At 37.3% G+C, this 121,231-nt stretch overlaps 6 protein-coding genes across 12 annotated transcripts; all 6 read left to right on the top strand.

Moving 5' to 3' along the window:
* The first annotated feature begins 9,594 nt into the window (after positions 1-9,594).
* mmp17a (matrix metallopeptidase 17a) lies at positions 9,595-44,333 on the top strand. Of its 2 annotated transcripts, XM_056244295.1 has the most exons (10): positions 9,628-9,754; positions 10,005-10,140; positions 20,695-20,981; positions 27,744-27,920; positions 30,515-30,617; positions 34,158-34,240; positions 36,000-36,152; positions 38,674-38,931; positions 43,308-43,510; positions 43,629-44,333. In XM_056244295.1, exons 1-10 carry the CDS (start codon positions 9,715-9,717, stop codon positions 43,713-43,715), a joined length of 1,527 nt encoding a protein of 508 aa, XP_056100270.1. In that variant the 5' UTR covers positions 9,628-9,714; the 3' UTR covers positions 43,716-44,333. The 2 variants fall into 2 exon arrangements, with proteins under 2 accessions (XP_056100271.1, XP_056100270.1); XM_056244296.1 differs by lacking the exon at positions 43,629-44,333 and having other exon boundaries at positions 9,595-9,754; positions 43,308-43,624.
* A 16,754-nt stretch (positions 44,334-61,087) lies between these two features.
* ulk1b (unc-51 like autophagy activating kinase 1) lies at positions 61,088-80,900 on the top strand. 4 transcript variants are annotated; one of them, XM_056244283.1, is made up of 28 exons: positions 61,088-61,729; positions 62,106-62,198; positions 62,276-62,317; positions 66,070-66,102; positions 66,529-66,565; positions 68,411-68,584; positions 68,948-69,021; positions 69,108-69,209; positions 69,346-69,404; positions 69,520-69,602; positions 69,726-69,776; positions 70,648-70,736; positions 71,853-72,021; positions 72,130-72,190; positions 73,810-73,899; positions 74,892-75,023; positions 75,494-75,636; positions 75,755-75,832; positions 76,005-76,234; positions 77,066-77,208; positions 77,420-77,535; positions 77,750-77,872; positions 77,973-78,157; positions 78,248-78,426; positions 78,671-78,789; positions 79,298-79,455; positions 80,456-80,591; positions 80,681-80,900. In XM_056244283.1, the coding sequence occupies exons 1-28, from the start codon at positions 61,640-61,642 to the stop codon at positions 80,734-80,736; spliced, it is 3,045 nt and encodes a 1,014-aa protein (XP_056100258.1). In that variant the 5' UTR covers positions 61,088-61,639; the 3' UTR covers positions 80,737-80,900. The 4 variants fall into 4 exon arrangements, with proteins under 4 accessions (XP_056100258.1, XP_056100256.1, XP_056100257.1 ...); XM_056244281.1 differs by having other exon boundaries at positions 77,970-78,157; XM_056244282.1 differs by having other exon boundaries at positions 74,889-75,023.
* A 3,135-nt stretch (positions 80,901-84,035) lies between these two features.
* pus1 (pseudouridine synthase 1) lies at positions 84,036-88,057 on the top strand. 3 transcript variants are annotated; one of them, XM_056244287.1, is made up of 6 exons: positions 84,036-84,248; positions 84,335-84,543; positions 85,026-85,163; positions 85,928-86,030; positions 86,423-87,108; positions 87,906-88,057. In XM_056244287.1, the coding sequence occupies exons 1-6, from the start codon at positions 84,179-84,181 to the stop codon at positions 87,936-87,938; spliced, it is 1,239 nt and encodes a 412-aa protein (XP_056100262.1). In that variant the 5' UTR covers positions 84,036-84,178; the 3' UTR covers positions 87,939-88,057. The 3 variants fall into 3 exon arrangements, with proteins under 3 accessions (XP_056100262.1, XP_056100259.1, XP_056100260.1); XM_056244284.1 differs by having other exon boundaries at positions 84,037-84,244; positions 84,376-84,543; XM_056244285.1 differs by having other exon boundaries at positions 84,088-84,244; positions 84,326-84,543.
* Positions 88,058-95,119: 7,062 nt separating this feature from the next.
* On the top strand, positions 95,120-101,979 carry noc4l (nucleolar complex associated 4 homolog). Its single transcript, XM_056244293.1, has 15 exons — positions 95,120-95,288; positions 95,409-95,529; positions 95,669-95,775; positions 96,228-96,335; positions 96,426-96,575; positions 96,692-96,794; positions 97,658-97,692; positions 97,792-97,842; positions 97,939-98,050; positions 98,369-98,429; positions 98,523-98,633; positions 98,749-98,912; positions 101,280-101,362; positions 101,512-101,625; positions 101,755-101,979. The coding sequence occupies exons 1-15, from the start codon at positions 95,148-95,150 to the stop codon at positions 101,869-101,871; spliced, it is 1,578 nt and encodes a 525-aa protein (XP_056100268.1). The 5' UTR covers positions 95,120-95,147; the 3' UTR covers positions 101,872-101,979.
* Positions 101,980-102,953: 974 nt separating this feature from the next.
* phpt1 (phosphohistidine phosphatase 1) lies at positions 102,954-104,758 on the top strand. Its single transcript, XM_056244292.1, has 3 exons — positions 102,954-103,171; positions 103,883-104,010; positions 104,113-104,758. The coding sequence occupies exons 1-3, from the start codon at positions 103,027-103,029 to the stop codon at positions 104,203-104,205; spliced, it is 366 nt and encodes a 121-aa protein (XP_056100267.1). The 5' UTR covers positions 102,954-103,026; the 3' UTR covers positions 104,206-104,758.
* Positions 104,759-104,944: 186 nt separating this feature from the next.
* Positions 104,945-120,465, top strand: mamdc4 (MAM domain containing 4). Its single transcript, XM_056244291.1, has 28 exons — positions 104,945-105,526; positions 106,492-106,587; positions 106,694-106,855; positions 108,207-108,332; positions 108,500-108,733; positions 109,442-109,567; positions 109,737-109,892; positions 110,660-110,760; positions 110,934-111,089; positions 111,204-111,294; positions 111,410-111,526; positions 113,011-113,109; positions 113,207-113,344; positions 113,429-113,568; positions 115,046-115,148; positions 115,252-115,356; positions 115,462-115,593; positions 115,747-115,874; positions 116,119-116,332; positions 116,529-116,666; positions 116,753-116,877; positions 117,030-117,120; positions 117,768-117,917; positions 118,045-118,170; positions 118,941-119,065; positions 119,160-119,259; positions 119,397-119,590; positions 120,054-120,465. Exons 1-28 carry the CDS (start codon positions 105,469-105,471, stop codon positions 120,090-120,092), a joined length of 3,570 nt encoding a protein of 1,189 aa, XP_056100266.1. The 5' UTR covers positions 104,945-105,468; the 3' UTR covers positions 120,093-120,465.
* Positions 120,466-121,231: the final 766 nt, after the last annotated feature.

The raw sequence follows: 121,231 nt of genomic DNA, 5'->3' as shown, positions 1-121,231 counted from the left end.
AAGTGATATATACCGAGGATGGCTTGAGGGTGAGCATATTATGGGACAATTGTAATTTTTTGGGAGAACTATTCCTTACGATCTAATCTAATTGTACATGTGTTTTATAAATGAGGCCCCGGGAAAGCCGATTGCTGGTGTTCTGGGTGGTTGCTAGGGCAGTGCTTGGCAGTTGTGGGTGGTTACTAGGACATTTGGATGCTGTTGTTAGGGCAGTCTGGGTGGTTACTAAGGCATTGCTAGGGTGTTACTATATTGCTTACTAGTCAAGTCTCCTATACAATCTGTTACTATGTTCCCTACTGTCTGTATGGTGTAGATTTTTTATTGCCTGTTTTTTTTTTTTTTTCTGTCAGACAAACATTGTGCTGTTGCTGAGACAGTCTGGGTGGTTACTAAGGTGTTGCTAGGACGATACTAAATTGATTAATAGCCCGAGTCAAAAATCTCTGATATTATGATCCCTAGAATAAAATAAAAAAATCCCTATTTTTGTCTGCTATAAACATCTTAAATTAGATAGAGTTGTGAGCCAACATTTTGACAAGACAATATAGTTGTACATCAGAAAATAATCAGCACCACTTATAAAATAAGCATCCACTTTATTCAGCAATACTTTACAGCTCTCTCTTTCTTTCACTGTCATTTTCTCTCCATCTTAGTTCTATGTGTCCAGGCGTAATGAATGCTGCTGATTATTAGAGCATGCTGATTTAAATTAAATGTACAGCTGTGAAGAAGCAAAAGTCAATGGGTCTCATTGACTAATAATCGCGCACAAGTGTTCTCACTTATGTGAGCAGAAAAAAATGATCATGTACAATTCTGTAAACAGGTCCGTATGTGCATAAATTTGATCTTAGCCTCATTCTAATGTTGATGAATCTGGATTATTGTACAGTAGATAAGGGAGCTCATGCTCGCACTAATTAGCAATACATACCCAAACTTATCTGCTTTATAAGGGTGTTTCTTCCACACAACCTGTCCTCTACAGGTACGAATGTGGAGAAAAGAGCCGAGCTGATCCACATAATAATGATACCTCTTAAAAACACCAAATTTTAATCCAAATTCTAAGGAAGTATTACATGGACTCTTCACAGAGACTAATATTTCAGTGAAGAAAATAAATTCAAGATTGCAGACGAGGTAAGAGAAATGTTGATTGTTTAAAAATGTACTTTTTTCATTCAATACTGACAAGCAACAACCAAAAAAAAAAAGTTTATATTTTAAAAGACTTGTTCATCCTAGGTAACTTTATGCTTTTTAGAATACCATGTGGTTAGCTTAGCCACATACTAATGTTAAACTCTATTGAAATTAATTGTGAGCTGTTCGAGAGTGTGTCAAAGGACAGATTTAGGCCTATTTCTGTGTGAAATGTGCGCACAGGTTTTACGCACAGATATGAATGAGAGGTATGGAGAGAATAAACATTTTTTCTCTGTATTGTTGTTTTCAGTGTATCATGCATGTTGTTTGACAATATGGATTAGTGCAGCTGGGATTAGGTTTATGAAGGAATTAGAGACCGTTTTAGAATCCAAATGAAGTTACTTACACACTGCAGAGGTGAGATTTGGCAGCTCATGAGTTTGACTATAGTGAGAAGAACACCAGCATAGAGATATAAGGATTACAGCATGGCTCCTTCTGTGTTTGCTCTGCCCTCTGCTTCTATTCTGCTACAAAGTCAGTGTAACTTTAGAGGTTAAGTCCCATGGAAGTTCCACCTGTCCAGCTCTAGATCAGCCCTTGACCTGTGACATTTAGGAGGTTTGATCTGCAGATCCCCAGTAAGAGGATTGTTTTTTTTTCTTGTTCCCCCTTTGAACTCATGTTCTCTGCTGTGAGACGTGAGTAGTGTGCAGGAAGAGTTGGTCCTATCTAAAAAAAGAGACTAAATTAAAACATTTTCTAAATTAGGTTGTAATTGAATTGTAAAACAAAAAAAAATTAAGTATTTTTATAATTTATTTTAAATGAATAAAAAATTTGCAACATAATTTATTATTTTTATTAAATAATAATATTTGCATGTATTATTTTTGCACTGAATGAAAAGACACTAATGATATATACAATTATTTTGTTTCTAAATAAAATAATTTAAATGTTGGTTGTGATAAACTTTAGTTATTGAGAGAGAGAAGAATGTTAGGTCACACTTTAGATTAGGGTCCAATTCTCACTATTAACTAGCTAATAACTACAACTATATTTTTTCCTTACTGCTTATTAATAGCTAGTAATGTAGTTGTTAACTTTAGGTATTAAATAGGTAGGATTAAGGGATGTAGAATATGGTAATGCAGAATAAGGCATTAATATGTGCTTTATAAGTACTAATAAACAGCCAACAGTAATATGCATGCTAATAAGCAACTAGTTTATTGTGAGACTTGGACCCTAAACAAAAGAGTTACCGAATGTTATGTGTACAGTATATATAATATTTAATTACGGTAACTCTGTATATTGTAAAATGTAATATATTAATTTAATGAATAATTGGCTCTATTATTTTAATTGATATATAATATTACAACATTATATGTAATATTAATATAAAGAATAATATAATATGAATATATCATAACGTTAGGCAGCCAACATTTAAATAATTATGTAGTTTGGAAAAAAATAATTATATTCTTTCTACTCTTTAGAAATGGCTCGAGAAACACTGGTTTGCTCGGTTGAGCAACACTCAGTATGTTTACAGATGATGCTGTTTGGCTGTGTGGCAGTTGTGGCCTAATGGTTAGAGAGTCGGATTTGTAACCCGAAGGTCTATAAGGTCAGTCTCAGTAGCGGCAGGAAATGTAGGTGGGGGGAGTGAATGAACAGCGCTCTCTTCCACTCTCATTACCCACAGCTGAGGTGCCCTTGAGCAAGGCACCTAACCTCCAATCGCACCCATAGACAGTAAAAGAAATGGACACACAGCGACCCTGTTGATTTCAACGGAGAGAGTTGAAGCCCAACATAGGCACTCACTTCCTGATAGCCAAGCGTTCTGCGCAGGCTCAAACTGAGCTTGACGACGTAGTTGTCACGTGAGCAACCGTTCTGACCTTCTAGCAGCTGTGCCGGGACAAATCTGAATTGAAATCTGAAACAAATCTGTTGTTGAAATATTTTGTTCCGTTGCTTTTATGAACTCTCTCTATCTATGGGCTTCTCCCTTGACTTTATGCCTCCATGTCCACCCGATTGCCTCATAGACAGTAAACGATTGCCTACGAGCTTCTACTTCTGTCTATACGGTAATTTCTCTACTGTGCGACAGAGCGTCCCGTGGTTATGACGCAATCGTTAGCCTATTTTTACAAGAATGGCTTCTACGGGGCCATAACGTAAGATACAAAGTAATGGAGCCTTTTATACATTGTCGTGTTTCTTTAGAAATAAATAATGGTCAAATGGAGTCTTTGGACGCCTCAGATGTAAAGTTATTCGCTGTCAAAGTGACGCCAAAATGAATGGGAGTCAATGGGATGCTAACAGCAGGTGATAGCCAGCTACAATGGCGGCCCCCGGAGGCAGCTTCAACTTCCGGCTGATGGATTTCCCCCTTGATCGCACCCAGGCACCGCAGCAAAAAAAATGGCTGCCCACTGCTCAGGGTGTGTTCAATACTCACTGCTGTAATTGGGTGAAATGCAGAGCACAAATTCCGAATACGGGACACCATACTTGGATACACGTCACGTAACTGTTTGCATACTCTCTGAACAATATAGCCCAAATCAAGCCTGCAGCTTGTCTGTTGCTTTGCTTCTTTTCAGAAAGAAAACTTTGAGACAATTTTTTTCTGAAAAGAAGCAGAAGAAATGGACATGCTGCCGCCTTTCCTGCATCTTTCAGAAATATCCAGCAACGCAGACAGATTTTGAAAGGCAGGCAGATGGCGGACAATGACTGACTGCTCTACAGATAAATGCTAAACCTTGGCTTCGAGGAAGACGAAGCAGTCGGCTTTAAAGACCATGGAGGAAAAATAGCGTTTTTGGGGATTTTTTTTCTTTTTTTCTTCCAGAAGCCAACATTTTTTTTGTCACTTATCTTAATGCATTTCTGAAAGATGTCAAGAAAGGAATGAAGCAAAATATTTTTCAGAAATGCCTCAAAGGTCAGGTTTTCTGAAAAACACAAGGTTGTCAATATTTAAAAAATATTTTATTGTAAATTATCTCACAATTTGTTTGTAGTTAATGCTTTAGCACATTTATAAAAAAGGGTAATTATTAGGTTCAGCAATTTGTGTAGGTGACACTCATAACATAAATGTATGCAACTTTTTTATATTATTCTGAAACAAACTGACTTCACTTTTGTTAAAGTCCTGTAGTAGGACTGTAGCAGTCCTGTAGATTTTCCTTCATCATTTAATGATATAAGGTGCTCTGTGCCATTTGTATACATGTGGAACCAATCGGTTCCAATCATGATGAAAGTATTTATATCTGATGAGCTTATTGAATAAATGTTAATGCTGTTAAAATATATATAATATCCATAAATATACCTAATTTACCTCATGCATTATGGTGTTAACTTAAGGCAAAACATAATGCCAAAAAAATTGCTCTTCCTGTTCCAAGACTTTAAGCACTCAATGAAATTCTTTCCTTGTGAAAAAGACCTTTCATTCATATTGCCATTGACTGACGTCGATTCCCGACTATTAGCCTCTCGCGGCTAGTCAGTTAACTTCTGTGTGGCATAGACCTTGTCTCGTTGTGGCATATGAAGGACCCCTGAAACCTCTACCCAGACAGATCTACCAGTCATTCACAGCATTCTCTGCAAGTTCGGCGCAGTTAGGTCAGGGCTATAAATCTATGGAGTAAAAGTCTTCTGTGCAACCAAGAGACTGGAACTGGCTTTGATACACCGAGCTGGGACTGTCTTGGTGTGGTGTGTGCACGCTCTTCAAAGCATAAAAAGCTGTGCTGGAGTTTATTTCCAGGTTTATACAGCATTGTCTAAGTTTATCGATTCTCCGCTCATTTTCTATAAAGGTTTAATATACCTTTGACCATTCTCACCACCCTATGCTAAACAATTCATAGTGACTTTTGAATTTCATGTGAAGAGAATCATCACCTTTCCACTGGTTCATAGTAAGACAGATAACATGCTTGAGGATTCTAAGCACCGCTGAACACTGACCTTCACCATTGAACACATTTTCTCATCATCACCTCCGGACCGCCAGGGTTTATCCGTCTTTTGCAGTAATGCACTTGATCAAAGCCAGCAAGCCTGGCTGAGTTTTTTGGAAAGAGTTTTTTGGGTCTTTTGGAAAATGTGCCTCAGTAAAGCCTTCGACGTCTCTGACATCTATTTAGTTCGCCCCTAACCATTAAAGGTTGTGAGATGACAGTCCTCACTAAATTTGAGAGCTGTGTCAGAAAAGTGGCCTGGCTGATAGCGTACTTAAATCTGGCCCGTGTCATGTCCTGAAAACCCCGACCTCCTTTTCTCTATAAGCTCCTGTTATGTATCCAGTAAAGGCAAGAAAAGATGATTTATAAATTATACATAGAGAGAGAGAGAGAGAGAGAGAGAGACAAAGAAGTGTGGCAGTATGCAAACTTCTAATATCTATTTTGTCTCTTGGTTGTTGGTTGAAGATTAGCATGAATGGCATATTCTGTTTGCTACTGTAATGGATTTTATCTTGGCTGTAATGGTGTGGGCAATTGTAACACTGTTTTATGAGTGATATAAAATTTGAATGATGAATTGAACAGTTATGACATGTGATGAAATATAGTAAGATGAAGCTATTGAAACTGAGCTGAAGTACTGAATTCTAAATTTATTTGTAAGGATTGCACCAATATGAACATTCTAGGTGACAAAATTCGATATAAAATATGTTGCTTGAATAAACTAAAAATAAAACAATTAAATCATGCAACCCTTATTATTAGTGAATTGCCACATATGACGGCAGATATATTTGCACTTCCACCAGGTCTCGCATATCTGATGATTTTAGCATGAAGATAATATAATAAATGCTGATGCGTGCTAACAAGATAGTAGTCTTGGATGCCTTACTCAAATGATAACTAGTATAGTGATCCTCTTATCACAGGACACAAGTTGACCTTGTTAACTTTGACGTTACTAGATATACTTTGAGTTAGATACTGTGCGATACTGCAAACGATTCAGAAAACATCCTGTTAGTACTTGATGCTGTGTTTTAGTATGTCTGTTTGTGTGTGCATGCATAGTTGAGGTTGAGTATTTGAGTAGTGTGGCTGTCGTGCATCGTTGCATAATCAGCGGGAAAAGAGCTCACCACAAGAAGGCTAGCATCATTCTCACCACTTTTACACAGCTGGACAGTGTCAACACAAAAATTGAGTCAAGCTGGCCACGAGGGCTTTTAAACGAGGCTGGACAGTGTTCAGCAGCAATTTCAGCGCACACAGATGAAACAGAGGAGCCATGCATTCATCCATCACACCCACAGCTAATGATGCCAATGAAATTATCAACCCTCTAATACAGCAACTTTTAAGTAGTGGAATCTATACCTTTTTTGTTTTTTTTTGCTTGCTTTTTGTGATTTATTAGAAATCATTTACAAAATCACAATCTAACATGTCTGGGTAAAAATGTGGTTTCTTTGGGGTAATTGTGTTTATTTTTTTTAAATATTACTCTATAATGTGATTTTTTTTTTTATTCTGAAATTTATTGTTACACATATAGTTAATTATTTATTCATTATAATTACTCTCTTTTGCTGTTCCAAACCCGTATGATTTTCTTTCTTTTATTGAACTCAAAAGCATATATTTGTCAGACTTCACACCAGTTTTTATGGCGCTTTTTTTTTTTGACAGCAAGAACACACTGTTCACAGAAAAATCGCAGTATACAAACTTTCTTCAAAACATCTTTTGTGGGGGTGGGGGTACAATGTACTGACTTACATTATTCCTTTAAGTCAGATCTTTTGGTTAGATGTTGTTGACCCACTCATCCGCATGTCCTTTAGAGACTTGTTCTATTCTTCTGTACTTTGAAGTGATTCATAATTCTTACTCTCTAGCCTTGTTACAAGGAAGCTAGAAATGAGTGTGGAGCTTGACAAAGGTTAGCTTCAAGAAGTGAACTTTTCAAGTTCAACTCTGATTTAGATTCAAAGACAGAGTATGAATGCAATATTGATGGTATTTTTAGCTCTTGTACCTGATGTTCTAGTTCTTTTGCTGGTCAGTGTCATCATTTGTTAAGGGGTTAGTTTGTGCGCTCCTGTTCTGAAAGACCTTGGTCTGTCCACACACAGCACATCCTCATTATTTTATTGGCACTTAAAGGAAAAGCTCACTTCATCAATGCCTTAAGGCAGCCAGCTTTGACATTTTAAATCGCTCTTTTTCGCTCTTATAATTAATGTAGCCATAATGCTGTTTTTCTTGACAATGAAGGTGGCATGATTAATCAAGCGAGAACCCTTTCAGAGATCATCCATTTTAATGAACCGTATTACACTGCCGTTGTGTTTTAGCACAATACTATATGAAATTAAGTCCATACGCAAACAGTTTGCCCGCAGGCCTGAACTGATGTGCAGCTGGGACGCCTCCGTGCTCTGCTGAGTTTGCTGCACTGGCACAAAACAACTTTACTAATGGAATCGTTTGAATTGTGAGGAGATGGTCTCAGTTATTGATCTGACTGGCAAAACAACATTAACATTCAACATAGTCTGGCATAATGCACAATAATAGAGAAAAGAAATCAGGCTTGAGTGTGTCAGAATCTTTAATATCGCCCTGATTTTCAACTTAAATCGATGCTTGTTAATAGTCATTCAGCACAATTGCAATAGTCATCAATGTCAAGTAGATGAGCTGCAGAGTTAAGTCAACATAAAGTGAGTGGGTGGTTGTAAGAGATGGTGATTGTCTTTTGAATCTGTGGTAGTGATTTCATGAGGTTTGATCAACCACTCTTGACATTGAGGGGGATACGTATCAAACCGAATTCTGTAGTTTTATCATTTGTTTTAGTGCGAGACAAACACTAAATACAAAAAAAAAACATCCCATCATTCATCAAATCCATTGCTAATATTTACTAATGTTCGTGCTGTTTCTAGCTCACCAAAAATGATGTCACTGCCTGAAGGATGACGTCATTAATGAGGGGATTATTATTTTTTTTAAGTTGAAGATTTATAAACAAGTAACAGGATGGAAAGTGAAATTGGGGACATAGGAAAATATATGGCGTGGTTACCAATGAAAAAAATATTCCCAAGATAACGGAAACTTTTTAATTAGAGTCCAACCTGAGAAAGCACCTGGGATATTTCTTAATAAAAGGCCAGTATAGGGATGCTCATATTGACCGTTTAACCGTTAACCGAAAGTAAACATTTTGACCCATTAATTAAACGGTTCAACAGTTGAACATTTTTTTGTTTGTTTGTTTGCTGCATGGCTAAAAAAAATACAATATAGCCTATATTCGTTAACTCACGGGACGCGTCGACACGCGCAACCACACGTGTCGTGCCTACAGACATATTTCGCTGAGCAGGCAAAATGAAGCGAGCGAAAAGAAGTAGGCCTGTGTGGGACCATTTCGACAGAAAGGGCAACGAAGTTACTCGCAAAATATGCTACGCAGTATTAAAATACAGCAGTAGTTACAAGTACAATGCAATATCACTTGCGAAGCAAACATCCACAAGCAAATGAAAGTCGCTTCCCGAAGCTGACCACTCTAGGGAGACGTTATCTCTGTGTTCCCGGGACATCTGTGCAATCGGAGAGGGTGTTTTCTGCCGCGGGTCGAACAGGCTGCGCTCCAGACTAACCCCACATTATGTAGACATGTTACTTTTTTTTAAATAAATACTAGACAATGTGTGGATTGAGGTAGGCCTGCTATTTTTATTTGACGAAGAAACTTAGTCTGGAGGAAAAATAAATTTAGTGTAGGCCTATTTTATGTTTTTTTATTTATATTATTTTATTCTGTTTTTCTCTTTTGTCACTGTCAAGTGTGTGAAAATTTGATGTGAATCCAGGTTCTGTTGTTGATCTGTTCTGCTGTTTGCACGTTAAAATAAACCCATGAAAAAAAATGCATTTTTAACGGGTCACAGAAACTCTTCAATTTTATTTTTATTTAATTCAATAGGCTATTATAATCTTATCAGTTAACAGTTAATAGCCTACTCGGATAACGAGTGGCGGTTGTCGGTCGGGAAAATTAACCGAAATGAGCATCCCTAATTGCCCGTTTTAGAAGTTGCATCTGAAGACATGACAAAAAGTGCAATCTGTCATCTTAAATGTCTGCTAACTTAATTATGATATTGTGATAAAAGAAACAAACTGATAAGATTGCCATCTTTAGAAATCGCAAATTTAATATTTTAGCCAATTAAACCCTGTACATGTTCATGCCCCCATCACGTCATAATTTACTAAATTGATGAGGGATGCATAAAAATCCACTGCATTTGCTGTAAAATACCTGCTAGTTGTCAGAAATGTATAATTTTAGCGAAAGCATCTACTAATTTTGACAACAGTGCTCTTTAACAACACCTGCTTCCTACTACAGGATTGGCTGAGTAAGTTTGGGTATCTCCCACCCCCTGATCCTGTGAATGGACAGCTACAGACCAAGGAAGCTCTGACAAGAGCCATCAAAGCCATGCAGAGGTTTGGAGGGCTGGAGGAAACTGGAGTGCTAGGTTAGTACATGCTTTTATTTTCATAATAAAACTCTGGTCCACGTTGTCCTTGGTTGTTCTCCTTGCATTTTTGAATGTTTTAAGAGATATATATTTCTCAATTTTTTTTATAGTCTCGTGTCCATCTGGCTTACTGCAGCTGGCAGATTTTCTTTTGAAGTCTACAGGAATAAAAACGCATCGCCCTATCTATCTGCATGCTGCACATGTGTCTGGGTCTGTATTTATGCATGTATGTGTTTCCCTGCAGACCAAGCAACCTTGGGCTTAATGAAGACCCCTCGCTGCTCACTGCCAGATGTGTCAGAGCCAGAGATGTCAGCAGGGAGAAGAAAGCGGGCACTAGCTCCTCAAAATAAGTGGAACAAGAGACATCTTTCCTGGAGGTACATTCACCATATTTGGGTCTGAAACTGAGTGATTGCTGTCAGACAGCTGTACATGTCAGAGATGCCTTTAATACATTTGAATTCGAAACATAGAGGAATTGTAGCCTCGTTGATAGTAAGAGCTGATGGAAAGAGTCAGAATTAGTGATGCAACAAAGAAATGAGAGTCAACGCTGAAAATTCTGGACACACTGGGCTAAAAAATATTGGCGATTTTATTACTAGACAATATCGGGTTGTATTCTGATTTTATAGTTAGAAAATACTGGCATATATTGTGATTTTTCTGAATATTCTGATTTCCTGCTAAAAATATTAATTATATTCTGATTTTATAGCTAAAAAATATTGGCTGATTTTGATTTCTTGGCTAAACAACTATTGGCTTATTTTCTGATTTTATAGCTAGGAAATATTTGGTTATATTCTGATTTTATGTCTTGAACATATTGGCTAATACTCTGATTGATATTCTGATTTTCTATCTAAAAATATAGGCTTGTATTTTGGTTTTATAGCTAGATATTAATACTGGCTATGTCAGAAATGTCAGAAATCCCTCAGCACGAGCTTTTCCAATTTCCATCACAGAAACTCTCCTCAACACCAGTCTCTCCTCCACACTGACTGTTTTGAAGACAGATTGACAATGTGAATGTGTCTGTTCTTGAGGTGTGTGTGTTTGTGTGTGTGCGTGTGTGTGTTGTTGTGTAATATTGGTTTTTGTTTACAGACACTTTTCTTGGGTTTCATACCATGTTCTTTCCTGTTTCTCATTACAGAAGCCCACTGTGATCTCATATTCTTTGTGTTGTCAATCACAAAGGCTTACACTCAATCCACTCTTACCTATACACCTCTGCGACTACCTGTTATTTTTTTATTTGGTAAAACATCAATGTTTAGGCATGTTTGTTAGTTGTACGTAGAGTTAATTTATGACCTGCAAATTAGGTCGCTGTGCACATTCTCTGTGCTGGGAAATATATTGCCAATTGCCTTGCGATCAATATAGCATTTCAATGATAAATTTATCTTCTTCATCATCCACACACGGATAAGAACATTTAAGAATTTATTCCGGATCATCAGGATGTGTTTTTCCCATTTATCCTCATCTGAATGGCTTCATCAGTTGTAGGGTGGTAGTAATTTCCTGACATTTAAATACCTCATAAAAATAGATCGATGAGTGCTGTTTACTTTCCTGACTTCCTATTAAAACAAAGTTGTCAAAAACTCACTTTAGAGTGAGTGCCGCAGTGTTAATGAACAATATTTTTGGTCCAGATTCCCAAAAGAGATGTATTTTATAATCAACACATTCTCACTCCCAACTCATCACATATTGATGCTTGGTCAAGACTCGTCGTCGGCTTCACTTTGTAACGCACAGGGTAGAGGTCTGCGGGTGACTGTTTTTTCCCGGCATGAATATGAATAAATGAAAACCGTTGGCTTATAGCTATTGCGCAATGAAATCACTTTTTGAAACTGAACTATTTAACATCCATGCAATTAAAGAATGTCCTGACGACAGTTTCAGCGTCTCTCGTTCAAAAACAGACGCATGCAAATAAAACTTATGACGCAGAAAGCACTGGTCCATGAACACAGCACATGCATAATACAGTCCTCAAAGCAGGCTGTATAAAGGACAATAGCCCGGCCGCTCCCGTCCAAAGTACACAAGAGTCACCGACCGCTACAGTCTTTTTTCGAAAATTGAATCAAGAATTCTTATCGGGAATGCAGACCTCTAGCACAGGGTACCCCTTTAGTGTAATTTTCCTCGATTGCTTTCATTGAAAGACCTTTGGCATCAATACACAGACGCAATGGGCATGGGAATTTTATTGTGATTAAATTATATATTGGAGTAAATCATCTTTTTTTTTTTTTTTTTTGCATTTTATTACATTTTTTATTTACACTATTTGGACATTTGAGCACGTAACCCAACCCCTACCCCTAAACCTACCCATTTGTATATAATATAATATAATATAATATAATATAATATAATATAATATAATATCTTTAAAAAAGTCACTTTGGATAAAAGCATCTTCTACCAAATGAATAAACCATATACAGAAGAAAGAAATTCATACAGATTTGGAACAACATGAGGGACATTTTGAGAAACTAGTTTTGAGTGAACTAATGCAGAGACATTTTTGACATTCTAGGGCTGTGTTGTGAACATCTTCAACACGTACATCCAGATGGTCCGAATTAAATTGCACTAGACATCTGACCTCAAAGACATGCAGTTTAATAAATGTTTGGCTTTCTGACTCAGCAGGGTCCTTTGAGAGTTTGACCAGTGGCGATTGCTTTAAGGCTACACAGTAAGGAGTTCCCTTAAAAATCCCTCAGAAATGCAGCAATGATGTGTTTATCAATGAATGATAATATATAGCTATTTAGCTAAATAATATGTACAGATATTTTAAAAATCCCTCTGGGTACATTTCAATGGTTTAGAGAATAAAAGTGTGACATATTACACAACACTATCACGCTGGCCTTTGAAGATAATTGAATGTGACGTGTATGACTCATAGTGCTTAAAACATCATACACTTCGGAGATACAGATGGAGTCAGAAATCTGTTGTAACATTTAGCTTAGCATTTATAATCTCGTTGGTAACACTTTACAATAAGGTTAATTAGTTAACTACATTAGTTAACATTAACTAAGAATGAACAATACTTCTTCAGCATTTGTTAATCTTTGTTAATATTTAATTCAACATTTACTAATACTTTATTAAAATCTTGTTAACATTAGTTAATGCACTGTGAACTAACATGAACAAACAATGAACAGCTGGATTTGTATTAACTAACGTTAACAAAAACAGTAACAAATGTATTGCTCATGGTTAGTTCATGTTAGTTAATAACTAATGTTTAATAAATGAACCTTATTGTAAAGTGTTACCGAATTAGCTTTTTGGAAGCAACATTGTGTGTCTATTCAAATGTATTTTTCTTGTCCAATTTGGAGTCAAATAGAAATAGTCAAATTTGCCGTTTGACACCTGTGCTTCCTCAATTTCCTCATTCTGTCTCCCTCAGCATTTTGGATTGGTTTTGTGTGACCTTAATTTTAGCTTGAACCTTCCTTCTCTGTGTTAATAAGTTTGGGCAGACTCAGTCGAGTGACCTCCTCAGACCCGCTAAGTGCTGGTTGGGGTGAAATGACTCCTATAACTGTGCTGGGAGAACTCTATCAGTTCTTGTAAAATGTATGTCATGGAGCTTTGCACCCCTGGTTCAGTTGTAGCGACAGAGGTGTGCCTGTACACCAGCCGAGAAGCCAGTCGCTATAATAAAGCCTGTAATGGCTTGTTTTAGGAGCAGTGATAAAAAGCCTTTCCAAGCCAATTGAAAAGGGCTGTACAGAAAGAGACAGGAAGGGAGAAGGGACTATGATGGATTCTGAGTGATTATTACACTGCACTATCATACAGGTTTGTGTGCGGAGAGATCTTTTAAAATAGGTTTGAGCAAGGGAAGAATCGATAACACAGCAAATGTACAGACAGTATAAAGCTTTTGATCAGCACAGCCTGACGGGTTTTGGCCTCTTTATATGCATCAAGATTCTTAATGGATGCAACTCTTTCTGCAGTTATATTGCAAGAAATTATTTTTTTCTGTAAAAATATCTAAACAACCTTACATATTAATTAACTATTTTAATTTACATAAGAATTTTACTAGCACATTGCAAAATGTTGTTTTTGTTGTTTTGTTATAAGCATGAACCTTAATTAGAGTACATTTTGTTCAATTTAAATGTGAAACAAGAAAAACAATTGCAAATGTAGGGATGATAATCGAAACCAAAAAGATGTTTTGTTAGTTTTTGGCAGAGTATCTGGACAGAGGCATGAGCTGTACAGGCTCCGCCCTCTTCTGGGAGCAGCAGCTCATTTGCATTTAAAGATACATACACGAAAACAGCATGTTTTTCCTTCCACTCAAAAATGCATTTACAACATGGTATAATAAATTATCTGTGAGGTATTTTAAGCTGAAACTTCACAGACACATTCTGGGGACACCTGAGACTTATTTTGTAAAAAGGGGCATAATAGGCCCCCTTTAATTATTTGTTGCTCACCTTAATGTCTATAGGCAACATAAGGATGTTAAAATGAATTTGCATGTTGTTTTTTACCATAGAGTGACAGTTCATAATGACTTAAGAACCGAATCAATTAATAAATAATTATTTTGAACAGACTTATAATGATTCATTCCTAAATCTAACTGGTTTGTTCATGATCTGCTCTCAGGGGTTTTGGGGTTTTCAGCTCCATGGAAGGAAAGATTGTCAGTAAATAATGACTCAATTTTGTTCTGATGCTCTTGACTTGGACTGTTGTGTACGAATCCTGTGGGCTAATTGTATGATGTTTTCTAAGCCACTATAAATTCGATTGAGATTAAGATCCTTAAAACATCTCACTTTTGTTCCACAAAAGAAAGTCATACACAGCCATAAAAAAATTATTTTTTTCTCCAAATGTGTTCAACATTTTTGGGTTTTATTTTTGAAACAACATGAGGGTGAGGAAATGATGTCAGAATTCAATTTTTTTGGGTGAACTGTCACTTTAAGGTTTTAACAGGCATCAAAACATGTTTAAAACAGTTTCATTGCACTAAGTATTAATCTTTTTTTCTATTTTTCAGACAGTTTACTGGTTCAGACAGTTGGATAAATGATTGATCAGTAAGAACAAGGTTCAGAGGTCCAGCTGTCTACATATGTATTCAGAGCACATGGACCATCAGTGTCAAGTGGAGATGGCCCCTCATCATGACTCCATCACTCCACATTAGACCCTCACCCTACTCTAGGGCCCCTGCCTGCTTGTTAACACTCTCATTAATTACCCAAATAGATTAGGAGTGATTGCTTTGAAGACAATGTGTTTTTTCCCCCCAGACTCACATTGTGTGTCTTTGGGGTTGATTTCCCAAGCTGATTAGTAGGGAGCAGAGTGAAATGGCTTTATGATAAGCATCTCTTTCCTCACCACCCTCCATTACTCCCATCACATTTCAATCTATCAAACCCCATTGACGCTCCTAATCCTTTCCGTGCCGGATGAAAATGGGAACAACTCTCACAATTGCTCAATACGCTCCAGGCAATACCCAATGAGAGTGTGAAGGAGCTGTTGTGTGATTTCTGTATCATGGGCATCTATGTGTTCGCTTGAGCATCAAGCCCAGATGCCAGCTTACAATGAGGGCGGAGGTTGTAAATCATCATGCTGTAGTTTAGCTAGATAATCCCACCCATGTCCAAAGGACTCAAATGACGGTAATCCGTCAGGGTTGGATTTCTTTTCATCCCTCATGGCGCGTGTCTGTTTGATTGGAGAAAGTAACTAAAAACCATATGACTGAATAGGATGGGGATCTTTAAAGGGATAGTGCACTCAAAAGTCAAGATAATGTTATCAATTATTCACCCTCATGTCGTTCAAAACCTGCATGACTTTCTTTCTTCTGTGAAAAACAAAACACAAAATTCTTTTTCAGTTATAATAAATGGAGTCCAGAACTTTCAAGCTTCAAAAAGGATGCAAACGCATCATAAAAGTGGTCCAATATGATTCATACACTATATCAAGTTTTCAACAACTGCGAATCATTGAGTCAGTGAGTTGCATTCAAGAACCAAATCAGACTGGTTTTGTAAAATGGATCATTTGATTCATTGAAAATATTTTACTCAAAGGAATGATTAATTCATAAATTGGATAATGATACTTCTTTGTTTTAAATCTCATGGTGCATATAAAGATTTTCAGTGAATAACAAATTACATATTTCTGTTTCAGAATTTTACAAAGGCTACACTCTAGAAAAGGTTCTCATCATGGGATCATTGTATGGATTTAGTTTTAATTTATTTATTTTTGTTAATTTATTTTAAATTTAAATACAGCTCGTAAATATACTTTATCACTAGAATAAATTGAAATATCCCGTTAAACGTGAACGTATTATTCAATAATTTAAGACATTTCTCCTTAATATATAGAATCATCTTGGCATTATGGATTCTTTAAAATTGAGTCAAGAACCCTTTGTTATACAGAACCCCATGAAGGGTATCTGGACAGTCTCACATGACCTAACCATTCTAAGTTTGGGGAAAAGCTTTTAACATTTGACTCGTGTCTAGTAATTCACCAGCGAGCACCAGAAAGTCTGTTCCTAATGGCGTTCATTGACACTTTCATGGCGAACGTGAGTTAAAACAAAACACCCCTAAAACCAGCGATGAGCCAGCTTCACACAGACGTTATCATCTCAAAACCTTCCCCGTTTCCGGCAAGAAGGAATTCCTGGACGTCTCCAGTTTGTCCTTTCCTTTCCTTTTAGTCTTAGTCTTTTGTTTTATTTTGTTAAGTTTTGTTTTTCCTTTTCGTATTCTACTTTGTTCATTTCCATAGACGAGTAATGAACTTAGCCTGAATTGTTTCTTTGGTAACTTTACGTCAAAGACCTTTAAACCTTCGTTGAAAGTGCACGCTCCGGACCATCCGCAGACCACGTGACCCTCCGACGGAACGCCACACACAAGAAGACGCTCACTCACGCACCCTTGTTCAGCAACATAAGAGAACCATATATGCAAGTATATTCATGTTATCGAGCTTTAATGCGTTTATGATTTGATATCTTGGTGTCTCTCTGTCTCAAGGGTTTACGGTCTGTAATTTGCCACTCTCCTTCAGGATCTCTCTCTCACTCTCTCCCTGTTTCTTTCACTTTCAGTTTCTTTCAGTGTCTTGTTGCTTTAGTATTGTTTGTATATAACGTACATTTATTCCATGTATACGTAATTTTCATTTTATTAAATACATTATATTCATTTGATTGACTGTCTCGTGCACATTTCAAAGTCCCTTTAATGTTGCGATCAAAGCTACGTGCTTTACAAATTTATTGATACTTAAAAAGGTATTGTTAAAGCTCCTGTAGGTAACTTTTGAAAACATGTATTTGCTAAAACTGTCATTATGTCCTGACAGTAGAACATGAGACAGATAATCTGTGTAAAAATCAAGCTCCTCTGGCTCCTCCCAGTGGTCCTATTGCCATTTGCAGAAATACACGCTCCCGGTCAGAAACAACCAATCAGAGCCAGGAGGAATGTCTTAGCAGTGTCAATCACGCTCGTGTACGCGCTGATCACACCCCTCTCTTGCACAGCGCGAGCGCCGGAGCGCGAGCTGTCGTTCAAACTCAAGATTGCCGGCGTGCTGCAGCTGTGCTTATGACGGAGAAACAACCTAAACTGCCAATTCTCGAGTGACACCTGCTCATAAAACAAAGAGGTAAAAGGAAAAAGACTGATGACGATAAACAAGCGAAAAAGAAAGAATTACACAGAGCCCATTGACTCGGTGTCAAAACTCTAGCCGCATAACATGTAGTGCTAGATAAAATGTCACGCACTCTGCTAAGCAACAATTGAAACCTGCTAATTCACTGGCTTGTCATGTTGCTGAAATAATGTACTAGCACACCTTATCTAGCATTATATATCGTTATATTAACGTTATCTTACTAGCTATTTATAACTTATAGAAAGAGTGCAACGTTATAAAGTTACATGTATTGCAAAATACATAATGATTTGATTTGAGGACCAAGTTTGTAGTCAAAGTATGGGCAGGCCATAGTCAATGTAAAGCATATTGTTGACGTTTAGTCCCTATTAGTGAATGTGCCATATAACTTTTTATCCGCTGTTATCGGTGACCCTGTTTACTAGCCTGCGCGTTCACGACAGGCTCCGCTGTGGAGGACGAGCTGTGGAGGGAGGGCTGTAGCGCAGCAAAGAGAAAGGGGGTGGGACCTGTAAGTTGTGCTTGTTCAAATTTTCAGGCTAAGTCAACGTTTTCTCAAAACTCCCTACTGCAGCTTTAAGAACAGGAAAGTTTATCCTCGTGGCCAGAGGAATAGCTTCTCTTGAAAGTCTATAAAGGAGGATAATTTTGTAAGGTTTGGTGGAGATCGAATGATCAGGTTTGCTGGACAAGCAGATGATTCGATCATAAATTAATCCCCTTAAAGATTATCCTGACAATCGGTCTATTTTAGACAATTGACATATTAATATTTAATTATAATTCTTGTGATTGATTGTTGATAGTACAAGTGTTCGTTGCATTCAATCGTTCATACAGAACATTGGCAACTTATTCCCTTACGGGTAATTTTATAATTTGTAGGTGATTCCCGATCATGTTTCATGATTAGTTATTAAAATTATATTCCCTGTATCTGAGCTAATTGGAATAATCCCGAGTTTCCCTACACCCATCAACCTTTATTTCTAAGAGTGAATTTGAGGAATCATTCCTTTAAAACACCCATCTGGCTGTGCATCACTCTCACTGCCTAGTTGTGAGTGTGGAGGATTGATTTGATGTGTGATTATCACCATACTGTAAATGTCCTGTCTGGACCACTGATCTGCAGGGGTAAGACCCGCTGTGAGAATTACAACAGAATAGAGGAAATGAGTTCTTTTGAACTTGCTCCCCCTGATTTCTATTTGCCATTTTCTCTCTTTTTATCCATTTCCCCTCTTGTCTGCCTAATCAGTCTTGTATCATGGAGACAAAGAAGGGGGATTGTAACTGAAAATTAAGCTTCAACATTTGAGCGTTTACATGCTGCTGGGATGGCCAATCTTCCCAGAGGCACTTTGTCAGGCTTTCAGGTCAGCTGCCACTGCTAGTGCCTGTATAATAACCAGACGACATGGAAAAAAAAAACTCCCTTGATTATTCTCTAATTTATGCCGGCCGTCTATTGAAACCCTGCTAAGGGCACATTATGGCGAAAATGGATAGAAAATTGAACTTGAAATTCATACTCGCTTCCTACCACAGCAGTATGTGACCATAGCATGTGACCATATCAGGCCATTGTATACTTACAGGGCAAACTGAACTAATTGAATGTAAACCTGAACAGACAAAAAGACACACAATTATGTCAAAATGCCATTTTTTGGCGAGTGTCCTCATAAGCAGTCTTAAATTAGTTGAAAAGTCTTAAATGAACATCGAGTTCAACAGATCCGCGTCAAGCCTAATATTCCTGCTGCAGTCTGTCATAAATGTTAATCAAACAACAAAAGACAAAGAGAAAATCGCACTGCTCACTGCTCTTGACTGAATAACGTTTGTAGCTTTAAAAAGGATTAATCCATATTTCCATGGGGATATTAAAGTGATACATTCTAAAATAACGGTCGCCTTAAAAAACTCACGCTGGGGGCTCAGCTAGAATATTTAAACTTACGTGTAAAGGGGTTAAAAGTACATTTTCAGTTGAATTTGGGGAAACCATTTGAAACATTTGTTGTTGAGCTGTTTAAATGACTTGTGTTTGATTTGTTCATTGCAAACAGCTGGAAGTCTGTACATTTTGCCAATAAACCAGATTTGCAATGGGGGTTGAAAAATTTTGATTACAACTGCATAATATACAAATATGTATATAATATACTTTATATGCTGTTTTCTATACTATATCTTTTTGTCTTTTCTATTTTATATATTTTTTTTTCAAATTTTATAGGCTACACCATAAACATGAGCACAAATTGTACAGTATTTCACCTTAAATTCCCTCTCAAGCTTTAGATTTGCATGTGAAATACTTAGGGGGTTAACGGCATATCTGGCACAAGTCAAGCAGAAGAGCATTGGGGTGAGATGAATTAATGTACACACAGTGTAGCACATCACATGGAGAATGTTAGCACACAAGGAGGTCACTTAGCTCATTGTAAATTCAGCTGGGGGCAGCGTTGACCTTGGCACAGCACTATTGTGCATCTCCTGCTTTCCATTTGAATCAACCTGACTGTAAACTCATTGTAGAACCAGCTGTTACCACCTAAACTGCCATAGAACTTGACTGAATTTACATATTGACCTTGAGCAACCGGTGCAAATATGTTACCAGCACCCAAAGATGTTCTGCACATGTAATAGAATGCCTGAACCCGGTGCTTGTGCAGAAAGGATAAGTGTATTCTGTGCATAAGGCACACTTCTTAGTGGGCACTTACAGAGCTGGCACTTTGAAATTAATTTCTCATCGAATTTTGTCTGTACTTGGAAAGAGGGCTCAAATTGTCCTTGGAAGTGATTACCATGATTGTGGGGTGTAGTGGACCTCCAAATCACACTTACTTGTTTCCGAATTACCTTGAGTGAAACAGAAAAGAGGAAGATGGGAAGAAGATGTGTTGTAACTGTTGTGTATCCTAAATGTATTACCTTGGAAGTAATTCTGAGTTAGAAAGAGCCGCGAGACAGGATTTTAGAGCTGCTTTTGACAGCCTGCTGCATGCCTTGTCCTATTTATGCATTCAAAAGCAGTGTGGAATTTATCTTCTTGCACTGTCGGTGGTCCTACAAAGGGATTCTTGTCTATTTCAAGCCATAGTTTCAAACATATACTCATGTTTCTGCTCTCACAGGGTGAGGACGTTTCCAAAGGAGTCAGTTTTGCTAGGTCGAGACACGGTGCGGGCGCTCATGTACTACGCACTGAAAGTGTGGAGTGACATCGCGCCACTCAACTTCCATGAGGTGGCGGGGAATGAGGCAGACATTCAGATTGACTTCACCAAAGCGGACCATAATGACGGATACCCTTTTGATGGACCCGGTGGCACAGTGGCCCACGCCTTCTTTCCCGGAGAACGATTCACAGCTGGCGACACACACTTTGATGATGATGAAGCCTGGACCTTCAGGTCGCCAGGTACGAAGTCTCTTTTTATATATTTTTGTGTACGGTACATGTATTTTATTTTTTTATATATATAATGTCAAAGATGTGAAATGTACAGGTAGACAGGTAGAGATTGTTTCTGATTGGATCTGACAAGCTAAAAAGACTGCTGTCCACTCCCCTGACTCTTTTTCTGTCTGGGACTGTCCTAGAAGCAGGCGTAATTTCTCAGGATAACTTTTTCAGTGATGTCTGTCAGATAATAGAGACATTTTTTGTGCGGTATTCCAAAACAGGATCTGGAGCCCGGGAGGCAAGGCCTGTCTGAAAGCAACAGATGCTGTAGTCTATCTCAGTTCCTCATTCTTCTCTCTTGAGCCATAACCTGGCTCGACCATCTCCAGGATGCAAACCAAAGGTGCACATGTTTGCCGAGAGGCTGCGCTAACCATAAGGCTGATAATTAGCATGGGGGCAGGTGGGGTTCCCATTACACAAACCTGCCCAGTGAGTGAACTCTGATAGGATTGGTTCAAACGACCCTTTGCATCCCAACTCTGCTCTCTTGTGGCTATGGTCCATATGCTCATGGACAGCAGTGGAGTCTGCCCCAATTAGGCCCCCCCATCAGACAAGCAGCTGTTTGCTTAGGCCTTTGGCAGGTGCGGATGTAATATGAGGGACTGAATGATGAGAGAGAGAACGAGAGAGAGAGAATTAGGGAGGGAAAAGTCCTACTTAAAAATCACAAGCCTTTCACCACCCACTTACACAGTCTCGACATACACAGCTGAGCGCTGCACCCCTCCTTCATCTCTCAGTACTGCTGAAGACGAGCCCTCCACCTCTTCGTGTGTGTTCAACTGACCCTTCACCATAACACGGCCATTTCCATGTTTTCGCTTCATTAGCTGTCCATCTAATGAGCACCTGCACCTGGACCTCCCATATGGTCATCAATTATTCCTGAGTCGTCATTATTCATTATGGGCCGTTGTAACAGGCCCAAGATTTCTACATCAGCCAAAAATGTCCTGATTAACTGTGTTATTTTTGGCTTTCCGTCTGCCCTCTGAGACTATCTAATGAGAAAAATCAATTTTTTTAATATGCATACTCCACTGTTCAAAAGTTTGGGGTCAGTAAGATTTTTTTGTCTCTTATGCTCAAATTTTTTTTAAATAAAAAATGTAGTACAAACTATCTTCAGCATCACTACTCCAGTCTTCAGTGTCACATGATCCTTCAGAAATCATTCTAATATGCTGATTTTTTGCTCAAGAAACATTTCTTATTATTATCAATGTCGAAAACAGTTGTGCTGCTTAATATTTTTGTGGAAACCATTTTTGTAAAGATTTTTAATGAATAGAAATTTTAAAATAACAGCATTTATTTGAAATACATATATTTTGTAAAATTATAAATGTCTTTTTTAAATATGTAATGCATCCTTGCTGAATAGAAGTAAAATCGTACATATTCGTACGAATGAGGTCGTACGTATTCGTACGAATTAGCCATCTTTTAATCACTCGTCAAATTCGGACGAATTGGTCGTGAGATAGCGTTGGTATAACAGATAAACAGTGTTTAGGCCATACCAAGGTTTGATACCTTGACTAAATCTTCAGCTAGATATAGAGGAATCGCATAATATGTGTCATACTTTTTAATCTTTCAGTTTGTGCAGTTGTGTTTGTTGTTTCCATATACCAACCAGAAAATGTTTTTTTTATTTAGACCACTTCTATTATTGATTGCAAGATGTGAAGAAAGTTTCAACCGAAAAAAACAAGTGTTTATGAAAAACATTGCCAACGTACCTTTAAGAGTGACGAAACATGGAGTAATGCTAAAATAAAGACCTGGATGTTTTATTTCGAAGGTGAGGATGAACCTGTAAGCAGAACTGGAAAGAGTTTAGTAGTTTACGGTATGTGTGCTGCCAAAGGGTGTAAATGCATCCACAGATAAAAACTTGCACTCTGGTTTCGAATTCGGTGTTAAATTTCAGTGCTATTAATTTAAAGAACACTATATATATTAGACACTTTAATTCGAAATAAATGTAATTTCAAATTACATCTTAAAGCATTACGCAGTAGAAAGAAAAATTTACATTCTCACATTGAAACTTTAAAATGAATTATTTCTAAGATAAAATCCTCCCGTTTATAAGGAATATAAATCTTAGAGGCTCAGCTGATTGAACTCCTTAAAAAAAGACAAGCTTTATCATGCAAACAGAGGGTGAGTAAACGTACTTCCCTTTTCCCTGTTTCTCTCTCCCTCCAGCTCAGTCTGGAGACCTGTAAGCATATTGTTTTTGACATAACAAGAACTTTCTCTTTGAGGGAACAACGGAAAGAAACAGGAAAGAGGAAGTTCTGCTATTTGTTCAGATTAACTCTTAACAGAATTCAAAACGCTTCTTTTGAGATTGCGGGTATCGTCATACTTGTTGCAACAGCAGCGGAGGCGTCCCATGTTCCCATGGGTCAGAATAAGAGTGGAATCACAGGAGCGTCTCTAGCTGTTGTTATGACAGCGGGCAGATTGCTTTTATTAATTATGCCTTCATTGGCTGCTCACTAATGCAGACTGATTATTGTGGCCCAAACAAAAGGCTCATTAAGCAGGTGGTTTTTTGATAAACTTTTCGCAATTTGGCCCAAGCCTGTGAATCACCATTGAATTTAATGTCTGTGTGCGTGTCCACATCTTTTTGTGTGTATGACAAAATGAGGCAGAAGACCTTGGTCCATTATCGTCCATTTTACCGAACCACCAGTCATTAGCAGTGACTATCGTTGATTTCCTTTCTGCGCACACACTGCGAGAGAGAGAGAGAGAGAGAGAGAGAGAGAGAGAGAGAGAGTGCTCTTTTACCTTCATGAAGAAGGTTATTTTAAGAAATCATCAACTTTCTGCCTATGCTTCAGTGACTTTAAAGGATTAGTTCAACCACAAGTGAAAATACTGTCATTATTTACTCACCCTCATGTCCTTCAAAACATGAATGTCTTTTTCTGAATAACAGAAAAGTAGAAATGTATATCAACTGGCTAGGCTACTCTTTTACATGCAGTTGTAATTAAAGGGAACGCTTTAAAGCTTCAAACAGGACGTAAAAGCATTATAAAATAGTCTTTATCACTCTATAGCTATATTTCAAGTCTTCTGAAACCACGACTACATTATTCATGAACGAGTCTTTCAGATGTGTTTTGTGAACTAGATTAACTAATTCATTGAAAGGATCCGACTCAAAAGAATGATTAAATCTTACTGATTTCTTTACAATTAAAAGACAAGAATTTAATTGAATAATGACTCACATCAATAGGGGTGAATTCAGGTTGATTGAGTTTTCCCACTCAATGGCAAAAAGTGTCCCAATCAACCTGAATTCACCCTATATTCATATGGACTACATTTGAGACACTTTTATTGTGCTTTTGCACCTTTATGAAGCTTGAAAGCCATGCACCAAAATGCATTGCAATAATGTAATTGTATGAAAAAGAGCGACCAGTACAGTTTTTCCACAGAAGAAAGAACATTAGGGTGAGTAATTGATGACAGATTCGAAATTTTCAGTGATCTATTCCATTAAAGCCATTCTGATCTGATAATCCTAAACACATGTATTTGTTTACTGAACAGAAGGTACTTTAATACCCTAGCCTTCACTCAAACAAGCTTTTGAAATCCAGGGCCAAATTCTTAACATGCAAAGGCTACATTTCAGTCTTAAAATAGTTTACACTCATTTATTTCAGTCATCTGTGACAGACACCTTCAGCTCGCTGCTTTAGGCTGCCATGCACCAGATGTTTCCAGTGCGTAAGGTCTTAATCAGATTGCTTCAGATCCATCTGTCATCCGCCGCATCTCCTCCTTTGGACTCTGATCGGCGCAAAGTTCATCTGGATGAATCGCTAGCTTGTGCTAAACAAATCAGCCTCTAGCGATTAGAAACGAGGGTTGCTAACCAGACACAAGGCAAAACTCATCAGGCATGATTCTTCCTCAGAATGTGTGTTGTCTTAAAGGGACAGTGCACCTAAATAATAAAAAAAAATTGTCACTTACTTCTCATCCTCATGCCTTTCTTCAATGCATATTGGTTATATAAAAAATAACAGTGTAAAAAAGGTTTTCTTTTGAGTTACACAAAAGAAAGAATGTCATATGTGTTTGAAACAACATGAGGGATCAGTAAACAATATAGCTCCGTTTACATGGATCCGTTTGTAAGCAGACTAGCTAGGGCTGGGCGATGTGGCAAAAAAAAAATTCTCGATTTACAATTTCGATGTTTAACTAGTCAACTTAAAAACATACCTACAATATGATTCAAGTAGCATTCTCTTTATTAACCATCTGGTTAAAAAAAGTTCTGTTCCAAGTGCACCACACCTGAAGTGATCAAAACAAATTACTCATATGTTAAATATCTTTGCAAAAATGAAATATGAAGGCAAATATTGTATAAACTTATCTCAAACATATCCTATATACTACTAGAAAAAAATTCTAAATATTTCTTAGCCATAAAGTCAAGGCTATTCAAATTCAAAATGACTAAAAGTATAACACCAGTAATAGTCTATTAAATGCTTTGTAAAAACAGAAAATAACAGCACCTTTCAGCCTGTCACCATCATACAAACATGAAATATCAAACATTTATTTGAACAGTAGTTCTTTACATTCCATTTAGCTATTTTTCTGTTGTGTTTATGCTTGGCAGACGTGTTTGTCTGTTGCACTCGTGTCTCACGTCTTTTTCAGCGTCTCACCCATTAAAAACGGTATTCTAAAAACGTGGCGCTCAAATAAAAGAAAAATAACTAATGACTAAATATCTAATAACTTAGCTTTTTTTGCCCACGTCTTGTTTTTTTCCAACGCTTTTTCTTTGTGAACAGCTGCTTAAAACGAACGTCTTCTACGTTCATTGAGCGCGCCACACAAGATCGGTTAATCAGGTGCACCATCATTTAGTCGGATCATTTTCTTCTCTTAACTGTCAACCTGTCTAATTGTAACGTTTGCTAAAAAATGTATTCAAACCCGCAATTTCTCGATTTAAAAATAATAAAATTGTAGCAAAACATTACATTCGAATTAATCAAAAAATTCTGCCTTCTAATATTAGTCCACAGTCGGAATAAGGGGTGTTTATGCATTATGCTAATGCAAAAACGAGGGTGTCGAGCCCCGTTAGTGATACGCGGCTCATTTTGAGTCGTAATCTTAATGAGCAAGTCACTGATTTAATCCTCGGTTCTGCTCAGAGAAGCTTGAATAGCTATGTTCTGCTTATACAAACCTGCAGCATAAGACAGCTGTTGTGCTTTTTGACATGTTCACAGTTTGTAGAGCCCCATGGCTCTGCTCACCTTTCTCTCGGTCTGTCTATATATCTATAAAACTCTTCCTGTCTATTTGTCTCTCTCTCTATTCAAACTAATCCAATGACACTTTCCTGGCCCTGGCTGCATTTTTGTTGCCATCTCTAGGGGCCATTTAACAGAAAAGTGTGAATGTTATTTTATGGCTGGCTGCATCGCACAGATCTGTCTGTGTACTAAAGCGAGATAATGAAAAAGGTGAGTAACGTTTAATGGCGCAGTCCTCCCTGTCAATCACAAGCTCATTGTGTTGAAAATGACAATGTGGGTGGACATCCTGAACTATTCCCAATTTAATCACCATGATTTCCAGGACATAATTGCACTGGATGTCGTCTTCCTTATGAAACAAGGTATTTGATGTTCAATAGGACAGAAATATCGCAAAAGAAATCTGTTTAGTTTGTTCTTTCTCCTAGATTGCATGGAAAGCAAATTGCTGAGGTCTTGTGCTTCTCAGATCGTTCTCCTCATCTGTTTCTTAATAATGCCTCAAACTGTGCTCAGATTTGCTAGGTCAGATATCTCATCAAATTCTTCATTATGTGAGATTTGCTAACCACATAGTTTTATAATGGATAAATCTTCTTTTTTCTACTCACCTCAGTACTGTTAAATGTATAAACCTGAAGAGAAATTTAGAACAATGGCCATCAATAAAATAAAATAATTTGTGCATTTTAATGATGTCAAAATTCTGTCAATTTTAATGTATTATTATTTAACTTTTTTTAGTTGATTTTATGTTTTTTGACTATTTTTCTCTTAAAGCTCATTTAACTTAACGGGCGTTCACATCAAAAATTATAACTATAACAATATCTATATTAGCTCCCACACAACGCACAATATCTATCTATCTATCTATCTATCTATCTGTCTGTCTGTCTGTCTGTCTGTCTGTCTGTCTGTCTGTCTGTCTGTCTGTCTGTCTGCCTGCCTGCCTGCCTGCCTGCCTGCCTGCCTGCCTGCCTGCCTATCTATCTATCTATCTATCTATCTATCTATCTATCTATCTATCTATCTATCTATCTATCTATCTATCTATCTATCTATCTATCTATCTATCTATCTATCTATCTATCTATCTATCTATCTATCTATCTATCTATCTATCTATCTATCTATCTATCTGTCTGTCTGTCTGTCTGTCTGTCTGTCTGTCTGTCTGTCTGTCTGTCTGTCTGTCTGTCTGTCTGTCTGTCTGTCTATCTAATTTATCTTAACTTTTCACCCTCTTGTGGCCCCCTGGTCATATCCGGACCCCATTTCGAATAAGCATTACTATCTTGAACTGGTTTGTTATTATGAAGAAAAGACTTTTCTTTCTAACATTTCTTTTTTTTTTTATTGTGTCTTTTCTCTTTAGATTCCCACGGCATGGACCTTTTCGCAGTGGCGGTGCATGAGTTTGGCCATGCCATAGGGCTCGCACACACCTCTGCCATTGAGTCCATCATGCGCCCTTACTACCAAGGGCCAGTAGGGGACCCGCTCAAGTACAACCTCCCGTACGAAGACAAGGTCCGTGTCTGGCAGCTTTACGGTAAGAAAGTCCGCCCCTTGGTCACGTCTGGTTTCTTTCTTTCCTCCTCCCTCTCCATCAGTTAACTGAAAACAGGCACTGTGGCAAGCTGTGTGAGCTGAGATCCTCAATCAAACACGGACACCCTGCTATCATCTCAGATGCCTTGGCATTGTTGAAGCAGCAAAAAGTGACAAGTAGCGACAACTTGAAGACGCAGTTTCTCTGCAAGACATACAGACAGATAGATGCTGTAATCTGTCAACAGTAAACACACAAGGATGACACAAAGAATGAGTTGTGCCTGCTGATAGCGCTGCTACATGCGCTGTCTGCATCGCTTTAGAATCGGGTAGAATCAGAACTAGAATCGGGTAACCCTGCAAAAAAGCCTGCAAATCTTCATAATGCATAATGGGCCCATCTGAGTGCTCGGATATAAATGATGCAGCCAGTGTTCATTTTTATACAGTTTTCTGTTTTAGTCCTAATTTAAAAATTCAGTCTATTTCATCATGTCATATTCATTTATTGTAGTCAATTTTATTTTGATGAAAATGTATTTATAATAAAACATTATAACTATTATTGTATTCTATTATTTAATTCTAATACATTCATATCAGAATAATATAAATATATTATTATATATTCAATATTTATTTTCATTTTATTCAAATATTAATGTTATTATTATAGTCAATTTAAATACAATTTCAAAAAAATAAAACTGACTACAATAACTGATTTTGTTCTAGTACTTATATATAATTAATATGTTTATAAATTATATATTAATATAATTATATATTAATTTAAATATATTCAAATTATTATTATTATTATATTCATTTATACGTCAACATTAGATGTGTTCCTGAGAAAAACGTGAGTGTAGCGTACTATTCATGTTGTTAATTCTTTATGCTTATTTAATGTCTGTGTTTTAGTGAGTAATTATAGGAGTGCGTTCGCAACGTGACTTACACAATCTAACATAAAAAAGTTCAACAGTTCTCGACTTTTCCTCCATCCCTCCGCACTCACATTATCTTGTTTTTAGCTGCCCATTGTAATTGTATAAACAAAGTGATTGGCAGTGCATGCCCCCTCTGCAGGCTGCCCTTTTCTGTGATCCCACCAGGCAAATAACAGGCCCTAAACGAGGGGCGCACAGAGCAGAAGTGATTTGGTTTGTATAGGGGAACTATTGATTTAATTACATGGCTGTGTTGAGTCAGACTTAGGAGCACAGGGATTAATTGGTCATCACCATGATTTGGACCCTGCAAATCAACATGCAGAATGCCGCACGGCGCTGCAAATAAGCATGGGAAGCAAAGAGATAGAGAAACATTTAAGGAGAGGGATGGAAAGATCAGGATTGGCTCAAGCAAATAGTGCCATGAGCTCTGGAACTCGATGTGATGAACACTGGCCAAGCGTTTAATAAATGCATGTGTAGTTTCTGCAAAATAATGAGTGTGTACATACAAAACCAGTCCTTTTCCCCAAAGAATTAACCATCATGTTCTATTGGGATTTACTGTTTACTGTCTTTAGTTTTGAGGCTCAGAGACCATTGTGATGTAGGCTACTCATAAAAATAATAATGATAGTATTTTGTAATTAACCTCTAATTTTACATTCAAATTCTTTTCTCTTGAAAAAAACCCCCCAGTAATCTCGGCGTCTCTTTTTTGTGTTTCAGAAAAGATTTCAATAATGCCTCGAGCTGTGCTCAGACATTTCAATATGAACTGAAATAAGCATTCTCCAAAGACCAAATTATCTGAGCTATGCTATCCACATCGATTTTATAGCTCAATACTATTAACAATTGATTTACAAAAAGACAAAAAAGAAGATAACTGATAACTAAAGAATAGTCCTAGTTTCCTGATTATTTCATGTGTTTTTATAGGACATATATTTTTTTAATATATGTTCCTCTAAATCAAAACTCTAAATTATTGAAGCTTTAACCCTCTGTTGTAAAACTTAATTGCTTGTTTGTGAGGTCAATTTGACCCCAGAAAAAAAAAACGTTGTACAGTGTGAACAAATCCAAATAGATAATTGACTTCTGTGCACACTAGAAATATACTAACTAGTTAAATATTTGTGTAAACAAAAGTCTCTGTATAACCAGAAAATGTTCAGAATGAAAGTGAATTGCATTTGATCATGTTTTGTGTCTAAGGTTACTTGATGGGCCCCCATCATACATTTTGTACTGAATTTTTTGATGGAGGACATAATGCATGTGTGTTTTTAAGGCAAAAAGTCATTTATAATAAGTTCTCATATGATTATAAATCAAAAGGGCCTTGGGGTTCCCAAGCAGAACATGAGGATTAAATTGATTTGGAACAAAGTTGGATTGAACATGTGCACTTTGTTGGTTGTTAAACATTTTGCTCATTAGATTAGTTTCATTTTTACTTATGCATTATTACTCATAAATGTTCTATGTATGCAGTAGTGAGATATCTTTAAGTGATTACTTAATGAGCTTTGTCAAAAAGTCAAGAATGCACTTAGTGTGTGTTCCTCTCAGATGTGTGGCATATTTATTCTTGTGCACAAGTTGAACTCATCTTGTGTTTTGTCAGGTGTTCGGGACTCCGTATCACACACGCCGCAGACAGATGACCCCTCTCAAACAGCTGAACCTCCTGTCCTGCTTGACCTCCCCACAAACAGATCTACAATACCGTGAGTCAACAAGCACACATCCACAAAACCCACATTCCTCTGTTCAGCGTGTCTTGAGTATTTTGAATTGCAGAGGTAGTGGTCCATCATTTGGGAGGAAAATATGTACGGACTTCATAATGCACCCGCAACTGCACTCAGCCTTCCTGAAGCAAATGCCAGAATGATACAAATTATTGACTCAATTCCTGACTCCTACTAGTAAGCAAGAATTTAGCTTCTCAGAGAGAAGCCTGCACCTCTTTATTTTCCTCTCTCTCTATCTTCACGGTCGACGTGTGAGACAGGTAGATTTAGTTTGACAAAGGTCAGTAATATATTCCTCTCAGAGAGTTCAGCTAATAAGCTGTGAATGAAGATCTTTGTTAATAAAGTGTCAGGCGAGTTCCCGCTCACAAAAGCAGCTCTGTCACCGTAATTGCTCCATCATTAGCATCCCAGCCACGTCAAAGTGCTAAGTCAGTCATTAGCCGAGGGGATAACGCATTCAGAGATTTTGTTGCCAGCAGGTGATAACATCTTCTTTAATTTGCCCAAACTGAAACCAAACACATAAAAAACGACATTCGGGACTGGTTGGACATAGCCATAGCTAGCCAAAAATAAATATTCATATACAGACTTTCAAATTCAATATTTTGAATTTGGACTGAAGTACGCCTTCAACTGCTAGCTATCAATAGAGTACCTTTAAATGGTTGTGTAAGAAAGTAGTGTGTTTTAGAAAACCTAAAAAATGTCTTAAGATAGATAAAGGTACTTGTGTTAGCTGTGGTATTTTGTTTTGTTTTGTTTTGTTTTGTTTTTACTGAATACAAGCCAACTTTTCAATGGCCATAAATGGAGAAAGATGCAGCCAGATGGTGTAGTTATGACATCTACCAGTAGGGGATAACTAGCTAAACCTTGACCCTTCAGATTCATAGTCAAAATTATTGGCGCCCTTTGTAAATATAATCAAAGAAGGCTGTGAAAATAAATCTGCATTGTGTATTCTTTTGATCTTTCTTTCAAAAAAACATCACAGAAATCTAAACTTTCATTGAAGTAAAACAAATTAATGTTGTGGGGGTGGGGGGGGGGGGGGGGGGGTTATTTCACATTATGAAATAAAAGTTTTTCTCTAATACACATTGGCCACAATTATTGGTACCCCTAGAAAGTGTTGTGCGTAAAATATCTCTGAAGTATATTCCCTTCCTATTTACAGTTTTTTTTTTTACCAGGGTGACTAGGAACATGAAATTATCCTGTCATGACTTCCTGTTTCCTGTTGAGTCTTGGCCTTAAAAAAAATATATCAAACAGCATCTACATCAGTTGTTTGGGAGGGTTTCAAAAAAATCCTCTGCTCTCATCCAAAAACAAACTCCTGCACAATCAGTTGTCAGACACTACTGGAACTTCAAACTGGACTGGGTTCTATGGTCAGATTAAACAAACAAAAAAGAGCTTTTTGGCAGCAAGCCCACGGGTCTGTTGCACACAAAAAAGTACCCCATGTGTACGATTAAATATACTAATGGATCTTAATCGTTGTGTGTCTATTTTTCTGCTGGAGGTCCTGGACATCTTGTTCAGATACATGGCAATCATGGATTCTATCACATACCAACAGATAAAAAATCAAAACCCTCGCGTTCGCTCTGGACAAGAGTGTTAGTTGGCTACTCAGTTTCTGACTCTCATGACGCATAACAAAACAGCTAAAAGTAATTCTAATATGTTGGACCTTTTATTGAAAGTAGCCTAAAAGTATTGAAATAATTTTTGTAATTCCGCTACTGTCACTAGTGTCGCGGGAACTAAAAGTGTTTGTAAATTTAAGAATTTGTATAAGGAAAAAATACAGGAATGTTACAAGAAAAATGATGATAAACCCGCTTAAAATGATGATAATTAAGTTTAAAGATAGGTATTACTGAAAATGTTTGGTGATTGGGGTGGTCCATGCATAAAGCAGCTGTTTTTTTGTTTTGTTTTTTGTTTTCTATGTGCACAAATAAGCAACAGGTACTGTAAGATTTTTTTTTTTCATTCAGGCACGTTATGAATGAATGAATGAATAAACATTTATGTATGACTTGTGCAAATAAATAAATAAACTACATCACCTTTAAAGGGGTGGTTGATTATGATTTCACTTTTCTAACTTTAGTTAGTGTGTAATGTTGCTGTTTGAGCATAAACAACATTCTGCAAAGTAACAATGCTCAAAGTTCAAAGCAAAGGGAGATATTTTCTTCTTTTTTTAAATTGCTTTTTAAGGACTACAACAAATGGCTGGTAGGGACTACACCACATTCTTCCCGGATTAGTGACATCACCAACCCTAAAATTTACATAAACCCCGCCCACCCCCGGAAATGAGATTTATAGATTATCATGACAGAATATGCTAATCAATGACTAGAAGAATCAATGACACATCAGCTAAATAAATTCATCGACTAACCATTCAGAAATGTCCTGTTGCATTCTACATGTTGTCACTTCTTCTTAGTCTCTCCATCATTGTCTGACTCCGGTTTGAACATAAAAGGCTAAAAGTTTTTGAAATTTAAAAGGACACAAGCTGTTGAAGCTGCTTTGTGCCGGGAGCAACAGCTCATTTGCATTTTAAGGGACAGACACATAAAACGGTTCGTTTTTGCTCACCCTCAAAAAGATACAATTTTAACATGCTATATAAAAATATCTGGGGGGTATTTTGAGCTAAAACTTCACATACACACTCTGGGGACATCAAAGAATTATTTTACATATTGTGAATAGGGCATTATACCACCCCTTTAAATGGTACAGCGCATCGGCTTAGGAAAGTTGCTGGACGTATTTTTTAAATTAAGAATTAAAAATAAGTATAATATTATACATATTAGTAGCCAATTATAAATAAAAAAATAAGTAAATTATAATAAATAAGTAGCCTATAATAAATAAAAATACAAGTATTATAAGTAAATATAAGCAAGTTGAAATTATGCAAATTGATGACTTTAACAAACACAGACTGTTGATTAAAAACTTCATCACTTAATAAATTTCCCTATGGAGAAAATGAAATACAATGAAAATAGTAATTTAAAAAAAAAAAACCATTAGTCTAGTTAGTTTAGTAACAAATACAATGTGATTTTCGTTGATGGAGATCTGGCAGCAACAGCACATTTCTCCATTTGGGCGAGCGATTCGCAGACAGCTTTCCCTGCACATGAAATCCTGTTGTGGATCCGCTTACCTGAAACCCTCCGTAACTGGCACAGGTTTAAAGAAAATTTGTCGTTTGGCAAATAAATAAATGGCGGACAGTTACATACGTGTTACCAATATTTGATCATGTAAGCTTTATGGAACACATCAAACAAGGGAATTTATAGTAATGTCTAGTGTTATTATTAATTAGCTAGTCCACAACTGGCTTGGGACCGCACGACCCTGGTAGAAACACAAATACTTCTACTAGAGAATGTCTTTTGCTCTACCTTCACACTCCTGGTAAAGTTTATCTATCTCTTTTTTCTTTGTATTTTCTCATAGACCTGACCGTGATGCCCCTGACCGATGCACTAGCCACTTTGATGCTGTTGCCCAGATTCGAGGGGAGGCCTTCTTTTTCAAAGGTAAGAACACCCAGAAGTCCAGAGTGAAATCAATAGATACTAGCAACTGACAATGTATGAGGTTCTACATCCTTTTGTGTGATTAAACAATAAACTTGTTTTCTAATATTTTGACATTTTTAAAAGAAAATTAATTGAATTGAATGCATAATTGCATTATATATTATGACTAAAATTGATATTAATATATTATTAATATTCTTGTTGTCAGGCAACATATCTTGAATTTTAGGTTACTTTTTTAACTTTAAGTTTAATTTTCTTACCCCATTATTTATTGAAACAAGGAAGAAAAAGTTTGCCATTGGGGTAAGAAGATATATTATGTGATGATAATATAATATTATATTATCAAGATACACTTTTTTATTTTATTCTATTTTATTTTATTTAAAATGAAATAAAATATTAAGTAAATATTTGCTTCTTAAAGCTGCAGTAGGGAGTTTTGAGAAAACGTTGACTTAGCCTGAAAATGTGAACGAGCACAACTTAAAGGTCCCACCCCCTTGCTCTCTGCTGCGCTACAGCCCTCCCTCCACAGCTCGTCCTCCACAGCGGAGCCTGCCGTGAACACGCAGGCTAGTAAGCAGGGCCACCGATGACGGCAGATAAACAGTTATGGCACATTCACTAGTAGGGACGAAACATCAACAATATGCTTTACATTGACTTTGACTACAAACTTGGTCCTCAAATCATTACGTATTTTGCAAAACATGTGATGTAACTTTATAACGTTGCACCCTTTTTTTATAAGTTATAAATAGCTAGTAAGATAATATAACGGTTACTAACGTAACAGTATGTAAGTAATTATTCTAGCGATATGTAGGCATAATGCTAGATAAGGTTTGCTAGTACATTATTTCAGCAACATGACAAGCCTGTGAATTAGCAGGTTTCAATCGTTGCTTTGCACAGTGCGTGACATTTTATCTACATGTTACGTGGCTAGAGTTTTGACACCGAGTCAATGGGCTCTGTCTAATTCTTTCTTTTTCGCTTGTTTATCGTCATCGGTCTTTTTCCTTTTACCTGTCTTTGTTTTATGAGCAGGTGCCACTCGAGAATTGGCCGTTTAGGTTGTTTCTCCGCCATTAGCACAGCTGTGGCACACCGGCAATCTTGAGTTTGAACGACGGTACGCGCTGTGCAAGAGAGGGGTGTGATCAGCGCGTACACGAGCGTGATTGACACTGCTAAGACATTCCTCCTGGCTCTGATTGGTTGTTTCTGACCGGGAGCGTGTATTTCTGCAAATGGCAATAGGACCACTGGGAGCAGCCAGAGGAGCTTGATTTTTTTTCACAGATTATCTGTCTCATATTCTACTGTCAGGACATAATGACGGTTTTAACAAATATTTAAAAAATTATTTTTTACAGAAGTTACCTACAACAGCTTTAAGTAAATGTATCTTGAAATATTGATAAAGAAAGTAATTATCATTATCAAACTTCAAATCGGTTTTGTCGGGCACTATTGAATTTCTTGAACTGCTGTTAAATTGTTTTGTTTTCCTGTTTAGCCATTAATGTGCTGTTTGCATTTTGATACATCATCATTTGTGCGTTGTATTTGTTTGGCTGATTCTGCCAGCTGGGTACACTCCTACCCACTGCCCCAGGGCAGGCAGCAATTCCTCGCTTTATTTAACCGATGTCCCTCATACATCATGTGATAGCACATAATTACACCATAAGCTTACATAAACACACAAATAATCACACATTCTTACCTTCAAACCTCTCGTCAGGGAAGTATTTTTGGCGTCTGACACGTGAAAAGCACCTGGTGTCGTTAAGGCCAGCTCAGATCCATCGCTTCTGGAGAGGTCTTCCTGCCAACCTGGACAGTGTGGATGCTGTATATGAGAGACCTGGAGACCATAAGATAGTGTTCTTTAAAGGTAAATGCCTGAATTCAACCTTTTATTAAATTATGATTTAACATCTCCCTTCAATACACCTTTTGCATATTTGTTACTACATTATGACTGGTTTGTCTCACCTTAAGTATTACACTTTGGCACATAACTCATTCTGAACTGTTATAGACATGCTACAGACATGAATGGTACCTGAAGTCATGCAGCAGATGTAAACTTTTTCCAAAAAATATAACATTTCTAAAATATACCTTAAATAAATGCTTTGTTGCAAATGAAAAAAAATTTTTTTATTGATTTAATTAAACCTTGTTGCAAACATTATTTTGAGGGGGATCTATGTCGATCAACTTTATATCAACAATATTGTTGAGTATTTTAAACTGAAACTTGATTTAAGAAATAAATAAGAAAATAAGTTACAGTAACTTAATGAAATTGTCTTGATTACTTTGAAAAATTTAGTGTTGATTACTAAATTGAAATTTAGTGTTATTTTATGTATTTTTTAGTAAAGGGAAAAACCTGTTAGTGTTTAATGCTGTTATGTTTGACATTTAAAGGTGCTGTATCTATTATGTTTACCTTCCTAAAGCATTAAAGTACCATAATGTGTTTATAGAGATTTATAAAGTTCAAATACTTGTTTCTCAAAAAAAAAAAACAATGCTACAGCCAGTTATTCTACTTTGAAATGTGTGTTCCGTGTCAGAATGTATTTTTTTGTTTTGGTCTGTGTGATTCCGCCCACTGCGGGTTATATACACCCCGGGTTGCCCGTTAATGGAAAACAGAGTATTGCAGTGAGCAAATGAACAGGGTCAGAAATCGCAGATTCTACCTGACCTAAAAATTACAACTTGTAGTGTAAAACTCGTCGATTTCCATTGTCAATTGCGCTTGTTCCTGTTACATGTCCTCAATCTAGCAACCTGCATGAGTGCTGAGTCTGATGGGGTGGGGGAAACAACTCTTTCCAATATTTAGAATTTGGACTGAAATGCCCATTTCAGCCTAGCTGTAAATATTACATACTGCACCTTTAAATAAGTTTCTGTTATGTATATTAAGTTTTTGTGGTTACCAGTGTGCTAAAGATTAGTGCTCGTGGTTAGGTTGTAGGTGGCTATATGAAGGTAAGTAAGTACAGTTTTATTTATATAGCACTTTTAACGCAACAATCCACAAAGTGCTTTACACGATTTAAAGGGTTAGTTCACCCAAAAATGAAAATTATGTCATTAATGACTCACCCTCATGTCGTCCCAAGCCCGTAAGACCTCCGTTCATCTTCGGAACACAGTTTAAGATATTTTAGATTTAGTCCGAGAGTTTTCTGTCCCTCCATTGAAAATGTATGTACGATAGACTGTCCTTGTCCAGAAAGGAAATAAAGACATCATCAAAGTAGTCCATGTGACATCAGTGGGTTAGTTCGAATGTTTTGAAGCATCGAAAATAGATTTTGGTCCAAAAATAACAAAAACTACGACTTTATTCAGCATTGTATTGTCTTCCGGTTCTGTTGTCAAATCGCGTTCAGTGACGCTGATGATGTAAGACGCTGCTGACGTGTATCCGTGTATTCGGGTTCAAATGAATATGGCTGGGCAAAAAAATGCAAGTCTCTGTGTCGAAATCCTTAGACATGTTTGCGAAGATTGTTTTGTTTACAGCGTGCGTCTCCCTCAGACTGTAAATGAAGCTCGGGCACACATCAGCAGCGTCTCACATCTAGTTTTGGAGCCCTCACAAAGGCTCTATCTCCTTTAGTTTTGTATCTAGTTCTTGGAACAGCCAGCAGCTTGTTAAAAGAAGATCTAAGACATCTCTCTGATTCATAAGGTCTCAGTATCTCAGTTAAATATATAGGTGCCAAACCATTTAAAGCTTTATATGTCCAAACCAATCTTAATATAAAACAGGTAACCAATGTAAAGAAGCTAAAACAGGTGTTATAATGTGAATAAGTATACAGCACATTGACTATATGAGAAATTATATCTTATTAAATTAATAACTTGTATTTAGTATTTGCTATGCCAGCTGTTTGTTTTAACTGAAATATATAGAAAAGAATAGATAGAAATAGCAACCACTCAAAACACTTTGGCCTTGTGGTGTTGTTTTGTGGAACACATTTCCTTAAGAAAATGTCCAAATCTAGTTTCACACTGTTTGTTGCTTTCGTGCAGTATTTCAAAATGATTGTGTAGTTAATTCCAGACATTTTAAGCAAAATGCTCCCTAGAGCATAAACACTCACTCTTACAAAAATTCTCTAAATGATTGGAATTTAAAGCTCTCGAGTTATGTAAATGTCATTTTTAATAAGAGTTTTCACTATAAAGCGAACAATGTCCTTCAAAGATATAACGCAAGAGTGTTTTGAAGCTCAAAAGCACAAAGGTAAAAAGAACATTAAATATTTAAAGCACTAAAATGTATTTCACAGCAGGTCTGTGTTTTCTAATCTGGTCTGCTGGTAAAGAAAGCCTTTACAATTTTCACACATTACAAGAAGTTGTTCTCACTTTTTTAGGAGGGAAATATTGGGTGTTCAAGGACAATAACGTTGAAGAGGGCTACCCACGGTCTGTCGGTGACTTTGGGCTGCCCCTGGAAGGAGTAGATGCAGTATTTGTTTGGCTGCACAACGAGAAGACGTACTTCTTCAAGGACAACCGTTACTGGCGTTACGATGACCATCTGCATCGCATGGACCTCGGCTACCCAAAAGACACGGCGCTGTGGAAAGGGATCCCATCCCAACTGGATGATGCCATGCGGTGGTCTGACAGTAAGCATTGTGAATCGTATTAGGTCTCTTGAATTTTAAGCAGCTCTCCTGGATCTTATTTTTTAGGACCACAAGAAATGAACCTTTTCCTTTCCCTGGGGAAAAAAAACAGACTTGAATTTCCATGCTAGTTTATCCCGGTTAGCTGTTTAACTAGGTAGGGAAGAGTATAGCTATACAAAATGTACTCCTAAAAGTTGACAAAATCAGCTTTTAGCAGATATAAATATTTTGATTGTAGTCGATTGAAATTGTTGATGTCTCATTCTCTACACACAGATGTCCAATCAAATGATGATAAAATCTGATAAAATTAGAACATCCCCTCCACATAAATAATAATTACTGCTTATAAATGCCTCAAACTAGTAATAGAGAGTAGCAAATTGTGTTTGTTTTTTCAGGCTGTGACAAGCCAAAATCTGTTGGGTATTTTAAAAAGAGAGAACTTCCGTATCAGTCTTATTTCTGTATCAGCTTTCTTTTTAATTTTAGTTTAAGCTTTTTTTTTCATTTAGCTTTCATTTATTTTTGTTTCAATTTTAGTCATTTTAGTACTTCAACTTAAACATGTTTTATTTCTGTTAGTCGCCAAGACAACACTTCTAGCTGTTTTTTTATGTTTTAGTTTTTCATCTTCTATTTCTTTTTTATCTCAATGAACGAAAACAATTTTTAATAGTTTTAGTTAACAATAACAACAATCAAAAACAGGAAAGAATACTGAGCTTATTAAGAAATTAAAAAGGCAGCGGCTATTTGCACTACATTTAGCCTTAGATGCTAAAATAGCAGTATTTTCTTTTGCATGAAGTGTAAATAGTAGTGAGATGCTGTTTATTCTTTGTGCAAATAGTGGCAGATACTATTTGCACCTCAGTGTATTGTATCAAATTATGCAATAACATATTCAGTTATATTTATTTAAATCATAAATGGATGCTGCTTTATTGGGAACTTTACTTGACATTACCTCCCCTACACCTACCCGTTAAACACTTTATTCCCATTATTAAATGCCCACTTTAATATGATATTTAATAAATATCATATTTTCTTTATTTTTATTTAAAATAAATGCTGCTCTGAGCTGATATGCAATGGGAAAAGGGAGAAGAATGAGTTCAGGAAAAGGCTGGTTCAAACTCGGGTCAGGCATGTCAAAACCTAACGCCACTTCTCCTGTTATCGGATGTGTTTCTTTTATCATTTTGTCTAATCAAGACAATGATTTTGTCATCAATCAGACAATGGTAAGTGGAGTTAGTGTAAATGGCCTCTGCCAACAAGGCAGGCTAGCCTATTTGAACTTGGTGTAAACAAACATTCTGAAATGATCATTAAATCATAAAAATCATCATTAAATTAACCACTTTCCTCCTAAAATTCAAATGTGTGCTAATATTATCTTCCATCATATGCAATACATATCTAGTAGCATCTCAAAAAACGACTCTTTAAACTTAAAGCTTTATACATCATATAAAGGGACTGTGTATAGTTGTATAACGCTAATCCGCCTTGGAAGAAAGGGTTTTACTTGGATGGAGAGGCTGTTAGCCATGCAGGTGTTTTATTTGTGTGGTTGTCATAGCAGCAGTTTTGAGCTCTATGTGAGCAGAATGGAGAAAGGGGCATAATGTCCTGCCATGCCTAATGCACAGCATTGTGTCTAATGCACAGTGAGCTCTTCGTGGTGTCCTCAAGGATGAAGACCAGGCAGCTGCGGTGGATCTTGTGGTGGATCACAAGAAGCCTGTTTTAAAAAAAAGCAAAGCTTCAAAGCAAAGATTCAATTAACCATACCAATATCAGCAAATCCAAATATGCTAAAGGTTTGACATGAAAGCCTATTTGTGATAGGAAAGAAGTGCAGGCCATTCCCCCCTTTTCTTTTTCTTTCCGCAGAGTTTAGGATGGTCACATAGATGAGTATGATTTATCAGGATGCATGTTTCAGTGATATATTAGGACATTTATGTGTGGTATTCCAACAAAGTAATTACATCCACTACCTGTAATTAGCATTGAAGCATTTTGAAAAAGTGAAGCAAGAGTGAAACATACTATCGTTTGTATGAATGTGAAGGTCAGTTATTTAGCATATTATGCATAATGTTAACCTATAAAGACATGCAGGTGAATGTTTTTTTGGTCATTGTGTCATCTCTTGTTGTTTTTTTCCTTATCTCATGCCAAATGTATAAAATGGCAAGTTTGCGCTGTTTTATCCCCCAAAAAAATCATCTTTGCAGTTTTGCATATTGGTAATTCCCTTACAAGCTCAGTTTTAACCATCTTTAGGATAACTATAACGATAAAAATATAGCTCTAAAAATAATTTTACGTACAAAAGAATATATTGCAGAGTCCACACCACGACCATAATGAAAACGGCACTGAGAAACTATATTGTTGGAATCACTTTCAGAATGATTTTTTTCAGCGGATGAACGATAAAAACATTGACAGCCAGTCAGAATCCATTCTGCTTAAAAGAGCTCAAGAATTTAAAGAGGCAGACGACAAAACTGCAGCGCTCTTAGAATAAACAGAACGATGTCATCGCACCCTGGTGTGGACGCAAATATATTAATCATTATAGTTATCTTTACAGTCAGTTATCGTTCTTTGTGTGAACGGACCTTTAGGTTCCACTTGATGCACCAGATCTTCTTCCCTGCTGTGGTGACTCTGTAGGCAGAATGAGGGGCAGAGAAGTTGTCTCATCAGGTGTTGTTCTCTGAGGCTTTGCTAGCCCCACAGGAAGAGCTTTGAACGAGGAGTGAGGGCAGGCCACACTAAAGTGACAGTCCCCGGCCTCCACGGGAGCGAGGAACTATTAAGCCTGTGGAGGTGCTGGCAACAGTATCCTGCTCGAATAGACAGCACTGATGGCCCATTTCACCTGCAGAGTGAGACAGAGAGAGATAGTAAAGCTCTGGTTCAGTTTCTAGACTCTATCTGGGCTATTGTCTCATGTTTCATCTCATCCCCCAAAAAACATGATTTACTGTCAGATGAGTAGAGTGTTAAAGAAATAAGTTTTAAAAATATATCATTCTGTCATCATATACTCACTCTCACAGCATTCCAAACCCATATAAGACTTTCTTCTTTGGAACACAAAAGGTGATATTTGGCAGAATATCTAAGCTGCTCTCTTCCATATAATGAAAGTGGATGGGGACCAAGCACTTTCAAGCTCCCAAAAAGAAAAAAAGCATAAAAGTAATCCGTATGAGCCTGTGATCTGATGGCTTCATGTGAGGAAAAGACCAAATGTGACCCGTGCTTGCAAAATGTGTTGCAATGAGCAAATTTTCAACAATTAGTTATCGTTATTTTCACATTGATTCTCTATTAAAAAAAACTTCAAAAATGTTGGAATCAGACCAAAAATGAGATACACCTGTTTGAAATCGAAATTTTGAGAAAAATCGAGTTAAAATTTTTTAAGGTTTCCAAAACAAAATCACCAAGGAACCATACTTTAAAATCCATGGTAATAACACCAAATTTGGTACAAGTCAAAACCAAATTTCTATAGGAAAAATGTATTCAATTTTTTTTCCATGATACCACAAATATTTGATTAACATTAATGAAATTTAATCACCCATTAATGCGCTTTTAAAAGATAACATTGTAACTTTCATTGTACAGAAAAATGGCTAAGATATGTTTTTCATGAAAAGAAATTCATGCATGTTTTGAAATGTAATTACAATTTTTGTTTAACTAGCTCTTTAAAAATTATGCAATCATTGTGTAATTGTTTTTAAAAAAAAAATTGTATAGACATGTGTATAAATGTCAGTTACAATCAGTTAAATAAAGAATTTCCAAACTTTTTTTTGACAGCCTTTGACCTAAGATATTTACTTTAAATATTGTAATAAATGTTGGTGAAGTGCAGGTAAACATATAAAATATATAAAACTTTGACATTTTTATGACTAGCTTTTTATCAACTCATGAACCCCCTGGAGTTCCCTCAGTTAACCCTTAGTTATTTGATTGTTATGAATTTTTTGTGTTTAAAATGTTAAAAATGTATAATAATCCACATCATGAATCCATTTTCCAAACCGTGTTTTTGTCTTATCCTGAATCACTACGGTACACCTATAATGTGTTTATATTTTAGACTGGTTCGGGTCGTACCGCTGCGGAGTAATCCAGTACCTGCGTGACTCGTCATAGACATAAACTGAGAGAAGTAGCTCCGAAACAGGAAATAGAGTTGACAAAAGCCATAGAGGGAAACGTAGAACCATAATGATCTGTATATGAAAGCAGGTCTGGAAAAATCCATTCTGCGCAATCATCGACCTGTATTTTATTTCCTTGTATTTTCTGCTCTTTCTACCCAGGTGCATCATATTTCTTCAAGGGGAAGGAGTACTGGCGTGTGGCGGGCAGCGATATGGAGGTTGAAGCAGGTTATCCGCGTCCCATCGGGAAGGACTGGCTGGTGTGCACGGAAATGCAGTCGGACTCCCCGGAGATGCAGAACAACTCGAACACGAGGCTTCACGGGCAGCACCACGCAGATCATGCAGAAAATGGCTACGAGGTTTGTTCCTGCACTTCGGACTCAGCCTCCCCGCTGGGGACGCGACTGACCCTCTCGTCCGCCTGGGTGTTAGCGCCACTCTGGACGTTCGCTCTCCCCTCTGCTCCTCTCTGATAAGGGCAGAGCCACAGGCCTGTACTCAAAGAGACTCAAGGAGCAGAACATACAGCAGCCTGTGGGTGAAGAGAGCAATGAGAGGCTCTGAAACAGCCTTTCGCCTGCACCCGACTGATGGAATGGACTCAGCACTTCAATCAAGAGAGGGATTGGATCACTTTTTCTTTTTTTTGGTTGATGCTTTTGTTGTCGCCTTTTTCTGGAAACTGGACATTCTATTATTATTATTATCATCATCATCATTATTATTAGTGATGCTTGCTATTGCTATCTCAATCCCAAATATTAGACTTCAGCACATAATTTATCTCACACAGACGTAGCCTAAATTATATCTTAAATGGTGCCGCTCATTGAGGTGTGCTATTAATTTATCAGACCTACAACTTCGCCTGGCAGACAATAAAGCAAGCGAAAAAATATGATACAAGCCATATTTAGGACCCAAAATATCAGAGACTTGGAATACATCCATATGAAATGCTACAAATTAGTCTAAACGCCCATCGTGGCAACGTGTTTTGCACAGGCAAGCATCACTAACATTCAAAAAAATTTATTGGTAGTAGTATTCAAAACCTGAAAATAATCATTATCAAGATTTATGTAATAAATAATCAGATTTATGTAATAATTTTGTGTTTCAGAATATCAAGAGATATAGTAACTAGCTTTCTGAGGCATATCCAGAGCCAGTAATAATAATGATCATGATGATAATGATAGCGATTGTAGTAATATTGCTGATATCGGGAAGGTGGCGGAAATCTCACAAATAGGGTTTCCTGCTGGCTGCAGTTCAGAGGCATCATGGGATACCATAAGTCACAAGCTTAACCTTCCTTCGCTCCAGGTGCTTTAAGAATCCAGTCTCTCGTTTTTTATTGCCACTTTTTCTTCTAAAAGCGTAATCCATACTTGTTTTACGGGTTTCTAATTGGAACGTCTCTTCCGTCTGATCCACCTATTCCCAGTGTCTTGGCATCTTTTTCTTATTATTCTGCCTTGTTCTAAGCAATTATATTTACTCTCGTCTTCAATACTGACTGTTTTAGTAATATACACCACATCACTCTAAAGCAATGACAGTTACTGATTGCAGTCAACTGTATTTTTGTAATAAACACCACTGATGTTTAGTTCAAGGTCATGCATGATGCTGGATTCACAATGCCTGGATCACCACAGCTAGAAACATTTCACAGCTTTGTTTATACTAATGTTGGTCTTCTTACAGTCTTTCCAACACTTTTCCCAGTCAGAGAGAGCTGAGGACATTGAGAAATAGACTGGGAATATGTTTGACTCGTATCCTGGGCTGCTGAGAGTGCACTCTGATCACATATGGAAATAAATGCTTATACTATATATAAAAATATACATATACATATATATTTAAGGTAAAAACTTCTATGGCAGTTGCAAAAACAATGTACATTCTGAGCTGTCTTTTATAAGGTGAAATATTTTTGTAGAAAAATAAAGAAGTATGAGCAAGCTCACGTGATGCCTGCTGTAATTTCATGACACGGGCGAGTCTAAATGCGAGCTCCACGCGGCTATTTCCCCGCAGACATGACAGCTGCTGTCACACGACGGCAGGAACTGCATTCGCTCCACATTCACCCCCCAATGCCAAAATAACATCAAACCACCAATCAGAATTTTCTTAGCGCTCAGAACTCTGTTGGTGTGATATTCCTGTTTGTTTGTGTGGGAAACATAGTACATGTATTCTGCTGTAACTTTTGTTATTCTGTGCCTGTCTTACTGTAAGCGCATATATTTCATATTGGATATGGAAAGTAACCGTCGCCTTGGTAACGAGCCCACTCCGCATCATCTATGGGAAAAGCTGTAGACTTTGTTTGCGTGTGCCTGAATGTGTGTGTGGGTGCCGAAACAAAGATGTTTTAAAATGCTGAAAGCAAAACCAATGACTCTGAAAGATGTGTCGGTTATCTTCCGGTGGCGATAACAGAAATACTTTGAGCGGTAAAATGTTTCATCAAAGATTGCAGTGCTGCTAATTACCGGCTGCCTGGAGACCGTCTGTGCCCGCAGGTAAGCAGAGTGGACATGTTCCAGCTCAGGGACTGTGTGCGGGGAATCGGGGATCCTGTGAAGTACACCCTGAAATACAATAGGTTTGGCTTTAACTCTTTCTTGGAAGGTTATAACCTTGTTATAACCTTCCAAGAAAGAGTTAAACCAATTGAATTTCAATAAACCAATCTAAATGAATTTCAATAAACCAATCTAAAACCAATTCCGGTAAACCAATCTAAATGGTTTACCGGGTTTATCATGTCAACCAGTGCTGTGCAAAATTCAAAATTGAGATAAACTGGAGCAAGCGTGAGTATGAATCGAATTGGACACGCCCGCAGTGATGGGAATAACGGCGTTATAAATAAACGGCGTTACTAACGGCGTTATCTTTTTCAGTAACGAGTAATCAAACGAATTACTGTTTCCCCCGTTACAACGCAGTTACCGTTACTGACAAAAAAAATGTGGCGTTACTATAATTGAACTCACTGAAGCGGCTTTCATCCGAGTAGGCTCTCTCTCCGCCATAGGACCTGCAAAGTTTTTTTCTCTGGTGTGTGTGTGTGTGTGTGTGTGTGTTTATGAGGCGCCGGAGTGGACAAAAGCGAAGCGATTGGCGCGAGCGCGCTCAATGCGCGAGAGAGACCGAATGTGTCCGAGAGCGCGCTCAACAGTTGCGCAAGAGAGACCGAGGGTGTCCGACTCCGAGCATTATATAGTTTGTTTATAAATAAATGACACATATCTGCAACGTTAATTAATTAACAGGGTTATACAAGTAAAATCTAAAAAATTACCGTCAGGTAACGTTCTGTTTAGGTTATAAAATAAACCCGAAAATAACCTGCAGGGAACATTCACAGAAAACATATTTGTTTGACCGGTTGTAAACACGTGCGGCAAACATGTCTAGAATTTGGCTTAAATAATCTCTGATGATGACGTTCGCTATTATAAAAATAAACCCCCAAAATATTATATTTTAGTATTATATATATTTTTTTTTTGGTAAATTGTTCAGTATTATATTAAGAGAGCACTTGTTAAACTGTTTACTTTTGTTAGGAAGAAAATACTCAGGCTACAGTATGTCTACTAGTTGTGAAGTTGTGTAACAGTTTTATCATTTTAATATGCACAAAGAGTATGCATATTTTTTATTATTATTTATTCATTTTTGGTACATTTCTTAAGAAGCATAATTTATTTTTAAACTTATTTGTTGGCCAGTTGGGGTCTGTGCGATATTAAGTAAACCATCTATAATGTTTTATTGTTCTACTATAGTAATGCTAATATTTAGAATAATATATTGAATTTAATAGGCGTCTCTCACATTGTCCCACAGCAACATTAAAATAGTATAAATTATTATTATAAAACATTGAACACTAATCTACACTATTAAGTGTCCATTTCATTAATTTAACATATTTAATACTGGGGGCATCCAAATTATTTGACATAGGCCTATTTGATTTTTTTTTTTTTTTTAAGTAACGCAATAGTTACTTTCTTTGGTAATTAGTTACTTTTATAATGATGTAACTCAGTTACTAACTCAGTTACTATTTGTGAGAAGTAACTAGTAACTATAACTAATTACTTTGTTTAAGTAACATGCTCAACACTAAGAAGTTGAATTGGAATTAGCGGTTCCACTGAATTAGCGGTTGACTTCCAAGTCAAATGTACTGAATAGGCTTTTATGCACAGCTTCACTACTTCCTGAACTTCAGCCAGCTCCTTTGTTTCCTGTCTGCCATTATTGGACAAACTGATTAATCCAGGTGTGCCTGATTATTGTGACTGAGGCCAGGCACACCTGGATTAATCAGTTTGTCCAATAATGGCAGACAGGAAACAAAGGAGCTGGCTAAAGTTCAGGAAGTAGTGAAGCTGTGCATAAAGCCAATTGTAGGCTACAAACATATTCAACACTGCATGCGTAATTCTTCATGCGAAATAAAGTGTTTTCCACAAGTTATTCTTTTAAATATGACAATAACTAAATACAAATATCTGTCAGATCTAGCCCACCAGATAGGCCTATGATTATCTATCTAGGCCATCACTTTTAGATATGATTTAATAATAATAATAATAATTTGTTACATTTATATAGCGCTTTTCTGGGTACTCAAAGCGCTTTACATGGAAGGGGGGAATCCCCTCAACCACCACCAAATACCATTTATACCATACAATACCCCAATACCATTTATCTATCTATCATTTTAGGGTATCTATCCATCTGTCTGTGTTACTTCAGGTAGGGTCTCTATCTATTCATCTGTCTGTCACTTTCAGATATGATATCTATCGCTTTCAGATAGGGTGTCTATCTCTATCATTTTTGGGTATCCATCCATCTGTCTGTCTGTCGCTTTCAGATATGGGTATCTACCGGTATCTATCTATCTATCTATCTATCTGTCATTTTAGGGTATATCTATCAATCTGGCTGTCTGTTGCTTCAGATAGAGTATCTATCCATCTGTCTGTCACTTTCAGAAATGATATCTATCACTTTAAGATATGGTATCTAGCTATCTATCATTTTTGGGTATCAATCTATCCATCCATCTGTATGTCTGTCGCTTTCAGATAGGGTATCTAGCTATCTATCACTTTCAGATAGTGTATCTATCTATCATTTTAGGGTATCTATCTCTATCCATCTGTCTGTCACTTTCAGGGGTATCTATCTATCTATTTGGGGTTATCTATCTATTCATCTGTCTGTCGCTTTCAGGTAGGGTATCTGTCTGTCTGTCTGTCTCTTTTTTAGATATCTAGTAAAACATAAATATCTCTGCCAAAGCAGCACTGCTCCCTCTTACCCATTCCTCTAGTTGTTGTAGGCATAGGTCCCAGGTGTTGTGAACACATTGACAATCCGAGCAGTAAGAGTGTCGCTCTTCCCTCACTGGTGCTGTAGGGCTTTGGACCGAGCCGCAGCAGGGGAATCCACCATATGGTTCAGGCAGAACCAATCCATTTCCTCTAGGGCTGTTGCAATTCACAAAGCCTTCGTATGCCAAGCCAAGTGCACACAGAGCCCCGGGGTCTGAGCTGGTATTGATACAGTTGCGGTGATAGAGTTTTATGGGTGGTCATGAACACCCACCTGCATGTCTCTGTACCTAACTGACCGTTTCTGATAACCTTTTGGCTCCAACTCATATGAGGAGCAGCTCAGCTCAGTGGTTGTGTGAGTGATGGTTTGTTTGGCATGAGTTAAGCTGATGCACATTGATGACGGGTGACTCATGAACACTATGGGTTTACTGCTCAGAGATCCTTCACTTTGATCTCCACCATACATCTGCGACATCAGAACAGAAGCTCAGACAGATTGACACAGGAGAGATCTGACGTCTGGGGCATCACATTTCTCTCTAACCTTATATTCCATCGTGTTCAAGCATTTTTCTCTGGTGCAAAGGCATGAAAGACCTTTGACTAAAAACAAATTTGCCTGGTCTATATCCATAAATGTGAACAAACGGGGTGTTTTTGAAATTAGGAGCAACATGAGTGAAAAGAACCAGTATAAAAGAGCCATTTGAAGGCATTTACCATCATGTAGCTACTGCAAGCACCTGCCTCTCCACTCCATACAGGGCAAGAGCCAAACGTATCAGATGCAAAACATGAAAGAATTTAAAGTAAGCTTGTTAAAATGGGTCACAATGCAGGACACTAAGTGCTCTCAGGCTCAGCTGGATCTTCTAAATGACTCTTCTTCCCCAGACCGATTCCAGCTGCTAAACTACGCTCGCTCGTGCATCGATAATGCTGTTGTCCTCGAGGCTCAGACACATTTGAAAGCCTGCAGCGTCCTCTTGTGGTAAAATTTGTAACATTTTAACCCACATGTTTTGATGGTGTTATGAATGGGGTCTGAGACAGTGTAAAATAATAATAATGTTCCATTTCCATTTCTAATACTTTTAGTTCCATATAAGCTATTATAAGCTTTTATCAAAAAGTAGACATGGAACTTTTGAAAAAAAAAAAAAACTTTTCCTCCAATCATGTTAGCATGTGCAAATTCATTGCATTTATTCATATTTTATATCTGGGGTCTCTGAGAACCCAAATGTATGTGACATTTTTCATGGAGGATGATTGAAGTCTGTTATCAAGTTTATTTTCAGTAAATAATGGCAAATGTTTTTGAAACAAAAAAAGCCAGTTGAATTGCACTACTTGAAAAAAATATTTATTGCATTAACCATGCTGGCATTTTAATGCATTGTATTTTAAGGGCTTGCATTTTTATGGTATGAAATTCAGCATTTAAGCTGTGAATATTTCAATTCAAAACATTTCAAACACATTTTCATTATACAAATTTCAATAATCAATATTCACCTTTCATATTTCACTTCCAAAATATTCAAACTGTTTAAAAATACAACCTAATATTCAACAGGCAATTTTCGGTCCATTTTATTTCGCTTTGCAAATTCGCTTCCACAAATTCAGTGGTTCAAATTCGACAGTAAATTCAACATTGACATCCAGGAACTGCAGGAAAACCAGTAGATTACCGAGCATAATCTCCGTCTGCTGTTAGTCGACCTCACCAGCAGGAGGTGTAAAAGCGCGTGTTGTTGACGAAGACCAGAGCAACAGTTAGAGCAAGCCATTCATTCAAAAAAACTCATTTACAGCAATGTAAACTGGTAGCCTATAGTTGCATAAAGTTGGCTTGACGTTCACACATTTAGGGACCGTCTCTAAAGTTACATACGATATTGGTATACACGTTTCTTACTTCAATAGCATTTGAAGAGAACGGCTTACCAACTGTAAAGTGTTCATGTAGGTGTCAGCCATGATGCGCACCTTTTAGATTTTTGATATTCAAATAAATTGAAGTTTGCTATCGAAGTTAGAAACGTGTTATAGGGATCTCCCAGTCACGTGACCCCTAGCCGCGCGTCAGCCATTTTGACGGAATACATCCGTCAGCTACTCAACGGCAATAGCCGTGGGTAATATATATTATTAGTATATTATTATACTAATGATATAATTATTTGTATATAATTATACTAATAATATAATTATTAGTATAATCATTTTATAATTAGCCTAAATATTGCAATACTTTGCGCTACAGTATTGATATTGCGTGTATAATATGGTGTAATAATATATTATTAGTATATTATTATACTAATAAAATAATTATTAATATAATTAGCCTAAATATTGCAATACGTATTTGCGTGCGCAAAATATCTCCATACTGAACAGAATCGATTTTTTCCCCCCACTATCTATTATTAGCGCAGCGGCCGTCAGACAACTCTTCACGTAATGTCATCGCACTTTATTAGCATCACAAAAAGAAATATACAAGAGGAAGATAAAGGAATTAGGAATCATAGATCCATGAAGCACCACAAGTTCTTTTTACAGGCATTAAATGTGTAGGAAAAACTTCCTGACATTGAGGTGATGGGAAATTCGGATCATTTTACTGACTCTCCTGTTCGAAGTCGTTCATCAAAATAAACGAATCTTTTTTCGAGTCATTTCGTTCATTCAAGTCAAGTGGCTTTAAATGTTATACTTCTAACCGCCAAATTCCCCGAACACATATCCACCTATTATTTAGCGTGTAGCCTAATACGCACGCACTCCCCATCCCTAATCCTCCCCAAGAGATTACAGTGCGTAGCATATGCACGCAACAAAAAAAAACATTTTTGGCGTATAAATAGCACGATAAATTAAATTCGTGGTATAGATACGCACGTTCATGAGATCGTGTTGGACAGACGCAATGAACGAATCGTTCATGAATGACAGCTACCTTATTCACTTACCATCACGCTACACCGGAGCTTCATTAAAAGCATACAAAAGCTATCGATATAACGAGTCCGGATGGGTCAGCAACTCTTTGATTTGGACGTCAGCGGGGAAGGATTTTTAAATAATCACCGCAAAGGTTGGTCAATGTATTTTTATCACCAAATTATAGTAACTTACCTGTAATAATTTTTAAACTGAGTTTACAGGGAAAAACACAAAACAAAATCACCAACAAGATTAAGTGTATCTTAAATGAATTTGTTGAATCTAGTTTGATCCAAGAAAAACTAAATAATACTTTTTTTATACTTGTAACGTTAACTAGGCTACCATGCAGTGACACTGTAGTATGATAAACTGTCATTGAGACTGTTGTCTCAACCTGTGTTTCTAACGATTTAAAGAAGTGTTAAATAAAATACAAGATCAGCTTTTGGTATTTGAAAATGATAGGAATATTTTGCGACGAGCTGTATTATCACCGGCGGTTTAGCATTTTCTATACCGTCAAGATGGCTGCTCCAAATGGCGTGACGTCACGCGGGACGACCCTATAGCAATGTTGTATGCAACTTTAGAGACGGTCCCTAAAAGTGCTACTGTCCAATGTCAAGCCAATTTTACATTTAGGCCTACTACAGTCATTTAGCAGACGCTTATTTTATCCAAAGCGACAGTTAAACTAACAATAGGACAACAATATTAAGTGCAATGACCCTTCCCAGTTTAATCTAATGCAGTAGCCTACATGTAGGCATTGTCAGTTGGACCAGAAAGAACGATAGGATTCAAGTGCAATGAACAACTGTTTATTCACAAAAGAATAGAAGTAGTAGGTTCAGATGGAAGTCTCAGTCTCTGGCAGGACACTAGCAACGCAGGGACGCAGATGGGCAGACTCCAGGCAATCCGGCAGGGAAAACAGGCGATCCGGGCAAACGAACAGACAGGATACTGGACAAAAGACAAGGGTGAATCCAGAGAGCCTCGACAACGATCTGACAAAGACAGGACAAACTCACACACAATAAATAGGGTGCCGTGATGAGAAACAGCAGACGCTGATCCGCTCATCAACCTCAATCACGAGCCACGCCTACCAATACACATAACCATACTCACAGCGCGAGGGCGAGACAGTGAATCCATGAACCGTGACAGTACCCCTCCTCCTAGGAGCGCCTCCTGGCGCTCCCAGGAGAACCTACCTGTCGATTGTAAACATCAATAAGGGAATGATCCAGGATGTCTCTAGCCGGAACCCAACTTCTCTCCTCCGGACCGTAACCTTCCCAGTCCACCAGGTACTGAAATCCGCGTCCCCTCCGTCTAGCGTCCAAAATACGACGAACCGAATAAACTGGTTCCCCATCTACGAGGCGCGGCGGGGGGGGAACCGGTGCAGGCGGATTAATACGAGAATGAAATACAGGTTTCAATTTGGACACATGGAAAACGGAATGAACCCTCCTGTACGCCGGAGGAAGTTTGAGGCGGACTGCCACAGGGCTAAGAATCTTTGTGACAGAGAACGGGCCAATAAATTTTGGAGCTAGTTTATTACTGACGGAGCGGAGAGGAATGTTCTTAGAAGAAAGCCACACTTTTTGACCAACGACGTATACGGGGGGCTTCAGCCGGTGGCGATCGGCCTGAGCCTTGGTGCGCGCTCCCACCTGGAGGAGAGTCTCACGGGCTCTTCTCCAAGTGCGGCGGCACCTTTGGACGAAGGCGTGAGCAGAGGGGACCGCGACTTCGGACTCCAGACCAGGAAAAATGGGTGGCTGGTAACCTATACTACACTGAAACGGAGATAGGCCCGTGGATGAGACTGGCAACGAGTTGTGAGCGTACTCAACCCAAGAGATCTGTTGGCTCCAGGAGGAAGGATTCTGGGACACCAAACATCGTAATACCCTTTCAAGATCTTGGTTGGCTCGCTCCGCTTGGCCGTTGGTCTGGGGATGGAACCCAGAGGACAAGCTGACACTCGCCCCCAACAATCTACAAAACTCTCTCCAAAATTTGGATATAAATTGGGGCCCTCTGTCGGAAACCACGTCAATCGGGAGGCCATGAATGCGAAAGACGTGATTCACCACAGTAACCGCTGTCTCCTTAGCTGAAGGTAATTTGGGTAAGGGGATGAAATGTGCCGCCTTCGAGAACCGGTCCACTACCGTCAAAATGACTGTATTACCTTGAGAAGGTGGAAGACCCGTAACAAAGTCAAGTGCGATGTGAGACCAGGGTCTCGAAGGGACAGGCAGCGGTTGGAGCAACCCATCTGGAGGACGATTGGAAGTCTTGCCACGAGCACAAACCGAGCAAGCCAAAACAACTTCCCGAATATCGCGAGCCATCACGGGCCACCAGAATCGTTGCTTAACCAAAAAACTGGTACGTTTAACCCCTGGATGACAAGCCACATTGGAACCATGACCCCACCGTATTACGTCTGACCGGACCCCCTCCGGCACAAATAACCGACCCGGTGGACATTCGGGCGGAGGTGTTACCCCTTCTAAGGCCGTGCGGACCTTCGACTCGACCTCCCATGTGAGTGTAGAGACAACGAGTCTCTCAGGAAGAATGCACTCGGGAGTAGCTGGGCGTTCGGAGCGGTCAAAAATACGAGACAATGCATCGGGCTTGATGTTCTTAGAACCCGGACGGTACGATAGTAAAAAATCAAAACGACCGAAAAAAAGTGCCCACCGAGCCTGCCTGGAGTTCAGTCGTTTAGCGGATCTGATGTACTCAAGGTTCTTGTGATCGGTCCAGACGATAAAAGGTTCCCCCGCACCCTCTAACCAGTGGCGCCACTCCTCCAATGCTAATTTGACTGCCAACAACTCTCTGTTACCAATATCATAATTACTTTCGGCAGTCGATAATCGATGAGAAAAAAACGCGCAAGGGTGCATCTTGTCGTCCGAGGAAGAACGCTGGGATAGAACTGCACCTACCCCCACCTCCGACGCATCAACCTCCACCACAAACTGACGTGAAGGATCAGGGGCTACGAGAATGGGAGCTGAAACGAAGCGGCTCTTGAGGTTGGTAAATGCCGCTTCAGCAGCATTAGACCACCTGAACGTCGTTCTGGTGGAGGTTAAGGCGGTCAGAGGAGCGGCTAGTTGGCTGAAATTACGAATGAAACGTCTGTAAAAATTGGCGAATCCCAGAAACCTCTGCAGGGCCTTGCGGGAATCCGGAATTGGCCAATCTACCACAGCCTTAACCTTGTCAGGATCCATGCGTATTCCCTCGGACGAGACGATATACCCCAAGAATGGAACCGACTGTGCATGGAACGCGCACTTCTCCGCCTTGACAAAAAGCCCATTCTCTAACAGCCTCCGGAGTACTCGTCTGACGTGTTGAACGTGTTCCTGGAGAGACGAAGAAAATATCAATATGTCATCCAGGTAAACATAAATGAACTGATCGACCATGTCTCTCAACACGTCATTGACGAGTGCTTGGAAGACGGCGGGGGAGTTGGACAGGCCGAACGGCATAACCAAGTATTCAAAGTGCCCCCTGGGGGTATTAAATGCCGTCTTCCACTCATCCCCCCTTCTTATCCGAACCAAATGGTAAGCGTTGCGCAGATCCAATTTCGTGAAAAGAGACGCTCCCTGCAACCGCTCGAAAGCTGAAGACATCAACGGCAAAGGATAAGTATTCTTTACCGTGATGTTGTTCAGCCCCCGGTAGTCAATACACGGTCGCAGAGAACCATCCTTCTTACCCACGAAAAAAAATCCTGCGCCCGCGGGAGATGAAGAAGGACGGATGATCCCAGCTGTTAGAGAATCAGAAATATATTTCTCCATGACCTCCCTCTCAGGTACGGAGAGCGAGTATAACTTGCCCTTAGGCGGAGACGTACCTGGCATTAAATCTATAGCACAGTCATAGGGACGATGTGGAGGAAGAGAAGCAGCCCGAGACTTACTGAACACTTCCTTCAAGTCGAGATACTCCGGGGGCACGTTAGACAGATTCACCGACTCCTCCTGCAACATAGAACAAGAGACAGACGGACACGCAGACACAAGACAAGAGGCATAACAATGATTACTCCAAGCCGACACAGAATTCTGACCCCACTCGATCCTAGGTTGATGCCGTACTAGCCACGGGTGACCCAACACCACAGGTGCAAAAGGAGAGTTAGTGAGTAAAAATGAAGTTCTCTCGGTATGGTTACCAGAGGTAATGACAGTAAGGACACCGGTCTCCTCAGTAATCCCTGGAAGGATCTGGCCGTTCAGGGCGTTAACGGTGATGCGGTGCTGGAGTGTGATGACCGGAATCTGGAGACGTCTAGCCAGAGCATAGTCCATCAGATTGCCCTCCGCTCCAGAATCCACCAGGGCCTGGCAGGTGTGGGCCTGGTCTGCCCATCGCAGTCTTACCGGGAGGAGAGTCGCTGATGAGGATTTAATACCTGAAAGCCCACCCAACAGTAACCTCCGTTCTACTGTCGGGCTGGGTCTTTTACTGGACAGTTGACGAGAAAGTGTCCAGCCTTGCCACAGTAGATGCATAACCCTCTAGCTCTCCGACGTTCCTTCTCCTCCCGGGAAAGCCGAGCTCGACCAACCTGCATGGGTTCTTGATCGAATGAGGGGCTGACCGTGTTCTCCTCTCTGGCGCTGGCGAACTCCGGAAACTCCGGAACCAAACCCCGACGTGAACGATTCCCTCCTTGTTGAAGACGAGCGTCCACGCGTAACGCCAAGCTGATAAGTTCATCGAGACTCCTCGGTAACTCCAGGGTGTAAATCTCTCTTTGAACACGGTCAGCCAACCCATGCAGGAAGACGTCCCACTGCGCCTCTTCGTTCCAGTGGCACTCGGCCGCCAGGGTGCGGAATTCGATGGAATAGTCCGAAACGGTGTTGTTGTTCTGACGCAACTCAGTGAGTCTGCGCGCCGCCTCGCGGCCCACGATCGCGCGGTCAAACACCCGTCTCATCTCGTCCGCGAGTGCCTGGAACGAAGAACAGCAGTGATGTTGATTCTCCCACACCGCCGTTCCCCATTGAGCCGCGCGTCCGGACAACAATGTCATCACCAAGGCCACCTTAGATTGTTCAGTGGCGAAGGTAAGTGGCTGAAGAGAGAAAAAAATGGAACACTTCGTTAAAAATGCTCTACACAGATTGGGCTCACCCGCATATCTCTCAGGGGTAGGGATGCGCGGCTCGTGCAGATGGAAGTTCGGAGGGTCCTGGGGAACGGTCGGCGGGGGTGGCGCAGGGGACGCTCTCATTTGTTGGATCTGAGTGGTGAGCTCGGACACCTGCGTTACCAGTGCTTGCATGGCACGACCAGTCGCCGTCGCTTGTTCCTCCTGATGATCCATCCGTGCAGCACTGCTCGTGAGGAAATTCTGTAGCTCCGTTGTGCTTGCTGAATCCATAATGGTCAGATCGTTCTGTCAGTTGGACCAGAAAGAACGATAGGATTCAAGTGCAATGAACAACTGTTTATTCACAAAAGAATAGAAGTAGTAGGTTCAGATGGAAGTCTCAGTCTCTGGCAGGACACTGGCAACGCAGGGACGCAGATGGGCAGACTCCAGGCAATCCGGCAGGGAAAACAGGCGATCCGGGCAAACGAACAGACAGGATACTGGACAAAAGACAAGGGTGAATCCAGAGAGCCTCGACAACGATCTGACAAAGACAGGACAAACTCACACACAATAAATAGGGTGCCGTGATGAGAAACAGCAGACGCTGATCCGCTCATCAACCTCAATCACGAGCCACGCCTACCAATACACATAACCATACTCACAGCGCGAGGGCGAGACAGTGAATCCATGAACCGTGACAGGCATACTTTGATACTTACATGTTTGTAATACTTACGAGTTTGGTCTTTTATATCACTGTATTAGTCCATTAAGCTACGTTAAGCGTTTTGTCCCGACGGAAGGGGAATCGTCGAGTATGATGAGGTATTGAGGGAAACCGATTATAATCCCGTTCAGAGAAAGCTGAACATGTAGGCTACATTGGGAAATTAACAAGGAAAGTTATTGAATTAAACATAAACACAACTTTTGTGTCTTTATCATCTTTTCTGCATAATATACTGACCCAGATAATCATCACAAAAACTTGATGTATGCTCAATTGACCGTTCGCAAAAGCCACGCCCCCTAGTTATACGACCAGCGCGACAGATTGCCATGACGGGAAGAGGTATACCCGTGCGTGTGTGACCTTTTTTGAAGCAATACCTCAGCGATATCCTCCAGATCGAGGCAAAAGGGGTTACAGTATGCAGGGGAGGGATATATTCAAAACATAAAAATATGCAATGAAGGAGACACGACTACTATCGAGGCGAATGCTTAACGTTACCGGTCTCAAGCTAAATCTGAGAAACCCCATGACCTGTTAACGTTAACGTTACCTCAAATTCAACCAGCACAGCCTTGAAGAAGATTTTATAAACTGGTTGAGTGGCTAATGTTTGGAGTTAGAAATATATAACTCGCGCTGCATATTTAGTAATTTTGCCTCAGATACAGGATTATTCGCATTAACAGCAGGTTGTTCATTACCACGGCAACCGCTTGCGTGTCATGCTGAATGCCATTTTCGTGTTTAAAAAGTAGGCTAACTAAACATAAGAGACGGAAAGATGCAGCTAACCATAGCGTTATATTATTTAAGGTTATTTCTATTCGTTACGATATTGATATATGAACTGATGTTGTCAAGTAAGCTTCATGCTTTCCCCGTTGCGAACGTGCACTGTAACGTTAGTCTACGTTAGGGTGCTTCACTGCTGCTCATTTTCCCCTGAGAATATCATGTTAACAACAACCCTTTAGAAAACGTAATTCCTTTGTGGATCCTCTTGATCTGGTTTCTCCATGTTTCTTTAACTAATCTCAGTGTCTCAGTCTCACGCACGCTGCACGCGAGTTAACCATGTTCGACACATTTAACTGGGAGTGGGGCCGTCCACACTGTTTTATCCATTGTAGGCACCACTCAAGTTGTGTTTTCGGCTTTGGAAACGGAAAGAACACAACTCCTCCAGACAATCTCTCGGGGTACCTCGTGTCCGATTTACAAACGCCGTAGGCGCACCGCTTTATCATCTTGCTTGGAGTCAATGTTTGACGGACCTGCTCACATAGTAACGGTTGCTATGATGTGTGATTGGACAATGGCCATTTTGTGGGAGGGGCCTGCGAACGGTCAATTGCTGTAAATGAGTTTTTATGAATGAATGGCTTGCTCTAACTGTTGCTCTGGTCTTCAACAACACGCGCTTGCACCCCCTGCTGGTGAGGTCGACCAGTCTATGAGGTCGACTAACAGCAGATGGAGATTATGCTCGGTAATCTACTGCTTTTCCTGCAGTTCCTGGATGTCAACGTTGAATTTACTGTAGAATTTGTGGAAGCGAATTTGCAAAGCGAAATAAAATGGACCGAAAATTGCCTGTTGAATATTAGGTTGTATTTTTAAACAGTTTGAATATTTTGGAAGTGAAATATGAAAGGTGAATAAGGATTATTGTATTTTTAATAATGAAAATGTGTTTGAAATGTTTTGAATTGAAATATTCACTGCTTAAATATTCAATCATGCTGAATTTCAGCCCATAAAAATGCAAGCCCTTAAAATACAATGCATTAAAATGCAAGCATGGTTAATGCAATACCTATTAGTGCAATTCAACTGGCTTTTTTGTTTCAAAAACATTTGGCATTATTTTACTTCCATATTTGTATCAATGTAGAAGTCTTTACTGTCACTTTTGACCAATTTGATGTGTTCATGCTGAATAAACGTATTAATTACTTTTTTAAAAATCTTACTGACCCCAAATCTTTGAATAGAATAGCATATGGTACTAAATGATTGGCATATATGGTATTTGCATGGTCCAGGGTGCTTCAAAGAATGCATGATACAATGTCAAAAACAAAAACATGGTAATACCATAGAACCATGTCCAAATTAATACATGGTAGGCTACATAATACATAACTATAGTTTTTCATTAACAAAACATGATTAAAGTTTGTATCATATTGTATACCTGTTATTAGAAGTTTAAGTTTTGATGAAGCAAAAACTTATCCTTGACTATGTAATGTTCCCTTCTCTTCGTTATATTTGCAGTGAAGTCACGGCTTTCGTATGCTGCAGCCAAATCATGGTAAGAAGGTATTTTCTTTCAACTGCTCAATTTCAGAGGCTATCTTCTTTCTGAAATTTTCAAAAACGATTCAATAAACAGGCTGTCTGAAATACCCAGACAGTTTGACCAAATTTCAGATTCAAATAGAAACACTTCCCTCCTCCTCCCCTGGGATTTTTGTGAAGATCAACGCGGACCCTCTTATGCATGAGTGGCCTTAAAAGTTCAGTAGCCTATGTGGTTTGGAATATGGATGGGTATGATGATGATTCAATATATGGGATACGTTTTTGCAGTTCAGTTGATTGCTCAATGAGAATATGATTTCAACGATGTCAAAAATATTTTATCCGCCTGTTTTATTTATCTTGTTTTACGGATGTGTAGACTTATACTGGAAAACTTGACAAAATAATTTATTAGCTTATTAAATATTTTTACTTTGTTGTTACAGTAAAAAAAAAATCTAAAACCTAAATAAAGCAGCAACAATTTTTTTTTTTTTTTTTGCAAGATTTTTTTAAAGACTCATCCGGTCTGCACTTTTGGGTTTTTAATTGTTGGTTATTTTGCCATCATGGATTCAGACAACTGAGCTCAACCAATAATATTGCTATTCCTAACTACTCCACATGATGGCACCTGAAGTAGCCTACTCTATTCTACAGAATACCTTCCTGCACTTTGAAAAAAGTTATTCTTTTTTAATTTCTTTTTTAATTTCTTTTAAAAGTTTTGAATCAAGTACTAAATTAAGTATAAAAACCGCAAATACAAACTGAACTGCTATTCGCTTGGTTTGTTCGTTCGTAGGCTATCTTGTAAATGATATTTGCACTGTCACAGATATTAAATATGTATATTAAAGCGAGGAAAGTGTAGTAATCACTAATTTACTGTTAAAGTAAATGCAATAATGTTCACTGAATTCCAACAATGAACCCGTTTACAAGGAACATTTTTCGTGTTTCTAATTAAATATGTGTTTAGGCAAACTTGGATTTATAGCCTGCAATCACACTTTGATGAGTTGCTTCTTGTATTTTGATCTGAAGGTCTGTCTGAAGAAGCAGAGATTTGCTGATTTTCTTTCTTTCAATCACCTGTGCCAAGCTGCAATCTCCTTCTGTTAAAAAAAAAATATAGGCCTAACTTTGATGCTACCTGTCTTCTCGATGTGTAAATAATTAAAATTGATGAATTATGTTTCAATAAATAGTCTATTGTCTACTATCTTGCAGTCTACTTGTATTAAAATATTACAAAACTCGACATTATTAAAAAAAAAAATCAACTCATTACTTCATGTGACTTGATATCAATTTGTGATGTGTTTATTTTTGTCACTGTGACACCGCCGTGACAGCCCTTCCCTGACGTCAACACTGAGCCTGTGTGAAATGGTTGCGCGCATGCGCAACGCTGCAGACCTCGACTAAATTGAGGTCTTTGTTGAGATCAAAAAGACAAATCTTGCTCGAGCTTTTCAGATATCTCAGGGATATTTCGTGAAACGACAACTGTGTTGTATACAATCGCGAGCCTGGTGAAATCCCAAACACGAACTCAAGGATGTTAGCATAGCTGACAACATCGGATGTAACGTACATAAACAAACACATCGCTGCCGTTTTAAGGTGGTATTTTTTTAGCGCAGCTTGATTTTATTTATTTGTACAATTACGACAAGCGGTTTGCCGAAATGAGGAACTGTCATCATTTTAAGGAATAGATCTCCTCTTCATCTCCATGATATCATGAAAGAGGAGAGGAGTATTTGTATGGAAAGGCTGCCGATGGCACGCAGAAGTGGGGTTCAACTTTCCAGCTGCCTCGTCCAGACAGAGGAGAAGAGGGACGCAGAAAGAGGATATTTGTGGGCCAGCTTTATTTCACATAAATAGTCAGGCTGCAAAATTTGGAATCAGGTGGGAGATGGAGACTGTCGGGAAATTCGAGTTCAGCAGGAAGGACCTTATAGGGCACGGTGCCTTCGCAGTGGTATTCAAAGGCAGGAATCGAGAGGTGAGAAAATATCATTTGAAAATGTTTACCAAATCATTTCCATTTGCTTCCATTGGTGTCATTGTGTGTTGATAAGAATTAGTTTTTTGTTTACCTACTGGTTGCAGAACTGACATACCACCTTAAAGGCCTCGAGCAGAATACGAGATTAAATTCCCAGTATTATAAAATAGAGAGATGTGGAATGCTTTAATATCCCATTACATATATATCTGAGCTTTAAATGTGGCATTTCCATTTTTATAAATGACAATTATTCAGAGAGATTGAAATAAAGCATCTTAGCACTCAAGCCGTCCGTAGACATGCACGGACATGTTACAATATAAACTACAAGATGAATCTGTTTAACCACTTATATCATTGACATTTTCAGAAGCATGATTGGGAAGTTGCAGTCAAATGCATAAATAAGAAGAATTTGGCCAAATCTCAGACTCTTCTGGGGAAAGAGATCAAGATATTGAAGGTATGTTTTGGTTGTTTTTGGTCAGAAAACAAAATCGAGCATTTGTGTGCAAATTAATTTATCTTTGTTTTCTCTAGGAATTGAAACATGAGAACATTGTTGCATTGCACGACTTCCAGGTAGGATGATTTGTTCATGGAATTACACTGCAGATGTTTAGATGAACAGTTTTCGATTTAACCATCTAGAGAAAGTGGTTTTGTTAACTTTACTAGTCCAAATGGTATTAGTTACAAATATTTTAATAGTTATTATGGACTAAAAATGATTCAAATCTATGTTTTTGAGTGTATCACGACTTCCTTTGCATTGATTGGTTAAAAGCAGTCACTTGTTCTTCTGTTGACATGACATGTGCACTTGTTTTTAATGGCTCTGCTGCAGGGCATTGTGGGTAATGAAGTCTTAGTCACACACACACACACACACACACACACACACACACACACACACACACACACACACACACACACGTTTTATATACCAGGAAGAGAAATAAAGTTATGTTTACTCACTCGATTTGGTATTTAGAGTTTATTTGCACTCAGTGAATGCTTTTCTTGCAATGGTGTGAGTAAAACCTGTGTTGCTAGACTGGTGAAATGATTTCATTGAAGTCTTGACACGTTTTTCAAACACCTGGGTTCTTGCTATTTGCTCTGCTCTTGGGTCATCATGAGGTTAATGTGTCAGGCGTGTGTAAGTTAAAGCCAGTAGGATTACAAAAAACATGCAAATTGTAGGCCTACCTCTATTCAGTTGTAAATGCTTTGATTTGTCTCCTTTAATGCAGTCTGGGTTACTGACTTTTGAACTAATAAGCATAGTAATGTGTTTGGCTGGATAATCCCCATGTTACTTAAAAATAGGATAATAAAGAATAATTTATTCTTTATTAATTGATAAATTTTTACTAAATATATATATTATTTATAAAAAAATATAATTTATAAAAAAAAATTATTACTTAATAAGCTTTAAAAAAAATAATTGTACCTATATTTCATTGTTTTTATTTTAAGTATTTTCCCTTTGTTTTTGCAATAAATTTTTAACAAGTATTATATATTTTTATATAGTATTATCTGCATCAGATCAGACATTAAAAATTCATGTCAGTTAATTACCAAAAAAAACTGCTATGCTACCTCGTTAAAGTGTCAAATACCATTTTACCTTGATAGTCACTAAGCGACTGAAGAATTTCCATATCCATGCGGTTTACGTAGTACCGTGGTGCTTTTTTTGGTTAGTATTTACAGTTTACACTGAGGTTTGATGCTGCTTTTGTCTCCATTCATGTCAGTTTTTTTAACGAAGTCTCACACTCAGGTGTTGCTTTTAAGAGCTGCAGCTCAAGTGTCTCAGCATATTTCAGCCACATGCTTCTCTGATCTGACCTCTTCTCACATCTCCTGGAAAGTCACACCACTTTCTTCTGTGGGGTCGACTGTCTGTGAAGTGTCACGTGACAAACTTGAGCTTGTTTGTTCTGGATGAACCCGGCAAGAGTTAATGTGGTCATCTCTCCCTCGCAAACACAGAAACAAGCTAAGTTTCAGCCAGAGTTTATTTTTAGTGCATCAGAGCCATGTGGTTTTTAATATCAAAGAGAAATATAACCATTGTCTTCCTACAGTTAAATGTGTGTAAATCGGATCTTAACAGGTTCGGTAGCATTTCAGGTGAACTGTAGCGTTCAAAATATGATGGTTGCTATTTTAAACGGGATAAGCAACAAAGCAAACATGTACTAAATTACAAATGTCCTCTCCAGAAGCAGTTTAGTAGGGTCCCTACTGCATCTGTGGTTAAATTCAACATTAGCAGATCTCACGGGCATGCTGTGTTCATAAGCAAAGCTCACTTTATCACCCACATGAACATCAGTCATTTAGGCACCAAGCAGTCTGTGAGTTATGCTGGGCTTGTTGGGTTTTCCCAGCTGAATCGCCAAGCTCGTTCAAGCGCTAGTTGTCATTAAACAGTGATGTTTGGCCTAGTTTCTGTCTGACTACACAGCCAACTGAGGTCTATCTTCTGTGGCAGAAAGTAAAACATCGGAAACGCTGAGTCAGCAGCATACGCCAGTCACGGATCAGCCGATCTGGCTGATTGTTTGCAGGCAGACACCAGAATGGGGGAGGTCATATGTTGCTAAGTGATAAGGTCATTCTAAGTGGGCTACCCTGTATTTTTTCGAGAGGCCTCGGCCATGGGCTCAGGAAATAACAGGATTATGCTGCTGTAAAAGCTGACCTGATAGCACAAACAACCTGTCCTGATAGCACAAACAACCTGTCCTGTGGGACTGATGGCAATTGTCTGGATCATTTAATATTTAGGACTTTGACTATTTCGGAGAAGCCTATCTGACATGGTTTTAAGAAAATATCATGCATTTGTTTAGTTTAGTCTGTTCATATGCACTGATGTTAATCGGTGTTCTAAAGCCTATAGACTGGCATTGCTGCTTTGTTGTTCTCTGAAAAAGGATTACCAGGTTTAAAAACATTATCTAAAACAACGTTTTATCGGTGCATGCTAGGCTCATATCATATGTAAAGGGATAGTTCACTCAAAAATAAAAATTCTGTAGTTTACTCTTTCAAAACCTATATGACTGACTGACTTCTGTGGAACATAAAAGAGAGAAATAATGTCTTAGTGTTTGTTTGTCCATACAATGGAAGACAATTGTCACCTAAAATGTTACCTAAAACAAAAATTCTCCAAAATATCTTATTTTGTGTTTGGCAGAAGAAAGTGCATGACATAATAAATATGGTATCAGTTGATATAATAAAAATTACAACTTCAGTCATTTCTAATATCGTGCATTCTCATTTCTTTTATTTTTACATTCAGGTTGCATTTGCTGTCATCTAATATGGAATGATATTCCGGACATTAGCTATTCAAAAGGAATTGCAAATACAATTTGCAATTCCTTTTGAATAATGTCCGGAATATCATTCCATAATCTAACGCTCAATCTAGTTAATCTTTAAAAGCAGTAACAATTTAATAACACATGTAATCTTTGGAAAATCTCAGAAAGATGATTATTTAATGTTCATACTGTACATTTTTATTGTGATGATGACTACATTCATTTGCAGCATTTAAAGCTATTCATTTTAGTTTTGTATTGTTTTATTTACATTTTTCTCTTTCGATCTTCATTTTTAATACTGACTATTTTGAGGAATTATCAGCTTATTGGTATCAGCCAGAGTTTTTATATTAGTTAACCTCCACTCAACTCAATACTCAACAGTATTAAGCTTCGGCAGATAACTGGTGCTGTTCTATGGACGATATATTCTTGGGGGATGGGCTCTTTTGTCTTTAACCAGTAAGAAACCCCCCGGAACACCCTAGCAACCACACAGCATGGACTAAATCCACTCATAAACCATTAGGTAATCACACAACACCCTAGCATCGTTCTAAGCACCACTCACATTTCACAGCATCAGCACTGTCAGTACCTTCTTGTGTCTGAGTGAGCTTCAGTGGTGTGTGCTGTGGCTGCGTTGAATTGAAATCTGTCACACCATCACACAGTTAGCACAGTGTTAACAAAGCTTATGACCTTTGCCCTCCCCTGGCCTGTATTAGCCCATTATGACCCAGTGCAGAGAAAACACGCTCACGCCATATGTGGATTAGTGTTAGGCAACTGCATTTGTAAAACACACAATACCGGTTCCACTGTAAACATGTTCGTCTATTAAAAGTCTAAAAGTCAACATACAAACAATGTTATGCACAAATGTTGAATATATATTTTAAAATACATTAATCTGCTGTAATGGCCACCTGTCTGTCCCAGTTTTTGAATCTCATTACTCGTGTCTCTTTCTAGGAAACGGCAAGCTCTGTGTACCTAGTGATGGAGGTAAGTGGGCCTGTTTTCCCACTGTCTTTTGTTGTTCATCTTGTCTGTCTTGTACCTGGTAATGCCTGCAATTTGCCGTGCCCTGGGGCCTATGGAAGACAGCTGCAGTTGTTAATAACACAACACCCGTAGATATATAAACCTGAATTCATGGTGAAATTCAACTTCCTGTAAAGGCCACGCTACCTAGTCAGCTTTCAGAAAAGCTCCATGGAAAAGCAATGGGGCAACTGGGATACCCATCATTAGTGGACAAAGGGAAATAATGGCCAATCTTTTCTGAGTGGCTTGTTTTAATATGCATCTGAATCGTCTCTCCCCATGCAATGAACTAAGCCCCATTTAGATGCAGGTTTTGTTATACAGCATTGTTGTGTGGTGCTGTTGTTCAAAGTAAAAAGATCAATGTTCTTTCTTTAACTGCAGTACTGCAATGGGGGAGACCTGGCTGACTACTTGCACTGTAAGTGGTACATTTCATTTATCATGCTTTGAATTCATTATGGGATTTTTTTGCTCACTGCACACCAGCCTTCTTTAGTGAATTGTGTGTTCATTCTTAAAGGGATGGTTCACCCAAAAATGAAAATTCTGTCATCATTTACTCAGCTCATGTCGTTGCAAACCCGTAAGACTTTCGTTCATCTGTTTAAGCATGTTCTCCTGTTATGCAGCGCGTTTGAGCTTCCACAAGAACCAATGAGGTTTGTTCTCGTGCGTCAAGCAGGTTCGGTTGAGATTCTGTTTATGTTCGCTGATCAATGTGAATAAAAGCCTTAATTAAATCTGCTCATCATATAAAGCGATCGAGTCTCTTCAGAAAATTTGGACTAAACCACTCAATTCATTTGGATTAGTTTTACGATCTCTCTATGAACTTTTTGAAACATCAAAGTGGTAGTTGCGTAGCTGTCAATGGAGGGACAGAAAGCTCTCAGATCTCATCAAAAAGATCATAATTTGTGTTCCAAAGATGAACGAATGTCTTACGGGTTTGGAACGACATGAGGGTGAGTAACTAATGACAGAACTCTCAATTTTAGGTGAACTATCCTTTTAATACATAATTATTTGTTTTAAGATTGCAAACTTTCTAAAAGAACATCTGCTTTTTTTGAGTAGAGAGGCAAGTCCTAGCTTTAAATGCTGAAATTATTTGCTTGCGTGATGAAACAAATTATATCGGTTAATTTCAAAAAGCATGCAAAGCGTAACTCAGGAAGTTAGGCCAGAAGGGTTTAGGGTTTGTGTTTGTGCATGTATGTTTTGTTTAAAGCGGTCTGAGGAAGCTGTAACTGTTATCTGCAGGGTGTGAGTATATTTTCAGAGGAAGTAGTTGCTCTGAAAATTCCAGACAAAACCATTTTTGTTCTTTATGGAATCTGACATTTCAGTTCAGATCAGACAGAGAGGTTGAGAAGAAATATGTGAAACACTACAGCATATTGCATTGCTTAAGTTATATATGCAGTGTGTGTGTAGTAACTCATTTTAATGTATAGACAACAGGTTTCCAGTGCTGTCTTAGTTGATATGCATTGCACTGTGGAAGGATTGCATATTCCATTTACATTCAATTTGCATGTAAAAAAGTCGTTATATGGACTGTCTGATATAGTATGAAACAGTAGAGTCAGGGCCAGGTGATATATCAGAAAACATTATCTCAATATTTTTTCGCCTTTTGATGGTATGCTTGTTATGTATTTGTTCTGAAATGTCTTAAATGTTGATATATTTTTGTCAATGAGATGTCCAATGTTTAATGCAAGGCATGCATTCATTAACAATCTATTTAAATATCAATTTAGGGCTCAGTAATTATTATTTTTTAAAGAATTTAATACTTTTATTCAGCAAGAATGCATTCAATTATTAAACTGATCAAAAGTGCAAAATATGCAAAAATGCTAAATAAGTTCTTTTGAACTTTCTATTCATCAAAGAATCCCGGAAAAAGGTTTCACAGTTGCCACAAAAAAATTAAGCAGCACAAACGTTTTCAAAATTGGTAATAATAAGAAATATTTCTTGAGCAGCAGTTCAGCATATTAGAATGATTTCTGAAGGACTTGAAAAATATATACATTTATTTATTGTATTTATTTTAAATATAAGCCTATATAAATTATAAATATAAGCCTAACCATGTCCCTTTGGGGGCTCTGTAGAATGTGGTACTCATTTTCCGTGCCTTTTGCGAATTCGGATTAAGGCTTCTAGCACCAGCAAAATCTTCACAAATGTATTGTATTGTCAATAGGAATCGCCTAGCCCTAATGAACTCTTTCCTCTGATGCTCTTTCAGCTAAGGGCACTTTAAGCGAAGACACCATCCGAGTATTCCTGCAGCAGATCGCTGGGGCCATGAGGGTCCTTCAGGCCAAAGGGATCATCCACAGAGACCTGAAACCCCAGAACATCCTGTTGTCCCATCCTGCAGGCCGAAAGTCCCACTCCAACAACACCTGCATCAAGATAGGTGAGTGTGTGTGCACGCCTGTTTTTATTATTTACTTTCAGCATTAGAACCTCTAGATACCACATCCATATGCTTGAGGAGGTCTGATGTTTGTAGATTCAGCCTGGTTTGTTTGTTTGTGTTTTGCTTGAGGATTTCAATGAAGTCTACAAACTCTATTGCAAATTGAATTGCTTTAGCCCAGTGATAGAATTATGTTCAGTAATATGGAAATATGTTACTATAATAAATAAAACAATATACTGATTTGATTTTAAAGCCACTCTTCACGGCCTGTTCTTTTATCTAAACCTGGGTTTGCCATTACCCAGAGTGTTTTGCTTCACCAGCACAGTTTCTAAGATCTTATTTTGGTCTCTTTAGCTGACTTTGGCTTTGCACGGTACCTCCAGAACAACATGATGGCCGCCACACTCTGTGGGTCCCCAATGTACATGGTATGAATTGTACATTTTTCTTCATTTCAGACTTTGCACATTTATGCGCATCACTGAGATTATAACTCTGAAATGCTGTTCACCAGGCACCTGAGGTTATCATGTCACAGAACTATGACGCCAAGGCTGACCTGTGGAGTATAGGGACCATTGTGTTTCAGTGCCTGACTGGAAAGGCTCCATTTCAGGTACTCACCATTCTGTGAGAATATGCACTTTAAGTTAACTGTTTAGTTGTCATTTTCAAGTTTGAGATACGATGCATCCATGCCATGATTTGGAAAATTACTTTTAGTAAGCTTGTTTTGATTGTCTGTCCATCAGGCCAGCAGTCCACAGGACCTCCGCTTGTTTTATGAGAAAAATAAAAGTCTTAGCCCAAAGTGAGTGCATATCTTATTGAGTTTGATTGCCAGCGACACTTTTCAGATTAGTCTTGGAGTACATATTCTGCTAAACCTTGTGTAAAAGTCCATCTCTTGCTGTCTTTCTCTACAGCATTCCCAGAGAAACTTCCAGTCATCTCAGACACCTGCTGCTTGGCCTCCTGCAAAGGAACCATAAGGACCGGATGGACTTCGGTCAGTATCCTGTGTGTTTATGCCCACCAATATTTGTTATTTATAAGTTTAGTTTTGGCCATAGTTCTGTTATTCACCATGCTGTCTTTTTGAAGTGTTTGTGAAATATTTCTGTTTTTATAGATGAATTCTTCAGACACTCCTTCTTGGAGGCAAGCTCCTCTATGAAGAAGTGTGAGTTATTACACTGCCATTTTAAACAATGTCTTTACTCTATTCTAATAGACAGTAAAAGGAGATGCTTAACCTTCAGAACATGTTTAGAGTCCAATTAAATATTATTATTTATAAAATATGTTTTATTTTCTGTCAGGTTTGCATCCTTGGTACTAAAATTTGGTTTAAACCCCTGATTCTTTTCAATAGATTTTAAATAAGCATCCAAATTAAATTGACCAAATGTATCAAGTTAATCAATATGATCAATATATATATATATATATATATATATATATATATATATATATAAAAATATAATAATTATGACATAATTAATTATAATCATTAAAACGCCAGAATGGGCAACAGAGTTAAATAAGAGGATAGCAAAACTGGGATCGTTTGTAGCTATTCATAAACATTTTTCCCACATAAAATAAAGAAAGCTGATTTTTATTTTTCTTGCAGTATTTTTACTTACCGGTACATGGTTTAATGACAGATACAGTCATCATTGCAGTTTGTGTAAAAATTGAGAAAGTGCAATAAGATCATTACTTGTCTTCCAAGTCGAAAGGGTCCAAATGATGTTTGGATTTATTTATTTAATGGGTTACAGGATTGCAAAATAAACACAACTAGATATTTTGTTTTTGGTCATTAAAATTAGTTAAATTTACTTTTTATTACAATTATTTGTATATTTATTTTATATGAATTGTATAGGAACTTAAATGAACCGAATTTATATGATTGTAATTTTCGGGTACAGTTGATAAGGTTGAGAAGTGGGCAACTTAAAGTCATCTGACTCTGTAGTGTGCTGTATTTATGGAAAGTACCAGCCGTCTTCCAGGATGTTAAATGCCTGTGTGTATCTTCACAGCTGCTCCAGTGACCGTGACTTGCTTTCCCAATTCAGCCTCTGCAAGCTCATGCAGCAGTTCGTCTACTTCACACCTGGCCTCTCCTCCTGTAAGTGTGTGTGTGTGTGTGTGTGTATTTCATTAGAATGATCAATGTCAGGTTTGTGTGTCTTGCACTGATAAATGTTGACGTGTCAGGAGTTTGTCACACACATGAAGATAAATAAGCACAGCAAGCAGCTGCCTCGTTGAACAAAGACACACTTTCTTAACATTTTATGGTGGCTTGTAACAGTAATCCGTGATAGGAGCCACATGTTAATCAGCTCTGTATTTTGTGGCATTTTATGGGTCTCATGGTGTCAGAATGCTGTATAGAGGTCAGTGCTTCAAAAGTAAAAACAGTAATATTGTGAAATATTATTACAATTTAAAATAAACGTTTTTAATTTTATAATGTCATTTTTTTTCTTAATATTTTTGTCGATTTTTTTTCTAGTATTCTTTGAATAGAAAGTTCATTTTGAATTTGAAATAGAAATAAATAGAAAGTTTTTATTGTATCTTTTTTATCAGTTTAAGTATTAATTTCTTTCAAAACGAATCTTACTGACCCCAAATTTTATACTGTAGTGTATGTAACCCCTGAAAATCTATATAAATTATATTTAAGGATATTCCACCAAACTTTGTAAAAATTGTCTGTCAAATAGCTTTATCAGAGTAGTAAGTAATCTTTTAAGATCTAGGGGAATAGAATGTAAAACTCAAATGTTACATTACTGTTAGATGTGAGTGGGTGAACAGAAACAGCCATGGCGCATATGTATAAGTGCCAAAAGACATTGGGTTTTATTTACGAAAATTCGATGCAGTCTGAGCTATTTACAGTATATTTATTAAAGACGAATAAAGAAAGGAAACAGAAAAAAACAAATAAAAAAGGGAAAAGGAACCTGAGTGGCACCAAATCAAATAACCAATCAAAACCCCCAAAAAGAATTCCCTCCAACCTAATTCCTAAGCCCTCTAACCTTGGGAGAGAAAGAGAGAGAGAAAACACAGAAAAGAAGCACCAAAACGCTTGTGGAATGTAACATTTATGATCTCTCTTATACTTTAAAAGGAATGTAAACGTATTAGCAGAGCTGTTTATTGCCAATTCAGGATACAAAGGATCTGTATTGGTGTAACATTTGTTCTCATCCTCTTATATATTTTGTAGCAATCCCTTGCAGAGATCCAGCAGGTCCGTGCAAAGGCGTTAGCCTCCCCTACCCAGGATTCTCCAGGATACCTGCTGAAGGACTCGGAAGGTGCCGGAGGCGGCAGCAGTAGCAAGAACTCGTCCTGTGACACTGATGATTTTGTCATGGTTCCAGCTCATTTCCCCAGTAAGCCTGTAAAAACTTCCTCACTCACAAGAAAATTGTGTCTGTCCTGGTTAAGTGGGAATGCTGGGTATTTATCATCTTTTTTCCCCCCTCCGTCTGTCTTTGTAGGTGAGCTTACCTGTGACATGCCGACAGGAAAGGTTAACCAAGACAGTCTGATGTATAGTGGGTAAGAGCTCAATTGAACTGTGATGCTCATGCATCTGATGCAGGTTTGAATGCGGCTTGTAACATAATCCTTCAGAAATCATTCTAATATGCTGATTTGGTGTTCAAGAATCATATTTTATTATTATCATCAATGTTGGAAAAAAAGTTGTGCTGCACTGTGATACTTTGTCTTTACTGCCCTTTTTTATCGATTTAACACATCCTTGTTAAAAGAATAAAATAATTAAAGGGGTCAAATGATGGTTCTAAAAATAACATTATTTTGTGTATTTGGTTTAATGCAATGTGTTTTCGCGGTTTTAGGTAAAAAAAAGTCATTATTTTACGCATACTGTACATTACTGTTGCTCCTCTATGCCCCGCCTTTCTGAAACGCGTTGATTTTTACAAAGCTCATCGTTCTGAAAATCGCTGTGTGCTCTGATTGGCCAGCGATCCAGTGCATTGTGATTGCCATTGTGAATGGCAAACCTTAAGCGTGAGATGGAAATGTCACAACCCATATCATATTTGGAACATCAGCTCCCAAACCAATAATGACAGATGATAATGTTGTACTACCTTATCTATTCGAGCCAAAATCTGAACCGGAAAATGCAGATGACCAAGCTGATCGATCAACTTTGCCAGCGCGACTGGACCAGATCGTATCAGATTGGTAATGTTTTATTTCATTGGGGACATAATTACTGATTATAATGACGTATACTGTCTTTTTACACGTCGCGCCGCGCTACGGGTGTGTATGTAAACATAAAACTATGTCTGCATTTGTGATCGTAGAGACGACAAGCAAGCACTACTCTATACTGCTCAAAGCTTGCGTTTGAATAGTCAGTAGCAAATTCTTAAAATAGGAAAACATATTACAGGCTGTGTCTGTGAGTCAGAAGCGCCAGACTGTACTTGCAAATATGGAATTGCTTTTTAGAATCAGCTTTGTGCACAGCCGGCCTTGTACTCTCCCAGGTTCTGGAAACAGTCCTCCGAAAAATGCGCAGCACACAGTCAAACATTTTAGTTGTACTGTTCTGGAACAGTGTTGTAAATAAAGCTTAAGCACTGGTTTCTAATTGTGTCCGTCAAACAAAGTAGTTTGGTTTTCGCAAAGAAAAACACAGCGTCTCCACGACATGGCAGCGCCGGCGGCAACAATAATACAGCGAGAATAAAAGTTACGCCTTCTTTCTTTGCGTATACATTTGGATGGTGTTATGAAACACACTGACGTAGATTTGTGGGGGCGTGTTTGAACGAAGCGTTTTAGGAAAGCGTGGCTGAGCCTGAACTTTCTAAAGAATATCTCTTTAGGTTTGACACTTTGAGCTTTGTTCTGCAGATCTTATACTTGCACTAACAGCTACATAACACACTAAAGAAAAAGGAAAACATGAAATCGCATCAAATGACCCCTTTAATCCCCCCCAAAATCTTACTGACACCCAACTTTTGAATGATAGTGTAAAGTTAGTTGTGTAGCTGGAATAATAAGATTTTCCGTTTGATACGCTTAAATGGAGTTAAATTCTTTCACTAATTAACCACGCTTTACATCTTCTTGAGTAATCGTCTGGAATGAATCTTCTCCTTACATTCTCCATCTCTGTCCTGCTTTAGGAGTTCACTTCTGGCATCTGGAGGTCAGTGCAGTCAAGTTAAGACCCCTCCACGCTCTCCATCCTACAGCAGCTCTCCAGGACCCAGCGGGTATGAACACAGAGCTTTAAAAAAGAAAAGAAAACAGAATGATTATTTAATTTGTTTTTTTGTAAGCTAGTGGGTTTGACTAGTCAAAATAATTATTTATATTTGTTTGTGTATATATAAATAAATAATGTATATCTTTTTTTTGTGGCGGTGCTTTAAATACTTAAATAATTGAAAAATAGTTTAATAATTTAAATTTTTTACTTTTTTAAATGGAAATAAATGGTGCATAATTTGTTAAAGTAAGTATAGTAAGAACTCTGAATACTTTTTCTAGTCTCCTCATTGAAAAAACAAGTTATAACAAATTATTGCAGAGAAATAATTCATGCATTCGCTAATTTATTAATTATATTGCTACTTGCTAAAAAAAGTAAAAAAGTATTGTGATTGTGTGTTAATGAGTTCAAAGGGAAATTATATAAATAACATTTTATAGTAATCAGTGTGTTGAAAGTATTAAGATTTAGACAACCCACCTGTACATTTTGAAAATATATAGTTTTACACTTCCCTGCACGCAAGTTGCATAAGTATAAACCATATGCCATTTTCAAGTTTGCACATTTGTTCATGTAGAAGCCAAGACTGATTTCCTCCTGCCCTAGCTAAGGCTAATCTTTTCACTGTTTGATTTCTGGGTCTTTGAAGATTGGGGCCTTTGCCAATAGGGCAAGTGCCAGTGAGTCCTCGATTGGCATGAAGATTGCATCTTTAATGGGCACAGATCGTCCTGTTCTCCTTCATTATTAAATGAAGCCCATGAAACCCAGCTGACTAATTTGTAGTTCCTATCCAGAAACGTCCTGTGAGATATTAAATGATTTTATTTTAGCAATGGCAGCTGGAGGATATGCTGATGTCAGTGCTTTTATGTTTTACCATGTTTCTCTCTCTCTCTCTCTCTCTCTCTCTCTCTCTCTCTCTCTACTCAATCACTCAATTTATTTGGCTCTCCCTCTAATGTTTTATTTCTGCCTCATTCTCAGCAGGCCGAGTGAGTTTTCTGGGAGTAACTATGGCAACTATGGGCAGTCTGTTCCCATTCCAGTCCCCACTCAGATTCACAACTACCAGCGCATGGAGCAAAACCTCCAGTTCCCAGGTCAAGAGGGCTCTCCACGGTGAGTGAAACCATATCCGTGTATACTAAGGGCAAAATTCCCTCTTGAAATTGTGATTTGAATAGAGTGCAACAGTCATATTTTTTCACTTTATAAAAATGAACATTCTCATCAAAATTTGAATATTCTGATTATTTTAAGTAAATATTTTGGAAAGTATTTGTCTATAAAATGGAAATTAATTCATTACATATAATTATTTAATTGTATATTCCTGGAAATACTCCAATTTTTTTGTATAATAACATGTTTAGAGGTAATTCATACAGAAAATGAAACGTTAAAATGACCAATGCATAACCAATGCAGCTATACATGAATTTCTTTGAATATCGTTTTACTCAAATTTAAATGATTTTGTACCTACGTTTTAATTTAAATTAGCCTAAGTTCAAATGGAATTTAAAGGCATGTATTCATTACTCCTTTCTTTCTTGCTTTCATTCTTTCTTTCTTTCTTTCTTTCACAGATCTGCCACGGTCCAGCGATGCGGTAGCGGGAGCTTTCTGACCTGTGGAAGGACAGGACCTTCTCCTCCTCAGCCTGGTTGTGCTCTCACTTCTCGCAGGCTGTCCACAGGAGGCACAAAACCCTTCCAGCTCTCTCCACAGGGTGAGTGCCACTTTCTTTGGCCTAAAGCCTCAGTCATGTCATTGTAGCTAAATATGATTTAGCTGTGTTTCTGAACAAACTCTCTGGCTCACTCTCTGCTCTGCTTTTGTCTCAAAAGTGGGCACCATTCCTGAGTTGCCAGGCCAAATTTGCCCAGCGAGTACAGAAATGGTTCATAGGGGCTCTCGGGGTGGAGGTAAAATAATTTTTCCTCTGTTTGCACTCTTTTGTTGTTTTTTAAAGGAACATCAGTATTTCATAGCCCAGTCATTTTCCATTGTGTAAATGTTGCATGTCAAGAAAGTTGGAAAACGATTGTATTTTTGTATTTTTGGATGACGACTCTTTCACTCTTCCCGGCTGTTTAGAAAGCAAGGCTCGGCCACAACAGCAGGGTCTAGGTACGCGGCTCAACAGCGCCCCCTGTTTGCTGGAGGCGACTGGTGGGTGCAGGCAGAAGATCAGGAAGCAGCATTCAGATCCAGTGGTAGCTCCTCAGGGAAACATGATGCCCTTTAGGACCCTGCACTCCTCACCCAGGCTCAGTGAACTTATGCAACGCAACCCCCTACCAACCATCCTGGGTTCTCCTTCCAGAGTAAGATCCATATTTCTGTTTGTGTGGCCATGAGCTCCCAGTTTTACACTCCTGTCCAAAGGTGTGAGTTGGTTCGAATTTTTTTTTTTTATGTTTCGAAAGAAGTCTCTTATGTACAGAGCCCCTAAAGTGAAGGAAAAAAATATGAGATGGAGGAAAAATTATTTGTCAATACATTTGCGTTTTCTTGCAAATGTTTTTATTACCTCGAGAAACTTCACGTTCCCTCGCAAAAACGGTTTGTGTTCCCCAGAGAAACTTTCCGTTTTTCCACCACCATGTCCCTTTAGGGGCTCTGTACTTGTGCTCACTAGGGAAGCATGTATTTGATCAAAATACAGTAAAAACAGCAATATTGTAAAATATTATTAACAATTTTTAAACAAGTTTTCTGTTTAAATACATTTTAAAATGTAATTTATTCCTGTGATGGCAAAGCTGAATTTTAAGCATCATTACTCCAGTCTTCAGTGTCACATGATCCTTTAGAAATCATTCTAATATGCTGATTTGGTGCTCATATTTCTTATTATTATCTTTGTTGAAAACAGTTATGCTGCTTAATATTTTTGTGGAAACCATGATACTTTTTTTCCCAGAAATTTCTGATGAAATAGAAAGTTCAAAAGGACAGCATGTATTTGAAATTGAAATCTCTTTATTTTTTATTTTGATAAAAAAAAAACGTGCGTCCTTGCTGAATAAAAGTACTTATTTCTTAAAACAAACAAAAAAGATCTTCCTGACCCCAAACTTTTGAACTGTGGTGCGTGTATGTACTGTGTAATAAATGCAAACAAATAATGTAAAAATGTCCTTTTTCCTTTCCAGGCCATGCCCCCATTTGAGTTTCCCAAGCCCCCGAGTTCCCCAAACATGGTCACGTTTCTTACCCACCAGGGCCTCAGACCAGCTCAAGGAGAGGCTAGTTTGTCACCTATCTACCATTCTGAGGAGAGAAAAGGCTTTGGGAGGTAAGAGAAGAAGAGTAGATTTTAGCTCCATTCCAAATCCTAATAAGTGGCCTTGCTGTCTACATAAACAGCATTGTAAACAAATAAAAAAAACTCTTAAGTTACTAAAACACTCTTCAAAAAGCTAGGCAGCTCTCCTTGTTTTGGAACAGAGCTATTATTTATTTTTCCTCTTATTTTGCTTTTTTATCATCTCTACTGCTCGGGACAGGTCTCATAGTGCTGGACGCCTATCTGATGTGCTGCTTATGGCGGCGTTTGGGGGTCAGCGAGGAGAAAGAAGCAGCATGGAGAATCTCAATTCCGACAGAGGCATAGACATCACAGGTGAGCTCACTGACACATTCACAATGGCCACCCCAATGTAACTTTCCCGGTAAATTACCCAAACACGGTAATGTTAATCTGTAAAATGATTTATTTCTGTCATTGAAAGTGAACATCAGTATGTAATTGGTCTTCATCTTGTAATAAAATGTTATTTTAAATGTCGAGTTATATGCAGTCTTCATTTAACACACTGTTGTTTTCCTGCTCACAGCGCCACCTGGTGGTGGAGGCATCGTGGTGGGCTCAGGTAGCCCTGCTCGAGTAGTGTTCACTGTGGGTTCTCCGCCTAGTGGGGGAACACCTCCTCAGAGTTCTCGCTCAAGGAAGTTCTCCGGTAAGTTTGTTTTTTCCCCTCCAATTTTGACTTCTTCATGATTTGTCTAAATTTAAAATGAATCCTTCAGGGTAGCACTGACCTGAGTGTCTCACAGCAGGTTCTTCAAGCTCCATTAGTCCGGTAGGGTCCCTCACCAGCCGCTACCCGCAAACAGGCCTTCTCGTGGACGGCTACGAGGGGCCCTCGAGTCCCCGCTACGGTTTCTCTGACCCCATCTCAGCCAACCTAGAAGGAGCTGTGACTTTTGAAGCCCCTGAACTACCAGAGGAGACCCTAATGGAGGTAAGCACAAAATTGACTGCATTTTGTTTTTATAGTCATGCTAACTAGTTTAAGTTTGAGTCTAACGCCACACTTCTCTCTCCACTGCAGCAGGAACACACAGAGACTTTGCACAGGCTCCGGTTCATGCTGGACTTTGCCCGATGTATGGTGGATGTGGCAGAAGCCCGGGGTGATGAGGCTCCCCAGGCCGACCCCTCTTCCACCAGCCTGCTCCAGCAACAAAGCCTGGTGGCCGACCAGATCAGCTCTTTGAGCCGAGAGTGGAGGTGAGAAGATGTACACCATGGCTAGTCTCTCACAACTATGAATCTCTCTAGTTATGGATCACAAGTGCATTTCTTCTATATATTTTGAGACCAGAAGGGCAGTTCTTCTGTTCACAAACTGTGTGCCAGTGTGGTGTAATGTGGTATAAAATCCTTTAATGTGAAAATCAACTAAAATAGCAATTTAAAGACACTGGTTCTGCGTAGAGTGGCGTTAAAAATGTGTATATTTGTGTCGTGTCAGTTATGCTGAACAGTTGGTGCTTTACATGAAGACGGCAGAGCTTCTGTCATCTTCAATAAACACAGCCATGGAAGGAATCAAGCAGGGAAAACTCTACCCCTCTACCACCGTCAAACAAGGTCAGCAGTTTAGACACTTTCTTCTCACCATCATCATAGTGTGCACAACAGTGGCCATCCACTTTTTAAGCATAGTTCCTATTCATTTTCTCAGTAGGCATTAAAAATTCATTGACTATGTTTACATGCATCCTCATAATCTAATGAGATTTAGGCAATATTAATGGAAAAAACTGATGACTAGTCAATGAATAGAAGTACAATATAATATATTTACAATGTGCAATTTAAGTAAAACAATACATTTGATGTTTAAAGCAAAATATTTAAACATGTATACAAGTCATTTGGGGGTGTCTTATTTATTTGGAAAACCCTGGTGCAGGGAGACTGACTCATTCGCAATTCTTTATGGGACTAAGATACATTAAAGATACATTGTCAAATACTTGAGACTAGTTCTAATATCAAAGTAGTTATTAATATTATATTATTAATAATAATTATAATATTATTATTATTGTCCATGCAGTGGAACTGAGGGTGTTTACACTTTGATGTTTTTCAGTGGTTAGGAGGTTGAATGACCTGTATAAGTCCAGTGTGATGTCCTGCCGCTCTCTGAGCGCTCAGCTGGAGCGATTCTTCTCCCGTAAACACAAACTCATGGACCACATCAACAGCATCACCGCAGAGAGGCTCCTCTTCAGCCACACCGTACAGATGGTAAGAAAGGTTCCAAAGGGTGGTTTTCACAGCCATGCCATAGAAGAACCTTGTGCTCCCCACACAATGTTGTAGTGACGGTTCTTAAAAGAACCATTTGTACTAAATGTGAAGAACATTTAAATCTAAAGCTCCGTTTTCCTCAATAAATAACGTTTTCTGCAATGGAAAGGTCCCATGGATGTTGAAGGTTCTTCAAGGAACCATACCAATAAAGAACCTTTATTTTTAAGAGAGTGGTCTTGAAAAATCAGGGAATTTTGAAATTGTGACTTTAGGGTTCTAGAAAATACTTTTTTTCCTAATTATGCTCAGTAGAGCTGGATGATTAATTGTTAAAAGATTGCGATCTCAATTCAAACACCTACACGATCTTATTCTTAAATGACAATGATTCGGCTATTAAAATGATATTATAATGATCATAGCAGAACATTCAAATCCTGTTGGTGCTGCCGCTGACCCAGAGAGAGATGTATGAAACAGCTGCATAAACAGGCTCTTCAACCACACATTATCAATTTTATTTTTATTTTTTTGCATGACACTTAAAAGATTGTATTACATTGTTACACCAGTAGGTGGCGACAAGTGACCATTGAAAAAGATTCGTCAAAAAGGCTGATTTATCCACTAATTAAAACAAGTGAAGTCTTTGAAAAAGTCATTTAAAACCATTTTTAAAACCGATTTAAAAAAAAAAAAATGTTTTACATGGACTGCAGAAATAAACATTGTGTCAGAAGCTCTAGTAAATGACATGCTATTTTGTTTAGTTATCTATTCAAAATCATGGGAGAATCGTGATCTCCGTTTGAAACACAAAAACCATGATTCTCAATTTATCCAGAATCGTGCAGCTCTGATGCTGAGCTGTAAAAAACACTGTTTCTTTTTTGGATTTGTTCTATGTTGTCAGCCTTTTTCTATTCCTAATTCCTAATTTTAGCTTATAGCTACTGTTTGTCGAGTGTATTTAAGAAGTTGTCTGGTCTTACAGGTGCAGGCGGCTGCTCTGGATGAGATGTTTCATCAGGGGGAAGCCTCAATTCAGCGCTACTATAAGGCTTTGCTGCTCATGGAGGGTCTGTCTCTCCTCCTCACAGAACAGACTGACATCCTCAGCGTTAGCAAGTGTGAGTAAAACTACAGACAGACTTGTGTATTAACATTCAGGATATCTTAATAAGATCATTTGCGTAACCAGTGTGATGTTTCCCTACAGGTAAGCAATGCATTGAACGCCGTCTCACCGCCTTGCAGTCGGGTCTCTGTGTGTAAAGTCTCTCCAGCACGCTGCTGTTACACCATCAAGATTACCGTTGCCTCCCTGAGCACCTCTCGAAGTGCTGTGGGGGAGGGGATGGCCCTCTGATTGGACCAAGTTAATCTGATTGACAGCTGATGTCATAATGGTGGAAAAATACACAAATGTTGCTACTTTACATCATTACAGACACGGAAGGACACCAAAAAAAAACCTGTGTCTGTAGTCAAGAAGAAACTCGACGATTCTCTCACAGAGTTTAAAGTGAAGAACAAGATGTTTCTTGGTGCAACTTGTTGGCTCAAATGTCCATGTTATCAATGGGTTGTGCAATCTGAGTTTTTTAGACAAGGTTTACCCACCCCAGAACATCAGTTTCTTACATTTTCCTTAGTTTGTATTTAGTTTTCACCATGCTAATTAGCGGAGACGTTATAAAAAAACACGTTTAAGATGATTATTAGCGATTTATTACCGCATTTACATGTAGGAGTGATTTGTGTGATTGAAGTTGAAGTAATTTCGGTTTGTTGGTTGCTTGAAATCCAAGTGTCCAGTTAGAAGTTGTTCTAATCGCTAGATAAATGTTGCAGACCAGCAAAATGGTGATTTTTGTGCACCATGTGAATGTTATAAGAGGCCCAAATTCTCCCTCACAGGGGAGATTAATCGGAAATTCAATGACCAAGTTACAAGCCATGCATAAAACAAATTATTTTGATTCTGTCCTTTCACAGAAGGAAACTGTATAAAGCCAGCAAAATCATTTGTAGCACTTTAGTGAATGTTTACCAAGTAAGAGCATGTCAAACCCTGTTTTCATCCTTTAAATGTCTTAGAAATGAATATTGTATGCGTTGTTTGGACATCTCTTATGACCGGTTCAGTTTCTTCTTTTTAAATGGCTAATATTGTGTTTTTATTTTGTGTTTGGCAATCATTTGTCTGAATGTAGTTTGGCTTTTTAAGTTAATGTTGCATTAGGGCTTAAACCGAGAGCAACACAAAGTTCCTGCGCCATCACAGGGGATTTTAAGTGTTATTTAGTCAGAAATATTATGCCAAAAAAATCTTTATAGTTTAGATAATGGCGGTATTAACATTGGCACGCTCAATATTAGGTTGGCATCAGAATTTGTAAGAAACTCTTGATTATACCTCTTATTGGAATCATATGTGTGATCCTGTTCCAGCCTTTAATGCCCATTTTAGTGTTTTTTCTGAGGACAGAATGTACTTCCTTTGGGTTGTGCATGCATAGATATTCCTGTTGTTGATGTGAGCTGTGTATAATCTGACAAAGGACAGGTCTTAAGATAGTAGTCTATTCTAGCTTGCTGCACTGTTTGAGGGCTCTTTAGCTAGGTAAGCAGAAGAGATTCAAAAACGAGCGGACCATTTGGTGTGAACACCACATTTTTTCCACATTAGAGTTATATTATTAGTGCTTTTTAGTCTTTTTTTCCAATTGTGCTGTATATGAACAGTGTGTTTGTGTTGAAAATATTTAAAACATTTTTAAAATGTGCCTTTAAAAAAAAAAGCAAAAACTGAAACACTGAAAAAATATTTTGCTCTGTTATATTTCTTTTCTTTCATTTTGTACATTGTCAGTGTGGAGTGTGTAGTGTTTTGAATGGTTAAATTGGACTGGGTTAAGATGCTATGGGAAGGTTTAGTTTGCTTCACTTGTATGTGTGTGTGAATGTATTTGTGTTTAAATGTCGTACATGCTAGTTCGAAAAAACTGAAGTGCGTCGGCATGATAGTGAGACATAAGCTATTGTTTCTGTTTCGAGTTTCAGAGACCAGTTGCCATCATAGTAACATGGTTTTTTTTGTTTTTTTTTATAAATACCACTTAAATTGTCATTTTTACAGCTTTGTTAAAAGACAAATAGCTTTTTTATTTTCTCTGTCTGAACAATTTGAGGATTATGCTGCATCACGGTGTTTTCACCATGCAGTGTATTTGTGTTGTGCTTTTATAACTGCATAAAATAAAAAACCCGTTTAATCCATCAAATGTTAATCGCCGCCTACATGGACATTGGATGTATCGTGACATTTTAAATCACTGTGTAAAGCATGAAGTGTTTGTTTCTGGGAGGTCATCTCTGATTTAAGAGTCACTTTGTCATTGAACTGCACACACTATAACTTGCAATCACTACACTGTTGTCTTCTCCAGTAATTAATAACGTACATCTGTTTTACCTTGGTCTCTCGGTATCATGTGTAAATATGGATTGTAAATTATCGCTTTAAACTTGTACATCTAGCAATCGCATGGAGATTTGCTTTCCGTCACCCTCTCCCCACCAAAGATATGAACGTTCCCAATTGTGACTGTTGATAAACATTTACAGTTGTTTGTTCTGTAAAAAGACCTGTACACACTCTTTCATGTCAAATGTAAGATGTAACTCTTTGCTTTAAACAGTACAGCACCAATAAAAGAGGAAAACTGAAATAAATATTGCCTTTGTTGGTTGTTGAACTGTCCTATTTCTCCCCAGGGAGGGGTTTTGGGAGTGTTGAATGTTTTCTGTGTTCTGCAGTCTGATAAATACTTGAATTATTTTTGTAAATTATATAATAATTAAAAGTTTGTGTATTTAAGAATTTTACAATTATATTTTAATTTGTTTATTGTTAATTTATGTATTAAATTAAATGCATTTCAATTAAACTTTTACTTAAATATAAATTCGATTTTAAATGTATTATTTATTCAATTAAATGTTATACATTCCAAAGTTTATGTATTAAAAAAAAAATGCAATTATATTTTAATTTATATTTATTTTTAATTAATGTATTAAATTGCACACATTTTAATTAAACTATTACCTAAATATTAAATATAATTCAGATTCAAAATAGACTATTTTATTTATTAAATTAAATGTTATACATTTAAAAGTTTATGTATTTAAGAATTTAACACTTATTTGTTATTTAATTTAAATGTTTGTGCTAAATTGCATACATTTTAATTAAACTATAACAAATATGAAATATAAATTATATTTTAAATGTATTATTTATTAATTTTGTTATTAAATGTAATTGCATACATTTTAATCAAACTATAAATAGTATCTGTAAATGTGTTCAGTCTAATTAAATATGTGAAATTAGTACATATTATGAATGCCTATAAATACACTTGAAGGGAATTGTAAAAACTTGGCTCCCCTCTTAGCAACTTTTTAAAAAACATGGCAACCCAATTTAGTTCACGCGATATTCGGCGAGATGTGAAAGTTCAGCCACTCCACGTGGGTGTTTTCATCATGGTACAGGGGAAGTAAATAAGTTGTTGCAGTGAAGTGAAGATAGATGATTCTGCTGTCAGAAATAATTTGTCTAGATCAATAGCATTTATTGCAAATCATGCCGATTTTGTGCTAAAGATAATTGTGAGATCCTCACTGGAGAGTGTGTAATGCCATGCTGAGGTCTTGTCGGATCATTCATATTTTATCACGTCATTTATCCCATTTCTCAAAATCAAAGGTACGTTTCTTAATGCGTTCTGCTGTAAAGTAATTGATGAATGTTCTTTTAGTGTTCACCGTAAACTGAAATGCTCTTCAGGGTGGCCAGGTCCAATATTAAAATCCCTTGTATTTTGCATGTCCTGCAAGATGACTGAGGATTCAATCAAAGCTTTGAAAAGACCAGCAGATGATACGCTCGTTGAGACTGAACATGAAGACAAGAAGCTTAAAACAGACCAAGATGAGAAGAAATACCCCAAGAAAAAAGTGGCCCTGCTGATGGCATATTCAGGCAAAGGCTATTATGGGATGCAGGTGAGTTATGATATCGCAGCACAGTGATTTATATATCGCTGTCAGTGTGGGGTGTTACTCTAAAAAAAAAAAGTTATTACTATCTACTAATTATATCTTCAACAGAGTGATTAAATCACTGTACTAAATACTCTCTCTGTACTAAATACTGTACTAAATACTCCCATATCAACACAATACAAGGATGGATGAAACTGCTTTTTTAATTCATTCAAATAAATAATATAAAACTGCATAATTGTTCTTGATCTGACCCAAGTACTTAAATGGAGAAGTTACATTAAAAACACACATTTTTACATACATTAGTCGTAAAATGTTGACGTTAAATCCACCATTGTTTTAGAATTGTTCTATAGTCTATACCGTATTTAATGCAATTAAATCACAAGTAACTAATGTAGTTAATTACTTAGCAATCAGTGTTGAGTGTAACTCATAACTGTGTTGCCAGAGTATTAATATTTATCCTGTTCATCCAGAGAAATGCAAAGAACTCTCAGTTCCGAACCATTGAGGATGAGCTGGTCACTGCTCTTGTCAGAGCTGGCTGTATTCCAGAGGGCCATGGAGAGGACATGAAGAAGATGTCTTTCCAGCGGTGTGCGCGAACGGATAAGGTGGACACTTTAACCTGGTGCATTTTATTATTATTATTATTATAGTCAGGGTTATCATAGTTATTGCTAAAAACCATAAACACGTTTCCGTTACTTGAAATCAAATAAATGTTAACTGACATTAAAAATTAATAAAAACTATAAAACTGATTTGATACCTTTTGAAGATTATTTGCTGACGCGAAGCGGAGGGGTCTTGAATGAATCATCCTGAAGGGGTTGTATTCTCGCTATAACAACCGCCTCGCTCTACATTATCCCGCTTATTACATGGCTTTTTTCCCTTTTTTGTATATAATTTTTTGTTGAGCACCATAATGTTTTGCTGTGGATGTGCGTGCTTTTGGATCTGACTTTACCTACCAAATTAATCAATAATTTTAAACAAAATATTGATTTAAAAAGGAGTTCATTGATTTAAAGGAGTTTATCCTCCAGAGTGAACAGAACCGTGTCCATGGCAACGCTCTGTTTTTTATGGCAACGGTGTGTTATACTTAGCAGCATTCTATATTAGAATTCAACCAAGCCATGTAATAAATATTGTAGAACACTGTTCTGTTCACTCTGGAGTATAAACTCCTTTTTAAACCAATATTTTGTGTCAAATTATTGATTTATTTGGTAGGTAGCCATGTAATAAGCGGTCGGGGTCCTGATCAGTCTGTCGGGGTTGTATTCGCTATAACAACCGCCTCAGTCTACATTATCCCTTACATATTATTTTAAGTATAATTGCTGATTTCTTCTCATTGCATTGACAGGGTGTTTCTGCTGCGGGTCAAGTCGTGTCTCTGAAGGTGTGGATGATTGAGAACATCCTGGATAAAATCAACGCTCATCTGCCATCTCACATAAGAATTTTAGGTCTAACCTAGAGGTTTCTTTACATACAGTATTTCCTAGAAATCTGTAATATTTTAGTAATATATACTTTTATTGCATTTATATATTAATAATATTGTGCTCTTTTATTTTTTCAGTTTTCATTTAAATTTTGCTTTAGTCAATGTGCTTTTGTCATTTTATTAGTTTATATATATTTCTATTTAGGTTTAATATGTTTTTATCTTAGTTTTAGTCATTTTAGTACTTATTTGGTTTCTAATTTTCAATAATATTCTAATATTTATATTTGATTTGATTTCAGCTTTATTTTCAATAAACGAAAACCATTTTTAATAGTTGTAGTTTTTAGTTAACAATATCAATACTGACAGAAATCTGTGCATCACATTTACATCTTCTCAAATTTGCAGGATACAAGAGAGTCACGGGTGGCTTCAATTCCAAAAACAACTGCGATGCCAGAACGTATTCCTACATGCTTCCTACCGTGTCTTTCTCCCCGAAGGACTATAACCAGGAGGACACGTCATTCCGTGTGAGTTCAGAGACCCTTCAGAAGGTCAACCATTTGTGTGGCTTGTACAAAGGCACCCACAACTTCCACAGTTTCACTTCGCAAAAAGGTCCTCGGGACCCCAGCGCCAAGCGCTACATCACCCACATGTCCTGCGGAGAGCCCTTTGTGAGACAGGAAGCTGAGTTTGCTGTTATCACAGTGAGAGGCCAGAGCTTCATGATGCACCAGATCCGAAAGATGATCGGCCTTGTGATCGCTGTAGTTAAAGGATATGTGGATGAAGGGGTGATCGAGAGGAGCTGGGGAGAGGAGAAAGTTGACATTCCCAAGGCTCCTGGGCTGGGATTGGTGCTGGAGAGAGTGCACTTTGACCGCTACAACAAACGCTTTGGAGGAGATGGCATCCATGAGACACTGGAATGGACTGATGAAGAAGAAGCCGTCGCTGCTTTTAAGGACAAGCACATTTATCCGAGCATCGTGGAGACTGAGCTCCTGGAGAAGTCCATGGTGAACTGGATGGCTACGCTATATATCCACGATTTTGAAGCCACAGCCACAGGAAGCCAAGAGCACAAAGTGGGTATTGTTGAGCTTGTGTGTGTGTGTGTGTGTGTGTGTGTGTGTGTGTGTGTGTGTGTGTGTGTGTGTGTGTGTGTGTGTGTGTGTGTGTGTGTGTGTGTGTGTGTGTGTGTGTGTGTGTGTGTGTGTGTGTGTGTGTGTGTGTGTGTGTGTGTGTGTGTGTGTGTGTGTGTGTATATATTAGATAGATTCATATAAATTTTATATAATTATAAGCCAGCAAAACTATACCCACTTAGGGCAGAAACGTATCTTCCTAAAAATATAATTGAGATTAAAACAAATATTTTCTATTTTTAGGAAGATACTTTTCTGCCCTGAGTGGGTATTGTTTTTATGGTTTATATTTATATAAAATGTATATGACTCTCTCTCTCTCTCTCTCTCTCTCTCTCTCTCTCTCTCTCTCTCTCTCTCTCTCTCTCTCTCTCTCTCTCTCTCTCTCTCTCTCTCTCTCTCTCTCTCTCTCTCTCTCCCTCTCCCTCTCTCTCTCTTCAATTCAATTGTGCTTTATTGGCATGACAATTGTAGTAACATACAATCTATTTTTTTCACCTAATAAATATCCATGTTGTGTTTTATTGTTTGATTTTCTGAAGTCAGGGTAAAGTGTTTCCAATTATGGATAATTATCCAATATTTGAAATACTTTAACCTGATTCTACTTTCCTCATAGTTGGGGCAGCTGGTGAGGAATTGTTGCTCTGTCTCTACTTTTCTCTTTGAGATCATTGAAAATTATTATGGATTATAAACACTTTTTTTTTTTTTTTTTTTTTTTTTTTTTTTTTCAGGATGATGACGAAGAAGGAAACGCATCAGACTGAATCACTGAGACGAAGACATTCTTTTTGTTAAATCTTTTATTTTGGTTTTTACTTGTGTGCTAACATTCAGTTCCAAAGTTTGCGCTGTAATGATAATTCTGAAATAAAACATTTTTTTTAAGGCTTGAAGTTTTCGTTTGTTGAACGTTGTTAAACAATTTTAATGTGTATTTGCAGCAAAAAAATTACATTTCAGTTATTATTAGACCTGTATAAAGGTTTCGTGCGTTTTACTTTTGTAAATGTGATGCCCACGTGTTTTCCTCTAGGGGGCGAATGGTGTCTCAGACAGCCGACTCCTCCATTGAGGAGTAGCATCTGCCTGCAGTCCCGGAGGCTGCATTTTCAGGACCCCACTTCTAGGACCGCATTTCTAGGACCCTAGGTTTTTAGTGACAACGCCACCTACACAACGCTCTAGTGGGTACTCAACCAGAATGCCTATTACCGCCGCGAGTCGTGCCGCGGCAAATCCACCGCGGCAAAAATAAACTAGTCGCATTTCAAAGTTGTTCGCGAAATGACCGCCAGGTGGCGCAAGGGGGCATTTAGCAAAACAGCCGCAATTGCCGCATTTTGAAACGTAAGTGCGGGGCTAATAAGTTGAAACTGCATGTTAAAGTAATAATTGTATTATTAATTAAAGACAGACAATTTGGTTAATGTTATTTAAACATACGATCATACAATTTATAGTATACATAGTAGGCTAGTAGCCTATAGGCCAGACGTTTATTTGTACGAACTATTATATATCTCTGTTTGTAGGCTGTTTATTAAAAAACACAGCACAAGGTCTTGAAAAAAAAACAAGAATGAGACTGATTGAATATGTAAAAAATAAAATTAAAATAAACAAACGAAACAGAATAGAACAAACTTTTAGAACAAAAAAAATAAATAATAAAAATAATTGAGCCTATAACAGATTCGGTTAAATTTAAGAAAGCAAAACGTAATTAAGTAAAAGTACATTCTAAACAGAATATAACAAACTTTAAGAGCAGACCATTTTAGGCTATTAATCAAAAGTTAAAATAGGCCTATCTCGCAGTCAGTGAAAATAAATTAGGTGCAATGTCGCTAAACTATTGAGGAATGAGAGGAGTGAAGAGCGCTTCTCTCGTGTGCGCGCACTGACTGCTGAACAACCGAACTTCTGGGTAATTCTCAGTGAGAAAAGTCGTGGTCGAGTGGTAGAAATTAGGTTACAATCATTTAGATGACACGGGTTCAAATCCCGAATAAATACGGTATTTATAAAATACAATTTCCGTTTTACACAAATGAACAAATAGGCTATCATCCAACAGATTGACTGAATTTATATCAATCTGTATAATAATTCCAATCGTAATTTCAAGTTCTGTTAAAAAAATAGAAAAAAAAACTTCATGGGATTTTATAGGCTAGTGGCTACAGAAAGAGGTTGTGTAACCGTGCGATTTGCTGGTGGGGGATTTCCCCCCTTCACACAGTAATCAAAGCCTAATTCACCAATAGACCATTTCAAATATTTTTTAAATATGCAACACGCACGTTTAAACAACAAACAATACAATCTGAACCGGCGCTTCTGCTCCTGTATTGAGAGATAACATGCAGCGCGTTTCAGTTACGACCCTGGTCCTAGTGGCCTTGGCTTAATACATTCACATCTTTTCAAAATGTCACAAAGCGTTTTGAGATGGTTTTGAACGAAATATTGAAGTTTATAATTAAGTGTTTTGGCACAGAGAGTGGCGCTACGCCTTATTCTAAAATCGGGTTTTATTCTGGCGTGTTGGATTAGGCCTAGAGGTCGACAAACGCGGCGGCGCTTACACTTGAATTTATTTTTTCTCATAACAGCTAAAAGAACTTAAAAGGCTAGTCTACTCCGTAATTTTCGGTCATACAGATAAAATATCATCTTTTAAAACTGTAAAAGGTCTACAATAGGCTAACGATAAAACGTTCTCTCGCTAATGTGACCGAACACACTGGACAAACAAACGTTTGGGCATTGCAGTGAGTAAATTCATGGCCGAGTGGTAGAACTTACGGTTCGATCATTAAGATGACACGGGTTCAAATCTCGAACAAACTTGGACTTTTGTAAATTTTATATTAGCCTATTAATGCATTTTATATCCTATTATTAATGCAGAGAAATTTGTCTAGTTCTAAAACTCTTATATTTATAAAATAAAATTCCATGCATTTCCATTTTACACTGGAACAAATAGTATCCACCAGAATGACTTTACATCTGTATAATAATACCAGTCGTCATTTCAAAAGCAGTTCTGTAAAAAAAAAAAAAAACATATATATATATATATATATATATATATATATAGCCTACTATAGGCCCTATATATATTTTGGATTCCCTACATGGAGTTTTAAAACATGGTTTTAAGCAAGGTTTGCCAGGGGGGACGGGGATTTCCTTCTGGTCTAAACATGCTTCTGCTGAATTATTTTAATCCCCACACCGCCTCCCTCCTCAGTAATCAATGCTATAGGCTACTTCACCAATAGACCATAACAAATATATCAAATAAAGATATGCAACAGGCACGTTTAAACGACAAACAATAAAATCAAAACCAGCGTTTCAGTTACAGTCCGTTCGTGGTTCCAGTGGCCTTATGCACCACGTCTTTTCAAAATGTCACAAAGCGTTTTGAGATTATTTTGAATGAAATATTGAAGTTTATAATTAAGTGTTTTGGCACACCCACACCAAGTGTCGCTATAAATTGTTCTAAAATCGGGTTTCTGACGTGTTGAATTAGTGTTCGACAAACGCGTCGGCGCTTTCACTTGGATTTATTTTTCTCATAACAGCTAAAATAAGTTAATAGGCTACTCCGTATTTTTGCCTACTAAATCGTTCAAAACTGTAAAGTTGTATTCATATTAGGCTAACAACAAAAATGTAGTTGTCGTCTCGTCTCTGTCTCCGGGAATTGCGCGTCACAAAAATGAACCGAAAGCCATGCCTCAGCTCAGTCACGATAAGAAATCGGCTATAGGCTATGTCTAAAGCATTTAAATGTCTAAATATTTAATAAATGTTTTCTGATTATGTAGCCTACTCCATCTGAAACTGAGAGGTACAGACTAGAGCATCTACTTAAACATGTTTAGCTATGATGTGAGCCCTTCCCAATGAGGAAAGGACAAGACGGGGAAAATCTCGCTCTAATTAAATGTAGGCTAAATCGCCCTGAATTAAAATGTAAAAACAGATCAAATAATTTCTTTGTCGAAATGTTGCGATATTGTTTCATGTAAGTTCATAATTATTCTATAAATGTTATTTAGTTTAACAGCAGGACCACGAAGCACTGTGGTTCGAGATTTATTTGAATAAAAAAGAAGAAGAAAAACTTATTGAAATTGAACGAATTATTGAAATGATATATTTAGTAATAAAGTTTCATGACAGAAATATCACTACATGTAGCTTACATTATTTAATTCCTTCATTATCAACACTTTATAGAGCGGTTTAAGTGTGAATTGCGACTTCTCTAAGTCAGTCTCAGAGCCTGTGGGGGGTTTGGAGGGACAGTGGTCGCAGTTATCGTGCGCGCAGGACAAAAGGTGTTAACGTTCCTCTTTCATATGGAGATGTCGGATAGTCTGATGAGCAGGCAAAGGCTAAACTCTTTTAAGGATAAATCTCTCGATGTGTCCAAGGCCCTATATCTTATTAAATTATAAATAGGCCTATTGTAGTTTATTTTTTTTGTATTTAAAGTTTTTTCACACAAAATTTATATTAAAGTGTTCAATCCAGTTGTTTCTTCTGGTTTTGTAGAGTTTTAGAATGTTTGAGCAGTGTGTAGGCTGGCTATGCATGATTGTCAACAATCTGGCATTATCTAAACATGAACTGTCGACGAAACGCGTTCATGCCACAGCAGATACAGAGCTCATAATTCGCGATCAACCTCGTTTTATTGTAAGGTGAATTCAACAAGGCATGCTGTGTCTTTGAAGTAACAAAGGCTAAATAATTTGTTACAGTTTTTTTTTTTTTTTTTTGGAGGGAGGGAGACAAAATTAACTTGCCAAAAAGAGATCCAGTGCGAGAGGCAAAGAAAAACGCATGTTCTTAATGTAGCCTATGTCGTTTAGGACTATTATCGTTTAGTACTGTTTTAATTGTTTAATTTAGCTGCAATTTCTTTGGCAATACAGATTTAAAATGTTGCAAGAATAAGATTCTGTGTTTCTTATTTTGGATCGCAAAGGAAATAAACTCTGAAATCAATGCAACCCTGTTTAAATGAATAAACTGTCCCGACACTTTATTTAAACCTTGAAATGTGCGATGGGGTTTCAAACTTAATTAATTTTAGTGTTTTACATTTTCATTTGTTTTTATATTGAAAGCAATAGGCTATTTAGTTAGTCTGTCATTTTGTGCCAATTACAAAATCAGTCTTTTCTGATTTGTTCAATGTATGGATCTGTTTTGAAAAATTTCTTCCGTTGCTATGGCCGGGTATCAGTGTCATCTCAATTTCATGAATGATTCACAAAACAATAATTTGGCAGATTAAAGACGAGCTTCATTATTTTCATTTTCTGACGCGATCAGCTAATCTTCCCTCATCAGCTAGTCGTGCAGCGGCTCTACTGGAATGTAGCAAATTCATGTTGTAATGTGCCATTAATAATATTAAACAAAACGGTTGACTTTAAATAAATAAACAGTTAATGAACTCGCTAATAAACAATTACCTATGTAAGCATCAAGAACGGTAACACATAAACGAAGTCGGCCATCTAGGCTATAGTGAGATTCGATCTCGGATCGCTTGAAGCTCCGTGAGGTTTATGTTGTTGCGTTAACCACTGAGCTACCGTCTGAACGGTGATAAACTTCGTCTTATGCTAAACCCTCATTTGGTGTAGCCTAATATGTTTCTGTTTCAATGTTTTATGTTGAAATGTTTTCACTATTTATTCAATTTAATTTCAGTATTGTGATTATGAATTCGTTTATACAATGTTTCACTTGAATTAATCTGTTACCAGCTTTTAATCGATCTGAATGAGCCGCGGTGCGGCGGTAGATTACGCAATAGAGAGAATAAACTGACACTTTTCAAAGTCTGTGAGTGTAGCGCCTCTTAGCGGTAAAAGGCAGCAAATACACACCCGAATTTTACCGCCGCGGGAGCGGCGGCGGTAAAAGTATTATTCTGGTTGAGTAACCACTGTTACCGAATTAGAGGACCAGCGAAAATGGATGACATTCAGAGTGTGAGTATCAAATGCGAATCAATTTTTATTTGTTTAACTTTAAAAACAATTGTGATGCATTTCATTGGAAAGTTAACGTTGCCAACGTGCTGGTGATTTGCTAAACAGTCTTGAATGCATAGCCATCATATACTAGCCTCTAATGCTGGAAAATGAAATACTACGGTTCATTTAACGGAGCTGTTGCATGATAGGCTAAGCCTGTGTTGACTTACTTACAGCACAATAAACTGTACCATGTTCGTTCTGAAAGCTTGTTAATTACTCATTGTTTTTCCATTTTAATTCAGTTAAAATAATCGTAATGTTTTCACTGTCACGTGCTCACAGTAAGCCTGTTAACGTTACCCACAATACATGTTATGTGTACGTCTCTTCATTTTGACATGGTTTTATAAAGTTGGTTGAGACATATGACATTTTAATAGTCAGACATATCAGAGAGGCCATTATAATAATTGACTGTTAAAATCCCACGTGTTAGATTGTGTCATTTACTGTATAGGCCTACTTATATATGGTCAGGAAAAGTCGTGTCAATAATGTTATTTCTATTCAGATTTCTTGCATCTCTCTCTATTATTTTTTTCTCAGTTCAGATGGGCTTTATTGACATGTGTTTCTAGAACCTTTGTTCCCACAACATCAAAATCATTTTTTTTTTCCAAATCTTTGAACAGTATGCAATAATTGTATTATGAACAGTAATTGGTATGAAGATTGATATCATTATTTTTTATCATTATCATTACTCTGTGGTAACTAAGATCTTTTAAATATGAAATTTAAAATTAGAGAGTAGAACATGTTCAACTAAATGTTCCTTATTTAATTCACTTCTCTTTCTCTCTCTTAGGAGTCAGTGATGATGTTGTCCATGTGTTTGTCCATCCATTGAAGTGGTTCACGTCATGATCAAATTTGTTTTTGTGTGTGTTCAAGTTCAGTTGTTACATATTATTTTGTAAAATATTTTGTGTGTTCAATTTCAGTTGTTATATATTATTTTATAAAAGATTTTGTGTGTTCAAGTTCAAGTGTTATATATTATTTTGTAAAATACACAATCAATCTACCCCCAGAGTCATCCTTGTCTTCCCTCTGTACTTGAAAATGTGGTCCATCGAGTGACTGAAAAGGCTATAACATGATTCCTTGTTTATTTTACTTGAGTTATATTATAGTATGCTACTTAGACCCAATTTCTCAACATTCCTAGGAACCTGGTTTAATTGCAATAAAGAAAGTAGTATTTGGGTGTAATAAAACTTTTTAAAAAACTCTAATGTAGTTAAAACTGGGTGGAGATACTGCCTTGGTGGCACTTTTTTCGTTCCTCCAAAACTAGGGTCCTGGAAATGCGTTCCTGGGACTGCGGTTCTCCGACTCGGTAGGTGGCGCTGTCACAAAAAAACTAGGGTCCTAGAAATGCGGTCCTAGAGTGGGGTCCTGAAAATGCAGCCTCCGGGACTGCAGGCAGATAATATTGCCATTGAGTCGCATTCAAATATCAAGGCTTTTTTTCCTTTGCTGAAGATATTTGTTAACTAGAACGTGCCATCTTTTAAATTTAATGCATTCAAGAATTGGCCCTTGACAGACTACTGAATAACAGACAATTAAATAAAATTCCTTACTCTGTATCTGTAATCACAAACCATGTCCAGCCTGATGGGCGCAGTGAAAAGTATTTGGTGTCACGTGACAAATATGACTTGCATACTGCTTTCGACAACACCTTAATAGACATTTATTTATTTTGTAAAACTGAGTGAGTGAAAAGTTCAAATGAATTTATAATTATTTGGAATTGAACGTTCGTAAATAATCGCTGTTCTATCAGTTTCTTCATTTTTCATGGCGACACCAGCTGACCACTAGGGGCGACCTCACCCTTTGACAGGAACACGAGTCACGACAACACTTAATAGAGCAACAATAATGGCGCCGTCCAGGGACAGCAACGTGAAAGAAGAAAGCAGCCAGGTTTCATATAAGAAAGATATAAATACTAAAACCGATCGTATAATTCAAAACAGGAAACATGCTAACGACATATTTGACGTCATTGAATATTTACAGGTAACGTTATGTGATTATTATTTCATAGTGGAGTCTCTTGAATTCGACATGTTGTGGTCAGTTCTCTATACATTAATTGTGTTAATCAATAAACATCGCTTTTTTTTCTCCTACTTGCAGTCCGAGAAGGAAAAGGAAATAATTTTCGCCACTAATGCTTGCAGTAAGATTTTCTGTGAGTTGTTAGACAAAGGAGATCTCCATGTTGGTGAGCTGCCTAAAGAAGAGGACCTCATGCATGGTAAACTAACGTTACTATTCGTGATTTACCTCACAGGGGCAAAGTGAACGGACATCTGACTATCCAGTGTATTTCTATGTAGTTTGCCAAGAGGAAATCGTTTGTGTGTGTGTGTGTGTGTGGTTGGGTCTCTTTCCAGGTGATCGCAGTGCTGAAGAGAAGTACCATATATTTATGAGACACCGTTACAACAGTTGTGTGGAACTACTTCTGGAAAATATAGGCCATGAAGATTTCCAAGTGAAGGTGAGTGAGTTAATTCAAGGTGCATGATGGTTTAGTTTTTATAAACTTGGTCTTTTAATCAAGTTTTCATGTGTATATATACAGTAAGTTGGATTCGAAACAAATGTGTAATACAAATGTCTATGAGATATGCAATAACTAACACTCTAGTGTTATTTTAGTATTATTTATTTTTTAATAATATTTAAAATTAGCTTTAAATTTTTGTTTTGATTTTAAGTTTAGTTTGTTTTAGTAAATTATTGTTTTATTATTGTTTCTATATAGCTTTCATTATTTTTGTTTTAGTTATTTTAGTACTTTACCTTTAACTTTCTGTATTCTGTTCATGTCATTTTTATATTATTTAAGCTAAATTTAATTTACCGTAAACCATTTTAATGGTTTTAGTTAACTGTAACTAACTCACTGTAACAGTGTGATATTGATTTCCATTATTTTCATGTTTTCAGGAGATGTCCCTCTGTGCCCTGATGAAGTTTGTTGCAGCGGAAGGCAAACACCCTCTCCAGAATTTGGACTGGTGTGAACACTACAACTTTCCCAGGGAGCTAATACTGGTCAGTTTAATTTATAACAACAACTGATATTGCTGTGTGTTTCTCACTGACTCCATATGGGTCTAAAGTGTCTCGCTCTCATGTTCACAGGCCCTGGTGAAGCATCTTCTCTCGGAGAAAGAGGACATGTCACTGCTCATCTCCAGGTTTCAAGAGTTTATGGAGAAGGATGATGTGCGCTACTACGTCATGAGTTCAGTACGAGACAACATAACCAGAGTTATGGGCAGAAACAAAAGGGTGAGTGTGGTTTAGTTTACATAGCCAGTTTTTTTCTATACTGGTTGCGTATTTATTTCCATATTCCATGTTCATCAGTTAAACAGGCTTATTTTATCATTTAATCTGTTTTTTAGGATGTGATTCCTGTATATCAGAATAATGTGTTCACACTCCTCTCAACCATCAACATACCCAGCCAAGCATCAGAAATGACAAATTTCCTTGTCAAACAAGAGAGTAAGTTTGTTTTGTTTACACTGGTGAAAAGGTTTGGAACAATTAAGATTTAAGTTTTTGTAAGAAGTCTCTTATTCTCACCGAGGCTGCATTTATTTGATGAGAAATACAGTTAAAACAGGAATATTGTGAAATATTATTACAATTTAAAATAACTTAATTTTAAAAATAAGATTTATTCCTGTGATGTCATTGTCACATGATCCTTCAGAAATCATTCTAATATGCTAATTTGGTGATCAAGAAACATTTCCTTTTATTATAAATTTTGAAAACAGTTGTACTGATTCTGATAATTAATACTTTTATTCAGCAAGGACACATTCATTGATTCAAGTGTCAGTCAAGATATTTATAATGTTACAAAAGATTCTAAATCAAATAAATGCTGTTTATTTGAACTTTCTATTCATCAAAGAATCCTGAAAAAATGTATCAGTTTCCACAAAAGTATTAAGCAGAGAACTGTTTTCAGCATTGATAATAAGAACCATTATTAATAATTGATCGCCAATAATAACTGATAATAATTGAGCAGCGAATCAGCATATTAGAATGATTTTCTGAAGGATCATGTGACACTAAAGACTGGAGTAATGATGCTGAAAATTCAGCTTTGTCTTCACAGGAATAAATTACACATCAAAATATATTAAAATAGAAAACGGTTATTTAAAAATGAACTGTTTTTGCTGTATTTTTTAATCAAATAAATTTAGCCTTGGTGAGCATAAGAGACTTCTTTCAAAAACATTAAAACGATTAATTATTCCAATCTTTTGACCACCAATGTACACTGTATTGTACCTACAAAAAAATGGTGTCTATGATTTTATATTCATAATATTCTATGATTTCATAAGAAAAACATGAGGATTGGAAAGCAGCCAGATTAAAGGTAAACAAACTCATATTATGTAATTAAACATTTCTGCATGTATATTTATTCTGTCCAAAGTTCATTCTGGCATTATAAATATCTTCATTTTTCCTACAGGAGCATAAACGAGCTTTTGAGCAAATGTGGTTGGTGTTTCTCAAGTACAAGGTTAAACAACCCTATTTCTATAGATTCTCATTACGTACTCCATGTGTATAAAGACCTTTGCTGAGGTTTTTTGACTGTGTTGTGGGTTTCCTATAGTTACCTAGCAGCATGTACAAGAAGATCCTGGTCATCCTTCATGAATCTATACTGCCACAGATGGGTGATCCCACAATGATGATTGACTTTCTGAGCGCTGCCTATGAGATTGGTGAGTTCAGGGTGCACCAGGGGATCAATGCTTTGCTTTACTTTACTTTATTTGTGCTGTGATGGCATTTACATCCATTTTCATTCATTAAAACTTGCATTTGATTTATTTTGGATGGTCAGTATGTTTTTATTCCTTCCTTTAGTGTTAATTGTTTTGTTTGTTTTTGTTCACAATGGTTGTTTAGTGTAACGGGCCCAATAACTTGTAGCTGAAAAGTTAATAATTATGTGACTATTTTGAATATATTTGCATATTCTGAATTGATTGTAATTAATTGCTTTTTGTCACATTTATCTGTGTTTGTCTTTGACTCAGGTGGAGCGATCAGTTTGTTGGCTCTGAACGGCTTGTTTGTCCTCATCCATGAACATAATTTGTAAGTATTAAACCATTTCAAAAGGCAGTTAAATTGATCTATATCCACACCTTTATATTTTTTTAAAAAGCCATATCTGTTTTTGTTGTGTAGGGATTACCCAGATTTTTATAAAAAGCTGTACAATCTGCTGGATCCCTCTATCTTTCATGTCAAGTACAGAGCACGTTTTTTCCATCTGGCAAACATTTTCCTGTCTTCAACGTAAGTTTAATCTTAATACTTTTATTTTGACTAAAGATCGATATAAGCAGTTTATCAGTGTCATGTTTTGATCTTAAATACAGTTGTAACCCGTATGCTCTGACCTCTCTGACAGACATCTGCCAGTCTACCTGGTGGCAGCGTTTGTGAAGCGTCTCGCTCGTCTGTCTCTCACAGCGCCACCTACAGCTCTCCTCATACTTCTGCCATTCATCTGTAATCTCATTCGCCGGCACCCCTCATGCAAAGTTCTCATCCACAAACCCAGTGCTGCAGAAGGTATCTCACTGATAGAATCTTCCAATGTATTTTTATTTCAAATATTTATTTATTTAACATAGTTACTATTTGGCTATAAATAAACACATTTATTTCATACTTATTTATTTAAAATGTATACATTTATTTATTAATCATACACAGACACACATATATATATATATAAAATACATTTTAAATTATTTTTTTTGTATTAGTTACTATATATTTACTTTATTTCACTTTATACTGTATATATTAGTGCTGCACGATTAATCATATCGTCATACTTATTTATTTAAAATGTATACATTTATTTATTAATCATACACAGACACACATATATATATATATAAAATACATTTTAAATTATTTTTTTTGTATTAGTTACTATATATTTACTTTATTTCACTTTATACTGTATATATTAGTGCTGCACGATTAATCATATCGCAATCGTAATCGCGATGTCAAGCCTATGCGATTATATGACGCAAAATACTGCGATTTTATATGAAATAAACAAATTAGGGCTGTTAACGCAGCATCTGTTATTTTTTGTCATCCTTTGGCTAGTGTTACATGATCCCGCTCTTATTCATGCGAATGCTTTAAACCATTCAGCGAGACAAGTCAAAAGAGAGCGCGCTGCCTGTGAATGTCCTGACAAAGACGCGCGCCAGTATCACGCGCATACACAGACCGCGCGCCAGAATACAGTTCTCTTTCCAAAGTGAACGAACAATAACAGACACAATTATGCCAAAATATCATCTGTCGAGTGTCTTCATAACATAAGCAGTCTTATGATGGTCGTAAAGAGTTGTGAGAGAATAAGGCGCGTGTGAGATCCGCTTCTCTGTCAGCAACTCTTAAAGGGCCAGCATCCAATAATGCTTTCTGTCAGTAAAGTTAATCAAAGAACAAAGGAAACAGAGAAAAACACTCACTGCTCTTGACCAAAGAACTTGTGTAGCTTTAAATAGGATTTTAGTCCATATAATTTATGCAGCGCAGACTGTTTGATAACTTTATTCAATTTCTGCACCTGTTAGACAGGAAGAGCACAGGTAAATATGACATTTATTATGGGTTTATGTGAGGATCGTTTGAAGTTCACTTAAATTAAAATTAAATTAATTTTTATCCAGACATCAATGGCGTATTGATCATTATAGGTGTTATCAATCATTTAGTTGTTGTTGTTAGTTTGAGTTGAGAAATACACATTTCAGAATTATCACTAATCTGTGTGTGCATTTTGCTTTAGAACCAAGCAAGTTGACTCATGAAACCATTTGTTTATTATATCGCTATCGCAATATTGACCTCAATAATCGCAATATGACATTTTCCCCAAATCATGCAGCCCTAGTATATATTTATGTAGATTTGTATTTTTGTTGTATGTTGTTTACATATTTCAATTGAATTTGTTTATTTAAATTATAAAAGTATTTTATAAACATTTATTTGTGTAAAATATATACATATTTTGTATGTATTTCTATCTATATATATACACTACCGTTCAAAAGTTTGGGGTCGGTACGATTTTAAATACTTTTAAAAGAATTCTCTTCTGCTAACCATGGCTGCGCTTATTTGATTAAAAATACAACAAAAATCAGTTATAGTATTAAATATTATTCCAGTGTAAATCAGCTGTTTTCTGTGTGAATATATAGTAAAGTGTAATTTATTCCTGTGATCAAAGCTGAATTTTCAGCATCACCAGTGTCAGTGTCTTCAGTGTCAAATGATCCTTCACAAATCAGTATAATATGAGGATTTGATGCTCAAGAAACATTTATTATTATTATCAATGTTGAAACAGTTGTTGGTCTGTCAGTTGTACAGTTTTTTTTTTTAGTTTTTTTTTTAGGATTCTTTGATGAATAGGAAGTTCAAAAGACTTTTGTAACATTATAAATGTCTTTACTGTCACTTTCGATCAAATTAATTATTCCTTGATAAATAAAAGTATTGATTTCTTTCCTCCAAAAAATAAAAATAAAATTTCTCACTGACCCCAAACTTTTGAACTATAGAGAGAGAGAGAGATTATTTTGTTAATTTGTGTATTTTTAATTTTTTCTATTTTGTGTAGATATATTATTTGTTTATTAAAAATAAATAAATATGAATTGTATTTATTGATTGTTATTATTTATTCATATTTTTATTTATTTTGTATATATATATATTTTTTTTTTTTTCAATTGTTTAAATTATATAAATGTATTTTTGTTTTGTTTATTTTTATTTTTTCATTTATTTATTTAACCAATCCTCTTCATTTTAAACAAAATTTAAAAGGTGGTATACAGAAACAACTGTCTTTTTTCTGTATTATAAATAATTGTTCTTGTCAATGATTTTAATCAGAGCCTTGCGATGACCCATATGTGATGGAAGAGAAAGATCCGGCTCAGTGTCATGCTCTGGAGAGCAGCCTGTGGGAGATCAAGGTAAGACCAAATCCAACACTATTCATATTGCTACTACTTGTTTGGAGCTGTCCTTTTTTATTGACATTGACAGGCTCACCATCCACAAACTCAATTAACCTTCGAATATCTAAAAAGATATCCATTAAAAAAGGCAAATCTTTTTTTAGACATTACAGAAGCATTACCATCCAGATGTGTCCAAGGCCGCCATGATGATCAATGAGCCTCTTTCTGAACAGGAGGATGACATCAGTGTGCTGCTAGAGCTCTCTACTTTTGAGGTAATTAGCAACATTGTATCCATAAACTACTAGAACATGATTTGTGAATATTGATAGTGATGTTTGCCCTGTGTTGTAAGTTTAAAATTGTTCAACTAATCATTATGCCCTCCACATTTTGTATGGCAGCTAATGGAGCGAGAACTCAAGGCTGAAAGGAAGACGATACCGCTGGAGTTTGACACAGCCACCGAGCTCCTGAAGAGCTCCAGAGAGGTGCTTGGAGTGCACTTTTCTCTAGAGTAGCCACACTTTTTTGTGCTTTTCAAAATCTATTCTATGTATAAAAATGTTTGTGCATCAACTATGGTAGTGCTTTCCCCAGTCTGAAGAAATAAACATTTGTACAAATAAGCTTGTGTTGAATGTTTTGTGGGCTTTAGTGAGTATTGCACATACAGAATCTCTTTGTAAAACAGCAGTACACTTAAAGAGTGCTTGGTTAATTATGTAAGTTTCACAATTTGCAGATTAAACCATTAACCCTTGCAGATTTCTTTCATTGTAACCATACTTATCACAACCAAAATAGCATAGAAAAATTTGTTACTACTTAAAAAAACAAAGTCTAAGAAGCCCCTTAGTTTCATAGTAAAATCATATCAAGATAGTAATACTGTGGAACTTTAGTATATGGTAAATAATTTTAAATCTTTGTCATTTTAATTTGACAGGCTAGTTTTTCGTGTCATGTTTATAGTTTTTTTTAACGCAGTGGTGGCTAATACTATGTTACCACAGTTTTAAGGGACAGTAATGTAATTTTCGATGGTGATTTTTCTTTTTTGTTCATCACTATAGTTTTTTTAATCCCCTTTGTAAACCTTTATCTCTTTACATAAAAAGCAGGCATTATCATTGTTATTAAGAACATCCAAAATAAATACAAACAGCATACATTGAAAGACAACAATAAATAATAAATGTATAAAAAAAATTGCTAACAAATAATGAATACCAAAATGAATAAAAGCAAATTATAACAAATTAAATTAAATTTAAGGGGTTTAATCAATATAGTGATTATACTATAATGATTTATAGTTTAAAGCACTCCTTTTCCTAAGTTGCTTTAAGGATTGAAATAATTTTGAAATGCTGCAAAAGTCAGAGTAAATTTACATATGTGTAAATAAAACTTAACTATAATCAAAATATTACACAAAGATTCTACTTAGTTTTGTGCATAAAAACACCAAACGTAACTTCAGAGGCAGGGAAGCCTTCTGTGTTGTGTTTCAATACCGTAATTTTGCTCCAACCCGGTAGGTGTCGCTAATATGAATACGTTCATTCAAGTTCGCCAAAAACACAGCAGTGGTAAAATATGCGCTTTTCTGTTGCTGTAGTTCTAAATTTAGCTGTCGTGTGTTAGGATTTTTTAGTACCGCTTTTGCAATAATGTCCGCCGAACGTCTTGCTAAAATCCCAGAGGCTGATTTAGATCCCAATGGCGTCTTCAAATACGTCCTCATACGGGTTCACAGCAAAGATGATGATTCATATGTTGATATTGTGAGAGGATACGCATGGGCCGAGTATCATGGTAGGGATACATTCATATGTTTGAATGAATGACAGGAGGAAGAGTATGCACATTTATTAACAAAACGTGCAATAGGTTTTGGATATGTCAGAAAATACATTTGAAAATATTAATTCTGTAGTAGTTGAACAATAGCTGACAAATGACAATTAATTTGGCTCTGTGTTTAGGGGAAATATCGAATCGCTTTGTATTGATAAATTTTATGCCTCTTTAAAAAAAAAAAGAAATTAAAGTTTGAGTGAAATAATATGCTATTAACTTACATTGCTGCTGTTGTAGAATAGAATAGCGGTGTTTCTTAAACGAGTCAGTGTTTTGAACTAATCTTAGCTCACGAATCGTTCTTGTTCACCTGCAGAAATGGCCAATCAACGAATCTTTTTAGTGAACTGTTTAAAAAGATTCGCGTCACTTGAATTAATCAAAATCCCCACCAGATTGAATGTTCATAATTTTGACTTTTGATTGGTTTTATACGTCTATTTGCATACAAACGTTGTGATTTGGCCTTTTCTGTCTTACATGTATTTAACTATTTTTCCTCTTTATTTTAAAAAATACACACACATGTACATATACAATGAAGCACTTTCATCATTTTAGACATGTTACAGTGTTTAGAAACTATCCACTGCACATTTGATTGGAGGTCAAACGTTTATTTGTGTCTTGCTACAAAACATTCATAAGGTTGTATCTCCTTAAAAGCTGATATCTATGACCGTGTGGCTGGAGAACTGGAGAAAAGTGGAGGATTGGATTGTGAGTGTCTCGGAGGTGGAAGAATCAAACATGAAAAAGACGCAAAGAAGATCCACGTCTACGGTTATTCCATGGTATGCATGATATTCCTTTGTTTAATGTTGTATGCCTTGAAGGAAATGATCCAATAATCAGTTCTTCCTCTTTTTTTTTTTCTTTTTTTTTTTTTGTTCCAGGGATTTGGGAAAGCAAACCATTCTGTTTCCACAGAGAAGATAAAAACCCATTACCCAGACTATGAGGTGACCTGGGCAGATGAAGGGTATTGAGTGGGTTACATGGGATCTATGACAGCTCAGTAGGAGGACTCAATATTCTAGGACTACTGATGTGCCAAGGCTGAGAAAGAACAGAACTCTCTAAAATGTTTCTGATATGGATGGGTGTGTGGATAAAACGCTTACTCCGTTATTTTTGATTGGTTTTTAACTTCATGTGTAGATTAACACATGGCAACAAAGAGAGAAGAATGCACTTATGTTTATGGCCATTGGTCTTTATGTTGGCAAATACAGGAAATGATGAAATAAAGCACAGAACAGGTTAGAGGGAAAGGTTAAGTACTTCATCCAAACCATAAAAATGTATATAGTGCAACAGTGACATCCTGAAATGATAATAAAGTGCTCTTAGAAATTTTGTCATGTATTTAAGTTGGAAAAGTGTTGGGATACAACCTGCTATATCAAAGTAAGGCAAAAGTCTTAGTATGGGAAATTACTGTGCTTAACTACAACATATAAAATGAATCTTAAAGATTTCTAAAGCAAACCTGATCCAGAGGTTGTAAACCTTGCCTGATAAACTTGATGATCCACTTCACATCCGTTTTGTCAGCATTTTTATTAGAAGACGCCAATAGGATATGCAATGACTTTCTTGACTAGAAAATATTATGGCATAATGACATCCTGAGAATGTTAACATTCTGAATTTACAACATAAAAAAACAGTATCAAGTCTGCACTTTCTTTTTTTATTAATTTCAATCCTGATGATTATGAATCAAAATCTTCTTGTATGAGTTCCATTTAAATTGTGTAGTGCAAATGAACAGAAATTGATTGAACAACACCATTTTATAAATTCATTTATTTTTGCCTCTAGTACTGAATCTGCTGCCTCTTTTATTGCATTAATTGTATTTCTTGTTTCTTTGCTTATCTCTCACGGTTTACTTACAGGCCGAACCCTAGAAATGGTTTACAATTTGCTACTGTTAGTAAGACCAGAATGTGCAGATCATTTTGGCTAAATAGTAACATTGTTAGGTAAAGTATCTGGTGTTGAGGCCAAAATAAACTGACTGTCTGTGGTGTGCTACATATTTTCAGAAGAGCTGAGCAGCTTTAAAGGAAGGATCTGGCACTCGTCTGAGGGTTAAAATGTAAAGTCCAGGTATTATCTCTATGTGGGATCAGGAGGGAGGGACACAGGTGAAGTTCAGAACTTCATATGTGGCAGCAGCGCAGTGCTTTTGTTCACTGTATGCTGAAGAACAGCTCTTGTTCTGACTGGTGTCTAAAGCAAAGATGGCTACATGTCACTGGATTCTCCTCGTGTGTCTCATGCTGAAAGTCTGTCAGAGGGGTGAGATCTGCTGTTTTTGTTCCTTTCATTGTTGTAAATGTTTTTTTTTTGGTTGATTGCTTCGAGCATTGAATGCCATTTTGGTACATATGTGTACTATTGAACGTTGTTTCAATTTATTTTTATTTTTAGTGCTTTCGATTGTACATTTTGATGTTCAATTTTCTAATGGTATTATTCATATTTCTATAAATATGCTCCGTTAAGTTAAATCAAATCAATATTAAACCTTTATTACTGTAAATAAATGTAATTAAGTGTTTTCTTCTAAACTCGTCATAGCTGCAGAAGCATGACTAGATGCTTGCTGTCAAAAATTATATGAACAGTAAGTTATGACGACTTATGTTTTTACATTGCTTTAACTCATCAAAATAAGTTCAGCAACTTTAAACTTTTTTTTAATAAGTTGTACAAGATTTAACTCATGGTTTAAGTTAGTTTAATGTCATTTAAGTTGAAATTACTTAAACATCCAAGTTGATTGTACTTAAAAATGTACAGAATACAATGTCTGGCATCTTACCTCATTGCTTTTCTACATTGTATAAGAAATGTTGTCCTTGTATACAGGAATGCAGCCTCGTATCTGACACTTGTGTATCAGAGACCTTTGACTGCGTACTGTGTGTGATTACTAAATAGACATTTAGTAGGGGCATTAAGATAAATACTTTTGTTTTCTCTTGTTCACAGAATCCTGAAAAACTGTATCATGGTTTCCTACAAACATATTAAGCAGCACAACAGTTAATTGATAATAATACAAATAATAGTAATACATGTTTGTTGAGCAGCAAATCAGTATATTAAAATGATTTCTGAAGGATCATGTATAATTGCTAAAAGCTTTCATAATGTCTCTAATCGTACAGTAATAGCACTGTGATGTCTATGTTTTGGATTCTATAAACACAACTGCGAAAGGCCAATTATGTGTCTTCATCATTACTCATATTCGGCAGCTGCCGCACTGGATCGGGAAGACTGCAGCGGCTCCCCAGAAGACAGATGTGATTTTGTTTGTGACTGTAAAGACTGTAGTGATGAGCAAGACTGTGGTAAGATACTGAACTTCTGTATATTCATACCTTCTGGAATCCAGTTAATGTATTTATACATGTCATTTGTTTCTTGAAATTCATGTTCTTACTGGTTGAATACCAGGTTATCGAGGACGAGAGTTTGTGTGTGATTTTGAGCACGAGGGGAAGTGTGGATGGACTGAGAAGTCAGAAGAAGGTGTGTACATGTGGCAGAGACAGCAGAGAGGAAACACTCTCCCTGACAGTGGGCCGTCCTCCGACTACACCACTGGCACTTCCACAGGTACATGACAATTCAGCTTACCCTTCCGTTGGTTTTAGAAACCCTTCTGTTGGTTCCAAATCCAGTGATAAATGTACTAGACCTACTGTTTTTTTTTTGTTTTTTTTTTCATATACACATACACATATAAAGGTGAAACTCGAAAAATTTGAGTATCGTGCAAAAGTTTATTTCAGTAATTCAACTTAAAAGGTTAATCTAATATATTATATAAACTCATTACATGGAAAGTGAGATATTTCAAGCCTTTATTTGTTATAATTTTAATGATTATGGCTTACAGCTTATGAAAACCCCAAATTCAAAATTAGAATATTGTGAAAAGGTTTTCATAGCTATTAATCAGGGATTCCTGAATTCCTGAAAAATGTATCATGGTTTCCACAAACATTTAATCATCACTGTTTTTAACATTGATAATAAAAATAAATGTTTCTTGAGCAGCAAATCAGCATATGATTGAATGATTTCTGAAGGATCATGTGACACTGAAGACTGGAGTAATGATGCTGAAAATTCAGCTTCATCATCACTGGAATAAATTAAATGTTTAAATATATCAAAATATATACTAGTGATTTTTACTGTATTTTTGATCAAATAAATGCAGCCTTGGTGAGAGCATAAGAGACTACTTTCAAAAAATATTTAAAATCTTACCAACCAATGGTAGTGTAATTTTTAAGTGATGTAATTGGTCATGATTTTTTGCATGTATTTTATTTTTCTAATTTAGTCAATTGCTGTGTTTAATTATTATACAAGAATTACAAATGATGTTTAAATGGTTTTGTTTAAAAATGTTACAGAAACTATTTTAGTTAACTACCGTAAGCATCAGGTATTGTGAACTAATAATTAACATTTTTTACAGTGTTTATTTATAAAGCATGTTCATTTCTAAATATAATATTATTCATTATTAATTTATACTCATTCATAATACATTTACTAATTTTATACAAAATTGATACTAATTTATACAAATTGACATGTTTAATGTATTATTGTGCAGAAAGAAAAAAATATTAGCAAAAGCCTGGTTTCACAGACAGGGCTTAGATTAAGCCAGGATTAGGCTTTAGTGCAATTAGGACATTTAAGTAGCTTTTATAAACATGCCTTAGAAAAAAACATTACTGGTGTGCATCTTGAGACAAAACAATGGCATTGACATATTGTCAGTGCAAGTTGCAGTCTATGAAACCGGCCAATAGATTATTAAATGCTGTAAAAGTTGTATTCATTGTTACATCATGATACCTGATACATTAACTAATGTTAACAAATTGAATATTATTGTAAAGTGATATCAAGGTTTCTCTTCAATATCAATATTTCTGTTTCTCAGGCTGGTTTATGGCAGTGACAGCTGTGACTTCAGATGCCCCGAAAACTGCTGTGCTTGTGTCCCCTATAATAAAACATTCCTCTCCTACTTGTCGCCTTCGGCTCAGATACTTCATCTGGGACTCAGGTTCACACACATACTAGCACATTCAAAACTGCATCAAATATGGACTAATTAACCTGTAGAGTAGTATTAAGTGAAGATTACTCAGAGGAAACGGACACATCTAACCCTATAGGTGTTGCTTCAACACTTGTGAATTCAGTTTGTGCGTGTGTATGTGTGTGTTTTAGGTTACACTGGGCTGGGTGACACCCCTCTGTGGGGGTCAGTGTTGCAAACTGATGGCGAGGAAGCTGTGGTTTGGAGGCCAGAGAGCTCCAGCATCCGAGGCTGGAGGGAGGCCACCATTTACCTGGGCCGTATCCCAGGCCCTTTCCACATCCAGCTTCATTCCAGACGCAGTAAAGGGAAACAGGGAGATGTGTCCGTCGATCACATGGAATTTCTAGATTGTGCCCTGCCAGGTAAGAACAAATAGAAAAAGGTCATTCACATAATATTTTCTACATTTACACATACATTTAAATGTATTTTATTAAAGCAATAAGGCCCAAGAAGCCTTAGTTTACACTGAATTTAGAACAGCTAAGGAGCATTTTTAGGCATGACGTGGAGTTGAAATCCATATTCCTAAGTATTTCCATTTTAAAATTTAGGAAAGATGGATTTAATTTGTCTGATGCATAAAATGCAGTTTCAAAGTGACAATTTATTTTCCCCAAATTATTATATTTTTATTAAAATTTCTAGAAGGTATAAAGGAAAATCTACAGTACTGTTTAGTTATAATTTTAAGAAATTAATACTTTTACTCAGCAAGGATACATTAAATTGATCAAAAGCGACAGTAAAGACATTTAAAATGTCACAAAAGATTTTTATTTCAAATAAACGCTGTTCTTAAATCTAAAAATAAATCGGAGAATCCCAAAAAAAGATTTTCACGGATTCCACAAAAATGTTTTTTATTCATATTACTGTTTATATTACTATATACATTTTTTGATCAAATAAATGCAGCCTGGGTGAGCATAAGAGAAATATATTTTTTATTTTATTTTTAATCGCATTTAAAATCTGCTTGCCTTAAAAGTCAACAATTGGGCATCCGTGCTTTTGATGGATAACACCATCAGTGATAAGGATGTTTGGATTCTCCCTCTCTCTTTCAGTTCCCCCTGAAAGTGGAACATGCATTCCTGGTTTTGTGACGTGCAAGCGGGAGGGATGTGTGGAGGACTATAAAGTGTGTGACGGCACGGATGACTGTGGTGATGGAACGGATGAAGAGAACTGTGCCGAGGACCATGAATCTAGTGAGAGAAATCAGTGATCTATTGATGAGGAGATATGTTCATTCATTTAGCCTTCAGTGCATTTGATTCTTGAGTTAGATCGCCTACTGCTGGTCTGGAGTCATAATCACTGATAATGTTTGTTATATTGGTGTGTACTTATTATGTACAGAGCAGAACATGAGCTGTGACTTTGAGGATGATCTTTGTGGATGGGACATAAGGACTATATCATCCTTGAAATGGACAAGGACAAATCAGATGAATATATCACTTTCTGAGCCTCGAAAAGGACCTGGTAGAGACCACTCAACTAACACGATGACGGGTATGTGCGGGCCAGTCGTAAGCAGGGTTATTATAGTTTCAAAATTTCCATTTATTATTATTTATTTATCTTCGTTTTTTCTATATCGTCTAGTCGCATTTCTATGTTTAATTCAGGTGGGTTAGAATGGTTTAATAATAAACCATGTACACTACCGTTGAAAATAAATTAATTCTTTTATTTAGCAAGGTTAAATTAAATTGATCATATGTGACAGTAAAGACAATTATAATGTTACAAAAAGATTTCTGTTTCCAATAAATGCTTCTCCTTTGAACTTTATACTAGTCAAATATATTTCTGTATCACAGTTTACACAAAATATTAAGCAGCACAACTGGTTTCAAAATTGAAAATAATAATAAATGTTTCTTGAGCAACAAATCAGCATATTAGAATGATTTCTGAAGGATCAAATGATGCTGAAAATTCAGCTTTGCTGTCACAGGAATACATTTTAAATGGTAATAATATTTTTTACAATATTTTTGATTAAATAAATGCAGCCTTGGAGCATAATAGAGTTCTTTCAAAAACATAAAAAAATCTTACCAACCCCAAACTTTTGAACAGTAGTGTATCAAGAACTTTACTTAATGTGTAACCATTTTTATTTTATTTTTTATAGTTTTAGAGTCATGAAAATGTATTTTAAAATGTATTTTAGTTAGTTTTTCCTAGTTGTGTTTATTGCTGTTTTTTGTTAAAGGTAACACTGACATGTGCATTGAAGTCTCAAAATAAGTCAATAAATAATTACTCTTCAGGACATTTCTTATATGTAACCAAGCCGGAAATCCTGAAGGATGATTGGACGTCTTTTCAAAGCCCTCCCCTGGCACCAACCAATGACACACATCCTTGCCGGGTATGTACAGTATAGTACCAAATGCTTATTAAATGGTGCAGTAGCATGACAATAAAGGCACAACTTCAACTTAATACACTCGTTTTTATCAGGATTGTAACCACATACGCAGGATTAGGGGACGTCTCGGTGTCTATGGGCTTACACTTTACACCCATTGTCCATAATTACAGATGATAATGTACACACATCAGTTTGGCCGAGTGTCGGGCGGACTGTCTGTGTTGGTGGCCGGGACGGAGATTTATCCTGTGTGGGAACGTGGAGGTGCTCTTGGGGACTTGTGGGTAAAGGCTGAGGTGGAGTTTGTCGTCAATAGCACGTTCCAGGTACTTGAAGTCATTGCTCCTCTCCTCTGACATCATCACTCTCAGAAGTTTCCCGCTTTTTTATCACACAGCAGTCATAAATGCTGTCTAATGTATTGAACTTTCCCCAATCAGATACTATTTGTTGCTGCCATTCGAGACCATGCTTATGGAGGGATCGCTATTGATGATATTGTGTTGTCCCCTGAGTGCATCTTATCCAATGGTACTCTCTGATTTTATGCCCGTCTACGTCGATTATACACCACAACTCTGCGTTTGCCTACACATTTGTCTGTAAATTTATAAAACGTCTTTCTGTTTCATTGCCTTTTATACAGAATCAATGCCCGATCCAGTATTTCCAAAGCCTCCCGCTAAACCTTGCATAGAGGACAGTCTGAAAATCTGTGACTTTAAAGAGGACTGTCCTGCTGGAGAAGATGAAGCTCAGTGTGGTGAGTACCACCTATACAAATATGTGTGCATGTTAAAGGGACACTCCACCCATTTGCATTAAGAGGTCCATTGTTAGACAACCAGTCATACTATTGAATGGTCGTGCAACATTCTTTCATTTTCCCCTGAGACGAGAGAAATCTACTATTTACCTTTTTCACTTCCTCCTACAATGACGCAAAAATCGTCATTTGACGTCATTGTAGGAGGAAGTGTAAAAAGGGGGGATTTCTGTATAGACTACAAGCACAAATTCCCACCCTTTCAAACCCGCCCATAGGGGGTTGGACCTAATGCGCTAACAGAGCTATCACAGATCAGTGGGTGGGACTTCACTTGCAGATACTGAAAGCAATATCAGCCATCTTGTTTATAAGCTAAGCTAACAAGCGCTGTGGATATAGGAAGTTACGACAATGACGGAAGAAACTAAACATGATATGGAAGAAGAGGATTTTGAAATTCTGCTGCTCGAATCCGCTGTTCGTGGCTATCTTTACGAGCCGCAATATAGTGAAGAGCAGCTGAGGCTGATGGTGGAACAGGAGGCGGCTGCCTGTCGCGGACGAGGAGCCCGGGCTGGCTTGAGCTGGGCGGACTGCTGGTGCGTGTGCTCTCGCTGTGCGCTACGGACACAGATAGAGTCCGTCTGCTGCAGAGAATTTCAACAAGGCAGTTTCTCCTGGACGAAATCTCTGAATCAGACGACCACACGGACGTTTGTGTTGTGATGTGAACCATCCTAGTTTCGCCTGACTGAACATGCAGGTATCATGCAATAATTCACCATATAGAAAGAAATACAAACGAGTAATTCACTAATGAGTTTGCCAATGTAACGGGGTTCGTTGTTGTGGGAAGAAGGAGGCTGGAACCGGCGAACATTTAAACGTTTTAATAGTAAAATAAACAAATACAAAACAAAAGTATAAGCCAGCTGGCCACACACAACAGAAACAAAACATAAAATCAGGCCTGTTCCTTTTGTGCTTCCGCTCCTCCGTGAGAGATATGAGACCGCTGCACAGGTGCCATTCATTATCACTCGCGTCGTCCTCTCACGTCCCTCGCCCTCGTCCTGCTCGCCACAACTAACTAGACATTTTTTGTGAAATGAATTTTAAACTCATTTGGCAGCTAGCCTTCTTGTAGACGGAAGAGCGATTTCTCTGATGTTTGCGCTGTTCTGGATTAGTGGGAGTGGCTTGCGGAGCTGTGCAACATGGTGCATTGTGGGAGTTGTTGTCTTACATACAAATGCGCCCCAAAGTTATTTTCTGTCTTTTCTCGGTCAAGAGGGCACCAAATTTAAAATTTCTTTTACATTTCGACTACATATATAACCCACTTTCAATAAAGATTAATGTTGAAATGGGTGGAGTGACCCTTTAAGTGTATTTGCATGATTGTTTTGGTGTATACAAGTGTATACATATACATCTTAATCACACATTGAGGGTCTATGTTAATGTTGTGTACATAGGGGACTTCTCATATGAGATGGGAAGCTCTGGCTGGACAGATACTAGTATAGGGAGCCAGGCCTGGGAGCTAGAAGAGTATAATGACACCTTCATTCAAGGTAAAAACAAACAAACAAAAAATCTGTTTTTAGCATGATGGAATTAAGAAAATGCTAGATAATTTAATGTAATTTGTGTATGTGTGTGTGTCATTAGAAGAGTTCCTGTTTGTGACTGGTGCTCCTGGGCAGCAGTTAAGTGAAGCTCAAACTCGTACCCCTCTCCTGGGTCCGTCAGGTCCAGGGTGCACCCTTCAGTTCTCCTACAGTCTCAGTGGCAGTAACCCACACATAGGTACAACATCAGCTGTAATACACCTGTCTCTCCCCTGTTAGTTAGCGTGATGTTAGACTATAGACTCTCTTCCTCTCTCTGCAGGTAAACTGGCAGTGTATGTTGTAGACAGTGTGTTTGGGACTCATCCTGTGCTGTGGGAGTTTACTGGAAGGACCAATGAGACGGCAGAGACTTGGCTAAAGGAGGAAGTGTATGTTGGAGCAAGAGATAATCGCTTTCAGGTTGACTATCTATCTGTCTATATCATCTATATATCTGTCTGTATCTATCTATCTGGATATGTATATATATATACACTCACCTAAAGGATTATTAGGAACACCTGTTCAATTTCTCATTAATGCAATTATCTAATCAACCAATCACATGGCAGTTGCTTCAATGTATTTAGGGGTGTGGTCCTGGTCAAGACAATCTCCTAAAATCCAAACTGAATGTCAGAATTGGAAAGAAAGGTGATTTAAGCAATTTTGAGCGTGGCATGGTTGTTGGTGCCAGACGGGCCGGTCTGAGTATTTCACAATCTGCTCAGTTACTGGTATTTTCACGCACAACCATTTCTAGGGTTTACAAAGAATGGTGTGAAAAGAGAAAAACATCCATTATGCAGTAGTCCTGTGGGCGAAAATGCCTTGTTGATGCTAGAGGTCAGAGAAGAATGGGCCGACTGATTCAAGCTGATAGAAGAGCAACTTTGACTGAAATAACCACTCGTTACAACCGAGGTATGCAGCAAAGCATTTGTGAAGCCACAACACACACAACCTTGAGGCGGATGGGCTACAACAGCAGAAGACCCCACCGGGTACCACTCATCTCCACTACAAATAGGAAAAAGAGGCTACAATTTGCAAAAGCTCACCAAAATTGGACAGTTGAAGACTGGAAAAATGTTGCCTGGTCTGATGAGTCTCGATTTCTGTTGAGACATTCAGATGGTAGAGTCAGAATTTGGCGTAAACAGAATGAGAACATGGATCCATCATGCCTTGTTACCACTGTGCAGGCTGGTGGTGGGGGTGTAATGGTGTGGGGGATGTTTTCTTGGCACACTTTAGGCCCCTTATTGCCAATTGGGCATCGTTTAAATGCCACGGCCTACCTGAGCATTGTTTCTGACCATGTCCATCCCTTTATGGCCACCATGTACCCATCCTCTGATGGCTACTTCCAGCAGGATAATGCACCATGTCACAAAGCTCGAATCATTTAAATTGGTTTCTTGAACATGACAATGAGTTCACTGTACTAAAATGGACTAAACCCAATAGAGCATCTTTGGGATGTGGTGGAACGGGAGCTTCGTGCCCTGGATGTGCATCCCACAAATCTCCATCAACTGCAAGATGCTATCCTATCAATATGGGCCAACATTTCTAAAGAATGCTTTCAGCACCTTGTTGAATCAATGCCACGTAGAATTAAGGCAGTTCTGAAGGCGAAAAGGGGTCAAACACAGTATTAGTATGGTGTTCCTAATAATCCTTTAGGTGAGTGTATATGTCTGCATCTATCTATCTGTCTGTATCTATCTATTTATCTGTATATATATATTTATCTATCTATCTATATCTGTCTATCTGTCTATCTGTCTGTCTGTCTGTCTGTATATATCTATCTGTCTTCTGTCATATATCTTATCATCGACCTCTCTGTTTTTGTCTATTTGTCCGTCTATCTATCTATTATCTTTCTCAGTTCGAGTTCATGGCCCGTTCTGAAGAGCTCTCCCCAAGTAACCAGATTGCAGTGAAGGATGTGTACTTTGTTTACTGTTCTCCTCTGTATATCCCCTCTGGTGGTGAGTGGATACAAATAATCAACATTATTTTGCATGGTTCATTTTCATTGTCTCTAAATGATTTGGTTATTTTTTTGCATCATTATTGTTTTCCCTATAACAGATGTATCATGTAATTTTGAGGTAAATTTGTGCGGGTGGTACCAGGACCAAACAGATAATTATGACTGGAAGCTTCATACTGGAATGGACCACACTATCCATGTTGGTCAGGAGACTTTTAATGTTGCTTAATTTTGAGTGAATTATATTTGAATATTATTTTATCATCATCATACAAACATCTTTCTTCACTTATCTCTCTCTTTCTCAGGTAGGAGTCTGGTGGTGGATATGTGGGACACTTCATTGCGAGGTCTTTCTGGACGTCTCCTCTCAATCAGACAGTATAGTAACACAGAGCACTGTCTGTCCTTCTACTACAAACTCTACGGGCCAAACACAGGTGGATCTGAACACCTTATTCCCAGCTTCATAAAATATGATTTTCTCAGCCATTGTGTGACCAGAAGGTCCTACAGCTTGTGCTGAGACACGGACTCAAACTTTATACCTCATTATAATTCATTTGTTTCATCATTCATCTTCTCTTTCCAAGGCACTCTCAGTGTAAAGCAGCTATTTGCTGATGGCTCAGAAGAGCTGTTGTGGATGCGCAGCGGTGCCCATGGTAACGTCTGGCATGAGGGCCATTGCCCTGTGCCTCCTCAGCTCTCTGCTTTCCAGGTGCACACAAAAGTTGTTTACACACCTAACGCATAATTGTCAGCAAAATCCCCAGCAAAACACATAATGACTCTGTAAATGGCCACATATATTGGCTTAGAAGATTTTTATCGAATAAACTGGTTCATTTAACTGTTTTATGACTGTGAAAAGGGATGTTTAACATTTTCAGTATTACATTTCTCTACGAATTCCTTTAATCTTCATTTAATTTTCTTGTCATTCATTCTTCTCGCTTATGTAGCTGGTGTTTGAGGCGACTCGCTCTGGTTTTGATGGTCAGTTGGCGTTAGATGATGTGGCGTTTGTGACGGGACCATGTTCTTTGCCCACTATGTGCTCGTTTGAGAGTCAGACTTGTGGCTATACCAGTTCAGAAAAAGCCAGGTGGATACACCAGAGCTGGGCATTACACAAAACTGGACCCGAGACCGACCACAGCCTGGAAACAAAAAAGGGTAAGGGAAATTTGAAAATGAAATAAAATTGGTGAGAAGTCTTGAGCTAATTCGCTAAACTGTTGCAGCGGCAGTGTTTGTGATCCTGCTCACAATATTGCTTAACCTTGTTTAAGATATAGACTACTAGCTATGTTTTCTATTTTATTTTAGCTGGATTATTTTAAAGGAATGATATATAGTATGTTGTGACTAGGGTTCTACATGCTGGCCCACAGCGGTGTGGATGTCCTTCCCCAGGGCAGTGTGACCACCTTGACCTCACCTGTGCGCAGAGGTTTGACTCACACCGAATGTGTACAATTCTGGTACCATACAGGAGGAGAAAAGCCAGGTAAGAGAACATGATCGCATATTTGTGTTGTGTGTACACACCTATTGATTTTCAGGTAAATACCATATGTATCCCCACACACACAGGCACGCTGAATGTCTATGTGAAGCCATCTGATGGAGACATGATACAGATATTCTCCAGCAGTGTCGGGCAGGGACATGCCTGGCGTCATGGCCAAGGGAACATCAGCTGGCATGGGGACTGGCAGGTAAGTGATCTGCTGCCTTAACCCGTTTAGCAATGTAAATGACCTGCCAAGGTATTGCAATTACACCTGTTTTGTTAGCTTGTTATGCTTAATAAATGGTCTGGGTGTGAGTCTGGATGTGTGTAAAGATTTGATGCATCTTTGTGATTCAGCTGCAGTTTGAGGTGAAGGGTGAAGGAGGCTTATTGAGTTTCATTGCCATTGATGACATCACCTACTCGACCCACAGCTGCCCCACACCAGGTTTGAATTAAAACCCGAGTTAAAGTCAACATGAAATCAAAATTAACCCCATTTGCTTTCACAAGCCCCTTCTCCACCTACTTTTCATCTATAACTTGTCATATATATATATTGCATAAAATATTGACAATATATATTCTACAGTTCAAAGTTTGGGGGCTGTAAAGTCTATTTTGCTCACCAAAGCAGCATTTATTTAATCAAAAATACAGTAGAAACTGTAGTGTTGTGAAATAGTATTACAATTTAAAATAACTTTTTTCTAATTTAAGATTAGATAGATTATTAGAATTTAAGGTTGGATTATTTGATGAATAAAAAGTTCTAAAAGAACAGCATTTATTTAAAATAGAATTTTTTGTCTTTAAGGTCACTTTTGATCAATTTACTGTATTCTTGCTGAATAAAATGTTAATTTCTTTAAAAAATATATCTCACTGGCCCCAAACTTTTGAACAACAGTGTTTTTTATATTATTAATAAATAAATGCATGTAATTGAATAAATATATATTATTGTTCATTATAATTAATATAATTTTTTATATGTTGTTGTTTATTATTACAAGATCTATAAAATAGCTTAGATTTAAGTTAGTTTTTTTGTTGTTGTTGTTGTTTGGTTATTTGTGTGCGTGTGCATTTCAGATAGTGTCTGTGATTTCGAGAAAGGTTTCTGTGGTTGGTCCAACACTCAGAAGGCATCTGTAGACTGGTTAGACTGGGACCTGACCAGTGCGCAAGCTGAGATGTTCTACAGCACACCAGCATATGACCACACACTGTACACAGAAGAAGGTGATTTATGCGCTTTACGCTCATACTAAAAAGTGTTTGTTGCTAAGTAGAGAATGTGAATACTCATTGTCACAGCTTCATTTATTTTGAGGAAGTGGATGTAATTTAGTCTCCTTTATAACTCCAGGACACTTCCTGGTCCTTCCTAACTCCCAACGGGACACCGCTACTCGGAATGCCTGGCTGCTGAGCCCTCACCTGGCACCAACCAAAGGAACCTGCCTGAGCTTTTGGGTTTATCAGCCAACCATATGTATGCCACATCTATATCATCAAATGATCCGTTTTAGTTGTTTATTACCTCAGTTATTTAGTTTTTGATAAGCCTAAATTAGTGTCAGTGACATCGAAAGTTTGGGGTCAGTATGATTTTTTTCAAAAAAAACCACCAACTTTTATTTAGCAAGGACACATAAAACTGATCAAAAGTGACAGTAAAGATATTTATGTTACAGAATATTTCTATTTCAAATAAATACTATTCTTTTGACTTTCTATTCATCAAAGAATCCTGAAAAAATGCATCACAGTTTCCACAAAAATATTAAGCTGCACAACTGTTTTCAACATTGATAAAAATAAGAAATGTTTCTTGAGCACCAAAATCAGCATAGAATGATTTCTGAAGGATCATGTGACACTGAAGACTTGAGGAATGGATGCTGAAAATTCAGCTTTATCATCACTGGAATAAATTATTCCAATAAATTAATACATTTTAAACTACGTTAAAATAGAAAAGAGTAATATTTCACAATATTACTCTTTTTACTGTATTTTGGATCAAATAATGCAGCCTTGGTTAGCTTAAGAGACTTCTTTCCAAAACATAAACGGCAGCATAGCTACTAAAATATATTATCAAAAAAATCTTTCTGGCAATTATACACCTTATTTGATCCAAACTTTTCCTTAAAACTAGCATCCAGCTATTACATATCCCGTGAAATGCACTGCAAGTTGCATTGGATTAAATTTTTTTTATAATTTAATAATGATTATTTGTATTGCTTTCTTCTGAAGATGACAGCAAACTCATAGTATGGAGGCTGTCTGAAGTATCCAAACAAGAATTACTGATGCTGTATGAGGGAGGTGGAAACTGGAAATACTTTAGTGTCAATATCACCTCAGAAACCGAGTACCAGGTGACCAAACCCTACTTTATTCAATGTTCTTATTGGTTCTGCATGAATTTGAGTTTGATTATACTGATTGTGTGTGTGATTTAATGGGAGGCAGATTGTACTAGAGGGAATTAAAGGAGAGAAGGGTTTCCTTGCCCTGGATGACATACGGTACACGGTTGGGGTGAACTGTACTGGGCAGAAGACTGACCAAAGTAAGAGTTCTTCATCTAGCAAGAATTCTTCAGATTTGTTTTTTCCTTAGTGTCATTCAGATTCAATTGGAAAGCGATAGGTGTTCAACTCTTATATATAGTGATGCAGGAAAATCATGACATCTTTATATTTACAGCCTCATCATCTGACAACACAGGAACCATTGTGGCCTCTGTTGTATTCGTCATTCTGCTCTTACTGATTCTCGCTGCCTTGTTTGTGTTCTACCTGAAGACTAAACATAATGCCAATGCCTCAATAGAGGGCTCAAACGGATCTCATGTAAGCTGCACTGGCTTTGGCAATCAACTGTATGGTTCTGGAGATACTGTAAGTTACCTGGCTGTACATGTTCTTGTTTTGTGTAAAAGCTTAAACCTTAAAGGGATAGTTCACCAAACAAAACATTATTTACTATGGAAGCCATTCTGACTTTTTTTCTTGCAGTTGCGAGTTTACATCTCGCAATTCTGAGAGAAGTCAGAATTGCACGATATAAAGAAATACATTTTAAATGTGTTATGTTTCACACCCATACGCTATAATATGACTTGAAGGCTTAAGAAGTCACATATGGATACTTTTATGGTGATTTTGCATAATTTGTTAAGCTTGAAAGCTCCAGTCCCCCATTCATTGTAATTGCATGGAAAAGAACGACCAGTAAATTCTTCAAAATTTCACGTTTTGTATTCCACAGATTAAAGAAAGCCATATGGGCTTACTGTAATCTCTAATAATCTAAACTGTGTGTAATATTAAAATATCTTTTTTGTGTGTGTGCTGGTTACAGGAACATTTGGAGGAGGTGCATGAGAATGCAGGGCCGTAGGAGGTTATTGTGGTGACTGCGCCACCAACTGGCAGCCTTCAAGCAAAACGGTCGACATCACAGCAGGAGAAATGCTTGTGTCGTCATGGCAGGACTAGCCCGGTCCTAACACATGCAAAACCACGCCCAACATGCTAACACTGATGCTAACCAAAAGATACAGAGTTATCTTCACTATGAGTGAAATCTAGGGGTAAAATAATTCATAAGTCTGCGTCTTACAATTACTTATTTTACTCAACTGGTAATAAAGTCTATATTCCATCACAGGATAAAAATGGCATTATCCAAACAAGTAATCCAATTCAATGCAATTTAATATATGGTATACAATAAACAGAACAGCCTTAGAGGTTGTGGTATTTGATGTCCATATATTGTTAAAGGTTTTTGTGTTTTAAGTGGTTTGGGTTCATCATGGCTATCATCACTGAGAAAGATCTAGCCTGTGGATGGTCTTTTACTTAATGGATTCTCTCTACTCCAGAATAACAGCGATCCAAAAGAATGCACTACATTTTTAGGAGTACAATGCAGTTTTTGTTATGGTAAAAATTTAACTAAATTAACTATTTGAGGTCCTTTTTGTAATGATGGTAATACAATATACGATTTAATATATTACAAATTTATTTTAAAACAAATATATAAAAAATATATGAAATTGTATATTGTATTACCATTCTGCATATTTGAACGTCAAATTAAATTGAGTATTTATTTAAAAAGTGTAATATGCAATTAATAGAAATATTATTTAATAACTGCCACCATCCCGGTAGCGGGATATTTAAGTTTACTTCAATATTGTTCTAATAAATCCTAATCTAATCATGGCAAACTATATATCGTTGGAAAGGTCTAAGAGTCAAGAATACATATTTGTTGATGATTTTGCAGAAAAATATATGTTGGAAGAGTAATGGATTAATATATGACAAGAATGCGCATAAAAAAAATCTGTATCATTACAGGTGTTTTCACCTTTGTAACAAAAAGTCAACAACTACACTTTTAATCATTCAAACTTTGATTTTCATGCTAAAAGTTCACAATAAAACATATATATAATCTAGTATTTGTCAATAAAAAATTATAAAATAATATTATCCTCTAAAAAGTATATTATATATATTATC

This window comes from Rhinichthys klamathensis, unplaced genomic scaffold (genome assembly GCF_029890125.1).
Source record: "Rhinichthys klamathensis goyatoka isolate OS25496 unplaced genomic scaffold, OSU_Roscu_1.1 h1tg000956l_1, whole genome shotgun sequence".
Taxonomy (NCBI): domain Eukaryota; kingdom Metazoa; phylum Chordata; class Actinopteri; order Cypriniformes; family Leuciscidae; genus Rhinichthys; species Rhinichthys klamathensis.
Note: the sequence above shows the minus strand (reverse complement) of the source record. Positions and strands in the feature narration are given on the sequence as shown.

Bases quoted from the DNA above. Each gene is read 5' to 3' on its own strand.
- mmp17a (XM_056244296.1), top strand. From the start codon at position 9,715: ATGCAGAGGTTTGGAGGGCTGGAGGAAACTGGAGTGCTAG. The intron at 9,755-10,004 runs GTTAGTACATGC...GTTTCCCTGCAG, and splicing joins GGAGGAAACTGGAGTGCTAG to ACCAAGCAACCTTGGGCTTA. The intron at 38,932-43,307 runs GTAAGCATTGTG...CTTTCTACCCAG, and splicing joins TGCCATGCGGTGGTCTGACA to GTGCATCATATTTCTTCAAG.
- ulk1b (XM_056244280.1), top strand. From the start codon at position 61,640: ATGGAGACTGTCGGGAAATTCGAGTTCAGCAGGAAGGACCTTATAGGG. The intron at 77,209-77,419 runs GTAAGAGAAGAA...TGCTCGGGACAG, and splicing joins GAGAGAAAAGGCTTTGGGAG to GTCTCATAGTGCTGGACGCC. The intron at 80,592-80,680 runs GTGAGTAAAACT...GTTTCCCTACAG, and splicing joins CATCCTCAGCGTTAGCAAGT to GTAAGCAATGCATTGAACGC.
- pus1 (XM_056244287.1), top strand. From the start codon at position 84,179: ATGCTGAGGTCTTGTCGGATCATTCATATTTTATCACGTCATTTATCC. The intron at 85,164-85,927 runs GTGGACACTTTA...TTGCATTGACAG, and splicing joins GGTGTGCGCGAACGGATAAG to GGTGTTTCTGCTGCGGGTCA. The intron at 87,109-87,905 runs GTGGGTATTGTT...TTTTTTTTTCAG, and splicing joins CAGGAAGCCAAGAGCACAAA to GATGATGACGAAGAAGGAAA.
- noc4l (XM_056244293.1), top strand. From the start codon at position 95,148: ATGGCGCCGTCCAGGGACAGCAACGTGAAAGAAGAAAGCAGCCAGGTT. The intron at 97,693-97,791 runs GTAAACAAACTC...TTTTTCCTACAG, and splicing joins GGAAAGCAGCCAGATTAAAG to GAGCATAAACGAGCTTTTGA. The intron at 98,913-101,279 runs GTATCTCACTGA...GATTTTAATCAG, and splicing joins CAAACCCAGTGCTGCAGAAG to AGCCTTGCGATGACCCATAT.
- phpt1 (XM_056244292.1), top strand. From the start codon at position 103,027: ATGTCCGCCGAACGTCTTGCTAAAATCCCAGAGGCTGATTTAGATCCC. The intron at 103,172-103,882 runs GTAGGGATACAT...TCTCCTTAAAAG, and splicing joins CGCATGGGCCGAGTATCATG to CTGATATCTATGACCGTGTG. The intron at 104,011-104,112 runs GTATGCATGATA...TTTTTGTTCCAG, and splicing joins ACGTCTACGGTTATTCCATG to GGATTTGGGAAAGCAAACCA.
- mamdc4 (XM_056244291.1), top strand. From the start codon at position 105,469: ATGGCTACATGTCACTGGATTCTCCTCGTGTGTCTCATGCTGAAAGTC. The intron at 109,893-110,659 runs GTATGTGCGGGC...ATTACTCTTCAG, and splicing joins CTCAACTAACACGATGACGG to GACATTTCTTATATGTAACC. The intron at 113,110-113,206 runs GTAAAAACAAAC...GTGTGTCATTAG, and splicing joins TAATGACACCTTCATTCAAG to AAGAGTTCCTGTTTGTGACT.